Raw genomic sequence first — 114,359 nt, 5'->3', positions numbered from 1 at the left:
TACACTTCTCCTGCCTGCTTTAGCTAAAACAGATCTCCTTTCTTCGAGCTCAAAGTCTGATGTGATTCCAACCCCTTGAAGACTAACTATGGGCTCGGGTGTGTGGTCGAGTTTGCACGTACCTGATCCGACCAGGAAGCCAACACTACAATCCGCTAATCACAGACAATCAGACATTTACCGATCCGCAGCTGCACAGATCGGGAAATATCTCAGTGCCTGTGATTAGCGGACTGCAGTGTCGACTTACTGGCCGGATCAGGTAGGTGCAAACTCAAACACGCCGGAGCCCATCTCTATTAAAGACCAGGCCTTTTTCTGACATTTGTTGCCTACAAGTTAAAATCTGAATTTTCTTTGCTGGAAAATTACTTAGAACCCCCAAACATTATATATATATATCTATATATATATAGATATATATATATATATTTTTTAGCAATGACCCTAGAGAATAAAATGGCGGTTGTTGCAATATTTTATGTCGCACTGTATTTGCGCAGCAGTCTTTCCCAATTTTTTGTGGAAAAATATACTTTAATGAATAAAAAAAAAAACAAAGCAGTAAAGTAAAGTGAGCCCAATTCTTTTGTACACTGTAAAAGATGATGTTACAACAAGTAAATAGATACCTAACATGCCATGCTTTAAAATTGCACACACTCGTGAAATGGCGACAAACTATGGTACTTAAAAATCTCCATACAATTTTTTAAACATTACCTGTTTAAAGGTACAGAGGAGGTCTTGTGCTAGAATTATTGCTCTCGCACTAACGGTTGTGGCAATACCTCACATATGTGGTTTAAACACTGTTTATATTGGCCGGTGTGACTTACGTATGTGTTCGCTTTTTTTTTTTTGCTTAATTATTTCATTTATTTATTTTTTACACTGTCCCTTTAGTTTTTTATTTTTTTTTAATCATTTTTTTTTTTGGTGTCTTAGGGTCCTTTCACACGGTCTGCATTCAGTTGTGGACCGTTCACTGCTCAGCGGGGATTGATCCGCCGATCCCCTCTGAGCAGGCGGATGACAGCTCCGTCTCCGCACTGTTTGCGGAGAAGGAGGTGTCAGAGCCCCGCTGCTCTCTATGGGGAATCAGATGAGAGCGGACCTCCTGTCCAGCCTCCTGGGGGGCTGGAATGACTCACAGGCAGTATCTCTGATACCTCCCCCTACTTCTAGAAACTTGGAGAAGTTTCTTGAAGAATGGGAGTGAAGGTTAGGAGGAGCTGCCTGGGGAATTCAACAGGGCCCTGACCAATCCCCAACAGATTGGTTGGCAGGGGACAAGCCACCTCATAAGTACCGAGGGTCAGCCTCGAAGGGGTAGGGGGAATTTGAGAGGCATGCCTGAGAAGACTGGGAGAGAGCAGTCTGGGATGGATGCAGAGTCAGTCTGGGAGGACTGTGGAAGTGAAGCCAGGAGGGCTAGTAAAAGGGGCAGCTGCAGCCAGGTGGGCTAGCAGTGCCTGAAGAGGTGGGGCTGGGATCAGTAGCTACAGAAGGACAGCTGGACACTGGGACTTCCTTTTTCTACACACAAAGGGGCCCGCTGTCCCTGCCTGCAATGGGCTATTGCTGGAGCTGACACAGCCTGTCAGATGCCACCCAACAGTATATAGCTGGGAGATAAAACATAAAAAACAAAGCGCTAGACTGTTTTCTGACTTAAATGTGCTGTGAAGATGCGGTGTGTCTGGCTGTGCAGGGTGGGGGTTCCCGTTAAACTTGCGGCTCCTCAGGGGGTGTGCTACAATTTTTTTGGGGGGTAATTCTCCTTTAGCTGCTTCCCGACCGCTCCATAGCAGATTTATTTCTACAGGGTGGCCGCTCTGTACAGAATTACATACACATCTATCTATATATATACATATACTGTACATATATGTATATGTATGTATATATGTGTATGTATGTGTGTGTATATATATATATATATATATATATATATATATATATTTAGGGGTGTTCCCGCTGTGTTCCTCAGTGTGAGTGCCGCATCCCAGGTAAACTTGGAATAATTGTAAAATCCCCTAGGGGTGGGACTTTATAGGCAACTCAAAATTTGAAATACAAAAAATCTTGGTTCATAAATTTTATTCATAAATACAAAGACAGAGCATACAAAAAGAGATGCAATAGATACAAGATAAAAATTGGCAAAACTGGTAAGTAAAATATGCAAATGAACTCAACTATCTACTCCAGATATTATCCAACGTTTCGAGGTAATTAACCTCTTCCTCAGGGATTATGCTGGAGATTGTTAGTTATGATTGATTAGCATATGAACATGTACGATAGTTTTGCCGCTTTAAAAACAAGGAGTTTGTTGAACACCCACAGAGAGCTGTAGATTTTGCAAGTAGGATCTATGGAAGTATAGATCAATACAGTAGGAGAGGGAATGGAGCAGGTGGATTGTGCGTCCCAGGTATAACTGTCACAACTGGAGTCCAAGTGTGCTTAGCCGGTCGGGCAGAGGCCAATCACATATGACTTAAAGTTGTGTATGGGCGGCAACCCTCTCCCAGCCAGTGTCATTAGTACAGTGACAGTGCATATTTTTAGCACTGATCGCTGCATTGGTGTCACTGGTCCCCAAAAATATGGGGCAGCGGGCCTGCACATGCCTCCTACTCAGAAATACTAAATCACATACATGTAGCTGATTTTGCACAGCGGGGCCACCCTGCCACAGTATACAGTTAGTGCCATGGGCGGTCCTGAACCGGTTAAAGGCTGAAGATTTTTGGGAAGGTTATGTTATGTAGGAAGGTTGGAGTGCCTATACACCTGTTTTCTATATTTGAAGGTAAAAATCCTATAGTGTGCAGCTTCCCCCATAATACTGACCTGAGCCCCCTCACGATCCAGTGATGTGCATGAGAACCGAGGCTGTCCCAGCTTTCTTCCTTCTGCTTAGCTCAGGCTCAGTAGCAGGAGCCATTGGCTTCTGCTGCTGTCAATTAACAGCCAGTGGACACACAATGATAAATGGACACACAGAGCTGGCCTGGGAGCAAGCACATACGAGTTCCCCCAGAGCAAGCAACATGTGATCCGCTGCATCCAATCTCAGCTGGTCACATGTAAACATGGAAATGCTGGTTATCCGCTCTCCTCGCCTCACAGAGCCGATCAGCTGCATCTCCAAACAGCGGAGACCTGTACAGGAAATCAGTGCCCTGATTATCAGTGCAGCCCCAACAGTGTCCGGCAGTGATGTGAATCTGTGCCCATCAGTGATGCCAATTTGTGCCCATCAGTAATTCCAGTCAGTGCTGCCTTTCAGTGCCCACTATCAGTGCTGCCCATTAGTGCCACCCATCAGTGCCCCTATCCATGCCCCCTGTCATTGCCCATAAGTGCCGCCTATCAGTGCCCATAAATGCCACCTATCAGTACACATTAGTGCCACCTATCAGTGCTCATCAATGTTGCATATCAGTGTTACCTATCAGTGCCCATCAATATTGCATATTACTGCCTCCTCATCAGTGCCCTTCAGTGCCCTCTCATCAGTGCCGATCAGAGCAGCCTATCGGTGCCCAACAGTGCAACCTATCAGTGCTGCATATTACTACCTCCTCATCTTTCTTAGGTGTAGAAGAAAAGGTTTTAATCTCCAAATACGGAAAAGCTTCTTCACAGTAGGAGCTGCGAAAATGTGGATTAGACTCCCTTAAGTGCTGGTTCTGGCCAGCTAAGTAGATTGCTTTTAAAAAGGCCTGGATTCTTGCCTAAATACACATAATATAACTGGGTACTCACATTTATAGGTAAAGTTGATCCAGGGAATATGTGATTGCCTCTTGGGGGATCAGGAAGACATTTTTTCCCCTACTGGAGCAAACTGGTATATGCTTTATAGTTTTTTTTTTGCCTTCCTCTGGATCAACTGTGGGTATAGGATAGAGCGTGTCAAGGTTTTCTATTTGTGTATATGTGTTTTTTTTAGGTTTAACCATTACTTATTATTATTATACAGGATTTATATAGCGCCGGAAGTTTTCGCAGAGCTTTAGTCCCGGTTCACACTAGTGCGACCTGTGAGGCGACCTGGTCGCCTCACAGGTCGCCTCCCATAGGGAAGCTGCGGACCCGTTCTAATAGGAGTGACACAAGTCGCTCCGACCTAGAAAAAAGGGTCCGGAGCTTCTTTGGGGCGACCCGGAGGCGACCGCCATAGACTTCAATGTTATGAAGTCCGTGGCGGCCGCTCCGAGGTCGCGGCGCGCTGCTCGCACCGAGACCTCGGAGGTCGCAGTGCGAAGTAGCGTCACCCCTATGTGAACGGGGCCTTACAATATGAGGGAAGACAATACAGTTACAATACAATTCAATACAGGAGGATTAAGAGCCGGTTCATGACCAGAAAGTCGCCCCGTGACTTGAAGAGACTTGTTTAGAGACTTGGAAGAGACTTGTGCACTACTTTGAAGAGACAGGCGACTTTGCCTGTGGGGAATGCCTGGCTAATCTCTTTCTTCTTCCTGGAAAGTCTGATAACAAGTCGCTTCAATTAAGATAAGGAGGCGACTTCCATTGAAGTATATGGGACAGTCGGATCACAGGTCACCTCAAAGTAGTACAGGACCCTTTTCTGAAGTTGGAGCGACTTCAGTAGTGCCAATTAAGACGGCACTGATTGATTTACATTGCTTTTGTTATGTCAAGCGACCTGGGGCTACACAAGTCGCCTCACAAGTCCTGCTAGTGTGAATGGGCACTTAGAGGGCCCTGCTCATTAGAGCTTACAATCTAAAAGGACTTGTGTCTTTTTTCAACCAGATTAACTATGTAACTACGGTATGTAATCCATAGCTGTAGTGACTGGAATCCCACTCAATCCGCATGTGCATTGCAGAACTAAGGTCCACCCTCAGCTGGAGAAGATGAAGAGGACAAACCAGATAACAGGTGGAAAAAAGTATTCATGCTATTAAGAAAAAATATATAGTTCCACTCTATATTAGAAAATGTGGTATCTATCCCAAAAATTGGACATGGAAAAATCAATCCCAAATGGGATTGGCAAACGGGGAGAGGAAAGTTGTGATACCAAAGAAATATAATGGGAAATGTAGATGCAAAAATATATAAAAATAGTATTTTTATTATATCAGAGTAAAAGATCAATATGCTATAATAGCATCATAGAATCATCATAATTGTACAGAAAAACTGTTTTACAAACATTAAAAGTGCACAAAATATAAACATTTCAGAAAAATCACTCATGTACAGCTTGACATATGGATTCCACATCCCTACGCGTTTCGACCGAAATACTTCTTCTGGGGGTATATTTGTCCATGATCCCTCTATGGCCAGCTTTACTCCAGTTCTAATGAAGGCAAGGTGTCAACAGTGCATAGTATAATGACACTCTACCCAGCAAATAAAGTGGTATAATATTTTCAAAATACAAAATGATAAAAGAATTGTAATATCTGGCTATAATAATATGAGTAGTGAAGAAAGAGTCTTGATTGGGAATAGCCAGAGATGTATAGTAACTAAGTAGAACTACTTCACTACTGTACTTAAGTACTGAAAGGCGGTATCTGTACTTTCCTGGAGTAGAATTTTTTTCTCCTACTTCCACTTTTACTTCACTACATTTTTTCAATGATTTCAATACTTCTACTCCGATATTTTTTTTTTTTGTGCTGCATAGTTACTCGTTACTATTATAAAAATTACCACTGCCAGAACAGTAGATGGCAGGTTTCATGAAGCTCAAAACATGTGTATTATCAGCGCATATGAAAATAAATGCTACTGTATAAATAAAAGCTGCATTTGAAATAATAAAAAACAATATGATGTTCAAACTTTTGACTTCTTTCTTTAATAACTACATAACACAGTACTTGTACTTTTACTTTCAGTACTTGAGTAGCAAAATTTTTAAAAAAACTACTTGCAATACTTAAGTACAAAAAACTGTTGAATACTTTAGTACTTCTACTCAAGTCACTTTTTGATCGAGCACTTCTACTTTTACTCAAGTATGGGTTTCGAGTACTTTATACAACTCTGGGAATAGCACACATTTTATTTTACTTATAATCATCAGCATCTATTTTTGCTGGCAAAGAATGCCGGAATTTCAAAAGCAGGCAATTTAATTAATAACATATGATTGTATTATCAATTACAACAAATGATTATTACCACCAAAAAATAACCTAAATTAAATTCTCCTGCTCCTGACAATTGCAGCAATACCACATATGTGTATGTTAGTTGTTGTTTGTCCCCGTAGTACAGCCCAGAAGCAGAAGTGCGCATTTTGCTTTTTTATCCTACCTAATATACACTGATACTGATACTTATTAAAAAAAAAAACTGACCATGACCTTGACACAAACACCAACCCTGGCACTGATCTAGATTAAACCTTAATTTGGGTATTTTTTTTGTATTTTATTTATTTTTTTACATACATTTTTTTTTTCTCTATGCAAAGAGAGAGAGAGATACTAAGTATATAAATCCAACAAAAAGCCAGCAACTCAGTGTTTCTTCCTAACCTCCCTGGCGGTATGATTGTCTCCGATTTTAGGTGCTGAAAGCGGTACAATTATTTTGCATGTAATTCTTAAGGACGAGCAACCCAAACCAACTATTTACATATGATTTAATTTTTTACTGTGCGTTCTTCTTTATAACATCTCGGGTATTATAAAGTTTGAAACACAAAATCATAAATTATAATACAATAAATAACTATAAATAAGTTAAAGTTTATACATACATATATATATATATATATATATATGTGTGTGTGTGTGTGTATATGTATGTATATATATATATATATATATACACAGACACACATCTATATATATATATAAAATTACAGTAAGACTGCAGGAAAGGGCACTGGGGGGAAAACTAATGTCAATTTATTTTATTTTGTAATATAATCCAATAGGATTACAATATATCAGTGTGTTTGTGTGTTTTACTTTTCAAATTTGCCGCCGTATCCACCCCCCTGCGAGCATCATGTCGCAGGAGACGGAACGGGGGCTCACAGCATTGGGCGGAAGATCCGGCCTCCGTATGCTGCAGGGACACATCGTGGGATCCCGGGGACAAGGTAAGTAACCTCTACCAGGATTCAGCGATGCTCCCTGGCGGTACCCCGGGTGTGGCTCGGGGTTACCGCTAATGGCACTGAAATTTCACCCCGAGCCACACTCGGGAATTCCGATAAGGAGGTTAAAAGATTCTTTATTGATGCACAACAGCAAATACAATGTCCATAGATGCTAACGCGTTTTGGCCTCAGCCTTCCTCACAGCATGCTATGAGGAACGCTGAGGCCGAAACACATTAGCATCTATAGACATTGTATTTGCTGTTGTGCATCAATAAAGGATCTTTTAAGAAGAAGCACCGAGTTGCTGGCTTTTTGTTGGATTTATCTTCAGTGGACTGGTTGGCCTGGGCACTGGCACTCTGTCTTCACATCATTTATATGGCGGTAGAGCTTGGGTGAGTCTTGTATATAGATACTAAGGGGGAGATTTGCTAAAGCTGGAGAGTGCAAAATCTGGTGCAGCTCTGCATAGAGACCAATCAGCTTGCAGATTTTAACATCAAAGCTCAAGTAAATAAGCTGAAGTTAGAAGCTGATTGGCTACCATGCACAGCTGCACCAGAGTCTAGGTGTTCCAATTTTAGTAAATCACCCCCTAAGTATCTCTCTGCTCTATTCACAGAGAAAAAAAAAAAAAAACACAGGGGCGGGTTTTACAGTGCCTGATCACTGTGAAAGCCAATCAGAGGCTATCATAGCGATAAGGTGACCCAGATCCCGATTGTTAGTACGGGGCCCAGGCCTCCCGTTTGGACCCCAGTCTCTGTGCTGGGAGTGTACCGTGTGGCACGCTCCCAGCGCCAAGGGAGATACACAAATATACGGCCCCACTGAAAAAAGCCATGTTCCAGTGGGGCTGCATTTATGTGAATAGATGGGCCTGAATGGGTTAATTTTGAAAATTTCGAAAGAAGATTAGATGAATTTGCCCCTTTAAAAGATTAAAGAGAAATGTATTGGCAACTGTGTCACTAGACTCTCCAGTTAGGTAGGTAGACAACCTATCATGAGAGAAACATAGGGATCACCACTACATACAGGACCTCCTTCTAACTATAATAGAAACCTGGCTGTTTTACTGATTCATTTTACAATTTTCTTAGCCTCTGATTTACAACAAATATGCAAATCAGGAGAGTGAAAAATCAAAAGTTCTTATCAGTATACTTGTTCTAAATCAGAGATTCAAAAAAAGTGGAGGGTCAGCATGGCACCTAACAAGCAGAATATGTAGAGGATTCGGTCAGTAATGAGGGCCTCATTGCTTATCCTATGACTGATTTCCTTTGAAGAAGAGGGGAAAGGTTTTATAAAGTGCACTATAACAGGTTGTTAACCACTTGCCGACTGCCTAACGACGATTTACGTCGGCAGTCAGCCCCTCACAGGCAAAGTGACGTAGATCTACATCGCTAGCCTGTGAGGGTCTAGGGAGCTCCCGCGCGCCCCCGGAGGCGCGCTCCCGCGTGGTCAGGGACCCCCCCCCCACCGCGCGTGTGACCGGCGGACCCGATGTCCGCCAGTCACTCTGCGATCGTTGCTGCAGAGGGAGAAAGGCAGGCGGCTAATGTAAACAAGCCGCCTGTCATTCTCCCCTGTGTAGAAACTGTGATCACACGGTTCTACTATGTAGGACCGTTAATCACTGTTTCTACAGCTCAATCCACAGCCAATCACAGTTAGAATCACGCCCCTAGGGACACACACAGCCCCTCCCTCTCAAATAAAGTTAACCCCTTCACTACCAGTGTAATTTTGCAGTAACAGTGCATATGTATAGCACTGATTACTGTAGTAATGTCACTGGTAACCCCAAAAGTGTCAAAAATGTCATTCAAGGGTCCGATCTGTCCGCCGCAATGTCGCAGTACCGCAAAAAAAAAAAAAAAATCGCAGATCGCAGCCATTACGCGTTAAAAAAAAACAACAAAAATCTTTCCCTTTGTTAGTAAACGCGATAACTTTTGCGCAAACCAATCAAAATACGCTTTTTGCAATTTTTTTTTACCAAACATAGGTAGCATAAAACACATTGGCCGAAAATGTTAAAAAATTTTGATTTTTACATTTTTTTGGGGGGGAATTTCATATAAAAAAATGTGAAAAATATTGTTATTTTTGCAAAATTGATGCTCTTTTTTTGTTTATAGCGCATGATCAAAAAAATCGCACAGGTAATCAAATACCACCAAAAGAAAGCTTTGTTTGTGAGAAAAAAAGGACGCCAAATTCGTTTAGGTACATCGTCGCACGACCGCGCAAAAGTCACGCAGTGCCGCATCGCAAAATACCCCCTGGTCAGGAAGGGGGTAAAATCTTCCGGGGCTTAAGTGGTTAAGGAAAGACTTGGACTTGTTTTTGGATGCAATGGACACTACGCAGCGAAATGTTTGTGAACACCTGACCATCACTCCAATGTAAGCTTGCTGATCACCCCATTCCATTACCATGGGCACTAATATGAAGTTGGTCCCTTCTTTACAGCTATAACAGCCTCCACGGTGTTGGAAGATTTTGTAGTATGCCTGTGGGGATTTCAACCTATTTGGCCAAAAGAATACTTACAAAGTCAGTTGCTGATGTTAGATGAGAAGACCTGGCTAGAAATTGGCATTCTAATTTATCCCAAAGGTTCATTTAAAGGTCAATTGGGGTTGAGGTCAGGGCTCTCTATTCAGGCCACTTCATACCAAATTCATCAAACCATGTCTTCATGGAGTTGGCTTTGTTCACAGGGACGTAGTGATGCTGAACAGAAAAGGCCCTATCCCAAATTGTAGCTGAAGGTTGGAAATGCACAATTGATTGGTGTATCATTAACAGTACCCTTCACTGGAAACACCTAAAGTCAATACTTGGGATGGGTGTCCATACACGTTGAGCCAAATAGTAGGTGTGATGGTTAGGAGTCCACACACATTTAGCCATAGTGTGTACATTTGCAATAAGTAATATATAGGTTTATTTGAAGCTATGGATGTAGCATTTATTTGAGTATCCAACATATGATAACATTTTCTAAACTGGAGACTCTAACGCTTTTTCGAGAACTCTTACTGCATCCTCAGCAATATCTTTCAAGAAGCAGTAAAGCATGTAATATGTTGCACCAGACGCTGGGATACTGCCAATCACAGGTATAATTTTAGATACACTTTTGATGAACATGAGTGACCCGGTTGCTCCTCTGGTTAATAAGGTGGTGACAAGCTCTTTGTTTATCTCTTGTACCACTATAGGTGACTTGATCACAGACTTCAACTCACTTACATCTTTATCAAATCTGTCGGCCAACTTTTGAAGAGATCTTTGATCCAGGCCAAATGCATCCCGATATTTCCTCATTTCTCTCACCAAGATGCCAACATCACAAGCCACTGACAGCCCTGGAAGAGGGACTACTGCCACAGCACAGGAAAGAGTTGCCCACTTCCAGATCTGCTTCCTTAAGGCTTTTCTTTTCTTTTCTAAAATTGGGAGAGAAATATTGGGCAAACATAACATAAACACGTGTCGCTTTTGACTTGGAAGTTCCTGTTCTAGTGTCTCTTGCAATTGATTGAAGTCATATTTGTTAAAGTCCAGAGAGGAGAGGAGAAACACCTTTGGATCTTTTATCCCCCCCTCATTTAGGCATTTAATACAGTTATCCCGAATCTCTTTCAATATACTTTCTTCATCATACGACTTCTTACGACGTTTTTGAGAAGCGTGCAAGTCTGAGTCTACTTTTGATCGCACAAAGTAAAATTTCTTTCCCATGGACTTGATCTCTTTAGCCAGCTCCCTATCATTGTGTCGGAAACGTTCCGATGACATGATTATAAAAAAGTCATATAGTTGGAACTCAACATCTTTGAGGTAATCATTAGGGTTAAAATTTGGGGACCCAATTCCGGGTAGATCCCAAAGTGTCACATTTCTGTACTGTGGATGTGGATAGGGTTTTGGTTTCATGGTGGTCTCTGTGACTCCTGTTTTAGCAGCACCTTCTTCTTCATCATTATCCAGGCCGCGGATAGCATTGACAAAAGTAGACTTTCCCGATCCCGTCTCTCCTGTTACTGCAATGTTTAATGGAGCATTTTCAATCTCTTTTAGAGTCTGATTGATTCTTTCAGTTGCGGTACATAGGTCACCATCTTCTAAAGCTGCCTTAATTTCCTCTACGTGCTGCTCTGAGATAATTTCAGATAATTCCGAAGAACTAATTTCAGAAACATTCCTAAAAAAAACAAAAAAAAAAAAAAACATTTTTGCATAAGTTCTGAAGCATGACATTTTAACCACTTGCCGACCGGCCAGGCAAAGCCCCGGCCAGGCAAAGTGACGTACCGGTATGTCACTAGCCTGTCACTGGCTTGTGAGGCTATAGCTGAGGCGCGAGCCCGCCGCGGCTCGTTCCCTAACAAGTCAGTGCGTGTGACCGGCAGACCCGATGTCCGCCAGTCACTCTCGATCGTTCGCCAGGAAGGGAGAAAGGCAGGCAGCTGATGTAAACAAGCCGCCTGTCATTCTCCCCTGTGTAAAAATGGAGATCAGACGGTTCTACCATGTAGGACCGTTGATCTCTGTTTCTACACTAGTAGCAATGTCCAATCACAGTTAGAAACACGCCCCTAGGACACACTTAACCCCTCCCTCTCCAATACAGTTAACCCCTTCCCTGCCAGTGTCATTTTTACAGTAACAGTGCATATGTATAGCACTGATTACTGTAGTAATGTCACTGGTAACCCCAAAAGTGTCAAAAATGTCAGTCAAGGGTCCGATCTGTCCGCCCCAATGTCGCAGTCCCGCAAAAAAAAAAAAAAAAATCGCAGATCGCTGCCATTACGCGTTAAATAAAAAACAACAAAAATGACAAAAATCTTTCCCTTAGTTAGTAAACGCGATAACTTTTGCGTAAACCAATCAAAATATGCTTTTTGCGATTTTTTTTTTACCAAACATATGTAGCATAAAACAAATTGCCCGAAAATGTTAAAAAATTTTGATTTTTACATTTTTTTTGGGGAATTTCATATAAAAAAAATGTGAAAAATATTGTTGTTTTTGCAAAATGGACGCTCTTTTTTTGTTTATAGCGCATGATCAAAAAATCGCACAGGTGATCAAATACCACCAAAAGAAAGCTCTGTTTGTGGGAAAAAAAGGACGTCAAATTTGTTTAGGTACAGCGTCGCACGAAAATCGCAAAAAAAACCCTGGTCAGGAAGGGGGTAAAATCTTCCGGGACTTAAGTGGTAAAGAGATCCTGCTAGTCTTTAAAAGGGCTAGTTCACCTTTACAAACTGCCTGTGCAGGTAAGGGGCATCAGTAGATAAAAACCAACTGTGCAGATCTAACTAAGAATGAATAATGTCCTTGCTATAGATGTAGGCCATTTACATACCCCATGAAACCTGACTGGAATACTCCTAGAATGTTGCTAAGTAAGGCATAGTCATTACTGCTCACCTTAACCACCACAGGAGTGAGCTCTTTCTCTGATTCAATCAGGCTTTAGGAGGTACGTAAATGGCCTTCACCTATGGCATGGGCATTTTTACATTTCATTTAAAGCTGCAAATTTTTGTTTTTTATTTACAGGCGCCCTTTATCTTTTTTTTTTTTCTTTTGGTAAAGGTGATACTAACCACTTAAAAAAAAAAAAGTCCTAACTGCACTCCCCTAAAATAGAAGAGGTATTATATTCACCTCGCTTGGTAAATACAAGTTGAAACTTGATGAAACTTTTTAATAAGGCAAAGTGGGGAGAAAATTGCCAAACCTTTTCATTATACAAACCAAAAAGAGAAGTACATGATGCAACTTTTCAGGTGCTGCTGGTAAGTATGCAACATATACAGAGTAGCACCCTCTGGTGTGCTATTTGTGTTAGTGTAGGTACGTTTATTTTGGTATGACTCATGGTAACTGTGTGAGTCTATAGTTAGGTTGGGTTACTGCAGGTCAGGCTGGATGGCTCTACAGTGCAGGTCTCTGGTACCTCCCCCCTGGATGTAGAAATTTGGAGAAGCTTCTGGAAGGTAGTGGGTGGAGGCCAGGACGTCCTGGTCTGCATACTTGGGGGAATCTGCCCAATCCCCAGGCAAAGGGCCTGGAAGGGTGGCTGGGTCAGCCCTTAAATATGGTGGAGTCTGGCCAGCAGGGGAGTCGGGAGACACTAGGCAGCGGGGATGCCGATCCACAGGACCGTCGGCAGCGATTGCCCTTGGGCACCCGTGATCGCTCCCCACTGAGAAAGAACGACGGTCTGTTGTTGTAAACACAGCAGACCGTTGTTCTCTCTGAAATGATCACAGAGTGTCTATGATCCTCCTATACTGTATAGGATCACAGATCTTTGCATTTATTTCACAAGTTTCACCCCCATACAGTTAGAAAACTCTGCCCTAGGCTCACACTTAACCCTTTGATCACCCCTGGGTTAACCCCTTCCCTGCCAGTGTCATTATTACAGTAACAATGCATATTTTTAGCACTGATTACTGTAGTAATGTCACTGGTCCCCCCAAAAGTGTCAAAAGTGTCAGTTAGGGGTCCAATCTGTCCGCCGAAATGTTGCAGTCCCGCTTAAAATCGCAGATCCTCGTCATTACTAGTAAAAAAAATAAAAATAAAAATGACATAAATCTTTTCCCTAGTTTGTAGACATGATAACTTTTGCACAAACCAATGAAGATACGCTTATTGGGATTTTTTTTTACCAAGAATATGTAGCAGAACACAAATTGGCCTAAAAGGATGAAGACATTTGATTTTTTTTTTTTTTTGCGGGGGAAATGTTTTATAGCAGAAAGTGAAAAATATCGTTTTTTTTTTTTTTCAGAATTGTTGTCCTTTTTTGTTTATAGCGCAATAAATAAAAATCGCACAGGTAATCAAATATCACCAAAAGAAAGCTCTATTTGTGGAAAAAAAAGGACATCAATTTTATTTGGGTACAGCATTGCACGACCGCGCAATTGTCCGTTAAAATAACTCAGTGCCGAATCGCAAAAAATGGCCTGGTCAGTAAGGGGGCAAATCCTTCCGGTCCAGAAGTGGTTAAGAACATTTAATATAGATCTTCATTAAATTTTGCAAATACTGTGCTGTGCAAAACACATTAGCATGTAGAAGATATGGCCTTTTATTGACTCTATATATGAGTATATGTTGCTTTCCTATGATGCATGAAGTGCATGCAGTATCTAAAATATTGGACTTTCCATTGACTGTTCTCTTTTGCGCTTTACTTCTTTTTCCTCTATGAGCAACAAAAACTTGACAAAGCCTCCTAACCAAAGAAGGTTTTGGCTGGAGGTGGGTTTAGGGAAAACCAATAATTGGAAAGTATTAGGCCAACCATTGCTGAGTTCTGAAAATACTAGTTATCTGGCTGCCATTGAGATACAATTACTTCAGTGATTTGTTAGAGACTGGCTCAGAACAAATATGCAGGCCAAAGAACTCTCGACTAACTCAGAATTTCCCAATCTTTATATCTGTTATGGGTCAGCAACCTGGTGGCTAGCATTTTTCAGAAGGAGATCAGCAGTGGTAACTACAGAATTTCTCTCAGTAGGGGTTTCCATTACAGCAGCCCTGCGCCACCTCGTCACTGTTAAAGATAGTCCACACTGTAAAAGAAAATGATGTATACCTACCTTCCAGGTGACCTGTGCCTTCAAACTCTGCTCCTAGGCCACTCAACGTAGAGCATACTTCTGGATGTGTTGAATATTTTCTCCAAATTCTGTGGTTCCTCCAAATGGCTTACACATCCTGTAGCAGGGTTGGCACAAGGGGTGGGCAGGAGGGACGGCTGCCCTGGGCACTTTGGTATCATGTGAGGTGGGAGGGCACCATGAGGAGATTGGGGGTGAAGGGATTTGTGTTGGGTGGGGGAAATTAGGGGGCAGTAGGAGGAAAGAATTGTTGTAGGTGGGGACATTTGGGAGATGTGCTCGGAAAGGTGATCTAGGGGGATTTGTGTTAGGAGGGGGATGGGGAGGAGGGGTTGTGCAAGAAGGGGGGTTTTTGTTTGTGCTAAAAGAGATGATATGGTAGAGGGGGAAGGGTATTGGTGCTAGGGGGGAGAATTCTTTGGGGGGGATTTGTGCTAGTAGGGATGATTGGGGCGTGTTTGTGCTAGGAGGAGGAAATGTATGTGTGTGTGTGTGTAGGGGGGGGGGGGGGGGGATTTGAGCTAGTTGGGATGATTGGGGCAAATATGTGCCAGGAGGGGAAATGTGGATGTGGGGGAGGGGGGAGGGGATTGTGCTGGGAGGAGGGATTGGGGGGGTTTGTGCTGGGAGGGGGGATTTGGAGTGAAAGGAGAGGATGTGTACTTGGAGGGGAAATTTGAGGGGTAGAGTAATAGTGATAGGAAGAGTGGGGATGGAGCAAATATTCATGCTCGGAGGGGGATTTCAGCAGGGGGGCAGATTTGTCCTGGGAGAAGGGGAAATTTATTTTTAGGGTGTAAAGATGCTGCCATATAACCTTCATACATCTTGTGGGGGACGGGGGGGGGGGGGGGGCGTTTTGTCGTTTTTTTTCCTGGGCTCTAGATGACCTTGTACCGGCACTGTCCTGTAGTGATGTAGATCTGGCAAGAGGACAACCAGAGTGTGGCAGGAAAAGCCGATATTTACGCACCTGGAAGTGTGGAATACCTGCAGTGCAAGGGGAGCAACAAAGTGCCCCTGAGTTTGAAGGCACAGACCACCGGAAAAGTAAGTATATGGCCTCAATTATGGGCTTCCATGGGCTTGGGCTTCCTTTACAAATAACCCTGGCCATTTATCACATGGTCACTTTTATCAGTTGAGGAGTTGAATGGTGTTCTTTATATAGGGGACCAAACGATCAATCGTGATATGCCACCTTATCTCTAACTAGACCTGAAACTCTAGGTCAATGCTCATGTAGCAATGGACCACCTTCTCCATTTGTGACCTGTGTTGAGGCAAATGCTACATAAGAAATATATCAAGCTCCTGCTCATCTTATTATTTTTATGAACACACATTATCTACGTCATTGTATAGGATACTGGAACAAGTCTTTATAAAGGAACATTGTTTTTTACATATTTGTAGCCTTTACCACAGATTTACTGTAAATGTGATGAACGTGTAGGCATGTTACCTTTCTTGTATTACAAGTTCTTTTTCTAGCGTCTTCTTAACCACTTAAGCCCCGGAGGATTTTACCCCCTTCCTGACCAGGGTTTTTTTTGCGATTTTTTACTGCGTGACTTTAACGGATAATTGCGCGGTCGTGCGACGCTGTACCTAAACAAATTTGACGTCCTTTTTTTCCCACAAACAGAGCTTTCTTTTGGTGGTATTTGATCACCTGTGCGATTTTTTTTATCATGAGCTATAAACAAAAAAAGAGCGACAATTTTGCAAAAATAACAATATTTTTCACATTTTTTATATGAAATTCCCCCAAAAAAATGTAAAAATCAAAATGTTTTAAAATTTTCGGCCAATTTGTTTTATGCTACATATGTTTGGTAAAAAAAAATCGCAAAAAGCGTATTTTGATTGGTTTGCGCAAAAGTTATCGCGTTTACTAACAAAGGGAAAGATTTTTGTCATTTTTGGTGTTTTTTTTTTTTTAACGAGTAATGGCGGCGATCTGCGATTTATTTTGCGGGACTGCGACATTGCGGCGGACAGATCAGACCCTTGACTGACATTTTTGACACTTTTGGGGTTACCAGTGACATTACTACAGTAATCAGTGCTATACATATGCACTGTTACTGCAAAAATGACACTGGCAGGGAAGGGGTTAACTGTATTGGAGAGGGAGGGGTTAAGTGTGTCCCTAGGGGCGTGTTTCTAACTGTGATGGGACATGTCTCCTATTGTAAAAACAGAGATCAACGGTCCTACATAGTAGAACCGTCTGATCTCCATTTTTACACAGGGGAGAATGACAGGCGGCTTGTTTACATTAGCCGCCTGCCTTTCTCCCTCTCTACCGACGATCCCCGAGTGACCGGCTGACATCGGGTCCGCCGGTCACATGCACTGACTGCTTAGTGAACGAGCCGCGGCGGGCGCGCGCCTCAGCAGACGCGCACTCGCCCGCTTTTGGCTCACAAGCCGGTCACAGGCTAGTGACGTATATATACGTCACTTTGCCTGGCCAGGGCTGACCGCCGCAGTATATTTACTTGCGGCGGTCGGCAAGTGGTTAAAGAAACAAAGTCATACTTACTGGGGATGTGGGGAAGCTGCTGGATATTTTGTGGTTTCTACTACTCCAGTTTTAGCAGCACCTTCAATTGCATCATCATCAAGACCCCGGATGACGTTGCCAAAAGTGGACTTTTCTGATCCTGTTTCTCCAGTTACAGGAATGTTTTCTATAGGATTTGCAGCTCCCTGCAATGCATTTATGATCCCTCGTAGCTCAGCTTCGGACACAGTACCACCTCTTGATGTGGCATCACTTTCTTGTAGAGCTTGTGCAATCTCCCGTATTTCCTCATCGGAAAGAGGACTAAATCCATAGCCTACATCCATTCTTATAGTTGAACCGGTCTCCTGGGGAAAAGTAACGCCAGCCATGATTAGACAGTATTGGTACAATAAAAGATATTAGCACCGAAAGATGAATTGTGGTTGTTATTTTGTTGAATTTTGTACATTATTTTCCATCTCATAAAATAAATCCATTTGGGTCAGTTATAAAAGGAAATTGAATAGTTCCATAATTGCTAAGACCTCTATTTTCAGTATGCCTATTAGTTTGGAATGGTCAGCTTTTTTCACTCCTTCATGGGCCTACAAAATATGGTGCTTTCCCCACATGTGGATACATTTGGTGGGAGTAAACTGGTCAAATGTTGGGGTTTTGGAGGAATATAAACATGCCTTTAAAAGGGAGATTTCCATAACAGTGTGCCCTGGGATTTGGAAAATGTTGGGTGGCTGTAGACGCTGGTATCAACAGTTTAAACTACCCTAAATTTCACTTTTAGGACAATAATATTTCCTTAACCACTTGACGACCGCCGCCCGACTATATACGGCGGCGGTCAGCCCCTCCCAGGCAAAGTGACGTACCGGTACGTCACTAGCCTGGAAGCGAATAGGGGGCGAGCGCGTGCCGCCGGAGGCCCACTCCCACCCCCGCTCGTACCCGAAGAAGCCGGCGCGTGTGACCGGCGGACCCGATGTCCACTGGTCACTCGCGATCGTCGGGTGGAGAGGGTGAAAGGCAGGCGGCTAATGTAAACAAAGCCGCCTGTCATTCTACCCTGTGTAAAAGCACAGATCACTCGGTCCTGCTATGTAGGACGGTTGATCTGTGCTGTTACACACAAAGCCACATCCAATCACAGTAAGAAACACGCCCCTAGGGACACACTTAACCCCTTCCTCTCCAATAAAGTTAACCCCTTCCCTCCCAGTGTCATTTTTACAGTAACAGTGCATATATATAGCACTGATTACTGTAGTAATGTCACTGGTACCCCCAAAAGTGTCAAAAATGTCAGTTAAGGGTCCGATCTGTCCGCCGCAATGTTGCAGTACCGCAGATCGCCGCCATTACTCATTAAAAAAAAAACAATAAAAATGACAAAAATCTTTCCCTTAGTTAGTAAACGCAATAATTTTTGCACAAACCAATCAAAATACGCTTTTTGCGATTTTTTTTTTACCAAACATATGTAGCAGAAAACAAATTGGCCTAGAATGTTAAAAAATTTAGATTTTTAAAATTTTTTTTGGGGGGGGGGGGGGGGGGAATTAATGTGAAAAATATTATTTTTGCAAAATTGTCGCTCTTTTTTTGTTTATAGCGCATGATCAAAAAATCGCACAAGTGATCAAATACCACCAAAAGAAAGCTCTGTTTGTGGGAAAAACAGGACGTCAAATTCATTTGGGTACAGCGTCGCACGACCGCGCAATTGTCCGTTAAATTCACGCAGTGCCGAATCGCAAAATAGGCCCTGGTCAGGAAGGGGGTAAAATCTTCCGGGGCTTAAGTGGTATTTATGGTAACTTTTTTCCAACTGAATTAGATCATGTTAATGCAAGAGAATACATGAAAGAAAGAGCCATCCTATCTCCTGGAGCCATGATAGGGTCTGAATTCATGGTCACTTTGAGAGACTTTGTGGTGAAGTTTCAGAAGAATAACCCAACATACACTGGGTCTGGGTACTGAAAACTGAGAGCCTTTTTAGGGAAACAGCCAATGCCTGCCGGTGAGGAGAGTTTTAAGGAATGGCTGGAGCAAGCCATGCAAGCCCTGGATAAAATGGGACATTCCTCAGGCCCAGAAAAAACAGAGGAGAATATACTGCGGTGGGGCGGCACGTACAGGCACCATAATGTACATGTACGTCATGTTCCTTCTCCAGATTTAACAGCGCTCTGTGTCCACCGATACTCGGGGCTCGGTGCTCATGTGATTGAATTCATTCATAACAGCTGTGTTGTCTATGGTGTGATTGGCCCACAACTATCACATGGTAGTGAGGTCCAATCACAGCACGCTGTCCTTTGTGATTAGCTGTAGTTAATCACAGATCACCAGTTGAAAACTTTGCTGTTACAATGACCTTCATTGTAACAGCAAAAAAAGTTTAAAAAAGGAAAAAAAACCTGATTCCCCCCCCCCCCCCCGCCCCTCCTGTAGTACACTGTTACTATGGTGACGCTGAATTACTCTGATGGAAGTATGTAAAAAAATAATAGTAAAGAATGAAAAAAATATATATTTATACATCAGCCCGCTGTCTGCTGATACCGGTGTAACGTTTAAAAAACCCTACCTCGTGAAAATTCCCTACCCTCGTCACTTCCGGTGCACATACAACATGGAACAGCTGAGCAGCTTACCATTGCGCATGCTCATAGCTGCGGAGGGTAGTGAATTTTCACGGGGTAGTGATGTGTAACGTTAGACCACATCAGCTGTTGCCGCGGGTACATTAAATCATCTCCGCTGCCACATTAAATCATCTCCGCTCCTACCTCTGTGACTTCCCTGATCTCGGCTCCTAAATGTAAAAGCGGCGGGTGTATGAAAATATAAATCACGGAGATCTCGGCTCTGTGAGTTATATTTTCATAGACCCGCCGCCACTTTTACATTTAGTAGCCGAGATCAGGGAAGTCACTGGGTTCTCAATTTATTCTCCCTGGAGAAGAGACGCCTGAGGGGGGACATGATAGCAATTTATAAATATCTCAATGGAGATCTCAGCTTAGAAAAAAAGCTGTTCATTCGAAGGGATTGCATGAGGACTCGAGGGCATACAATGCGATTAGAGGAGAAGCGTTTTAACCTCAGGCAACGTAGGGGGGTTCTTTACTGTTAGGGCTACAGGATTATGGAATTCTCTACCACAAGAGGTGGTTTCTGCGGGAAGTATGGTGGCTTTCAAAAGACTCTTAGACGTACATCTCAAGGATCAGAACATTAAGGGCTATGTGAGATGATTACAGCCACACACACCTACACAGGTTGAACTGGATGGACTATTGTCTTTATTCAACCTCACCTACTATGTAACTATGTAACTGGGGTAGGAGCGGAGATGATTTAATGTACCCGCGGGCAACAGCTGATGCGGTGTAATGTTAGAAAACCCTACCCCGTGAGAATTCCCTACCCTCTGGAGCTGTGAGCATGCGCATTGGGAAGCGGCTCAGCTGTTCCATGACGTATGTGAAGAGGAAGTGACGAGGGTAGGGAATTTTCACGGGTAGGGTTTTTTCACGGAACAACGGGTCACAGGAGTGCAGAAAAAACTACACTCCTGTGATCCACAGGAGAAGTACAGCCAAACTAGCTTTGGCTATACTTCTCTTTTAAAAACCTAACCCCTTACAAAAAAAAAAAAAAAAAAATAAGTAAAAAGCGAATAAAGCTAAAAAAAAAAAAAATAGCAACAAATGATAAAATAGATGATTTTTTTCTCTATTGGCTAACTAAAAAAAATCCAAAGCTCAAAAACGCTTAAAAAGCTGTACACAAACGCTCAAAAAACACCCAAAAGATCAACACTCGGGTGTGAACGCAGCCTGACTGCTTCTAAATCGATACATTCCCATATAAAATATCAAAAGCATTTAAGGAAGTCCCAGCAATTGTTACCTTGCTTGTTATGTCATGTCTTCTTCTTGAGGTTTGTTTGGCTTCTGTGTCTCTCCGCTCCTATAAATATATATAAAGTTTCTATTCTGATGAAAGGAAACTAAGTAAAACTTTAACTGATCCACCTATTCTTTTCATACGGCCAGCCCAGAAAATTCTTCCATCAACTGGACATGCTCCAACGCTATTAACCATTTCAATGCCTTCTGCCTGCCTTAGCTAAAACAGATCTCCATTCTTCATCCTCATAGACCGATGTGATTTTAAAGGCTCAGTCACACGGACATTTCCATATTTTCCATACTTGCCAACTGTCCCGTTTTTAGTCCCGGCAAATAGGAGCCTGTCCCGGGTAATTTACATTGTCCCGGCAATGTACTTATTTACACCTTGCACTTTATTTATATTTACATATTACATTATATTGTATGGTCACACCTGAGCACTTTTGACACTTTAGAATTGCAGGGAATTGTGATGAGAATTTTTAAACTTTTAGGCAGAAGTAGTGCAGCTGAATGGGAGAATTATTCCAACTCTGCCACTTTGGCCTTAAGTTTAAAATTCCCTTTTCAATTTCCTGTAATTCTCTCTTTATTGAGTAGACCCTATAATCGGAAGAAAAGTAGGTGGAGATTAATTATGTGGAGTGGGCGGAGCTTCAGGGAAGTGGGTGTGGTAAGCAATGTTCCCTCTAATTTTTTACTGTGCTGAGCAAATAAAAAAAATTCTGAGCGCAAACCTTTAGACTGAGCAATGGGGGAAAGGGGGGGGGGGTGTCAATGCAGAGTGACCAGCATGTCCCCAATAAATTGCAGAGTGCCACAGCATTGCCCCCAATAAATTGCAGAGTGCCACAGCAATGCCCCCAATAAACTGCAGAGTGCCACAGCAATGCCCCCAATAAATTGCAGAGTGCCACAGCAATGCCCCCAATAAATTTCAGAATGCCACAGCAATGCCCCCAATAAACTGCAGAGTGCCACAGCAATGCCCCCAATAAACTGCAGAGTGCCACAGCAATGCCCCCAATACATTGCAGAGAGCCACAGCAATGCCCCCAATAAACTGCAGAGTGCCACAGCAATGCTCCCAATACATTGCAGAGTGCCACAGCAATGCCCCCAATAAACTGCAGAGTGCCACAGCAATGCCCCCAATACATTGCAGAGTACCACAGCAATGCCCCCAATACATTGCAGAGTGCCACAGCAATGCCCCCAATTGCAGAGTGCCCACAGCATTGCCCCCAATACATTGCAGAGTGCCCACAGAATTGCCCCAATACATTGCAGAGTGCCCACAGCATTGCCCCCAATCAATGCAGAGATGCCAGCGTTCCCCCCCCCCCCGAGACCCGTGCACTTACCTCACGAGTCACAGCAGCTTCTCTTTAGTCCCGGCTCCCGCGTCTCCTCAGTCCTCCCGCCTCGGACCTCGGCCAATGGCATGAGGTGGTATACCTTTCGGCCAATCAGGAAGCGGGAGGACCCGCTCCCTGATTAGCCAGGAGGAGGATCCGTGTGACAATAGCGAACTTTCATTCGCTATTGTCACACAATGGGTGGGTTCTCGGGGCGCACTGCGTGGCTGCGCCATCTGACATTGTACTGCGCGGGACCGTCATTTAGACTGCGCTGCCGCATTGGACTGGTAAGTAATTGATAGCTGTGCTGCAAAATGTCCCTGGAATTTTTTTTCAAATGTTGGCAACTATGATTTTCTGCAGGGAATGCGGGTTCTTGTTGGCAGAGCTAGCAGAAGATCCTGCGCAAAATGCATGCCTAATGTACTACTCATGAATGTGCACAATTCCTCTACTGACCATTGTAGGTGGATACACGCAATAAATCTGCAGATATACAGTGGGGAAAATAATTATTTGATCCCCTGCAGATTTTGTAAGTTTGCCAACTTACAAAGAAATGAAGGGTCTATAATTTTTATCATAGGTGTATTTTAAATGATAGAGACAGAATATCAACCAAAAATCCAGAAAAAAAAAAACACATAAAACAAATGCTATAAATTAAGTTGCAGTTCAGTGAGTAAAATAATTATTTGATCCCCGAGCAAAATGTGGTTTAATACTTGGTGGAGAAACCCTTGTTAGCAAGCACAGAGGTAAGACGTTTCTTTCAGTTGGTGACCAGGCTTGCACACATCTCAGGAGGTATTTTTGTCCACTCTTCTTTACAGATCTTCTCTAAATCCTTATGGTTTCTTGGTTGTCGTATGGCAACTTGAAGTTTCAGCTCCCTTCATACATTTTCTATAGGATTAAGGTCTTGAGACTGGCTAGGCCACTCAATAACCTTATTGTGCTTCTTCTTGAGACACTCCTTTGTTGCCTTGGAGGTATGTTTTGGGTCATTGTCATGTTGGAAGACCCATCCATGACCTATTTTCAGTGTTCTGGCTGAGGGAAGAAGGTTCTCATCCAAGATTTTACAATTCATGGCCCCATCTATTGGCCCCTCAATGCGGCAAAGTCGGTCTGGTATGTTTGTGAGTCACTCAGGCTGCTAGGAAATGTAGTTCTGTGCCTGCTACTGTGAGTGCTGGCTGGGAAGGAGCCCCAGCCACGCTCCAGACAATGACAGATAAGCGCAGAAGATCCAGGGAGCCGCACATCAGAACAAGACCTGCTGTGTGTAGACAAGTGGCAGTCTCAGCCATGGCCCCAACGCATTTCACCCCACCCACTGGAGCTTACTCATGAGCTCCAGTAGGTGGAGGGAAATGTGTTGGGGGCGTGGCATAGTGGGGGTCCAGGCTGAGACTGCCACTTGTCTACACACAGCAGGTCTTGTTCTGATGTGCGGCTCCCGAGATCATCTGCTCTTATCTGACACTTTTGACACTTTGTGGGAATCAGTGACACTAATACAGTGGTCAGTGCTAAAAATATGCACTGTCACTGTACTAATGACACTGGCTGGGAAGGGGTTTAGCAGTTAGGGCAATCAAAGGGTTAAATGTGTACACAGTGTGGTGCTTTCACTAAGGGATATTACGGGTTTTTTTTCTCCCTGTAGGGCAGGGATCCTCAAACTATGGCCCTCCAGCTGTTGCAAAACTACACGTCCCATGAGTCATTGTAAAACTCTGACATTCACAGACATGACTAGGCATGATGGGAATTGTAGTTCCTGAACAACTGGAGGGCCAAAGTTTGAAGATCTCACGAGGGGGTGGGGGTTTTAATCTCGAGGTAGTGAGAGTAGGTTTTGCCTCCGTCCCTATATCTTGAAAAAAGAGGGGGTTTTTTGGTGTCTCAAGCCAAAGTGGTGGGACTTTGTGGGCAAGTAACAATGTTTAAATCAAATAGGTAAAAATAATAATTTCGGATTTATTCCATTAATACATATAGAAATGAACTTACATATATATAATGTGAAGGTTGGTCTTGAAGTTTGAAGATCTCTGCTGTAGGGAAACAAAATCCAGCACATCCCTGCTGATAGGATGGAGCTTTGCATTGTTTACATGTGCAGAGCTCTGTGCAGCCTGTTTCCTTGCTAAACGGCAGGTGCCGCCGATCATCTATGGCCTGGCACCCGCTGATTGACTTCTGCCGTGACTCATCACAACAAAAGCGGTGCGCCAGCAGCATGCGTCCCCTACCCGGAAGTGTAGAATCGAGTATATATACACATGATTCTACACCGTTGTCTATGTGGATCTTCAAAGAGGGCAGTTGTCTATGGAGATCTTCAGAGAGAGGAATTGTCTATGCAGACCTTCAGAGAGGGCAGTTGTCTTTGTGGACCTTCAGAGAGGGCAGTTGTCTCTGTGGACCTTCAGAGAGGGCAGTTGTCTATGTGGGCTTTTAGAGGGCAGTTGTCTATGGGGACCTTCAGAGAGGGGAGTTGTCTATGTGGACTTTCAGAGCGGGGAGTTGTCTACGGGAACCCTCAGAGATAAAATTTCTCAATGTGGCCCTTCAGAGAGGGAAGTTGTCTATGGGGACTTTCAGAGATGGAAGTTGTCTATATGGACCTTCATAAAGGGAAGTTGTTTATGTGGACCTTCAGAGAAGGCAATTGTCTATGCAGGCTCTCAGAGAGGGCAGTGGTCTTTGGGGACCTTCAGAGATGGGAGTTGTCTATATGGACCTTCAGAGAGGGAAGTTGTTTATGTGGACCTTCGGAGAGGGAAGTTGTTTATGTGGACCTTCAGAGAGGGCAGTTGTCTATGGGGACCTTCAGAGAGGGCAGTTGTCTGTGGGGACCTTGAGAGAGGGTAGTGGTCTATGTGGACCTTGATAGAGAGCAGTTGTCTATATGGACCTTCAGAGAGAGGAATGGTCTATATGGACCTTCAGAGAGGGCAGTTGTCTATGGGGACCATGAGGTAGGGGAGTTGTCTATGGGGACCTTCAGAGATGGGAGTTGTCTATATGGACCTTCAGAGAGGGAAGTTGTTTATGTGGACCTTCAGAGAGGGAAGTTGTTTATGTGGACCTTCAGAGAGGGCAGTTGTCTATGGGGACCTTCAGAGAGGGCAGTTGTCTATGCAGACCTTGAGAGAGGGCAGTGGTCTATGTGGACCTTGAGAGAGGGCAGTGGTCTATGTGGACCTTCAGAGAGAGGAATTGTCTATGTGGACCTTCAGAGAGGGCAGTTGTCTATGGGGACTATGAGGTAGGGGAGTTGTCTATGGGGACCTTCAGATATGGAAGTTGTCTACGTGGATCTTCATAGGGGGCAGTTGTCTATGTAAACTTTCAGAGAGGGCAGTTGTCTATTGGGACCTTTAGAGAGGACAGTTGTCTATGTGGATCTTCAGAGAGGGAAGATGTCTATGGGGACCTTCAGAGAGGGCAGCTGTCAATGTGGGCCTTCAGAGAAGGAAGATGTCTATGTGGGCCTTCAGAGAGGGAAGATGTCTACGTGGGCTTTCAGAGAGACCAGTTGTCTATGTGGACCTTCAGAGAGGGAATTTGTCTATGTGGACCTTTAGAGAGAGGAGTTGTCTATGTGGGCCTTCACACAGGGGAGTTGTCTATGTAGACCATCAGAGAGGAGTTGTCTATGTGGGTCTTCAGAGAGGAACAGATGAAGATGAATTTGGGGGTATAAGAGAAGAAGAAAGAGGAGAGGTCAATAATTAGAAAGATGAGTATCTCCCTTCCCTTGGGCAGACATCCTCCAGCAAACACCGACTGTAAATACAAGGGTGGCACCACCAAAATTTAATTGCATTCAAATCATGTGATATTTATTCACGATACTGTCAAGTGCCTCCCACTTAAGTCTTTTTCCAAGAATCATTAACAGCAAAATATCATATTTAAATTTTTATTACACAATCAGTCAAAAATAAAACACCATTAAAATTTTCAATGCATCACTGAGAAACAATGCGAGAAACAATGCCAGGTGCAATATCCTATTTGCAGGTGTTCAGGAGGTAATATCGCCTCTCAAACACCTGCAAAACCACCACTCAGCTGCTACTGAAAAGCGATCCATCGTGGAAGGGGTGGTAAAGTATGGTGGTGGTGACCAGATGCCCCTGATTTTCGGGGACAGTCCCTGATTTTATCGGGCTGTGCTTAGAAAAAATTTCAGGAGGCAGCATTCCTGAACGCCTGCAAACCACCACTCAGCCGCCTCTCATAAGCAATCCACAATGGAAGGGGCATGTAAAAGGGACCTTAGTGCAATGTCATGTGATTCATTCTGAATAGGGCACACATTTGCACAGCTCCACCAAAATTTGCTGTATTCTGTGTTATAGAACTACCTCGTATGATCACTAGTGGCATCTAGTGACCAAATTACCTTTTTTTTCTGATTGAGGTATTTAAAAACAAATACCACATTATAGCCACTAGATGGCACTAGTGGTCATCTGACATAGTTCTTTAACCACTTTACCACTAGAGGATTTTGCTGTCTTACGTCTGGGCCACTTTTTGCGATTCGGCGCTGTGCGACTTTAACCACTTTACTACCAGTCACGTAACCTCTACGTGATCAGACTTTGCGGGGTTATACCGGGATGATGCCTCTAGCTAGAGGCATCATCCCGGTACCGTTGTTTGAAGCCGACGGTCGGCTTTCCGTCGGTAACGATCGATGCGGCTCGGGAGCCGCTCGATCGTTACCCGGGGGGGCGGGAGGGGACGTCCCCCCCCTCCCGCCGCCTTCCGCGGGTTTGCTCGGGGCTACCGTCCCACCGGGAGCCCCGAGCACCCAGCCGGCACGTCCGCCGGCTGGATGGAGTCCCGATGAATGCCGGAAACGGCATCGATCGGGTCTCCAATGACGTAACCCGGAGGCGGCGTCCATGACGTCACGTCCGGGTTACTGTGCTGCAAAAGGCGGCAGATTTGAAAAACGGCTGTATGCAAAAATGCCGTTTTCGGCGTTTTGCATACAGGGAAGTGTAGTGGAGGGGTCTAGGGTCTTTTAGACCCTCGATCCCTCCATAAAGAGTACCTGTCACGACATATTGCTGTCACCAGGGATGTTTACATTGCTTGTGACAGCAATAAAAGTGATCAGATTTTTTTTTTTTTAAAAACCTGTAATAAAGTTTAAAAAAAAAGAAAAAATAAATAGGAAAAAAAAAAAAAAAAAAATTTAGCCGTCCCCGTCACCGTTAGCTCGCGCACAAAAAAAAACGTATACGCAAGTCGAGCCGCAAATGAAATCGCTGTTCAAACCACACATGTGAGGTATCGCCGCGATCGCCAGAGCGTGGGCAATAATTAAAAAAAAAGAGCTACACTCTAACTCTAAACTGGTAACCGTTAAATAAATTTAAAGCGTCGCAGATTGAGATCTCTATTGACCGTAGTTTGTCGCCATCCCACTGGGGGGCGCAATTTTAAACCGTAACATGTTTGGTATCTATTTACTCGGCGTGACATCATCTTTCACAATATACAAAAAAAATGGGCTAACTTTACTGTTTAGTATTTTTTAAATGCAGTGAAATGTGATTTTTCAAATTTTTTCCAAAAAAATGGCGTTTTAAAGACCGCTGCGCAAATACCGCGTGACAAAAAATTTTGCAATGACCGACATTTTATTCTCCAGAGTCTTTGCTAAAAAAATATATATAATGTTTGGGGGTTCTAAGTAGTTTTCTAGGAAAAAATACTGGTTTTAACTTGTGAACAAAAAGTGTCCGAAATAGGGCTGGGGCTAAAGTGGTTAACTGACAATTGCACTAATTTACGTCCTTTTTTTCCCACAAACAGAGCTTTCTTTTGGTGGTATTTGATCACCTGTGCGATTTTTTATTTGCACCTAGGTAGATGCAGCATTGGTGCCCTGCCCTCTACACCTCCAACACTAAGATCAGAGCGATCAAACACTGCTGATTGCTTGGTTATCACAGCTCTGTGAGCAGAGAGCTGGTGACGCTCATTCAGCAGCTCTCTGCTCTGTCCCCTCCTCGCTCACTGGAGCGTTGGGCTGTGGAGGGGACGGGAGTGGCCGGCTCAGCCTCTCAGCGGCCAGCTGAGAGGCTGAGCCGGGTGTCAGTCCAGGCATGTGGGTGGATCCCGACTCCATGGTCGTGATAAAACACGAGCCTGGACCAGCTCTGTGATGGATTTCGGCCCGCTCTCTGTTGATAAAAAGTCACAGGAATGCAGAACAAACTTTGGCTGTACTTCTCCTTTTATATTTGTGTACTTTATTATTAGTGTCATTGTATCTTGTATGATTGCTAGCACCATCTATTGACCAAATTTTTTTTTACTGATTCTGATTTCTAAAAACAAATACCACATTATGGTCACTAGATGGCGCTAGTAATCATAAGAGATAATTCTATACCACAGAATATGGCAAATTCTGTTGGAGCAGAGCGAATGTGTGTCACATTCGTTCAGTGAACTTTTTATACATAAACCCCATAGTGTTAAGGCTCCCTCCCTAAGATTGTGAAATATAATGTTTTTATTCCTGTTGAGTTGACTATTATATGGCAGCAAAACCCTCCGTCCCTCATTCTTAGGCCCTGTTCACAACTGAACGATGCTGTCACGTCATATTTTTCACGCATTTCTGGAGCAGCGCCAATTATTTTGAAGGGGCCTCCCTCTGCTGAAAAAACGTGCCAAAGAAGCTCATGTATAAAATTTTAAGCCAGGCATTTTTTTGCTTAGGGTGACCAGACATCCCCGGATTGAGCTCACTGTCCCTGGTCCAAGTCTGTCCCCAGTTTTGACCCCGGATTCAGGGCCGAATTAATGTAGACAGGGCATCCCATGCTGGCTGAGAAACAGCCTGGTGGCTCAGATGCAGACGCCCCCTGCTGGACGATCTCACTACTGCTCCTGCTGCTGTTCAGTGGAGGAGAGGGAGAGCCAAAAATGTACTGTATGGAGGGCTTAGAATGGGAGATGAGTAGATGGGGTGGGGGGGGGGGGTCTGTTTGTACACAGGTGAGGGCAGAGGGGGAGCAGGAGTCAAAGCTGATGCAGCTAAATGTAGGGATGGAGAGTTTAGCTGTTATGGGGGAAGGGCTAAAAGGTGGCTGCAGAGATAATCTGTGAGAGAAGGGTAAATGGATATCGGGCAGAAGTGTCCTTAGCATAGCAAACCTCTGTACCCTGTACTCTATGCCTAACTCCCTCCTGTATATCATGTAGTCCTGTGCCCAGCGCTCTGTGTATTATGTAGTCCTGTGCCCAGCGCTCTGTGTGTTACGCTCCTTTGCCCAGTGCTCTGGGTAGTATTTAGTTCTGTGCCCAGCACTCTGTGTATTATGTAGTCCTGTGCTCAGTGCTCTGTGTATTATGTAGTCCTGTGCCCAGCGCTCTGTGTATTATGTAGTCCTGCTGTACCCAGCGCTCTGTGTATTATACAGACCTGTACCCAGCGCTCTGTGTATTATGTAGTCCTGTGCCCAGTGCTCTGGGTATCATGTAGTTCTGTATCCAGTGCTCTGTGTTTTATGCAGTCCTGTACCCAGTGTTCTGTGTATTATGCAGTCCTGTGCCCAGCGCTCTGTGTATTATGCAGTCCTGTGCCCGGCGCTCTGTGTATTATGTAGTCCTGCTGTACCCAGCGCTCTGTGTATTATGCAGACCTGTACCCAGCGCTCTGTGTATTATGTAGTCCTGTGCCCAGTGCTCTGGTTATCATGTAGTTCTGTATCCAGTGCTCTGTGTTTTATGCAGTCCTGTACCCAGTGTTCTGTGTATTATGCAGTCCTGTACCAGGCGCTCTGTGTATTATGCAGTCCTGTGCCCAGCGCTCTGTGTATTATGTAGTTCTGTACCCAATGCTCTGTGCATTATGTAGTCCTGTGCCCAATGCTCTGTGTATTATGTAGTCCTGTGCCCAGTGCTCTGGGTATCATGTAGTCCTGTACCCAGTGCTCTGTGTTCTATGCAGTCCTGTACCCAGTGTTCTGTGTATTATGCAGTCCTGTACCAGGCGCTCTGTGTATTATGCAGTCCTGTGCCCAGCGCTCTGTGTATTATGTAGTCCTGTGTCCAATGCTCTGTGCATTATGTAGTCCTGTGCCCAGCGCTCTGTGTATTATGTAGTCCTGTGCCCAGCGCTCTGTGTATTATGTAGTCCTGTGCCCAGTGCTCTGTGCGTTATGTAGTCCTGTACCCAGTGCTCTGTGTTCTATGCAGTCCTGTACCCAGTACTCTGTGAATTATGTAGTCCTCTACCCAGTGCTCTGTGTTCTATGCAGTCCTGTACCAGCACTCTGTTTATTATGCAGTCCTGTGCCCAGTGCTGTGTATTATGTAGTCCTATACTCAGTGCTCTGTGTATTATGCAGTCCTGTACCCAGTGTTCTGTGTATTATGCAGTCCTGTACCAGGCGCTCTGTGTATAATGCAGTCCTGTGCCCAGCACTATGTGTGTTATGCAGTCCTGTACCCAGTGCTCTGTAAATTATGTAGTCCTGTGCCCAGTGCTCTGTGTATTAAGCAGTCCCGTGCCATTTGCCAATAAAAAAAATCTGGTCACCTTAGTTTTGCTGCAGTTCTCACATGTTTTGTTGCAAGACAGTCTCAGCAAAATCAGGGGTTGCCATTAAAAAACGATGGCACTGAAAGTTCCCAGTTCCCATACGCTGAAGTGTGAATGGGGCCTTGCTTGCAATGTCTCCGATCTCGCTGGTGTCACTTTCTAGGTCCCTGCAGTCTTACACAGGAGGTAGAGGGGGACATTCTGGGGGGGGTGATTTCCATGGTGTCACCTCTCCCCTCCAGCTCACATTTAGCAGGCAGACATAGCAGAAGAAGCAGCGTGTTAATGCTGAGCTATGATGCAGGAGGAGAGATGTCCCCCCCCCCCCGGAGCCCCTCCGGTCTTGTCAGCTGTGTGTGAACTCTGACATTCAACACCTCCGAAGGAACCCAGGCCTCTCCATTAATACCAGCCTCTCAAAATACCCCTCACATCATCCACTGCTGGGGCTGAGTCGGGAGATCCTCATAAGGCGCCTCATGTAGTCCAAGGTCATAATCCGATCCTATGCTGCGATCTTCATAAGAAATGCCTCTGATCCAAGACTCTTCTGTGATAATTCATTAAAATAATCCCTGGCGACCCTGCCATGAAGAACCTTGTTCAGGCACTTCCTGTTGTAGGGTGACAACGCTCTATTCCTCTCCTCTGATTGCACACCTGTGTTGTCACCCCATGTTATTTCTTCCTGCTGGTGGCCATTTGTCTGGGATTCACCCGGACAGTCCGGGCTTGGAATCATGTGTTCAGGTTTTTGGCGGAATGAAACCTGTACATTATTCAGACCGGCTGTGGCTCCCCACGTAACCAAGATAGTCACATGCAAATCTGTTGCTGTCTGGAGCTGAGGGCGGCTGTCTGGGGGCAGGTTCGGCATCACTGGGGGGGGCAGCAGTTTGGCCTCACCCCCTGTTCGCTGCGGCACTCTATGCACACCACATTGCTACTCTCTTTGGGGCACCCAAAGGTGTCCCAGACCGCTAAAGTGTCCGGGTTTGGCTTGAAGAGACGGTGGTAACCCTATCGAATATATGATGTTTAATTGCATATTATTTTTTATACACTGCTCAAAAAAGTTAAAGGAACTCTTTTTAATCAGAGTATCGCATCAAGTCAATTAAACTCCTGGGATATTGATCTGGTCAGTTAAGTAGCAGAGGGGGTTGGTAATCAGTTTCAGCTGCTTTGGTGTTAATGAAATTAACAACATGGGCACTAGATGGGCAACAATGAGACAACCTCGAAAACAGGAATGGTTTTACAGGTGGAGGCCACTGACATTTTTTCCCTACTATTTTCTGCCTGTTTTTCACTAGTTTTGCATTTGGCTAGGGTCAGTGTCACTAACGGTAGCATGAGGCCATACCTGGACCCTATAGAGGTTGCACAGTCCAACTCCTCCAGGATAGCACATCAATATGTGCCATTGCCAGAAGGTTTGCTGTGTCTCCCAGCACAGTCTCAAGAGCATGGAGGAGATTCCAGGAGACAGGCAGTTACTCTAGGAGAGCTGGACAGGGCTGTAGAAGGTCCTTAACCCATCAGCAGGACCGGTATCTGCTCCTTTGTGCAAGGAGGAACAGGATGAGCACTGCCAGAGCCCTACAAAATGACCTCCAGCAGCCACTGGTGTGAATGTCTCTGACCAAACAATCAGAAACCGACTTCATGAGAGTGGCCTGAGTTCCTGACTTCCTCTAGTGGGCCCTGTGCTCACTGCCTAAAATTGTGGAGCTCGATTTGCATTTGCCATTGAACACCAGAATTGGCAGGTCCACCACTGGCACCCTGTGCTTTTCACAGATGAGAGCAGGGTCACCCTGAGCACATGTGACAGACATAGAAGGGTCTGGAGAAGCCATGGAGAACGTTATGCTGCCTGTAACATCATTCAGCATGACCCGTTTGGTGGTGGGTCAGTGATGGTTTGGGGAGGCGTATCCATGGAGGGACACACAGACTTCTACCTAGACAATGCCACCCTGATTGCCATTAGGTATTGGGATGAAATCCTTGGACCCATTGTCAGACCCTACGCTGGTGCAGTGGGTCCTGGGTTTCTCCTGGTGCACGACAATGCCCGGCCTCATGTGGTGAGAATATGCAGCCAGTTCCTGGAGGATGAAGGAATTGATACCATTGAATGGCCCCCACGCTCGTCTGCCCAAAATCCAGTAGAACACCTCTGGGACATTATGTTTTCGGTCCATCCGATGCCACCAAAAAAACAAAAAACAAAACAAACAAAAAACTCCCCAAAACCCTCCAAAAATAAATAAAACAAATAAACAAAAAAAAACCTAAACAACCCCCCCCCCAAATAAATAAAACAAACAAAGAAAACAAAAAACAAACAGAAAACCCCCAAGAAACAAAACAAATACCCCCCCCCCCAATAAAAAATTGAAAACAACCCCCCCATAAAAAAAAACAAAAAAACAAACAACCCCCCCTCAAAAAATAAAAACAAACAACTCCCCCCCAAAAAACAAAACAAACAAAAAATTCCACCCAAAAAACAGAAAAAAAGCAATCAAACAAACAAATAAGCAAAATAGCCCAAACAACCCCCCCCAAAAAAAAAATAAAACAAACAAACAACCCCCCCCCCTCAAAAAATAAAAACAAACAACTCCCCCCAAAAAACAAAAAAAAACAAAAAATCCACCCAAAAAACAGAAAAAAGCAATCAAACAAACAAATTAGCAAAAAAGCCCAAACAACCCCCCCCCCCAAAAAAAAAGAAATAAAACAAACAAACAACCCCCCCCCCTCAAAAAATAAAAACAAACAACTCCCCCCAAAAAACAAAAAAAAACAAAAAATCCACCCAAAAAAACAGAAAAAAGCAATCAAACAAACAAATAAGCAAAATAGAGAAATTGACAGGGATTATTTTGTTTTAGCTCTAATTTAAGGGACCCCCATGAATTTTTTTTTCTTTTTTTTTAATTAGTTGAATCCAGTATGAATACATAATTTAGCCGACCCTGTAATTACATAAGCACATTTACCGCTATAGTTTTGCGCAATGTGCAGCTTTTAGCACATTTTTTTTGCACCTAATTCACTGCACGCGAACATTGAAGATTTCCAGTTTTTTTACGAACAGTGAAAATCTAATTTTGGGACACGTTTAGCGTTTTTCGTGTCCTTTCTTTAACCATTTCTGTACAAAACCAAGAAAAAAAAAAAAAAGAGTTGACTGGAATTCCCCCTTAACTATTTTAAAGGCTCCCTGGTGTCCGCTCGCTTTTGGCGTCCTCCCTGACCAGCTTGCCACAGAGTTAGATGGTTATCCCGAGACTTCTCCAAAGTCCAGGGTTTTAACTAAGAGGCTCCCTTGCATTCTCACGCTTTTGGCGATCTCGCCCCTGGTTCTCCCTGGCCAGCTTGGCCCGGATTTGGACGCTTCTTCTCCAAAGTCCAGGTTTTTAACTATTTAACCCCCCCCCCCCTCAAAGTCTCCCTGGGGTCCGCTCGCTTTTGGTGATCTCAGCCCTGGTTCTGCCCGGCCAGCTTGGCCCAGATTCGGACACTTCGTCTGGGACTTCTCCAAAGTCCAGGTTTTTAACTATTTAACCCCCCCCCCTAGAGGCTCCTTCGCATTCGCACGCTTTCGGTGATTTCCCCCACATGGTTCTCCCTGGCCAGGTTGCCCCAGATACGGACACCCCCCCAGAGGCTCCTTTGCATCCGCACGCTTTCGGCAATCTCACCCCTGGTTCTCCCAGTCAGCTTGGCCCGGATCCGGACGCTTCCTCCGGGACTTCTCCAAAGTCCAGGCTTTTAACTAATTAACCCCCCCCCCCAGGCTCCCTGGTGTCTGCTCACTTTTGGCAATCTCACCCCTGGTTCTCCCCGGCCAGCTTGCCCCAGATACAGACACTTCCTCTGGGACTTCACCAAAGTCCAGGTTTTTAACTATTTAACCCCCCCTTCCAGGGGCTCCTTTGCATCCGCACGCTTTCGGCAATCTCACCCCTGGTTCTCCCCAGTCAGCTTGGCCCGGATTCGGACTTCTCCAAAGTGTAGGCTTTTAACTAAGAGGCTCCCTTGCATTCTCACGTTTTTGGCAATCTCGCTCCTGGTTCTCCCCGGCCAGCTTGCCCTGGATTCGGACGCTTCCTCTGGGACTTCTCCAAAGTCCAGGTTTTTAACTATTTAACTCCTCCCCCCCTCAAAGGCTCCCTGGGGTCCGCTCGCTTTCGGTGATCTCAGCCCTGGTTCTCGCCAGCCAGCTTGGCCCGGATTCGAACGCTTCCTCCGGGACTTTTCCAAAGTCCAGGCTTTTAACTAATTAACCCCCCCCCCCCCAGGCTCCCTGGTGTCTGCTCACTTTTGGCAATCTCACCCCTGGTTCTTCCCGGCCAGCTTGCCCCAGATACAGACACTTCCTCTGGGACTTCACCGAAGTCCAGGTTTTTAACTAATTAAACCCCCCCCCCCCCAGAGGCTCCCTTTTATTTGCATGCTTTTGGTGATCTCGCTCCTGGTTCTCCCCGGCCAGCTTGGCCCGGATTCAGACGCTTCCTCTGGGACTTCTCCAAAGTCCAGGCTTTTAACTAATTAAACACCCCCAGAGGCTCCCTTGCATTCGCACGCTTGCGGCGATCTCGCCCATGGTTCTCCCCGGCCAGCTTGGCCCAGATTAGGACACATCCTCCGGGGCATCTCCAAAGTCCAGATCTTTAACTATTTAAAGCCCCCGGAGATTTCCTTGCTTTCGGCGATCCTGCGTCTCTCCAGGTTAAATACACCAAACACGAAAGCGTTAAACTTCTGATAACGTACAGCCAAAAAATAAAATAATCCAGAAGCTTCTCTCCTCCTGCGCTGGTCCCTCTCCTCGCCCTCCCTCTGCCTGGCGGGAATTGGGGGGGGGGGGGAGGGGGGTGGAGAGACACTCACAGACGTCCAGAAGCTTCTGAATCCCGTCACAGCTGTGCTGGGAAGAGCCGATCACCATCACTATTTAGAGGGAGAGCCTGAGGCTGGGGGATCAGTCAGCGCACGGTGAGCGAACCTGCACAGGTGAGCGATCGGTCTGTGTGCGTCCGTCCTGCGTCAGAGCGCTTTAAAACGCATGCTGGTTTTATTGCCATGTAAACCTTGTACGTCGCTCCACTCCCTGCGTTTGGAAGCGCAACGTTATTCCAAGTCAGGATTTTACTATTGCATTGCCAAAACCAGGAAAATTAGGGGCTGATTGACATCTATGCGTCGCGGGAACACACGCGTTAACGCAACAAACCGCAAGGCAAGTTACATGCGTTGATGAGGTTGGTTAGTATTTATTTTGAGTAGCAGATGCACTGCGCGGCGAGGCACCAAAGTGTGTTGCAGCAAAATGTTTGCGGCGTGTCCAATTTTTGTAACGCTTTGTTGCTTTGGAAGCCTGTTCGATTTATTGGGCTGCCTAATGCAACCTGCATTTCATTTTGAATATCCCCCAAATGAACTAAGGCAACTCACATGCATTGCATGGCGAGGCACCAAAAAGTGCGTTGCGGTAAAAGGTTTACGTGCCTCCGATGTTTTGGACGCTTTGTTGCATTGGAACCTTTTTCATTTTATTGGGGTGCCTAAATGCAACGCATGTTACATGAGCAAGTGCCATTCATTTTGAATTAAACCCAAATGAACCAAGGCAATGCACATACATTGCATGGCCGAAGCACCAAAAGTTTGCAGCGCGTCCGATTTTTTTGCGACAATTTGTTGCGTTGGAAGCCTATTTGATTTAATGGGCTGTCTAAATTTAACGAGCATTACATGTGCAGCAACGTGCGTTACACGTGTTGCAGTGGGATTCATTTTGAACAGCAATGTTCAATTCAACAAATTAACTTAGACAACGCACATGCTTTGCATGGCGAGGCACCAAAGTGCGCTGCGGTAAAAGGTTTACGTGCCTCGGATGTTTGGGACGCTTTGTTGCATTGGAACCCTCTTCATTTTATTGGGCTGCCTAAATGCAACGCACGTTACATGCGCAAGTGCTATTCATTTTGAAGTAAACCCAAAAGAACAAAGGCAATGAACATGCGCTGCATGGCGAGGCACCAAAGTGCATTGTGGTGAAAGGTTTACGTGCCTCGGATGTTTGGGACGCTATGTTGCATTGGAACCCTCTTCCTTTTATTGGGCTGCCTAAATGCAACGCACGTTACATGCGCAAGTGCTATTCATTTTGACTTAAACCCAAAAGAACAAAGGCAATGAACATGCGCTGCATGGCAAGGCACCAAAGTGCGCTGCGGTAAAAGGTTTACGTGCCTCGGATGTTTGGGACGCTTTGTTGCATTGGAACCCTCTTCATTTTATTGGGCTGCCTAAATGCAACGCACGTTACATGCGCAAGTGCTATTCATTTTGAATTAAACCCAAAAGAACAAAGGCAATGAACATGCGCTGCATGTCGAGGCACCAAAGTGCGCTGCGGTAAAAGGTTTACGTGCCTCGGATGTTTGGGACGCTTTGTTGCATTGGAACCCTCTTCCTTTTATTGGGCTGCCTAAATGCAACGCACGTTACATGCGCAAGTGCTATTCATTTTGAATTAAACCCAAAAGAACAAAGGCAATGAACATGCGCTGCATGGCGAGGCACTAAAGTGCATTGCGCCATAACGTTTGTGGTGTGTCTGATTTTTGGGAAGCTTAATAATTATAATTTCAGTGTGCTGCCTAAATGCAATGCGTGTTGCACGTGCAGCAATGCGCATCACATGCATTGCAGTCCCATTCATTTTTAATAGCACTCAAATTAACTAAAGCAACGCACATGCATTGCATGGTAATGCACGGAAGTGGGTTGCAGCAAAAAGTTTGCAGAGCGTTTGATTTTTGGGATGCTGTGTAACAGTGGAAGCCTATTCATTTTAATGGGCTGTCTAATTGCGACGCACGTTACATGTGCTGCAGTGATATTCATTTTGAATTGAACCCAAATGAACTAACGCAACGCACATTGCAGTAAAAAATATTTGCAGCGCGTACAATTTTTTGCGACACTTTGCTGCATTGGAAGCCTATTGGATTTATTGGGCTTCCTAAATGCAACGAGCATTACATGTGCAGCAACATGCGTTACATGTGTTGCAGTGGCATTCATTTTGAACAGCAATTTAACTATTCAATTCAACAAATTAAAAAAGGCAACGCACATGCTTTTGCGGTAAAAGGTTTACGTGCCTCTGATGTTTGGGGCGCTTTGTTGCATTGGAACCGTCTTAATAATTATCATTTTATTGTGCTGCCTAAATGCAATGTGTGTTGCGCATGCAGCAATGCGCATTACATGCGTTGCAGTCCCATTCATTTTGAATAGTGCCCAAATGAACTGGAGCAAAGTACATGCATTGCAGTAAAAAAATAATTGCAGTGCGTACGATTTTTGCTGCATTGGAAGTCTATTCATTTTAATGGTGGTAATTGATCACCTCTGCGATTTTTATTTATTGCGCTATAAACAAAAAAAATAGCGACAATTCTCTAGGGTTCGAGCGCGCGCCGCCTTGGGCACGCTCCCACCCCCACTCGACAGCAGAGACTCCGATGCACGGGTCAGGCAGCTCTGATTGCCGCCTGACCCTGACACCCGCGATCGTTCCCCGCTGAGAGAGAAGAACGGTCGGCTGTTGTAAACACAGCTGACCGTTCTTCTCCCTGGAATGATCATAGAGCGCCTGTGATCCTTCTATATAGGATCACAGGTCTCTATGATCATTTCACAAGCCACACCCCCCCCCCCCCACAGTTAGAATCACCCCCCTAGGTACACATTTAACCCCTTGATCATCCATAGGGTTAACCCCTTCCCTGCCAGTGTCATTATTACAGTAACAGTGCATATTTTTAGCACTGATTACTGTAGTAATGTCACTGGTCCCCCCAAAAGTGTCAAAAATGTCAGTTAGGGGTCCGATCTGTCCGCCGCAATGTCGCAGTCCCGCATAAAATCGCAGATCGCCGCCATTACTAATAAAAAAAAAATTTTTAAAATGACATAAATCTTTCCCGTAGTTAGTAGACGCAATAACTTTTGCGCAAACCAATCAAAATACGCTTATTGCGATTTTTTTTTTTTTTTTTTAACCAAAAATATGTAGCAGAAAACAAATTGGCCTAAAAGAATGAAAAAATTTAGATTTCTACATTTTTATTTTTGGGAATGTCATATAGCAGAATGTAAAAAATATTGTTTTTTTTTTTTTTTTCAGAATTGAAAAAATTAGATTTTTACATGTTTTTTTTATTGGGATTGTTATATAGCAGAAATTGAAATATATATATTTTTTTTTCCAGAATTGTTTTTGTTTTTTTTGTTCATAGCGCAAAAAATAAAAATTGCACAGGTGATCAAATACCACCAAAAGAAAGATCTATTTGTAGGAAAAAAAGGACATCAATTTTATTTGGGTACAGCGTCGCATGACCGCGCAATTGTCCGTTAAAGTAACGCAGTGCAAAATATGGCCTGGTCATTGAGGGGGAAAATCCTTCCAGTCCAGAAGTGGTTAAACATGACTTGGCTGGACGGATACGCCGTGGGCGGAGCTCTGATCTCTGCAGGGTGGAAAGTTTTTGATCTCATTATTGTTTTGGTACAAATTGTTCCCTCGTGTTCTATAGAGGAGGAATCGGATTGCAACATCAATCAGCCAATCAATGACTCCGCTCCTTACAAAATAATGATTCTGTAAACCTGTAAATATTTATAGTTATGTGTTTGTCATTTATCACAGTAACCAATCAGATGAGGGCTTCATTTTTCTGACCCCATTCACACCGCTGCGACTTGTCATGCGAATTGACAGTTCGAAATCGCATGACAAGTCGCACCCTATTTGTGCCTCTGGAACTGTTCAAATCAGTGCGGCTCCAACTTTAAAAAGGTTCCTGAACTATTTTTGGCGATTTCATGCGCGGCTTGCAGGAAATCGCACTGACCAGCAGCTTTGAAATTGTGCTAAAGTAGCGTAATATCAAAATTTTTCATCATTTTAGGGCAATTTGTTTTCTGCTACATATTTTTGATAAAATAAAATCGCAATAAGCGTATTTTGATTGGTTTGCGCAAAAGTTGTCGCGTTTACAAACTAGGGGAAAGATTTATGTCATTTTTATTTATTTATTTATTTTTTTACTAGTAATGGCAGCGATCTGCGATTTTTTTTGCGAGACTGCGACATTGCGGTGGACAGATCGGACCCCTGACTGACATTTTTGACACTTTTGGGGGTACCAGTGACATTACTGCAGTAATCAGTGCTATACATATGCACTGTTACTGTAATAATGAGACTGGCAGGCCGGAAGCTCACAGTGTGCAGGGAAATCAGAGGAAGCCATTTCAGCCCAGGCTGGGGAAGGGAAGGGTTATTATCACCCCTGGCATGCTTTTTTTTTTTTTTTTGCTGTTTCCTGCTGGGGAGATTTCCCTTCACATCCCGTCACTGAGGAAAGAAAAGATGTGTCCCCATAGCAAGATTTCTTCTCATTTCCTGTTCTGGTGACAACTCTATCAGTTAGGGCCAGTTCACACCATAGAAACGCAGTCCAGGTGCATTCCAGATGCTTTTCTGCATGCACATTTTTGATGCGTTCCAGGGTTTTGGTGCATTTTTTTTTTGCAGTCCAGTGCATCCCCCCCCCTTTCATTTTTTTTTTACTTTAAATAAGGACATGTGTGTTCTAGTGCATTTTTAATGCATTTTTAGGGCCAGTTCACACCATAGAAACGCAGTCCAGATGCTTTCCTGAATGTGCATTTTTGATCAGTTTTTATGCTTTTCAGGGCGTCTTTGATCCATTTTTGGTGCTTTTTTGATGCAGTTGAGTGCATTTTCCCCCCCTCGTTTTACTTAACCTTAAATAAGGACATGTGTGTTCCAGTGCATTTTTGGTGCGTTCCAGTGCCTTTTTCATGTGTTTTAGGGCCAGTTCACAGTTCACACCATAGAAATGCAGTCCGAATGCATTCCAGATGCTTTTCTGCATGAGCGTTTTGGACACGTTTTTGATGCAGTCCAGTGCACTTTTGGTGTATTTTTGGTGCGTTTTTGATGCAGTCCAGTGCACTTTTGGTGTATTTTTGGTGCGTTTTTGATGCGTTCCAGTGCACTTTTGGTGTATTTTTGGTGCGTTTTTGATGCAGTCCAGTGCACTTTTGGTGTATTTTTGGTGCGTTTTTGATGCGTTCCAGTGCACTTTTGGTGTATTTTTGGTGCGTTTTTGATCCAGTCCAGTGCATTTTTCCACCCTCTTTTTTTTTTTTAACCTTAAATAAGGACCTGTGTGTTCCAGTGCGTTTTTGATGCGTTTTAGGGCCAATTCACACCATAGAAACGCAGTCCAGGTGAATCTCAGATGCTTTTCTGCTCGTTTTTGACACGGTTTTGATGCATTCCAATACTTTTTTAAACTGTTTTTGGTACGTTTTTAATGCAGTCCAGTGCCCTTTCTTTTTTATTAACCTTAAGTAAGGACATGTATGTTCCAGTGCGTTTTTGATGCATTTTAGGGCCAGTTCACACCATAGAAATGCAGTCCGGATGCATTCCAGATGCTTTTCTGCATGCGTGTTTTGGACACGTTTTTGATGCGTTCCAGTGCACTTTTGGTGTATTTTTGGTGCGTTTTTGATGCAGTCCGGTGCATTTTTCCACCCTCTTTTTTCTTAACCTTTAATAGTGTTGCAGTGCGTTTTTGGTGCATTTAGGTGCTTTCCAGTGCGTTTTTAAAGCATTTTAGGGCCAGTTCACACCATAGAAACACAGTGCAGATGCAATCCAGATGTTTTTCTGCATGCGCGTTGCTGACATGTTTTTGATGCGTTTTTGGTGGTTTTTGGTGCGCTCCAGTGCGTTTTTGGTGGGTTTTTGATGCGTTACAGTGCGTTTTTGGTGCATTCCAGTGCGTTTATGGTGGGTTTTTGATGTGTTTCAGTGCATTTTTGGTGCATTCCAGTGCGTTTTTTGTGGGTTTTTGATGTGTTTAGTGCATTTTTGGTGGGTTTTTGATGCATTCCAGTGCATTTTTGGGGGGGTTTTGATGCATTCCAGTGCATTTTTGGTGGGTTTTTGATGCAGTCCAGTGCATCCCCCCCCCCCTCTTTTGTTCTTAACCTTAAATAAAGATGTGTGTTCCTCTATGTTGTTGGTCCATCGAGGTGCGTTTTTGATGTGTTTTACAGCATTCCAAGTACAGTCCAGTGCAGTATAAATGTAGCATGTTCTACTTTTTAATTTTTTTTGGGGATCTGGAATGCACTGGTGTGAACTATGCCATTGGAAACCATATAACCCACTTTCCAATGCGTTTCTGGTGCAGAAAAAAAAATCCACTGGACTGCATGTGGTGTGAACTGGCCCTAATAATTACCCATCACTTCCCCAGGGGTGACAACGGACAAACAGAAAGGGTGAATCTTCTCTCAGCGGGGACACAGACCTCAATATAAAACCTGACAGGGGGTCCTAACCCTTCATTACTCCATCCAAAGATAAAAAAATAAAAACAAATAAAAAAAAAACCCCAAAGATATAAAGTTACATTTTTATTTTTATCATCTTGTTTAACAATATTCTATTTTTAGTAACAACACGAGCTGAGGTTCTACGAAAACCTTCCCATGGTAAACAATGGCATGGTTGTGTAATTGATGGGACGAATGTACTTTGGCGTGAACTCACACACGCTCACACAGGCTCCTCCCCCCTCCCCTCGACTTCACAATTATTGTAGGTGTGGAGGAGCTATAAAACTCCCAGAATATCGCATCCTGCCAGAGGATGAAAAACTCATAGAAGTCATTTCCACTATATTACCAAAAGTATTGGGACGCCTGCCTTTACACACACATGAACTTTAATGGCATCTCAGTCTTAGTCCGTAGGGTTCAATATTGAGTTGGCCCACCCTTTGCAGCTATAACAGCTTCAACTCCTCTGGGAAGGCTGTCCACAAGGTTTAGGAGTGTGACTATGGGAATGTTTGACCATTCTTCCAGAAGTACATTTGTGAGGTCAGGCACTGATGTTGGATGAGAAGGCCTGGCTTGCAGTCTCTGCTCTAATTCATCCCAAAGGTGTTCTATTGGGTTGAGGTCAGGACTCTGTGCAGGCCATTCAAGTTCCTCCACCCCAAACTCACTCATCCATGTCTTTATGGACCTTGCTTTGTGCACTGGTGCGCAGTCATGTTGGAACAGGAAGGGGCCATCCCCAAACTGTTCCCACAAAGTTGGGACATGAAATTGTCCAAAATGTCTTGGTATGCTGACGCCTTAAGAGTTCCCTTCACTGGAACTAAGGGGCCAAGCCCAACCCCCGAAAAACAACCCCACACTATAATCCCCCCTACACCAAATGATTTGGAGCAAATACAGCAAAATCGAATGTTCTCCTACTATTTCCATTACAGGGCGAATATTATTCATTGCTAAAAAAAATAGACTGGTTCTGGAAAAGACCCTATTATGACCACTAGATGGAGCTGAGGGTCATTATTTATTTCCAATAACCCTTAGCTCCATATAATGGCTATAATGCGCTATTTTCCCCAACCACTCTATTTTTTTATTAACTATACAGTAGAAAAAATGTGCATAGGTGTTTGTCCAGCAAAGCTGCTGGTACAGGTGTGAGTTTTAGGGGTGTATTTATAAAAAGATGGCATGGCTCCTGTGAAGCCGTTGGTACATTTGTTCTGTGCAAACAGGTCAAAATTGAATGTTCGCCTTCTATTTTCTCGACACGTCGAATGTTATTCATCGATCAAAAGTAGACTGATTTGGCCTAATACATCATTATGGCCACTAGATGGAGCTGAGAATCTTTATTTATTATCAATGATCCTATATAATGCAGTATTCCCCAACCACCTTCGTTTTTTATTCTTTTATTTATTTATTTATTTTTTAGTTGCATGGGTGTTGGTCCAGCAAAGTTGCTGCTGCAGATGTGAGTTAGGGGTGTTGTTATAAAATGATGGCATGGCCAATAGTCCAGTAAAGCTGTTGGTGCATTTATTCTGTGCAAATTAGTCAAAATTGAATGCTCGCCTTCCATTTTCTCTACGGGTCGAATGTTATTCATTGATTTAAAAAAATAAAGGGGTTTAGGAAAATATCTCATTAGGGCCAGTTGATGGAGCTGAGGATCAGTATTTCATTTTCTATGATCCTTAGCTCCATCTAGTGGCCACAATGTGGTATTTTCCCCAACCACCCTATTTTTTTTATGAATTATAAGAAAACTGCATTGGCATTTTTTTCAGCAAAGCTGCTGCTACAGATGTAAGTTATAGGGTTGTATTTATAAATAAAACGGCATGGCTATTCGTCCAGAAAAGCTTGTTTTGTGCAAATGGGGAAAAATCAAATGTTCCTCCTTTAGTTCCACTACATGTCAAATGTTATTTATTATTAAAAAATGGAAGTAAAAAACAAAAAAAAAATGAGTAAAAAACCAAAGAAAAATGAAGTAAAATACCTCATTATGGCCACTAGATGGAGCTGAGAGTTAGTAATTATTTCCTATGATCCCCAGCTCCATCTAGTGGCCATAATGTGGTATTTTCCCCAACCTCTCTATTTTCTTTATGAATTATAAATAAAATGTTCCCCTTTAAGTTCCACAACATGTCAAATGTTATTTATTATTAAAAAATGAAAGTAAAAAAATAAAAATGAGTAAAAAGAAAAATGAAGTAAAATACCTCATTATGGCCACTAGATGGAGCTGAGGGTTAGTAATTATTTCCTGTGATCCCCAGCTCCATCTAGTGGCCATATTGTGGTATTTTCCCCAAACCTCTCTATTTTCTTTATGAATTATAAATACAATGTTCCCCTTAAGTTCCACGACATGTCAAATGTTATTTATCATTAAAAAATGAAAGTAGCAAAATAAATAAAAATGAATAAAAAATAAAAAAGTAAAATACCTCATTATGGCCACTAGATGGAGCTGAGGGTTAGTAATTACTTCCTATGATCCTCAGCACCATCTAGTGGCCATATTGTGGTATTTTCCCCAAACCTCTCTATTTTCTTTATGAATTATAAATACAATGTTCCCCTTAAGTTCCACGACATGTCAAATGTTATTTATCATTAAAAAATGAAAGTAGCAAAATAAATAAAAATGAATAAAAAATAAAAAAGTAAAATACCTCATTATGGCCACTAGATGGAGCTGAGGGTTAGTAATTACTTCCTATGATCCTCAGCACCATCTAGTGGCCATAATGTGGTATTTTCCACAACCACTCAATTTTGTTATGAATTATAAGAAAACTGTATTGGCATTTTTTTCCCCAAATCTGCTGCTACAGATGTAAGTTTATAGGCATGGCTATTTGTCCAGCAAAGCTGCAGGTACATTTGTTTTGTGCAAATGGGCCAAAATAAAATGTTCCCCTTTTAGTTCCACTACATTTCGAATGTTATTTATTATTATAAAAAAAAGAAACAAAAAAAAAACAAATGAGTGAAAAAAAATGAATTAAAATACCTCATTATGGCCACTAGAAGGAGCTGAGGGTTAGTAATTTATTTCCTGTGAGCCTTGGCTCCATCTAGTGGCCATGATGTGGTATTTTCCCCAACCACTCCCCAACCACCCAATTTTTTTATGAATTATAAGAAAACTGTATTGGCATTTTTTCCAGCAAAGCTGCTCCTACAGATGTAAGTTATAGGGTTGTATTTAGAAAATAAAATGGTATGGCTATTCATCCAGAAAAGCTTGTTTTGTGCAAATGGGGCAAAATTAAATGTTCCCCTTTAAGTTGCACTAAATGTCAAATATAATTTATTATTAAAAAAAATTGTAAAAAAAAAAAAAATTAAGTAAAATACCTCATTATGGCTACTAGATGGAGCTGAGGGTTAGTAATTATTTCCTAAGATCTCCTGCTCCATCTAGTGGCCATAATGAGGTATTTTACAATGTCTTTTTTTTCTTTTTTTACTTTTTTTTTATAATGAGGTATTATACTTTATTTATTTTTTTACTCATTTGTTTTTGTTTTTCTTTTTGCCACTAGATGGAGCTGAGGGTTAGTAATTATTTCCTATGATCTCCAGCTCCATCTCATGGCCATAATGTGGTATTTTCCCCAACCACCCTATTTTCTTTTATGAATTATAAGAAAACTGTATTGGCATTTTTTTCCAAGCAAAGCTGCTGCTACAGATGTAAGTTATAGGGTTGTATTTTTTTAAATAAAATGGCATGGCTATTCATCCAGAAAAGCTTGTTTGGTGCAAATGGGGCAACATCAAATGTTCCCCTTTTAGTTCCACTAAATGTCAAATGTAATTTATTATTAAAAAAAGAAAAAAAAATGAGTAAAAAAAAATAAAAATTAAGTAAAATACCTCATTATGGCCACTAGATGGAGCTGAGAGTTAGTAATTATTTCCTATGATCTCCTGCTCCATCTCGTGGCCATAATGAGGTATTTTGCAATGTTTTTTTTTTTTCTTTTTTTACCTTTTTTTTTAATGAGGTATTATACTTTATTTATTTATTTATTTTTTTTTTTTACTCATTTTTTTTGGCCACTAGATGGAGCTGAGGGTTAGTAATTATTTCCTATGGTCTCCAGCTCCATCTAGTGGCCACAATGAGGTATTTTACATTTTTCTTTTTTTAATGAGGTATTTTACTTTATTTTTTTTTTTTAACTCGTTTTTTTTTTTTTTTCTTTTTTGGCCACTAGATGAAGCTGAGGGTTAGTAATTATTTCCTATGATCTCCAGCTCCCTCTAGTGGCCATAATGTGGTATTTTCCCCAACCACTCGATTTTTTTTTTTATCAATTATAAGAACACTGTATTGGCATTTTTTTCAAGCAAAGCTGCTGCTACAGATGTAAGTTTTAGGTTGTATTTATACAAAAAAACAGCATGGCTGTGGGGCAAAATCAAATGTTCCCCTTTTAGTTCCTGTTATTTATTATTAACAAATGAAAGTAAAAAAATGAGGTTAAAAAAAAAATGAAGTAAAATACCTCATTATGGCCACTAGATGGAGCTGAGGGTTAGTAATCATTTCCTGTGACCCTCAGCTCCATCTGGTGGCCATAATGGGGTATTTTCCAGAACCATTCTATTATTTTTTTTAACAGTGAATGACCTTCGACCTGTTGTGGAACTAAACCCATTGATTCAATAGTTTAACAAATCAGATACATTGAAGTTATGCTGAGACTTATATCTGTCACAGTTGCTTGTGCTCCTGACTGAACTGTCAACATCCAATGGCTGGAGTCCTAGCTGATCACATGTGCAGCACCATGGCAGCTGCAGCTCAAACAGAGGCTAAGATGGCTTGGCTGTAAAGGAGAGGAGGGTTTAGTTCCACTTTATAATGAAGAGCTGCAAAAGCATTTAAAGCATAAGGTATCATCGGAATTTACTTAGCTCCATCTAGTGGCCAAATGTGACATTTTTCCATTTTAAAAAAAAGTCAACAATACATTCGAACAGCACCAGATATGGTCTGATTACATTCGTTCTTTGCACAGAGCGAATGTACATGCAACTATTTTTTTTTTATAAATCAACCCCTCGCAGTTGCAATGGATGATTCTAGAACTTTCCCAGCACAGCTGCAAAGTGACAGCTAGCAGCGATTCTAAATAAAGCCGGATATGAAGCCTTTCCATGATGTGAGGCCGCCCTTTCCATAGGGATCGGATTCCCCTATCAGTTATGTGGAGTTATAATTGTCCCCCCCGCCCCCCTCCCCCAGGCCGGGTTGGGTTTTCTCTGGCCGTGATCTTATTTCTGGAAGGGGTGATCCTGCGTTGTACAGTGGAAGTTTCCCGCACCTCCCTCCCTATCTGATGGGATGGTGTCCCGGCTCTGCCTGTTGGCCGGTGGCCAGGGGTGTGTTCCGTTCTAGAACGTCCCGGCTTGTTCTCTGATTTGATGCGGCACAAACTGGTCAGACGTGAACCCGGGCCGATTCCGCCAGAAGCAGACGGTTTTATGAAACCTCGAGTTCATTTATTAGTGATGTAAAATCTTCTTCACCCAATGCCAGGACAGCGATGTGTGATTTATATCTCCCTACATGCGATTTCCCGCACCCACCACAAATCATTCTTATCATTTTTTTGCTTATTTTTAGTGAATGTACCATTAACACTGTATGGTGCAATGTGATTGGTTAAAGTGTAACTCCGGACCTCTCTTCAGTCTTACACAGAGAGTATGAAACTGAGCAGTACATTCAGGAGAGGAGTGTGGTGGGTATGACAGGGGGCAGTATGTACAGGAGAGGAGTGTGAAGGGTATGACAGTGGGCAGTATGTACAGGAGAGGAGTGTGGAGGGTATGACAGTGGGCAGTATGTACAGGAGAGGAGTGTGGTGGGTATGACAGTGGGCAGTATGTACAGGAGAGGAGTGTGGTGGGTATGACAGGGGGCAGTATGTACAGGAGAGGAGTGTTGAGGGTGTGACAGGGGGCAGTATGTACAGGAGAGGAGTATGGAGGGTATGACAGTACGCAGTATGTACAGGAGAGGAGTGTAGAGGGTATGACAGTGGGCAGTATGTACAGGAGAGGAGTGTGGAGGGTGAGTGTGGAGGGTGTGACAGGGGGCAGTATGTACAGGAGAGGAGTATGGAGGGTATGACAGTACGCAGTATGTGCAGGAGAGGAGTGTGGTGGGTATGACAGGGGGCAGTATGTACAGGAGAGGAGTGTGGAGGGTATGACAGTGGGCAGTATGTACAGGAGAGGAGTGTGGAGGGTATGACAGTGGGCAGTATGTACAGGAGAGGAGTGTGGAGGGTATGACAGTGGGCAGTATGTACAGGAGAGGAGTGTGGAGGGTATGACAGTGGGCAGTATGTACAGGAGAGGAGTGTGGAGGGTATGACAGTGGGCAGTATGTACAGGAGAGGAGTGTGGAGGGTATGACAGTGGGCAGTATGTACAGGAGAGGAGTGTGGAGGGTATGACAGTGGGCAGTATGTACAGGAGAGGAGTGTGGAGGATATAACAGTGGGCAGTATGTACAGGAGAGGAGTGTGGAGGATATGACAGTGAGCAGTATGTACAGGAGAGGAGTATGGAGGGTATGACAGTACGCAGTATGTGCAGGAGAGGAGTGTGGAGGGTATGACAGTGGGCAGTATGTACAGGAGAGTAGTGTGGAAGGTATGACAGGGGGCAGTATGTACAGGAGAGGAGTGCGGAGGGTATGACAGTGGGCAGTATGTACAGGAGAGGAGTTTGGTGGGTATGACAGTGGGCAGTATGTACAGGAGAGGAGTGTGGAGGGTATGACAGTACGCAGTATGTACAGGAGAGGAGTGTGGTGGGTATGACAGGGGGCAGTATGTACAGGAGAGGAGTGTGGAGGGTATGACAGTATGCAGTATGTACAGGAGAGGAGTGTGGAGGGTATGACAAGGGGCAATATGTACAGGAGACGGGTCTGGTGGGTATGACAGTGGGCATTATGTACAGGAGAGGAGTGTGGAGGATATGAAAGTGGGCAGTATGTACAGGAGAGGAGTGTGGTGGGTATGACAGTGGGCAGTATGTGCAGGAGAGGAGTGTGGATGGCATGACAGTGAGCAGTATGTGCAGGAGAGGAGTGGGGTGGGTATGACAGTGGGCAGTATGGGCAGGAGAGGAGTGTGGAGGGTATGACAGTGGGCAGTATGTACGGTAGAGGAGTATGGAGGGTATGACAGGGGGCGGTATGTGCAGGAGAGGAGTGCGGAGGGTATGACAGTGGGCAGTATGTACAGGAGAGGAGTGTGGAGGGTATGACAGTGGGCAGTTTGTGCAGGAGAGGAGTATGGAGGGTAGGACAGTGGGCAGTATGTACAGGAGAGGAGTGTGAAGGGTATGACAGTGGGTAGCATGTACAGGAGAGGAGTGTGAATGGCGTGACAGTGGGCAGTATGTGCAGGAGAGGAGTGTGGAGGGTATGACAATTGGCAGTATGTACAGGAGAGGAGTGTGGAGGGTATGACAGTGGGCAGTAGGGCTAGGAGAGGACTGTAGAGGGTATGACAGTGGGCAGCATGTGAAGGAGAGGAGTGTGGGGGTATGACAGTGGAAAGTATATACAGGAGAGGAGTGTGGTGGGTATAACAGTGGAAAGTATGTGAAGGAGAGGAGTGTGGAGGGTTTGACCGTGGGCATTATGTGCAGGAGAGGAGTGTGGAGGGAATGACAGTGGGCAGAATGGGCAGGAAAAGAGTATGGAGGGTATGACAGTGGGCAGTATGTGCAGGGGAGGAGTGCGGACGGTATGACAGCAGGCAGTATGCACAGGAGAGGAGTGTGTAGGGTATGACAGTGGGCTGTATGGGCAGGAAAGGAGTATGGAGGGTATGACAGTGGGCAGTATGTACAGGAGAGAAGTGCGGGGGGTATGACAGTGAGCAGTATGTACAGGAGAGGAGTGCGGGGGTATGACAGTGGGCAGTATGTGCAGGAGAGGAGTGTGGAAGGTATGACAGTGAGCAGTATGTACAGGAGAGGAGTGCGGGGGTATGACAGTGGGCAGTATGTGCAGGAGAGGAGTGTGGAAGGTATGACAGGGGGCAGTATGTACAGGAGAGGAGTGTGGAGGGTATGACAGTGGGCAGTATGTACAGGAGAGGAGTGTGGTGGGTATGACAATGGGCAGTATGTACAGGAGAGGAGTGTGGAGGGTATGACAGGGGGCAGTATGTACAGGAGAGGAGTGTGGTGGGTATGACAGTGGGCAGTATGTACAGGAGAGGAGTGTGGAGGGTATGACAGGGGGCAGTATGTACAGGAGAGGAGTATGGAGGGTATGAGTGGGGGCAGTATGTACAGAAGAGGAGTGTGGTGGGTATGACAGTGGGCAGTATGTACAGGAGAGGAGTGTGTAGGGTATAACAGTGGGCAGTATGTACAGGAGAGGAGTGTTGAGTGTATGGCAGTGGGCAGTATTTACAGGAGAGGAGTGTGTAGGGTATGACAGTGGGCAGTATGTACAGGAGAGGAGTGTGTATGGTATGACAGTGGGCAATATGTACAGGAGAGGAGTATGGAGGGTATGAGTGGGGGCAGTATGTACAGAAGAGGAGTGTGGAGGGTATGACAGGGGGCAGTATGTACAGGAGAGGAGTGTGGTGGGTATGACAGTGGGCAGTATGTACAGGAGAGGAGTGTGGTGGGTATGACAGTGGGCAGTATGTACAGGAGAGGAGTGTGGAGGGTATGACAGGGGGCAGTATGTACAGGAGAGGAGTATGGAGGGTATGACAGTGGGCAGTATGTACAGGAGAGGAGTGTGTAGGGTATAACAGTGGGCAGTATGTACAGGAGAGGAGTGTTGAGTGTATGGCTGTGGGCAGTATGTACAGGAGAGGAGTGTGTAGGGTATGACAGTGGGCAGTATGTACAGGAGAGGAGTGTGTATGGTATGACAGTGGGCAATATGTACAGGAGAGGAGTGTTGAGAGTATGACATTGGGCAGTATGTACAGGAGAGGAGTGTGGAGGGTATAACAGTGGGCAGTATGTACAGGAGAGGAGTGTAGAGGGTATGACAGTGGGCACTATGTACAGTAGAGGAGTGTTAAGGGTATGACAGTGGGCAGTATGTACAGGAGAGGAGTGTGTAGGGTATGACAGTGGGCAGTATGTACAGGAGAGGAGTGTGTAGGGTATGACAGTGGGCAGTATGTACAGGAGAGGAGTGTGTAGGGTATGACAGTGGGCAGTATGTACAGGAGAGGAGTGTGTAGGGTATGACAGTGGGCAGTATGTGCTGAAAAGGGAGTGCCGGGGATATGACCAAGGACAATACAGTATCTACAGGCGAGGAGTCCGGCGGTCTGAAAGGAGGCCATATGTGTAAGAAAAGAGTGAAAAGAGTGAGGAAGGAATGTCAGTGGGCAGTAGGTGCAGAAGTGACAACTACTGTATATATAATGTATACTGTCTGTTTAAAGGTTTGCCATTGGAGCTGACCCAGAAAGCATGTACTGTGTTCTGAGTGCCGGCCCTGCTCAGCTCTTATCTCTGTGTTGGACCATGGTGGAAGAAGTGCATGGCATTGGAATTAAGAAAAGAGTTTGCAGTCACAAGCATGAGCTGTGTAAGAATCCTAATGAATATGAAGAGGATTATATTAAACTCATTACCATAAACTTGATGGACTCTAATTTTATCACAGCTTCCTGAATGCCATTAGCGGCTTAATGATTTTTTTATACATTGCCTAGAGTTGCTCTTCAAAGGTCACTCCACCTAAAACTGATATCCATGCTATTGGAGGACCGATTAACCCACCATTAATTTATACAGTATACATAGCTACTGCAGCAAAGACATCACTGTGTCTTCTTTCTTCAGATTGCCAATGTCCTGCCAACACGGTGAGAGGTTTTACCCCCCTTGTTGGCTTATTCCTGCAAATTATGGAGAATGCAGCAGGACAATTGAGATCCCATGGTGGTGAGGGAACGTCAGGCAGTAGATTGGCAGCACGTATCATCATGTGCTTTTACAGGCTTCTGTGGTTGAGATGAGCTTGCTTTCTAATATGTTTCAGATGGCTGATGGTACACAATGTAAGCCTTGTTGTTCTATTGGGCGTTGTGTGTCTGGGTAAGACACGGCTGACCATGCGGATATTTTTATAGAGCCAGAAAATACTTTATTGGGGGGGGAAGAATAGCGCAATGATGAGTCAGGAGAAAATCACACAACCATTGCGGTGCAGCCAGCCAGAGTGAAGCTTTTGCTGAATAGGGATTTTTCTAGCTCTCGGATAACTACGAGTCAGTTTTTATGAATGATTCCAAATAACATTGGTGGGATAGGACAGGATGTTAATACTATAATCAGTGAATCAAAGTTATACTATATGGCCGAAAGTATGTTGACAACAAATGACTGAGTTTAGGTGTTTCCATTGAAGGGTACTGCTAATACTACAAAGACATTTTAGATAATTAGTGAAGGCTTTTTTCCAGTTCTACCATGGCTGTGCTTCCGTGTGCAAAGCCAGCTCTATAAAGACATGATTTGATGAGTTTGGTGTGGGGGGACTTGAGTGGCCTTCTTAGAGCCTTGACCGCAACCCTACTGAACACCTTTGTGATGATTTGGAATGGGCCAGGTCTTCTCAGCCAACATTTCCATAAATACATGGTTTGATGAGTTTGTTGTGAAGGAACCTGAGCGACCTACACAGAGTCCTGGCCTCAACCCTACTGAACATCTCTGAGATGTATTAGAATGAGCTAGGTCTTCTCATTCAACATCTCCATAAAGGCATGGTTTGGTGAGTTTGGGGTGGCTTGTGCATCGCCCTGACCTCAACCCTACTGAACATCTCTGAGATGAATTAGAATGAGCCAGATCTTATCAGTCAACATCTCCATAAAGACATGGTTTGTTAAGTTTGTTGTGGAGGAACCTGAGCGACCTACACAGAGCCCTGACCTCAACCCTACTGAACATGTCTGAGATGAATTAGAATGAGCTAGGTCTTCTCATTCAACATCTCCATAAAGGCATGGTTTGGTGAGTTTGTTGTGGAGGAACTTGAGTGACCTACACAGAGCCTTGACCTCAACCCTACTGAACATTTATGAGATGAATTAGAATGAGCCAGATCTTCTCAGCCAACATCTCCATAAAGACATGGTTTGATGAGTTTGTTGTGGAGGAACCTGAGTGACCTACACAGGGCCCTGACCTCACCCCTACTGAACATCTCTAAGATGAATTAGAATGAGTTTGGTCTTCTCAATTAACATCTCCATAAAGGCATGGTTTGGTGAGTTTGGGGTGGCTTGTGCATCGCCCTGACCTTAACCCTACTGAACATCTTTGAGATGAATTAGAACAAGCCAGATCTTCTCAGCCAACATCTCCATAAAGCAGGGGTGGGGAACCTTTTTTCTGCCAATGGCCATTTGGATTTTTATAACCTCATTCGGGGGCCGTACAAAATTATCAACTTAAAAATTAGCCTGTTATATTTAGTAAAACATTTATTTAATTCAACCCGAATGTGATGGCTGGAACTGCTTCTCTTTGGTGAGGTGTGTGATGTTAGCTGGTATTGATGATGCTGCTACTCCCAACTGGTTTTCCAGGTTTGCGTCGGTCACTCTGGTGCGCAGTCGACTCTTTGTGGTGGTAAGTTTTGAAAAGAACTGCTGGTGGGTACTGCTGGCTGAAACTGCTGGTGGGTACAGCTGGCTGGTACTGCTGGTGGGAAATGCTGGCTGGTACTGCTGGTGGGAAGTGCTGGCTGGTACTGCTGGTGGGAAGTGCTGGCTGGTACTGCTGGGGGTACTGCTGGCTCAGGCTGGTATTGCTGGCGGGAAATGCTGGCCTGAGACTCAGGAGCGGCGCCGTGCTGGAGGAAGATAGATGCAATGCTTCCTGTATTGGTCACAGGTGGAGTGTCAAGACGGAGACCGAACTATAGAGGAAATATTGTCTCCATTCTGACAGCTCAGCTGAGAGACACAGACTCAGTGGCAGCCTGGGGGGCCGGACCAAATGATTTTGCGGGCTGCATACGGCCCTTGAGCCATAGGTTCCCCACCCCTGCCATAAAGACATGGTTTGTTGAGTTTTGTTGTGGAGGAACCTGAGCGACCTCACCCCTACTGAACATCTCTGAGATGAATTAGAATGAGCTTGGTCTTCTCATTCAACATCTCCATAAAGGCATGGTTTGGTGAGTTTGGGGTGGCTTGTGCATCACCCTGACCTCAACCCTACTGAACATCTCTGAGATGAATTAGAACAAGCCAGATCTTCTCAGCCAACATCTCCATAAAGACATGGTTTGATGAGTTTGTTGTGGAGGAACTTGAGTGACCTACACAGAGCCTTGACCTCAACCCTACTGAACATTTATGAGATGAATTAGAATGAGCCAGATCTTCTCAGCCAACATCTCCATAAAGACATGGTTTGATTGGTTTGATGTGGAGGAACTTGAGAGGCCTGCACAGAACCCTGACATCAACCCTGCTAAACATCCCATTTTTGAGATGGATATTCTAGTCCAACATCAGTATCTGATCTCACAAATGCTCCTTTAGCTGAATGTGCACAAATTCCAACAGACAGAGGTTGGAGAGGGAATTTAATGCTTGGAATTGATATCTAGCAAGTTCATATAGGTGTGATCTCTGTCTTCTGCCTCTCCAGCTGTGATCTCTGTCTTCTGCCTCTCCAGCTGTGAATCCTGTCCTCTGCCTCTCCAGCCGTGATCCCTTTCCTCTGTCTTGCCAGCGGTGACCCCTGTTCTCTGTTCTGCCATTAGTGATCCCTGTCCTCTGCCTCTCCAGCAGAGATCCCTGTCCTCTGCCTCCCCAGCAGGGATTCCTGTCCTCTGCCAATGGTAATCTCTGTCCTCTGCCCTGCCAATAGTGATCCCCGTCTTCTGCCTCTAACAGTGCTGATCTCTATCCCCTGCCAGTGGTGATCTTTGTCCTCTGCCCTGCAAATGGTGATCCCTGTCTTCTGCCTTTCCAGTATTGATCTCTGTCCTCTGCCAGTGGTGATCTCTGTACTCTGCCCTGTCAATAGTGATCCCTGTCCTCTGCTTCACCAGCGGTGATCCCTGTCCTCTGCCCTGCCAGTGGTGATTTGTGTCCACTACCTCTCCAGGAGTGATCCCTGTCCTTTGCCCTGCCAACACTGACCCCTATCCTCCACCCTACTTACTCCTGTCCTCAACTTATCCCCTGCTGACCTTCCTTTTCCGTGTTGACTCCCTGTACACTACCCTGCTTCCTCCTGACCTCTGCCTTGCTGACCCCTGTACAGTGCCCTGCTGACCTCCCATTCCCTGCCCCCCTGACATTTTTTACTGCACCCCCACGTCAGACAGGCTACCTCCAGCCCTGATACATATACTGTATGTGCCTAACAGTAATGCTGTAGTCCTTTCCGTACTCTGCTTCTTGTAAAAAGCTACCATAGAGATCTCCCACATCCATCTCAAAGTATTAAAGCCAGAGAAAATCAGGAAAGTAGGAGATCAGTAACGACTGCTTATATGTCTTTCAATGCAGGACTCCTTTAAAGACCATCTAGAGCCATTTTCTCCCCAGTCCTTGCACCCCCATCACTAAAGCTGCGCTTATTTCGAAAAAAAATTCCCATACAGTTTTTTGGGTTGGTCCAGTAACATAAAATGTCCTAGATCTTCTATTCCGATAAACGCAGGACAACGCTTATGTGAAAGTGTGTGAACCTTTATGCTGAATAACTGTGTAGCTAGGTGGCATGATGACACTGTCCTACCGGGTGTGCCCATGATATCTTGGGCTCAGGGGAAGTGGGTTGAATGACATTGGCTGTATATATATCTATATATATATATATATATATATATATATATATATATATACATGGGCATCCGCAGGTAGGGGCAAGGGGGGGCAAATGCCCCCCCCCCCCTGGAATCTCAACTTCCCCTTTCAAGTGGTTGTTAAGCCCCTCTATACCATCCTGTCTGGTCTATTTAATAATCATGTGTGTCTGTGTATGTGTTTTAAAAAAATAAGCCGTTCTTTACATTTCCAGAGGGCTGAGCACTGCTCACGTGACCCGTTAGCTCTCTCCTCTCCCTGTCTGACAGCTGCCTGCAGTGGGTGGGGCCGAGGATTCCTCACTGATGTCAGTTGGGAAGGGAGGAGGAGGAGAGAGGTGACGGGTCACGTGAGCGAAGAATGGCGCTCTGAAAACTTGTAAAGAACAGCTTATTTTTTTATAAAACACAGACACAGGGGCACACAGGATTATTAAACAGACTGTAGACAGAATATGAAACTTTAAATTAAACTACAGCAGCAGGAGGGGAAGGGGGACGGGGACTGACACAGGAGCAGACAGGCAGGGAGAGAGGGAGGGGGGGAGAGAGGACAGAGGAGGATAGGAGGCACATAGACTGACCACAGTGTCAGGGCTCAGCAGCCATGGTATACTGTGATCAGTTTACAGAGGGGAGGACATAGCCAGGCAGGATCAGCCAGGTATTTCAGGTGAAAGAAGGGGCCAAATTAAACAACAAAGCACTGTGCTGTATAACATGATTTAAGGGAACAGAATCCATTTTTTTTTTTTTTAGGTTAACAAATGTTTTAAAAATAAATGCTTCTGTTTGCTCTTTAAAAATAAATACTCAAAATAAGTATAATGACTAAGCTCCTCCCCTTCATGAAATTGTTGAAAAGGGGCGGAGCATGGGTGACCTTAAAATGATGCCCCCCCCCCTGAAAAAAGTTCTGCGGACGCCCATGTATATATATACACAGTAAAACCTTGGATTGCGAGCATAATTCATTCTGGAAGCATGCTTGTAATCCAAAGCACTCTTATATTCAAAGCGAATTTCCCCATGAGAAATAATGGAAACTCAGATGATGTTTTCCACAACCATTTATTCAAAAGTCCTTCAGTTTATAGTCCATATCAAAAGATTATAGCAATGTGACGGCTGTGTAACCATAAAATGTCCATCTACAAATGGCGTCTCCACAAGGAGATTAGAAGCAAAATCCAGCAGGGGCTATAGAGAAGAGAGGGGCCTTTAAGTGTAGCAATATGGTTACATTTAATGAAGGCACAACATTTAGCAATTTACATGGTTGGTGATTAAAAGAGGCTCACCTAAGTATGCAGGCATCCGGGGTAAAGCTGTCCACGTACACCGCTCTCCGCACTGCCAACGCCATTGACGTCATCCCTTCCACGCTACACTCCATGAGCACTTTAAGCCTCGTTTGATTTACTGCAGGGTAGTCTTCCCGGTCACGATTGTGGACTGACAGCGGTGAGAGCCGGCGGTGCGGAGGGCGATCTCTGTGGACAGCTTTACCCCGGGTGCCTGCATACTTAGATGTGCCTGTTTTATTCATCAACCATGGGAGTTGCTCAGTGTTGAACCTTCATTAAATGTAACCATATTGCTACACTTAGGCTCCTTTCACACTTGCTGCTCCGTTGGCGGACTCCGTTTTTCTCAGCGAGGGATCGATCCGCCGATCCCCCACTGAGCAGGTGGATGGCAGCTCTGTCTCTGCGCTGTGTGCGGAGACTGAGGTGTCAGATCCCCGCTGTTCTCTATGGGGGAATCGGATGAGAACGGACCGCTTGTCCATTCTCATCCGATCCCATTCGATCCGCCAGATTTGATGGACAGGATCGGATCGGATGTCAGCGGACATGTCTCCGCTGACATCCGATGCCACATAGAGATGCATGGGGCATCCGTTCAGATCCGCCTGAAAAACTGACAGGCGGATCTGAATCGTCCGCAAGTGTGAAAGGGGCCTTAGAGGTGCCTCCTTCTCTTTTGTACTCAGTTGTGACGTAACGCTACTTGTATATCAAGACATCGCTTGTTAATCAAGTCAAAATTTATAAAAAAAATGTTGCTTGTCTTGCAAAACACTCTCAAACCAAGTTACTCTTAATCCAAGGTTTTACTGTGTATACATATATATTTTTATAAAATTTTAATAAACATTGTTGTCTTTATATAGGGTGTCATTTTGATTTTTGTGCTTCAATGGTATACCCTGAAATTCCGCTCTAATCAAACTAGTGTACAAAACAAGTTTGTGATTCCTGACTCTAATTACCGATCTAATGTTGATCATCTTCTCTCCATTTATTTATTTTACTTTTGGGTTGTGTTGTTTGCCTTCACCTTCTGATAAGCTGGTGTGTGAGTAATATGAAATGGATCCCTGTCCTTTGTAATTTATAGGCCTGGTTTGGCCTAGTTTTCTTAATTGAAAGTTGTCAGGTTCAGATCAGAGAACAATGGATATCAGTGTAATATGATAATAACAAAACATTATTTGTCATACAGCACTCTGCTGAATTGACTTATCAACATATCAACGGCAACATCAATTAGATATAGATATTAACCTATATCAACAAAAACATTAATTGCTTTATCGTTTAAGCCCCCGTTCACACTGGGGCGACCTGTGAGGCGACCTGGTCGCCTCACAGGTCGCCGCAGGTCGCCTCCCATAGGGAAGCTGCGGACCCGTTCTAATAGGAGCGACACAAGTCGCTCCGACTCAGAAAAAGGGTCCGGAGCTTCTTTGGGGCGACCAGGAGGCGACCGCCATAGACTTCAATGTTACGAAGTCCGTGGCGGCCGCTCCGAGGTAGCGGCGCGCTGCTCGCACCGCGACCTCGGAGGTCGCGGTGCGAAGTAGCGTCGCCCCAGTGTAAATGGGGGCTTAGTCCAAACAGAATAATGTGTGACAATACTGTTTAGGTATATTGTATCAATATTATGCACATGAACTTTAGTGGCATCCCAGTCTTAGTCCATAGGGTTCAATATTGAGTTGGCCCACCCTTTGCCGCTATAACAGCTTCAACTCTTCTGGGAAGGCTGTCCACAAGTTTCTGCTCTAATTTATCCCAAAGGCGTTCTATCGGGTTGAGGTCAGGACTGTTCCCACAAAGTTGGGAGCATGAAATTGTCCAAAATGTCTTGGTATGATGACGCCTTAAGAATTTCCTTTACTGGAACTAAGGGGCCAAGCCCAACCCCTGAAAAACAACCCCACACCATAATTCCCCCTCCATCAAATGATTAATTGAATGAATGAGAAGGTCTGGCTTGCAATCTCAGCTTTAATTCATCCCAGAGGTGTTCTATCAGGCTTAGGTTAGGACTCTGTGCAGGCCAGTCAAGTTTCTCCACCCAAATCGCGGTCATCCATGTCTTTTTGTGACCTTTTTTTGTTCAGTGGTCCAAATCATTTGGTGGAGGGGGGGTTATGGTGTGGGGTTGTTTTTCAGGGGTTGGGCTTGGCCCCTTAGTTTCAGTGAAGGGAACTCTTAAGGGGGAACAGTTTGGGGATGGCCCTTTCCTGTTCCAACATGACTGCGCACCAGCAAGGTCCATAAAGACATGGATGAATGAGTTTGGGATGGAGGAACTTGAGTCCTGACCTCAACCCAATAGAACACCTTTGGGATGAATTAGAGCAGAGACTGCTAGCCAGATCTTCTCGTCCATCATCAGTGCCTAACCTCACTAATGCACTTCTGGAAGAATGGTCAAACATTCCCATAGACACTCTCCTAAACCTTGTGGACAGCCTTCCCAGAAGAGTTGAAGCAGGTATAGCTGCAAAGGGTAGGATAACTCAATATTGAACCCTACGGACTAAGACTGGGATACCATTAAAGTTCATGTGCATGTAAAGGCAGGTGTCCCAATACTTTTGGTAATATAGTGTATGTGCTTAGTTCAAATTTCATGACTGGGGTTTACAACCATGTTTAGGAGTGTGTCAATGGGAATGTTTGTCCATTCTTCCAGAAGCACATTTGTGAGGTCAGGCACTGAGGTGGAGGAGAAGGCCTGACTCAGTCTACACACTAATTCATCGTAAAGGTGTTCTATCGGGTTGAGGTGCAGGTCAGTCGAGTTCCTCCACTCCAAACTTGCTTATCCATGCCTTTATGGACCTTGTTTGTGCTTTAGGTACAGAAGTAGTGGAAATCTCCCCAACGAGGACACAGATAGCAATACAACTGACAGAAGTTATACGCCTTGCTAACTGTATCCAAAAATAATATTTTGGCTTCAATGTGGATTGCTATTTGTTAATCTATACATGTCTTTGCTGCTGTTTATGCTTGAAAAAAAAAATGTTGATTCTGTGCACAGTTTAAAGATCTTCATAACATTTTCAATTCTTGTGTTATTTTTACAGAGACAACATGTCTAAGGGTCCAGCAGTAGGCATTGATCTGGGCACCACCTACTCATGCGTAGGTGTTTTCCAGCATGGAAAAGTGGAGATTATTGCCAATGACCAAGGAAACCGTACCACCCCAAGCTATGTGGCCTTCACAGACACAGAGAGACTTATTGGGGATGCCGCAAAGAACCAAGTAGCCATGAACCCAACTAATACTGTTTTTGGTAAGCCCGAGATCTGTTGGATTTCATCATCTCACATACAACTGCAGCATGCTATCTCTTGGCTCGATGTAGGTTCTTAGTAAGTGAGCCGTTCAGATCTTCTCAAAAACTTATTGCAGTCATGTAATTGTCTCAAATAACAACTGAGAAGGTCATCTATAAATCAGTAGGGAAGCTGAGCGAAATTCTGTTAGTTGGAATAGCTGTTGGTTGTGAACTTGTACCTTTTTATAGGGTTACTTTTTGGGCAAGTAAGAGATATTTTTCAGTGGGGCATTTTTGTTTATATGGAATATCTAATGTAACATGCCACTGACTTGTTTGTATTACAGATGCCAAGCGGTTGATTGGCCGACGTTTCGATGACACAGTTGTCCAGTCTGACATGAAGCACTGGCCTTTTAATGTAGTAAACGATGGTGGTAGACCCAAGGTTCAGGTAGAATATAAAGGAGAGACAAAAACTTTCTATGCTGAAGAAGTCTCATCTATGGTTCTTACCAAAATGAAAGAGATCTCTGAGGCCTACCTAGGAAAAGTAAGTTTACTAATACAAAAGGTAACATGTCAAGTCTAGCCACTTTACCACCGGAGGATTTTGCTGTCTTACGTCTGGGCCACTTTTTGCGATTCGGCACTGTGCGACTTTAACTGACAATTGCACGGTCATGCAACGCCGTACCCAAACGAAATTTACGTCCTTTTTTTCCCACAAACAGAGATTTCTTTTGGTGGTATTTGATCACCTGTGCGATTTTTACTTTTTGCGCGATAAACAAAAAACTGCGACAATTTTGAAAAAATAACAATATTTTTCACATTTTTTTATATGAAATTCCCCCCAAAAAAAAAGTAAAACCCAAAATTTTTTTATCATTTTAGGCCAATTTGTTTTCTGCTACATATTTTTGGTAAAAAAAAATCGCAATAAGCGTACATTGATTGGTTTGCGCAAAAGTTATTGCATTTACTAACTAAGGGAAAGATTTCTGTCGTTTTTGGTGTTTTTTTTTTTTTAACGAGTAATGGTGGCGATCTGCGATTTTTTTGCGGGACTGCGACATTGCGGCGGACAGATCAGACCCTTGACTGACATTTTTGACACTTTTGGGGGTACCAGTGACATTACTACAGTAATCAGTGCTATAAATATGAACTGTTACTGTAATAATGACACTGGCAGGGAAGAGGTTAATTTTTATTGGTGATCAAGGGGTTAATGTATGGTGCTTACTGACGTGTGTGGGGGGAGGGGACTGAGTGACACAGGGACAGATCGCAGGTTCAGCTATGCTGAACCCTGCAATCTGACCCTGCCTGTCACTTAGGAGATCCGCCCACTTTGTTTACACAAGCAGGCGGATCTCCACACTCGATCCTCCCCTGGCCCGACTCCCACTGTGACCGAATACAGTGGGAGCGAGCCTCCGGCGGCGCGCGCGGCGCCGAGAGAGGGGAATGTCTGGCAACGTAGGTCTACGTCGCCAGACGTTATCGAGCCACTTTGCCGCAGCAGAGCTCTAGTGAGCAGCGGTAAAGTGGCTAGGGGAGAAGTAGACCTGCTTTGGCTAACTGCTCTGTCCAATCTATTGTCCCCTTTGGAATAAGACAGGGATGGGAGGTGTCCCCCCTCTTGCTCTGTCTCCTTCCTCTACAACAGGGGTTTTCAAACTTTGGCCCTCCAGTTGTTTAGGAACTACGATTCCCATCATGCTTACTCATGTCTGTGAATGTCAGATATTTACAATACCTCATGGGATGTGTAGTCTCGCAACAGCTGGAGGGCCGTAGTTTGAGGATCCCTGTTCTACAATATATTCAAACAAAGCTTGTAATTGGCAAGAAAGACCTTTTAAAACAATCAATTCATAATTCTTTAGACTTCAGATTTTGATAGGACATGACCACCTTTGGTGACCATCAGCTCATGTATGCGTGCCAACCAAAACGGGAGGTCTATGGCTACTTATAGTAAGAAGTGTGTAGTCTGTATTCTGTAATGCACAACTGTTTGATAAACTTTAGCTGACACCTTTTTTCATAGACAAAATGAAGCTGAATGAGATGTTTCTTCTAACAAGAAGAAAATGACTTTCTTTTAGTGATTTCATTCTTATAGGCTAAGAAATAGAAGCTCCACTTCACGTATGAAAGTCCAGAATGATATTTTATTTACAATCACTAAAGAAAATCCAACGTGTCACGGGGTATGTTAGAGCCCCCCTTCTTTATACTGAAAATATAAAAATTCATAAAAATATTCAATGTCTTATGTGAATGATATTAACTAGTTGCCATCCGCCCTATAGCAGATTTACCGCTACAGGGCGGCTTCCCTGTGCAGAATCACCTATATATACGTGATTCTGCACCTCCGCCTAGGGGGCGCGTGAGCGCGCTGCCAGCGTCCCGCTTATGCTGTGATTAATCAAAGCAGGAATTGATCTGGGGGTGCCGGGCACTGGATGTCTGCTGGTACCTGCTGATCATGTGACCAATGTAAACAAGGCAGATCTCCATTCTGACGGGGCGAAGGGATGGATTTTGTGTTTCTGCAAAGCAGGGAATAAAATCAATCCCTTTCCCTAGTAAAAGCAGCACATAAGTGTCACAAAAACACTGGTTAGGCACACATTTAACCCTTTGATCTCCCTAGATGTTTAACTACGTTAAGACCGGATAGATTTGAACACTTAATGACCAGGCCCTATTTTGCAATTCGGCACTGCGTTACTTTAATGGCCAATTGTGCGGTCGTGCGACGCTGTACCCAAATAAAATTGATGTCCTTTTTTCCCACAAATAGAGCTTTCTTTTGGTGGTATTTGATCACCTGTGCGATTTCTATTTTTTGCGTTATACAGTAAACCCCCCTCCATTGCGGGGGTTACGTTCCGGACCCAGCCGCGAAAAGTGAAATTCCGCGAAATAGGAAAACCCTATTAAAATGCATTGTAGGCATGTTTATTTTACTGTCACTGTACGTGTAGAAGCATTTTAAGGTCTTTAAACTCACTTTTAAAACAATAGAAACTAATTTAAACACATAAAAGATACTGAGAGACATAGCAAGAGCTATGGAAAACACAAAAATATTTCATTTTTAATGATTTATATAGTAAAATAACATTACAAAAAAAACGCGAATTACCGGGACCGCAAAAACTGAACCGCGATGGAGCGGGGGATTACTGTAAACAAAAGAGTGCAACAATTTAAAAAAAAAAAAAAAACAATATTTTTCACATTCTGCTATATGACATTCTCGAAAAAAAAAAAAATGTAAAAAAAAAAACATGTAGCAGAATACATATTGGCCTAAATTTATGAAGAAATTTGATTATGAATTTTTTTTTTTTTAGTGGATATGTTTTATAGCAGAAAGTAAAAAATATTATTATTTTTTTTCACAATGGTCAGTATTTTTTTATTGTACAAAAAGTAAAAAGACACAGTGGCGATTAAATACCACCAAAAAAAAAAAGCTCTATATGTGGGAAAAAATTACATAAATTTTATTTAGGTACATCGTCGCATGACTACATAATTGTCAGTTAAAGTAATGCAGTGAAGTATGGCCAAAAATGGCCTGTTCTTGATTTGGGGTAAATCTTCTGAAGGTCAAATGGTTAAAATACCATTATAAACATTAAGGGATAAATTAATACATGTAAATATTTATTTTAACAAACTCAGAAAATATCATAACAATTAATTATACATTTAAAATAATACAAATTAATTGTAGATTTAAAATTCAAATCTACTCTGTCTGTTCAAAAGAGGGTGACGTCTTGTCTCATCTATATATCCTAATAAAGATTACATGAGTTAATTAATGATGATTCATAAAATGTTCTCAAGTCATAGTGTATACAATTACGAGTAATTAACTCCAAATTTTACAGGATGTAAATATAAGATTCTATGATTCACCATTAATTAACGCAGATCTTATATGGATGAAACTAGAATTAGCCCTGTAGTGAATGGACTAAATATATCCACATTTTAATCTATTAATTAATCATTATTATTATTATTATTGATTAATCATTATATTTAATTGATAATTAATTGGGAACATATTTTGTGATGTGTAATATATCATATTATGTTAAACTTATTTATGATTTTTAAAATAATAATAGAATATTGATTATATTCACAGTTTTATATATTTATCGCCTTGAGGAAAGGGGAATCTCAGAACCCCTTTGGTGATTTAAATAAAATATTATTCTGTGCTTTTAAAGGTGGCATGGAATTTCTATTCCTTATCCTATATTTACATTTTTCTAAGGACCACCCACAACAGTCCTAGGATAAAAAGATCTGTCCGTCGACTCCAATGCACCTTTTAAATACACAATGAGCAATCCATTGGTTCTTACTACTTGAAAAGTTATTGATTCAAATTCTTGCCATTTAAATGCACAGACCATCCCCAGTATCAAAATCCACAAAATAGTAGGATTAACCCTGTTCCATTTGTCACCTTTTCTTATAAATAAAAAATTGTACATCAAAGTAAATCCATTATTTCAGGCTGAAGGGATGATGAAAAATGATACAAGCAGAGATTACTTTCAGTGAAAATCACCAGATGAAGCAGACAGCTGAGCTTATATATATTATCCTAATAATTAGTAATTGGAATTTATTTTTTTCATAGTTTTCGTCAATTGTTGAAAATTCGGACAAATTTTTGTTTCGTTTTCGTCACTGGAAAAATTATTATAATTATAATAATTATAATATTATATATTATTTATTAATATATTATCCTGACTTTCCCTGTACAAGTTGGGCTTGGCTATGCCTCCTATTGGCAAATAAGTTACCTTGGTCCAGGTATGGACCAAAAAAAAAAAATCTAATAACGTTATTATTTATGATACTGGGGATTGAACAAACTACACAGACACAGATTTAGCCTTTATATAACATATTTATAGGTCAAACATCCCTCCCTCACATTTTTGCTCCATTTCTGTTCGTTGATGAAAATTGGAATTATTTTTTTTCATAGTTTTTGTCAATTGATGAAAATTTGGACAAATTTTTGTTTCGTTTTCATCACTGGAAAAATTATTATAATTATAATATTATATATTATTTATTCATATATTATCCTGACTTTCCCTGTACAAGTTGAGCTTGGCTATGCCTCCTATTGGCAAATAAATTACCTTGGTCCAGGTATGGTAGACAGTTTTAATGTTGATGCCAAATTTCAATTGAGTTTCAGTCAAAGTCTTTTGACTAATGCCATTTTAGTTTTAATTGTATTTTATTCATCTGAATTGTTTTAGTCATATTTTAGTCAACTAAAATCTCCAGTACATTTTAGTTGACTAAAATCATTTAAGTCAACTAAAATTTAATGGGTTTAGTTAAATTGTAATGCATTTTTTAAGAACTTCTTTAGAATTTCCAAACTCATTATATACGCGGAGTAAAAAAAAAAAAAATCGAATAACGTTATTATTTATGGTATTGGGGATTGAACAAACTACGCAGACACAGATTTAGCCTTTATATAACATATTTATAGGTAAAACGTCCCTCCCTCACATTTTCGTTCCATTTCTGTTCATGATGAAAATTGGAATTTTATTTTTTTCATAGTTTTCGTCAATTGTTGGAAAATTTTGACAAATTTTTGTTTAGTTTTCGTCACTGGAAAAAGTATTATGATTAGAATATCCTATATGATATATTATTTATTAATATATTATCCTGACTTTCCCTGTACAAGTTGAGCTTGGCTATGCCTCCTATTGGCGAATGAGTTACCTTGTTCCAGGTATGGTAGACAGTTTTAATATTGATGTCGAATTTCAATTTAGTTTCAGTCATAGTATTTTGACTAATGCCGTTTTAGTTTCCTTTTAGTCATCTGAAATGTTTTAGTCATATTTTAGTCAACCAAAATCTCCAGTACATTTTAACCGACTAAAATCATTTAAGTAAACTGAATGGGCTTAGATAAATTGTAAGGCATTATTTAGGAATTTCTTTAGAATTTCCAAACTCATTATATACTTCTGGAGTAAAAAAAAAAATAATATATTAACATGTTATTATTTATGGTAATAGGGATTGAACAAACTACACAGACACAGATTTAGCCTTTATATAACATATTTATAGGTAAAAACGTCCCTCCTTTACATTTTCATTCCAGTTCTGTTCGTTGATGAACATTGGAATTTATTTTTTTCATAGTTTTCGTCAATTGTTGAAAATTCTGACACATTTTTGTTTAGTTTTCATCACTGGAAAAATGCCGCTGACTAAAATGATGACGAAAATATTTTCATTGACAAAATTACCACTGATGGCATTTACACCGATCAGCCAAAACATTATGACCACTCACTTAATATTGAGTATGGCCCCCTTTTTGCTAAAACAGCCCTGACCCATTGAGGCATGGACACCAAAGTAACATCCACATGAATGGCAGGAGCCAAGGTTTCCCAGCAGAACATTGCCCAAAGCATCACACTCAGGGCCGGTGTTACACTATTTTCACCCTAGGCAAGACCAGCTACTTTCGCTCCCCCCCCCCCCCCCAAAATAAATAAAAAGGGAAGGGGTTAAAAACTCCTCTATGTCATATCCAGTGACCCTGATCTGATCTGATGGTTCCTCCATGTAATGTTGTCATACCCAGGGACCCCCATATTCCTCCATGTCACACCTGGGGACCCTGATGTCCCCCTATATCACACCCAGGGACCCTAATATTTTTCCATGTCACATCCTGGGTCCCCAATATTCCTCCATGTCATGCTGTCATACCCAATGACCCAGATGTTCCACCATGTCACACCCAGGGACTCCTGTGTTCCTCCATGTCATGCTGTCATACTCAGTGACCCCAATGTTCCTCTATGTCACACCAGGAGCCCCTGATGTACCTCCATTTTATACCTGGAGACCCTGATGTTTTTCCATGTCAGAACCTGGGGACGTCAATCCCCCATGGCACACCCAGGGATCCCAATTGCTCACTGCACACCTGGTGACCTCAAACCCCTGTTACACTCATGACCCCTATCCCCCATGTCACACCTGGTGACTCTGATTCCCCATGGCACGCCTGGTGACCCCGATTCTCTTTCACACCAGGGATCCTCCATGAAACACCCAGGGACCCTGATCCCCTGTTCTGGGGACACTTACTGGGCAGTATGAAGAGAGTGGTTGCACTCTGCCCTCTGACCATGATCCTGCTGATTCCTTCTCCTAGGATTCTCCTCTCCTGGACCACAGTGCTCACCACAGCTTCAACCGGCTCCTGGTGGAGGGAGAAGCAGTAGTCAGAGAGCTCCACACCTCCTTCATCACCAACATCCTCAGACCATTCCGGTGCCTTGTCTCTTCTGCTCCAGTAAAGGTGCCGCCCTCCAGTGCCCAGCTCCGGCTCAGGTTCAGCTCTCCTCCACTCGCTGCTTAATACCGACCCAGGGAAATGAATGGCTGCCCACCAGCTCAGTGTAGAGTTACCTCCTGCCCAGGGTTTATGCCACTCAGCTCAAGACAAAGAGGATCACCATGCAGCGCAATCCGGTGGGCTCCCTTCCCTTCCTCATGGCTGCGCCCCTAGGTGGCAATGCGCCCTAGGCGGCTGCCTAGTTTGCCTAGTGGAAGCACCGGCCCTGATCACACTGCCTCTGCCGACTTGCCTTCCTTTACCGCATCCTGGTGCCATCTCTTCCCCAGGTAAGTGACGCTTACACGGATCTGGCCATCGACATGATGTAAAATAAAACGTGATTCATCAGACCAGGCCACCTTCTTCTCCAGGCCATTGCTCTGTGGTCCAGTTCTGATATTCATCTGACCAATGTAGAAGCTTTGGCTGTGGACCCCATGGCTTCACAGCCCCATACACAACAAACTGTGATGCCCATTTTTTTTTCTGCTTTCACCACATCAACTTCATGGACAACATGTTCACTTGCTGCCTAATTTATCCCACCAATTTTCAGATGCCGTTGTAGCGAGATATTTCCTTTACCTGTCAGTGGTCATAATGTTATGCCTGATCGGTGTACATACATACATTGGTCCAAGCTGGAAAAATTGCCATACCTGAAATTCATCTTTAAAACTGAACCCCCGTCTGCCTTAAAAAAATAAATTTTGTGTGCCCCCTCCCCCCTTTATAGTAAGGGTTAAATGCCTTTTAGTCCAGTCTAAGTGAGCAATACTATAGTCTTACAATACTGTATGTTTCCCAATAATACGAGTTGATGCATTTATACTGTACTGGAGGAGGTGTGTGTGTGTCTGTGGGGGGGGGGGGGGGGGTGCACACAATTTAATTAAAAGGCTAACTTGTGTTCAGCTTTAGGGATCAACCAAGGTGGGTGGGTGAGCTCAAAGATCAGCTCTTAGGCCGCATTCTCACTTGGCGATTTCGAATCACCACAATTCTGCACAAGATTTTAAATCATGGTGGAATCACAGTAAAATGTGCATTGAGCAATTGGGCGTCATTCATTCCTAATGGCACCCCAAACGCAGTGCAATTTTTCCATAAGATTATAGCAATACGTACCTTTATCCACTTGCCGGCCAGCCACCGCCTGTATACAGCGTCAGGCCAACAGGTTCCTGCGAATCGCCGTACCTGTGCGGCGGTTCGCGGGAGCGTTCCTGGGGGAGCGTGCGCCCACTCGCCAGCGGGGGAGCCGACTCACGGGCCAGCAGCTGCGATTGCATCCCGAGATCACTCCTGTTGAAGAGAGAACGGAATCAATGCAGAGCTCCTGTGTTCCTCCTATTTAGGAACACAGGTCTCTGTATTGATTTTACAAGCCAATCCCCCGCACAGTTAGAAAACACCCCCTAGGCTCCCACTTAAACCTTTAATCACCCACCTGGGTTAACCCCTTCCCTGCCAGTGTCATTAGTACAGTAACAATGCATATTTTAGCACTGATTACTGTAGTAATGTCACTGGTCCCCCCAAAAGTGTCAAAAATGTCAGTCAGGGGGCCGATCTGTCCGCTGCAATGTCGCAGTCCCACTGGGGGGGGGGGGTGTTATATAGCAGAAAGTGAAAGAAATATATATTTTTATTTCAGATTTGTCGCTCTTTTTTTGTTTATGGCACAAAAAATAAAAATCGCAGAGGCCACCAAATATAAAGAATTCACCATTAGAGAGTCAGGTGTCAGTCTACCATCATCCCAATATCAACTACAACCAAATAGTTCCCCCATGGGAGTGGGGATTTTACAGGTAGACTTGACACCGAGGAAAAAAAATGTACAATTTTATTAATATCATGCTAAAATGACAGTAAATGTTGTATCACAATTAAAATCAACAACAGGCATCTTTGAACAGCATACATCCCATTGTTTGAAAAATCGCACAGGTGATCAAATATCACCAAAAGAAAGCTTTATTTGTGGGAAAAAAGGACATCAATTTTATTTGGGTACAGCGTCCCACGACAGCGCAATGCAATCGTCTGTTAACTCCTTTAGCGGTAACCCCGAGCGTGACTTGGGGTGTTTTTTTCATGCTAGGATCGGTATCCCCGAGTCACGATCGGGGTGGATGTGCAGAGCCTGCAGCAGGGTTCCTTACCTTCTCCTGGCAATCCAGCGATGATCTCCCATTGCTGTGATCGCCGCCGAGATCCCCGCCGCGCCGTCCGTCACTCTGATGACTTCCTGGTTCCGTTCCCTGCAGCAGCAATGGTGCATGGGAGCGGAACTGGGAGGGAAATTCAAATGTTGCACAAAACACAAACACATAAAAAGGAGGTGATACAATGTAACCTGAGAGGATTATACTGTATCACCTTAATATCAGAAAAATATCAAATATTGTAAATTATAAATTATATTATTAATAGATATTATATATATATATATATATAATTATATATATATATATATATATATAATTATATTTTATAATATATTTTATAATATATCTTTATTTTATAATATATATATATATATATATATATATATTATAAATATCAAAGAATTGTACCGCTTTTGGTACATAATTCCTGACATAATCATACCGCCAGGGAGGTTAAAGTAACGCAGTGCCGAATCACAAAAAAAATGGCCTGGTCATTAAGGGGGAAAGTCTTCCGGTCCAGAAGTGGTTAAAAATCACACAAAGCTCATTGCTTGCAAAGGAACCAGTGCTTATTTTTGGCAATAAACGTGAATAAGGCAGCCCATTAAAGTAAATGGGCTGTCGTATGTGCAACACATGGTAATGCGTGTAAATAGCGCTACGTGAGATGTGAGCTGAATGCTTATGTAGCACTAATCGCATGGGAGCTGCTTGATGAGGATTCCCCTGGGTTGCTTGGCTCAGTCACAAAACAGTCCAGGAGATTTGGTTTTGTTGTTTTATTGAGAACTTGGATAGGAGAAGGGATGAGTGGGATACTCCAACTGAATGAACTATGCACAATTTCAGGACTTCTAACTGTAGTTGAATGCGACAAGGCCGCTGCTTCACCTTGCCACTATAGTGAAGTAGTTAATAAGCAAACTGTATAGTGAATCACTCTTCAGGGCCCCGCTTGGCACCCTCTTTACCCCTATTCTTCAGGGTTCTACTTGGCACCCCCTTTACTCTGGTACACCGTGTGAGCTTACCTTCTATCCTCTGACTTCCCTGGAGTGGTCCCCCTTCCTGGGCAGACCCTTTGGCAAGCCCCCTGGAACTCACAGACACTGTTTTTCCCAGAAGACCCTGCCAGCAGCTCCACTGCCAGCTTCACAGGATCCTTCAGGCTCAGGTCCACACCTGGCTCACTAGACCGACTGCCTGTGACCACCTTCCTCAGACAGCAGGGGGAGAGACAGCCATCACCCTCCTCCTGGGACTCTGCTTCCCACCAAAGATGCCCTGTCACATGTCCCCTCAGCTTTTATGGTCAATCCCAGGATGCCACAAAAGCCTGTTTGCCACTGGCTAGGTTTCCTCCACTGCCCAACAGGCTCCCCCCATTGGATACAGTGGGGACACTCCCTCAGACCAAGTGACTCACACCTAGACACATGTAACAGGCATAAGTAACAGATCAGGCTTCCCTGATAAGCAGATGGAGCATAACAATGCTTTTTCTTAGCACCTATCTAGGAGGGTGCTACACTTAGATTTGCATATTACAGTTATGACAAGCTTTCACTGAAGTAAACCTCAACTTATGCATTTTTTTAAAAGTTTACCCTAAATGCAAGTAAGGGTATTTAGGTAGTAGTAAAGGTAGGTACAGTAGTAATTGTAAACTTTACTAGTCTATTTTATTAATATCTCCTATGCCTTATCCTACTAAGGATCGATACTATAGTATATAGATAGCACAGAATCAATACATAAATCTGATTTTTCAAAAGCCTTGGTGCCCTGAATCTGGCATTTTTTTTTTCTCTTTAGACAATCAACAACGCAGTGATCACTGTTCCAGCTTACTTCAATGATTCCCAGAGACAGGCAACTAAAGACGCTGGAACCATCTCTGGTCTCAACGTCCTCCGTATTATCAATGAGCCAACTGCAGCTGCCATAGCCTATGGTTTGGACAAGAAGGTAAGAACCATGACACCAGCCTAAAGATTTGATACAATTTTGCCATTATATAGCTGGCTATCTATGGTGGGTTCTGACAATCTGGAATGAAATAATTAGGTATGTTATCCTTTGAATGATTGTCTATTTACTGATCATATTGATCTACTGTACAATGGACGTCAGGATTTCTCAGAAGTGTTGTCTTTAAGGTAAAAATTTGAAAAGGCCAGTAAGGTCGTTTAGCACCATGGCATGGTGCCTATCCTGGTCTCCTGATAAAATGATTCAAGGACTTTACATAGACAGACAGTTTCACAAGGATGTGAATAGTGTTGATCCTGAATTTCAGATTATGATGAATTTGGACTAAATTTCAAAGATTTGTGTTATCGCTCTCACTCTCTCATACTGGTCACTGGAAGTTCAACATGGCACCTCATGGCAAAGAACTCTCTGAGGATCTGAAAAAAAGAATTGATGCTCTACATAAAGATGGCCTAGGCTAAAGAAAAGATTGCGAAAACCCTGTAACTGAGTTGCAGCACGGTGGCCAAGACCATATAGTGGTTTAATAGGAGAGGTTCCACTCAGAACAGGCCTCACCACAGTGGACCAAAGGAGTTGAGTGCACATGCTCAGCATCATATCCAGAGGTTGTCTTTGGGAAATTGACGTAGAAGTGCTGTCAGCATTTCTGCAGAGGTTGAAGGGGTGGGGGGTCAGCCTATCAGTGCTCAGACCATAGGATGCACACTGCATCAAATTGGTCTATATGTCTGTTGTCCCAGAAGGAGGTCTCTTCTAAAGATGATGCACAAGAAAGCCCACAAACAGTTTTCTGAAGACAAGCAGACTAAGGACATGGATTACTGGAGCCATGTCATGTGGTCTGATGAGACCAAGATAACCTATTTTGGTTCAGATGGTGTCAAGCATGTGTGGCGGCAACCAGGTAAGGATTCCAAAGACAAGTGTGTCCTGCCTACAGTCAAGAATGGTGGTGGGAGTGTCATGGTCGGGGGGCGGCATAAGTGCTGCTGGCACTGGGGAGCTACAGTTCATTGAGAAAGCCATGAATGCCAACATGTACTGTGACATACTGAAGCAGAGCATGATCCCCTCTCTTGGGAGATTGGGCCACAGGACAGTATTCCAACATGATAACTACCCTAAACACACCTCCAAGATGACCACTGCCTTGCTAAAGAAGCTGAGGGTAAAGGTGATGGACTGGCCAAGCATGTCTCCAGACCTAAACCCTGTTGAGCATCTGTGGGGCATCCTCAAACGGAAGGTGGAGGAGCGCAAGGTCTCTAACATCCACCAGCTCTGTGATGTTGTCATGGAGGAGTGGAAGAGGACTGCAGTGGCAACCTGTGAAGCTCTGGTGAACGCCATGCCCAAGAGGGTTAAGGCAGTGCTGGAAAATAATGGTGGCCACACAAAATATTGACACTTTCGGCCCAATTTGGACATTTTCACTTAGAGGTGTACTAACTTTTGTCGACAGCGGTTTAGACATTATTGACTGTGTGCTGAGTTATTTTGAGGGGGACAGCAAATTTACACTGTTATACAAGCTGTACACTCACTACTTTACATTGTAGCCAAGTGTAATTTCTTCAGTGTTGTCACATGAAAAGATATAATAAAATATTTACAGAAATGTGAGGGGTGTACTAACTTTTGTGAGATACTGTATATACAATTGTATGTTTATTTAAAAATATGTATACAATCTTAGTTTTTTTAATTTATGAATAAACCTTTAATGTATGAAAAAATTCTCAGAGCATTGATGGGTTTTTAAGCAGACAGCAATGCAGTAGCAGGCTGCCTTGAAGCACTGCTTTGAGTGAAGGCTGCGAGGAGATAGGAGGGAAAGTGAAAGGGTCAAAGGGTTTTATTTGCCAAACAAAATAAAATAAATTATAGAATGATAATATGCAATTTTTTAAATTTACCTGACTTAAAAAAACATATATCTATTTTTTTATTTATTTATTCATTTTTCTTGACCAAAGTAAAAGGAAAGGTAATATACAATATACCGGTACATTCTCTTTGAAAGAGTGTATCAATGTGCTTTAATGAAATATTAAAGTTCATGGTATATTTCAGCTAGTGCTCATTCTACAATGGATTGTGGGCTCTGGCAATGACATTAACGAGTCATACTAACACACCTCATTCATACATCCTTGACACTTGGCAGTTGGATTTTTGCATATAGACTACAGACACATTGATAGGTGTTTACATATTAAACACACCTCAGTCATTCATCTTGGACACTTAACAAGTTAGGCTTCGCATACAGATTACAGACAACACCTGAACGCATTGACAACTGCTTACATAGTAACACATCAGACAGCTGAACAGAGACGGAGCGGCTTTTCCAGGAACGCAATTTCAGACACGAGACACCCCACATTTACAGAAATGTATAGGGAAAACAAAAGCCTTTTCATGTATTGTTTTAGTAGAGATATATTCTATTGTTAAACTGACCCATGAATTGTACACTAGTTTAAACTGGTTTTTGCTGCTCAAATGTCCCATAAATATGGGAGTCGGAATGGAATAAATTAGATGTATCTGCATTAAGCTTGAGTGCTATGTGTCGTTGTATCTCCTGGCCAGCGAGAGAAAATTCACTACACAGGGGGAGTTAGGACTGAAGGGTCGTAAATCATCTTATACCTGCCTCTTGACGTGAACCAGCTAACACTCTTTAAAATGTTTCTACAAGCAGTACTCAGTAAACTGTTGTACAATACATAATGGTTTTGTCTAACAGTACATAGTGGTTTGAGTAAATGTGTAACTCTTATATTATTCTTTGTAAACATCTAGGTGGGTGGTGAGAGAAACGTCTTGATTTTTGACCTTGGTGGTGGAACTTTTGATGTCTCCATTCTTACCATAGAAGATGGTATTTTTGAGGTTAAATCCACCGCTGGAGACACCCATTTGGGTGGAGAGGACTTTGATAACCGTATGGTCAACCACTTCGTTGGAGAGTTCAAACGCAAGCACAAGAAGGATATAACTGAGAACAAGCGTGCCATTCGTAGGCTACGTACGGCCTGTGAACGTGCCAAGCGTACCCTGTCTTCCAGCACTCAAGCCAGTATTGAGATAGACTCCCTCTTTGAGGGCATTGACTTTTACACTTCCCTCACCCGAGCCCGCTTTGAGGAACTTAATGCAGACCTCTTCCGTGGGACTCTGGAGCCAGTAGAGAAGGCTCTGAGAGATGCCAAGATGGACAAAGCTCAGGTTCATGACATTGTACTGGTCGGAGGGTCCACTCGCATTCCAAAGATCCAAAAGCTTCTGCAAGACTTCTTTAATGGAAGAGAACTTAACAAAAGCATTAACCCAGATGAAGCTGTAGCCTATGGAGCAGGTAAGTCTTATAGTCTGTGTTCATAAATTTAAATCACCTGAGCACTGCCCTACTAATTAAACAAAATTAAAAAATAGGATAAATATTTGTGGTTTAATTAGTAGTCCCACCGTAAAATATAAATCCTATTCTGCCAGTCACATTATTGAGCGATGGCTTCATGTGCAAGGTGGCATCCAGACGTTAAAGTAAGTATCTAAAGCTAAAGCTTTTTTGTATTTGATAGAGTAGAAAATGGTTAAAACGATTATCATTTTTTTTTTATCATCTGTGTCCTAGTAGGGACACAGATAAACATATAAAACAGGATGTAAGTAAATCTTCAAAGTAAAGAAAATCCCCTCTTACTTCAGTCATTAGAACAACTGTCCTCTCTGGAAGCTTTTTTGTGGCCTCAATGGGCACCAATAATAAAAGAATCACCCTACCCGAGCCACAGTTGGCAAAAAAAAAGCTGACAAAGGTTCTACCAATTCTCCACTTTATCCAAAAAAAAAAAAAATTGGTTTTAGATACTTGTAGCACTGCCCCCTAGAGAGCTGCTGAGAATTACACATCTTGGGTGGTTACCATTAGCAACTGACAGCAGATACACAGCATTAAGAGTTATTGGCTCAGACAATAATCAGTCCAGGGGATTTGCATTTTTGTGTTTTATTTAGGACTGGGATGGGAGAAGGGATGAGTGGGATACTCCAGCTAGTAACTATGCACAATCCTGAGGACAACTGACTGTAGAATGCGGCAAGGCCACTGCTTCACCCTGCCACTGAAGTGAAGTTAAATTGATCGTTCCCGTTTGAATATTCTCTTCAGGGTTAACAACTTGGCACCCCCTTTTTGCTCACTGCCTGTGTGCTGACCCCCTGTCCGCTGACTCTAGCCACTGGAGTGGTCCCCTTCCTGGGCAGACCCGTTGGCAAGCTCCCCTGTAATCACGGACACTGTTTTTCCAGAGTTGCTCTGCCTCCACCTCCACAGTCAGCTTCCACTGGACCTCTGGGTTCAGCCACACCACTGGTTCACTAGGCCGACTGCCTATGACCACCCTTACAGCTGCAGAAGAGGAGACAGCCGTCACCCTCCTTCTGGGACTTGGCTTCCCACCCAAAGACCCCCTGTCACATGTCCCCTTGGCTTTTATACCCTATCCCAAGATGCAGCACTGCTTGTGCCAACCCACTGAGATAGTTACAAAAGCCTGTGTGTCACTGGCTGGGTTTCCTCCACTGTCCAACATGCTCCCCTATTGGATGTAGTGGTGACGCTCCCTCAAGCCAGATGAATCACATATGGACACATGCAACAGGCCTAACTATTAATCAGGCTATCCTGATAAGCAGAGAGAGCAACTATACTTTCTCTGCCTAGCACCTACCTAGGAGGGTGCTACATACTGAAGATTAGCTTCAGCTTCAGCTCCAGCTTTCAGCCAACAAAGTAGACAGTAATGGGCAACCTTTAGTAACCCACAGCAAGCTGCGGGTGCTGGGAACAAATATACATTGTAATCTGCTAGTTGTGACTTCACTCAGCTGTTATCACCCTTTGCGACCTGTAAAGATTCTTCTAGTATTTACATTTTATTGATGTTCGAAATAACCATTTAAATCTCTTGTTACTTTTAATGATTAAAATTCCATTCCTCTGATGTTCTGGTATTTGTTTATTTTTCTTATGTTAGCTGTTCAAGCTGCAATCTTGTCCGGTGACAAATCGGAAAATGTTCAGGATCTTCTGCTGTTGGATGTCACCCCTCTGTCTCTTGGTATAGAGACGGCTGGAGGAGTCATGACTGTGCTAATTAAACGTAACACCACTATACCCACCAAGCAGACCCAGACCTTCACCACCTACTCCGACAACCAGCCAGGAGTCCTAATTCAGGTACTGATAGACCAGCTAATTTTTAGGCAGAAAAATATGAATATTCTAAATAGGGATGAGCCCAAAATATGGATATTTTGGCAAAATTTCACCATTCAGAAAAATGCATTTGAGTCAATCGGGAAGGCAAAACTAATAAAAAGAATAGTTTCCTGTTTATTTTTTAAGCTTATATAATATGGTAGGGCAGAGGAATGCTGCACTTTTAGTGGCGGTTCACACATATGCGATGCGGGAACCCTGTGAATCCACTTCGGGTTCCCGCATCGCACCTGACTCGCAGGCAGTACACAATGCCATATGCAAATCGCTGGAGGTGTCAATACAAAGTTACCCAACACCCCCAGATTAGTTCGCATATCGCAGTGCGAACTGTCAATTCAGACATGAATTGGATCACATAGGTGTAAACACCCATGTGATCCGATTCTGGTGCCGACCAAAAAAAGGGTTCTGTGTGACTTTGGTCCGAATGCGATGCAAACTCAGCCATACAATCTGTATGGCTGAATTTGAAAGGCACAGACATCGCATGTGATTTGCAGAGCAGTGTGCTGCGAATAACATGCGATGTCTGACATCGCGTATGTGTGAACCGGCACTTAGGTGTGGTTATAGTCCTCGCTGTGTGTATCCCAATGGTGCATGTGAATCTGCCCCCCCACCCCAAAACACCTTGCCCCCATGTTGATGGGGACAGGGGGTCTCTTCCCGACAACCCTGGGCTGTGGTTGTGGGGGTCTGCGGAGGGAGGCTTATCAGAATCTGGAAGCCCCCTTTAACAAGGGGGCCCCCAGATCCCACCCCCATGTGAATGGATATTGGGTACATCATAAGTCCTTTATTAAAAAATAAAAATAAAAAAATTGTGTCCCCCTGATGATCAGTCGCCTGGCCGAAAAAATAGAGAAAAGAAAAAAAAAGAAGCTCCTGCTTCTCCGGACTCTTCCCACAATATGAGCTGTTTTGATTGTGACAGCTCTTTTATAGGGATCTGATGTCATAAGCCACCCCACAATGCACTGCTCAGGTGCAGTGAATAAATTACACGACCTCAGTAATTGATTCAATGCACCTGAGCAGTGCATTGTGGGGCTGCTCGTGATGTCAGGTCCCTATAAAAGAGCTGTCAAACTCAAAACAGCTCATAGCGCGGGAAGAGTCCGAAGAAGCAGGAGCGTCTTTTTTTTTCTTCTATTTTTTGGGACTGATCATTGGTGGACACAATTTTTTTTATTTTTTTTAATAAAGGACTTGTCCAAAACTGGCTTTTGTCTTTATTTTTTTTGTACACTTTTTTGGTGAATGGAAAGGGGTATGATGTACCCTATATCCATTCACATAGGGGGGCGGGATTTGGGGGCCCCCTTGTTAAAGGGGGTTTCCAGATTCCGATAAGCCTCCCCCCACAGACCCCCACAACCACAGCCCGGGTTTGTGGGGAAGAGACCCCTGTCCCCATCAACATGAGGGCAAGGTGCTTTGGGGTGGGGGGGGGCAGAGTTTTGGGATTTATCCACAAAGGCATTGATCACCATATTAGCTCTTTGTTTGAACACATAACTATTTTTTTTCTGCCAAATTTCACACAAGCAGACTACATTGCAACATTTTCAACTAAATTTGACAACATTTTTGGTGAAGGTAAAATTAGAAAATATTCTGTGAAATCAATTACACCAAAATTTTACCTAATTGTAAAAGCGGCACACCAATTTTACCAATGATTATAGGATAGCAGCTAAAAAACATGAGCCTTTGTACTCATCTGCTAAATAACTATATAAAAAAAATATATGAATATAACATTGTCCCTCGGATATTTCTGATCATTTGGTTGGTTATTAGCTATTGTGTTCGACTGAATTGTCACCATTGTTAGCATCCATGAAGCCACAGAACAATAATCGATGGTTTTCCTAACGCTTTTTGGCAGGTATTTGAAGGTGAAAGAGCGATGACCAAGGACAACAATCTTCTGGGAAAATTTGAGTTGACTGGTATCCCACCTGCTCCACGTGGGGTTCCCCAAATTGAAGTGACCTTTGACATCGATGCCAATGGAATTATGAATGTGTCCGCTATAGACAAAAGCACCGGCAAGGAAAATAAGATCACCATCACTAACGACAAAGGTTAGTAGGGAAAGTCTATAATGACCAAGGCTTAATGATTTCAAGAAGGCATCGATAAAGTCTTTTGTGTCTCGTAAACCCAAATGTATCCCGTCTGTACTAGTAAATTTATCACATGGATCCAAACTTGACTCAAGAGACAATGCTTTCTCAGGTACCACCCACAATTCCACATTTTGATTATTTTTAAAGCCAATTCCCAACTGCTGGACACTTGGAAATTTCTTCTTGCAGTGGGGCTGTGCAACCACTGGGCATGGGAAAACACCCGGAATTTAATGCTGGGCACATTTTCAGCATTCCACCGCACATGTGCATGAGGCCTAAGTGCTGATAAACACTATGTCTTCTGCACTGAAATCTCAAGTTGTGTGGTCAGCTCTGCCTAATTCTCCTATACTGTACTACAGAACACATACTGTGTATATATCTGTGTATATATACATTATATATATATATATATATATATATATATATATGCTCATTCGTACATTTATCTGAAAGTTGCACACAAACTTCATGCTCTAGTTTGCTATATGCCTATATGATATTATATATATGTGTGTGTGTGTGTATATATATATATATATATATATATATATATATATATATGTATATACACAGTATATGGGAAGGATATTTAGCTCTCGTGGCAGATGCGTTTTTTTTTAAGTGTCAGTCTGAACTATTTTTAAGGGCCTAGTAGCCTATTTTTATTAAACAGAAAATAAAGTATTTGCAAAGTTTCCCACACAGGTAAGCAACAACAGGTAACAAAAGCTGCTAGCCCACCTGGCTACATTCGGCAGCTCCGCCACTGTTAGCAATGGTCCAAAGATTCCTTAGACTTGCTCAGTCTGCGCTTGTAGTGCCTTACTGCTCAGGCTCCACTGCTGGCCTCACTGAATAGGGTTCTCCCAGCACCCTTGGCTCTCCCACTTCTCGGGAACACAGGACTTCCTCCAGCCCCCTCTGTAGACCCCCTCGTCACCTGAGTTTTCCCGGTCGTTCCAGACCCATGTAGCTGTCCTAACTTTGCCAGTCCTAAGGGCAAGAGATCCCCCCCAACATAGGGTCATGTCTCCTAAACAGGTCACCTCAAATAGGGTGTCACTATATATATATATATAGTGACATATATTTTGTTGTAAAATGTTCCTTTAATTTTTTGAGCAGTGTGTGTATGTGTGTGTGTGTATATATATATATATGTGGGTGTGTGTGTGTATATATATATATATATATATATATATATATATATATATATATATATAGCATTTAGTAAACAAGAGCATAAACTTTGGGTGCAACATTCAGAGACAAGAGACATTGCAGGAATCTAAGGCGCTCTCAGGACTCGTAAAATTCAAATAGTGATAATTTACTATGCTAGTTAAACTACCACCATTTTTGCATCACACCTTCCTTGAGTGCCTCAGATTCCTTTGACGTATGTTGCATAATACAGTGCAGGTTTGTGTGTAATATATATTACGCTAAATGTGAGTTAAAATGGAAAAAAAAAAAAAAAAAAGATGTATTATGGCACAGCAGTCTTGGGAAATCCTATCCCTTTTGCCAAAAAGGTGGAAAATGCAGGTCAGCACATTAGGAGCGAAACATGCACACATTTTTCTAATGCAACTCATGTGGCGTGAATTTGACCCATTAAATGACATTATTTTTTTTCTCTAAGGCCCCTTTCACACATGCTGTCCGTTTGTCCGTCTTTCATCCATCCGTTGACGGATGAAAAACGGACATCAATGTATCTCTATGTAAAAACGGATGACAATGGATGATCATCCGTTAACATCCGTTTTCATCCGCTTCCGTCAATTTCCGTTTTTTTTAACGGATGAATGCCCTATTTTTCATCCGTCAAAAAAACGGATCAGATGAAAAAAAGATGACAATGGATGAAAAACGTATGACAACTGACGAAAAAAGGATGAAAAACGGATGGAAAACTGATACATTTTGACGTGACTGAACTGAAGAACTGAACGGACCGTATGTGTGAAAGGGGCCTTACAATTTGTAAATCGGAAGGCCAGTCTTTTGTAAAAAAAAAAAACAAAAAACAGCTAAGGACGTTATTAAACATTGAAGCCTAACATAGAAAACATAGAAACATAGAATGTGTCGGCAGATAAGAACCATTTGGCCCATCTAGTCTGCCCAATATATCTGAATCCTATGAATAGTCCCTGGCCCTATCTTATATGAAGGATAGCCTTATGCCTATCCCATGCGTGACTAACCAATTAAATATTTTATACCCTTTAACATAAGTTTATGTGTAAAAACTTTTCTGGCAGGCCGTCTCAGCAAGGAGGAGATTGAGCGTATGGTCCAAGAAGCAGACAGGTACAAGTCTGAAGATGAAGCCCAGAGGGATAAGGTTTCTGCCAAGAACTCTCTGGAGTCTTTGGCTTTCAATATGAAGAGCACAGTGGAAGATGAGAAGCTAAAGGACAAGATAAGCCCAGAAGATAAACAGAAAATATTGGACAAATGCAATGAGGTCATCTCCTGGTTAGACAGGAATCAGGTATGCATTTATTTTATCGTAGAAATGATTTATTTTTGTAATGATTGCCACGCATGGCCTGGGTGGAGTCTTTAAACAGAGTACTGTTTTTGAACACATTTTTCAAAACAGTCATTGACACTGATCACTGCAGCAGACTAGATCGTTTTCATTCTTGTAGATACTTTCTTATGTATGGAACAGAAAAACTCGATCACTGACCTGTAATGACCAACCTTTGAGCTGCTTTTGTACCAACATGTCAACCATCAGATAAAATGACCCTACGAGTAGGCTCCTAAACAAGTGAAATGCCTTAGGGGGTTGTACATTGGATGGAGTGGTCAGTTTGCTAGATGCATTTATAAATCGATTTGAGGCTTGTAATATGGTGAGTGGTTCCCCTTGTTTCCTTTTTGGAGCTCTTGCAGAGCATCCGATAAGATGGTTGACATTGTTACACAATATCTACTTTTGTCAATATTAATAATGCTACCATGTTCCCCTTAATGTGATTTTTCCTTTCTGAGCTTGCAAAAAAATGTAAACACTAAGTGAACTAAAACACTGTATATGAAACACATACTGTATGTCACTGTGTCATTGGTCCCCTCCTGAAGAGGACGAACTTTTCAGTTTCCCCCCAATGGAGTGCAAGGCTCCTAAAGGGGTCAGGACACTCTGGTCCACCAAGCCAAAAGGCCTGGTGGACCTCTTTCCTTATGGCTAGCCAAAGCCAAATACAAAGTACTGGGTGAGGACTCAACTGAAAAGAGACCCCCAAGGCAAGTGAGGAAGGAACCTGATGGCTACACATCCTCCCTAGACTTCATGCTAGGCCTGAAGACCACACCCAAAAAAAAAAACACCCATAAAAAGTGTAGTGCACAAACAAGTGGAGGAAAATAAATGGCAATAAGGGCCAGGCAATGGATAGGCCTTGCAGCCTCGTAACCAAAAACCCTAGTCTTGGCAAAAATACTTAGTCCATGAGTCAAAGTGCGGGAAAAAAAGCATGTGGTTTCATGACATCGTGCTCATTCTCACAGTGGGGTCCCAAACACACAGTCATTTTAAGAGAAAACCCTTGAGTTGCCACTCCCAGGGGACACTTGACAGCATGGTCTCTCCACCTTCCCTGCCCTTAGCCAGACCAGGTAGCACTGGGAATTTTATATATATTTTTTATTTTATTTTTTATTTACATTTACCTCCATTATTTCTTCTGAATTGCATATTACTTGCCCATAAAGTCCCATTACCTTGGCGTGAGACACCAAAAAACCCCATTGCTTCATCAGTTATAGGGACGGAGGCAAAAACCTACTTCAACCACCTCTAAGATCAAAAAACCCCACCCCCTCGTTAACCCTTGAGTTGCCACTCCCAGGGGACACTTGACAGCATGGTCTCTCCACCTTCCCTGCCCTTAGCCAGACCAGGTAGCACTGGTAAAATCACAAAGCACAGGGCCCCTCAAAACCCTCCACATTAGGGAAAGACTAACAGCCAACACCTTATTTAGGGGACGCTTAGTTTGAATTCATGCTTTAAAATTGGGCACGCTTGTGGAATGGTGACAAACAACGGTACTTAAAAATCTCCATAGGCGAATCTTTCAAAAATTTTACAGGTTACTTGTTTAGAGTTAAAGAGGAGGTCTAATGCTAGAATTATTGCTCCCTCTCTAACGATCATGGTGATACCTCACATGTGTGGTTTGAACACCTTTTACATTTGTGGGCACGACTTATGTATGCGTTCGCTTCTGCGTGTGAGCAATTTCATTTTTTTTTTTTTTCCAATCAATTTTTTTTTCTTATTTATTTTACTTTTTATTTTTTTTTTTTTTGCACTGTACCTTTTATTTATTTCTTTATTTTTTTTATCACTTTTATTCCTATTTCAAGGAATGTAAACATCCCTTGTAATAGAAATAAGCATGACAAGTCCTCTTTATTGAAACAAAAACCTGTATTAAACATCAAAGTAATGACGTATATATACTGTGGGCAGTTGGCAAGGATTTCTATATATTTTGTCAATGGAAAAGAAACCCTGAAAGTAGTAATACCCCCAAAGCAGCTTAGATTTGCTTTCCCTTTGTTCCCCTATCTCTTTGTTCACCTGAGACAGTTAAGGGCAATACACAGTAATTTGGTTGTGTCACAAATTTGTGACTTTTTTAATGTTTTGCTCATTTCTACACCTTGAACATTGCCATCCGCTGTCCTCATCTGCATCTTTCTTTCTTGTCTCCTAAGATGGCCGAGAAGGAGGAATACGAACATCAGCAGAAGGAGCTGCAAAACCTCTGTAACCCCATCATCACCAAGCTGTACCAAGGTGCTGGTGGAGCTGGTATGCCTGGTGGGATGCCTGGTGGAATGCCTGGTGGAATGCCTGGTGGATTTCCTGGAGCCGGTGGCAGTGCAGCCGGTGGTTCTTCCGGACCCACCATTGAAGAAGTGGATTAAGAATTCCTCCGTTTCTGCATTCTGGAGCAGTTTACATGTCATTGTCACCTTTTGGAACACACATATATATATATATATGTGCTTTCGTACTTAAAGAAACTGTTAAATCCTTTTCTGCACAGCCCTAAATGTCCTTTTATTAGATGGGGCTATAGTTTCGGTTAAACAGTAACAGATGTCCAATAACTCCCACGGTATTTATGCAGCAAGATCCTGGGGTCTCCATCAAGATTTTCAATAAGAGCATACACGTGTACATGAAAAGCTTCTCAAAGTTTATAATCCTTAGGCAAGCACCAAAAAAAAATTGACCCGACCCCCTTTAATATCTTAAATACATGCATAGAGCATATAAAAGTCAACTCTGTAACTCAGGCCTAAAGTCCGTGTGCAAACCAAAGACCAAGGTGGAAGCTAATTTAGAGATTTAATAAAAGACTTCCACATCAAAGACCCTGCTCTAATTTTAGCTATTCTGAGAAAAAGACAAATGTACTATTATTTATTTATTTTTTCCCATTCTTTTTGGCTCAACACTTCAACGATTTGCCGAAACCTAATTTTTTCCGTTAGATTGGTTTTCAAAATTTCTTAGGAAGGCCAACATCTAATAGAAACAAAGCTTTTTAGGCCCTAAACCTACCATTTGACCCGACACAGTTCTATATGCCTTAAACTGATAAGTACCATTACAAATTTTTTGTTTAATTAGTTGAATATTTGTCCAGTAGATGGCCAACAGCGGCAAACACCATCCCAGGATTGTTTTAAGTCTCCCATTTGGTCTTTCAAAGCTTCAAAATCTATTTAAATTTAAGAACAAAAATATAATATATTGTAGCTTATCAATCCTTAGATGTGCATTTGTTTTATTTTCTCAGTTTATACACATTTTCGGCAGGCTGTCTGCTGTAAACTATCAATCCTCCCTTCCATGTAAATGAGATAAAGAGGGTAGGATCAGTGTTGCCAACTTACCAGATTGAAATTTACCGACACAACACCTAAAATTTACTGGCACAGCCAAGTTTTTACTGGCATTTCTAAAAAGTTACAAAATTACAGTTTTAACTGCAATTTTTTTAGTATTTAGGCTACAAACAAGTACAATATGCAATTAGCAATGCGATTTAAGGTAGACATTAAGGCAAAAAAGCATATTTCTTATTTTATTTTTGATATAGTAACTAAGTAGCTCGGGGTTAGGACTAGGGATGATCGAACGGTTTGGGTCGACCATCGGTTCGACCCGAACATTGACTGTTCGAGGTTCGGCCGAATTCCGAACTTTTTGCTGAAAAAGTTCGGAATTTGGCAACCAGAACCGACCAAAATGCAATGGGACAGGAACTGGGCTTTAAAAGCCCGTGATTGGACCAGAACCATCAGTAAAAGCCAATTGAGGGGGCAGGAGAATGCTAGGAATATGATTGGAGTGACTAGGGGGTCCAGAGGCCAATCATTAGTGAATACGCCCCCCAGTATATAAGATAGCCCCGCTAAATCTCTACCATTTTAATACAGGGCTGTGGAAGAGAGTGGAAGCAGTTCTGTTACTTCTGCTTCAAAGTGTCATTTAGCAATTATTAGTGTGAGGAAAGGGATATCTAGTGTAGTTAGGGTGCTATTTTCCACTATAGTTAGATTCAAAAATCTAGTTTCTGTAGGGGAAGTTTTAAGTGTCAGGGTGACCGTAGTGTAGGGTTAACTGACTCTGACTGCTATGGCAGGGTGACAAAACCCTTCCATGTCAGGGTGACCGCTATAGAGAAAATATTGTTTCTCTTAGAACACTAATAGAACTGGATAGTGGCTTCGCCCCTGTCACCCGGATTTTTGTTGCAGGCGTTTATAGGGCTTTTTTGAGGACATGTTTGGAGGCAGGCAAAACATCTGAAATTCTGTATAGGGGTATATATACACACACACTTATATGTATTTATACACATATATAGGTATACATATACATAGATTTTGAAAAGTTCGATCATCCCTAGTTAGGACTCAGGAGGGCAAGAAATTTGAATGGGCCAGTCACACACATATAAAACTGACTCTCACAGTGACACTGACGGCAGCACAAACGATGATGACATCTCACAGACACGTCCCCTCCTGAGTTACAATGATAGTCTCTCCCTCTCCACACCAGGTGGTCTCTTCAGTCCACTCCAGTCCAAACAGCAATTACGGTCCCGCTCCCGGCTTGCCTTGCTCCCATCCCGCAGACCTGCACACAAGGTTTCATCTGCTCCGCTTGGCTCCCTTGCACCATGACATTACGCGACACACTCAGGCACTACCTCTGCCAAACCAGCACCCTGTAGCAGGCACTTGGATGGTCTTGGCCGGCTCTGGACCAGAACTGTGCTTTCGTAGTTCTGAGCCAAGCATCACAGATATTTTTTACTGGCAACATCTTCCTTTCACTGGCATTTACTGGCAGGCGAAAAGTGCCTGTTTTTTTACTTGCTGCCAGTAAAAATACTGGTGGTTGGCAACACTGGGTAGGATGTGTTTTTAGTCCAAATCAGGTGAGTAGCCTATGTTGACAACACTGCTTATCCATAGATGCAATAGTAGTAAAGACGTGTTATCACCCTAGGAAAGAAGGGTTATTACTGACTGGATCACCAGTTAAAGATGAAAAAAAAAAAATGCAGCCACCACCTTTGAGGCCTGCTAAGCTGCAATATATTATATTTTTGTATTTGAGTTCAGATACATTTTAATTCACTCCTTAAGTCTGTTTATTCTTATGGTATTCTATCATGGCTTACAGACCATAAACCTATTTTATATGTAATTTACACTGTATATTTTCACAAATTTCTTTCTTCAAGGTCGTAAAAAAATTATGGTTCTGACCTTTGAGCGAGGGATTATAATTGTTAGTGTTAAAAAACACTATTATATGTGTTGATGGCAAAAAAAAAAAAAAATGGTCTTGTAAGCAATGATACAACATCTAGGTCTAGAATCAGGCTTGTATCACTTTTGACACTGAAGTTTTAATAAGCGCTTTAAACTGACTGGGCATTGTATTGAAATTAAGCAATAGCTCTGAATAAACAATTGGTAAAATCAACTTTCTGTTTTATTTCTTATAATCATCCTGCTCTGTAGTGATGATAAAATCCAGTCTTTCTACCTTCTAATCCCAGGGGAACCCTTGATATAATCTTTCAGGTCTTGGGAACCCCCATAACCCACTCATTATGGGTCAGTAGGAAAAATGTTCCTTACATTGGTCATCAATAAGAACGATGCCCCACTTATGGTGCTTTTCCACTACATGGAACCGAACGGTTTGGCTCGCTTTTGCGTTTTTCCACTGCATGGTACTGCATGGTACGGTGTTAGAACGGTTCGATACGGTACGGCGGCGCTTTTCCACTACATGGAACCATGGAACCGAACGGTACGGCTCGCTTAACCACTTAAGCCCCGGAAGATTTTTCCCCCTTCCTGACCAGGGTTTTTTTTGCGATTTTTTTACTGCGTGACTTTAACGGACAATTGCGCGGTCGTGCGACACTGTACCTAAACGAATTTTACGTCCTTTTTTTCCCACAAACAGAGCTTTCTTTTGGTGGTATTTGATCACCTGTGCGATTTTTTGATCATGCGCTATAAACAAAAAAAGAGCGTAAATTTTGCAAAAATAACAATATTTTTCACATTTTTGTATATGAAATTCCCCAAAAAAAATGTCAAAATCAAAAATTTTTAACATTTTTGGCCAATTTGTTTTATGCTACATATGTTTGGTAAAAAAAAAATCGCAAAAAGCGTATTTTGATTGGTTTGCGCAAAAGTTATCACGTTTACTAACAAAGGGAAAGATTTTTGTCATTTTTGGTGTTTTTTTTTAACGAGTAATGGCGGCGATCTGCGATTTTTTTGCGGGACTGCGACATTGCGGCGGACAGATCGGACCCTTGACTGACATTTTTGACACTTTTGGGGTTACCAGTGACATTACTGCAGTAATCAGTGCTATACATATGCACTGTTACTGTAAAAATGACACTGGCAGGGAAGGGGTTAACTGTATTGGAGAGGGAGGGGTTAAGTGTGTCCTAGGGGCGTGCTTCTAACTGTGATTGGCTGTGGCTACTACTGTAAAAACAGAGATCAACGGTCCTACATAGTAGAACCATCTGATCTCCATTTTTACACAGGGGAGAATGACAGGCGGCTTGTTTACATTAGCCGCCTGCCTCTCTACCGACGATCGCAGTGTGACCGGCAGACACATGCACGGACTCCTCAGTGAACGAGCCGGGGCAGGCGCACGCCTCAGCGGGCGCGCACTCGTCCGCTATTGGCTCACAAGCTGGTCACAGGCTAGTGACCTATATATATATACGTCACTTTGCCTGGCCGGGGCTGACCGCCGCAGTATATGTACTAGCGGCGGTCGGCAAGTGGTTAAACAGTACCTCCTCGGTTGTGGTTCCAAGAGGGCCGTACCGGTACCATATCCCACAATCCTTTGCATGCAGCCTTGACTGTCACTATTATCCACTGATTGGTCAGAGAATTGTTGTTATCCCACCCACTTACTACTTTAGTGGAAAAGCAAACCGTGCCAAACCATACCGAACCGTTCCAACACCGTACCATGCGGTACCATGCAGTGGAAAAGCAAACCGAGCCAAGCAGGGCCAAGTAGAGCCGAGCCGGTACTTGATGTGGAAAAGTGCCATTACAGTAGTAGTGAGAATGCCACCATAACAGACAGCTAAAAAAACACTGGTGCCATGAAGCTGGTTGTAGTAAGTGGTGTTGGCCCAGGAACTATGCAGCTACCATCAAAAGGAAGGCTGCTTAAAGCTCAAGAAGCCCATAGCAGTCCCTGGAGGAACCCTAGTTGACAATGGTTAATAATCACCTATAACCTGATTATACCATACACACTGATTTTTTGGGTAAATCAGTAAAACCTGATAAAACAAAATTATTAGGGGTCAGTAGGAAAAATGCTCCTTATGTTGGTCGTGAATGAGAATAATGCCCCTCTTATCATAATGCTCAGAATGCTACCCTAATAGAAAGCTAAAAAGATCATTGGTGCCGTGATACACCAAGTGGTGTTGGCCCCGAAACAATGCAGGCACCATCAGATGAAAGGTCACTCAGTCAAAGCTCAAGAAACCTCTAGCCACCTCTGGAGGAACTTTGGTTGAGAATGGTTGATATAATTACCTGAATTTAAGTTGTACCATACACACTGATTATTGGGTCCAACTTCCATACCTGTATTAGACCCCTCCAATGTAAAAAAAAAAGAAAAAAACACACATATATATATATATATATATATATATATATATATATATGTATATATATATATATATATATATATATATATATATATAGTCTTTTTATGTTTGCAGCTGAGCAGATTAATTTTTAATATATATATATATATATATGTTAATTTTCCTGCTTGCTTGACTTTCCTTCTATTACAGCTAAGGCTAAGGTGACACAGCAATTTTAAATCTTGACATTGAATCTTGATTTTAGATGTCATAGAGTAAAAATAGTTCTTCGGGCAGCCAACAGAAGATGGCATGCTCCTTTATAGACCATGGAGCTGCATAACATTGGTTTAAATGTACCTTCTGTAAAGGTTATTGGACAACAAAATGTGAAGGTACTGGTTGAGGAAAAGTTTCTGAGCTCATTGGCTGTTTCTGTAAGAGCGGCATTCATCGATCTTCTATACAAACACATAGTGGGAAATGTAATAAAACTTGAGCACTCAAAATCTGGTGCAGCTGTGCATGGTAGCCAATCAGCTTCTATCTTCAGCTTTTTTAACCGGTTGCCGACCGCCGCACGACTATATACGGCGGCGGTCAGCCCCGGCCAGGCAAAGTGACGTATATATACGTCACTAGCCTGTCACTTCCTTGTGAGCCAATAGCGGGCGAGCGCGCCCGCGGAGGCGCGCGCCCGCCACGGCTCGTTCTCTAGGAAGTCCGTGCGTGTGACCGGCGGACCCGATGTCCGCCGGTCACTCGGTGATCGTCGGTGGAGAGGGAGAAAGGCAGGCGGCTAATGTAAACAAGCCGCCTGTCATTCTCCCCTGTGTAGGAATGGTGATCATATGGTTCTACTATGTAGGACCGTTGATCACTGTTCCTACACTAGTAGCCACAGCCAATCACAGTAAAGAGCATGCCCCTAGGGACACACTTAACCCCTCCTTCCCCAATAAAGTTAACCCCTTCCCTGCCAATGTCATTTTGCAGTAACAGTGCATATTTATAGCATTGATTACTGTAGTAATGTCACTGGTAACCCCAAAAGTTTCAAAAATGTCAGTCAAGGGTCCAATCTGTCCGCCGCAATGTCGCAGTACCGCAAAAAAAATCGCAGATCGCCGCCATTACGCGTTAAAATAAAAACACCAAAAATTGAAGAAATCTTTCCCTTTGCTAGTAGTAATAACTTTTGTGCAAAACAATCAAAATACGCTTTTTGCGATTTTTTTTTTTTACCAAACATATGTAGCAGAAAACAAATTGGCCAAAAATGTTAAAAAATTTAGATTTTTACATTTTTTTTTTGGGGGGGGGGGGGGGGGGAAATTCATATTAAAAAATGTGAAAAATATTGTTATTTTTGCAAAATTCACGTTCTTTTTTTGTTTATAGCGCAAAAAGTTAAAATCGCACAGGTGATCAAATACCACCAAAAGAAATCTCTGTTTGTGGGAAAAAAAGGACGTCAAATTCGTTTAGGTACAGCGTCGCACGACCGCGCAATTATCACGCAGTAAAAAATCGCAAAAAAAACCCTGGTCAGGAAGGGGGTAAAATCTTCCGGGGCTTAAGTGGTTAATTAGGCTTTGGCAAAAAAACCTGTAAGGTGGTTGGTCTCTATGCAGAGATGCACCAGATTCTGCACTCTCCAGTTTTAGTACATTAACCCCAAAGGGTACTAATAAAAATGAGAACCACTAATATACACTGCTCCAAAAAAATTCAAGGAATGCTTTGAAAACACATCAGATCTCAATGGGGAAAAATATCATGCTGGAAATCTATACTGATATGGACTGGGTAATGTGTTAGGATCTATACTGGTATGGACTGGGTAATGGGTTATGATCTATACTGATATGGACTGGGTAATGTGTTAGGAAAGAAAGGATGCCACACCGTTTAATGGAAATGAAAATTCATCAACTTACAGAGGGATAAATTCAAAGATACCCTAAAAAATCTAAGTGAAAAAATGATGCAGCAGTCTAGTCCATTTTGCTGAAACTTCATTGCAGCAACTCAAAATCGTACTCAGTAGTTTGTATGGCCCCCCACATGCTTGTATGCATGCCTGACAAAAGTCTGGGCATGCTCCTGAGATGATGGATGGAGTCCCGGGGTATTTCCTCCCAGATCTGGACCAGGGCATCACTGAGCTCCTGAACAGACTGAGGTGCAACCTGGTGGCGTCAGATGGACCAAAACATAATGTCCCAGAGGTTTTCTATTGGATTTAGGTCAGGCGAGCGTAGGGGCCATTCAATGGTATCAATTCCTTTATCCTCCAGGAACTGGCTGCATACTCTCACCACATGAGGCCGGACATTGTAGTGCACCAGGAGGAACCCAGGACCCACTGCACCAGCGTAGGGCCTGACTATAGGTCCAAGGATTCCATCCCAATACCTAATGGCAGTCAGGGTGCCATTGTCTAGCCTGATGTGCGACCATCCATGTATATGGCTCCCCAGACCATCACTGACCCACCACCACACCGGTCATGCTGAACAATGTTACAGGCAGCATAACATTCTCAATGGCTTCTCCAGACCCTTTCACGTCTGTCACATGTGCTCAGGGAGAACCTGCCCTCATCTGTGAAAAGCACAGGGTGCCAATGGCTGACCTGCTAATGCAGGTTTTCAAAGGGAAATACCAATTGAGCTCCACGGTGCCAGGCAGAGAGCATAGGGCCCACTAGAGGACATTGGGCCCTCAGGCCACCCTCATGAAGTCTGTTTCTGATTGTTTGGTCATTCACAGACATTCATGCCTGCTGGAGGTCATTTTGTAGGGCTCTGGCAGTGCTCATCCTGTTCCTCCTTGCACAAAGGAGCAGATACCGGTCCTGCTGATGTGTTAGGGACTTTCTATGACCCTGTCCCTGTCCTGTTTCCTGAAATCTCCTCCATGCTCTTAAAAACTGTGGTGGGAGACACAGCAAACCTTCTGGTAATGGCACATATTGATGCACCATCCAGGAGGAGTTGGACTGCTTGTGCAACCTCTGTATTGTCCAGGTATTGCCTCATGCTACCAGTAGTGACACTGACCCTAACCAAATGGAAAATTTGTGAAAAACAGTAAGAAAACATGAGTAGGGAAAAAAATGTCAGTGGTCTCCACCTGTAAAACTATTCCTGTTTTGGAGGTTGTCTCCCTGTTGCCCATCTAGTGCACCTGTTGTTAACTCCATTAACACCAAAGCAGCTCAAACTGATTAACAAACCCTTTTGCTGCTTAATTGACCAGATCAATATCCCAGGAGTTTAACCACTTGACGTCTGCTCACATTGCTGCTACTGCAGCAATGTGGCTCGTTATCGTCCAGCGACGTAGACCTACGTTGCTGGACTCCTCTCCCTGTAGGCGGCGCTCGTGCGCCACCAGAGGCTTGCTCCCGCTGTTTTCAGTCACAGCGGGTGTCGGGCCAGGGGAGGAGCGGCGGCGAACGCCGCCGCTCTTCCCCGATCGTCGGGGAATCGAGTTTGGAGATCCGCCCGCTTGTGTAAACAGAGCGGGCGGATCTCCTAAGTGACAGGCAGGGACAGATCGCATGGTTCAGCATAGCTGAACATGCGATCTGTCCCTGACTCACTCAGTCACCTCCCCCCACACACGTTGGTAAGCACCAGGCATACATTAACCCCTCCCTCTCCAATAAAATTAACCCCTTCCCTGCCAGTGTAATTTTTACAGTAACAGTGCATATATATAGCACTGATTACTGCAGTAATGTCACTGGTACCCCCAAAAGTGTCAAAAATGTCAGTCAAGGGTCCGATCTGTCCGCCGCAATGTCGCAGTCCCGCAAAAAAAATTGCCGATTGCCGCCATTACTCGTTAAAAAAAAAACACCAAAAACGACAGAAGTCTTTCCCTTAGTTGTAAACGCAATAACTTTTGCGCAAACCAATCAAAATACGCTTATTGTTATTTTTTTTACCAAACATAGGTAGCAGAAAACAAATTGGCCAAAAATTAAAAAAAAAATTGATTTTTACATTTTTTTGGGGGGAATTTCAAATAAAAAAATGTTAAAAATATTGTTATTTTTTCAAAATAAACGCTCTTTTTTTTGTTTATAGCGCAAAAAGTAAAAATCGCACAGGTGATCAAATACCACCAAAAGAAAGCTCTGTTTGTGGGAAAAAAAGGACGTAAATTTTGTTTGGGTACGGCATTGCACGACCGCGCAATTGTCAGTTAAAGTCGCACAGCGCCGAATCGCAAAAAGTGGCCTGGACGTAAGACAGGAAAATCCTCCGGTGGTAAAGTGGTTAATTGATTGAATGCTATACTATACTGATTTAAAAGTGTTCCTTTAACTTTTTTGAGCAGTGTACATGGCTATAGGTTCATAGGTTCGTGCTAAAAAAAAGTTTATATAATGCTTCCCTGTCACTTCTATACTAACTTCTTCTAACACTGTTAAATCCTTCGATGATGTCCTTCTCCGGCTTGTAAATTCTAAATCTTTCATCGGAAGATGGCGACTGGTGTGCCAAATAAACCAATTACCCATCTGTTATGGAACTAATAAAATGCTGTATAAATCAAGTCAGTTTTTTTTTTTTTTTTTGCTACATTAGTTAGTTGCTAATTGTACAATAATTGATACAAAATGTTTGATCTATAGCAGGGGTCTTCAAACTATGGCCCTCCAGTTGTTTAGGAACTACAATTCCCATCATGGCTAGTCTTGTCTGTGAATGTCAGAGTTTTACAATGCCTCATGGAATGTGTAGTTCCGCAACAGCTGGAGGGCCGTAGTTTGAAGACCCCTATTCACACCTGAGCATTTTGTTGCACGTTTTTTATGCATTTTCTCTAAATTTCCGCATTGCTCAACATTAAAAACCCTATTCTTTTTTATTGTGTGTTCACAAGTCTATGCTCAGCAGCTTGAACCTTGAAAAGTGTGTTTGCGAGTTTTTTGGCACGGTAGATTTCATAGGATGCACATGAAAATGTGAGACAATGGTTTTCGCGAATGCCTTTGCTTGTGTTTTTGTGCACCAATAAATTGTTCTCCTCTGCTTTCCTCCTCCACCTATCCTCCCACCCACATGAGCATGTAAAAGCATTTGGCCATTGGGTACGTTCCATACACAGGGACAGATCCCTCAAAATAGGAACTGTCCCTGGGAAACGGGGAAATGGCACCCTTGGCCCTCCAATGGTGGCTATCCATATGGGATTCCACGCAGTCAGCATCTCTGCTGATCTGCTGCTGAGATAAAACCAGTTACAGAAGCCTAGTCCTTTAGTTCAATACTACTGTCAATCAGAAACCTAGGAACCTATTATAATCCTCAAACATGTATAACTTAGGCATGGTGTCCAATAATTTTTCATCTTTTATTTGCTGTGAGAAACGAGGAATGTAATTGGTCATGGTCACTGTAAGCTTTTTCTCCTGTTCCCAGTGTAATCAATGTGCAACACTACAATAGAAAAAACATAGGCTTCACATACACTATATTGTCAAAAGTATTGGGACTTGCCTTTACACGCACATGAACATTAATGGCATCCCAGTCTTAGTCCGTAGGGTTCAATATTGAGTTGGCCCACCCTTTGCAGCTATAACAGCTTCAACTCTTCTGGGAAGGCTGTCCACAAGGTTTAGGAGTGTGTCTATGGGAATGTTTGACCATTCTTCCAGAAGCACATTTGTGAGGTCAGGCACTGATTTTGGTTGAGAAGGCCTGTTTCGCAGTCTCCGCTCTAATTCATCCCAAAGGTGTTCTGGACCAGAAGGCCTGGCTCACAGACTCCACGCTAAATCATCACAAAGGTCATTGGGTTGAGGTCATGACTCAATGCAGGCCAGTTAAGTTCCTCCACCCCAAACTCGCTCATCCATGTCTTTATAGACCTTGCTTTGTGCACTGGTCCAATCATTTGGGGGAGGGGGGATTATGGTGTGGGGATGTTTTTCAGGGGTTGTGGTTGGCCCCTTAATTCCAGTGAAGGGAACTCTTAAGACGTTACCATACCAAGATATTTTGGACAATTTCATGCTCCCAACTTTGTGGGAACAGTTTGGGGTTGACCCCTTGCTGTTCCAACATGACTGCGCGCCCCAGTGCACAAGGAAAGGTCCATAAAGACATGGATGAGCGAGTTTGGGGTGGAGGAACTTGACTGGCCTGCACCTCAACCCGATAGAACACTTTTGGGACAAATTAGCATGTAGACTGCGAGCAAGACCTTCTTGACTAACATCAGTGCCTGACCTCACAAAAGCGCTTCTGGAAGAATGGTGAAACATTCCCATAGACACACTCCTAAACCTTGTGGACAGCCTTCCCAGAATTGAAGCTGTTATAGTGGCAAAGGGTGGGCCAACTCAATATTGAACCCTACGGACTAAGACTGGGATGTCATTAAAGTTCATGTGCGTGTTAAGGCAGGGGTCCCAATACCTTTGACAATATAGTGTATACAGTATAAATTAAAAATAATATGGCAGCACCCTCAACAAAAAAATATAAATTGTGATAAAAAGTAATTAAAATGATAGGCATACATAAATAAGACGACTCATACTAAGTTGGTCGCATTCATTCAAAATGAATGGGCTGCCTTGATGCAGAGTGCCTTGATGCATGGTAATGCATAGCTCCCAACTGTCCCTGATTTTGAGGGAATGTCCCTGATTTTGAACAAAGTCCCTCTGTCCCTCTTTCCTTCTCATTTGCCCCTCATTTTGGTCTGATCTATATAATTGTATATAAAATGCACTTTTTATCTTTCAAAAAGTGTTTCCCAGTGCTAAACCTTCCATCCACTATCTAAAGTGCTGCATTTGTAAATTTCAAAAGCCAATATAAAGGAATAGTACTGGTTAAAAAAGCACTTGTGGGTTTAATTAATCTTTTTTTTTTTTTGTAATTCTCCCTTGAGGGGGCATGGCAGGGGGTGTGTCCTATGTCTACATATTTGCTAATAGGTGTTCTTCGTTCCCATCTCAAAAAGTTGGGAGGTATGGGTAATGTATTTCATTAATGCGCCTATATGATGGTAGGTAGCTGGGGTGGTTTATATCTAAGAGGTGGGTGGGATGAACAAGCGTTTTTTTTTTTCTTAAAAGTAAAAAAATATATATTACATTTAGAACAATAAACAGGAGAATTGTGTAATTAAAGTAACATCCATCGCCGTTATATTGCTGCATTTCTGTGACATCGCTTTCCTGAGTGATCCAACTAATCTCCTTTAACAACCATAAGCAAGGATTAATTACATGGCTTGTTAATCACAAAGCCTTGATGAAAAAGGGATTAGGTTTATTTAATGTACTCTGTTGTGTAAATATAATAGTAGCAATTAACAAAGATGGCGAATATATCAAGCTTTATCAACAGGCGACAAAGTGTAGATCAGCATAGAATGATGGGGGTGCAGAATAAGTCCCACAATGGGCTCCCCCTAGGATCCTTCCTTACCCCTTGTGGCCCTCAGTGACATTTTTTAAAGATTTTTTATATGTTAATACTTATCTTTTCCAAAATTCTCAGGCTGGTCAGGAACACGGGTTCCTGACCTTTAATCTGGGTGGTCCTCACTGATGCGGGGATTGGCACTGATATTTTGCCATCAGTACCACTCTCTGCACCAGAATATTGTGGATGAAGAGTTATATGGGGATGCCCCCTTGGACGGTAGGGTCATGACATCCTGCTTTCATATAAAGCAAAAGGACAAACATAAAATTGGGACTTTGTGTGAGGTGTGACCAGCTAATGCATAATCATAAGACTACATAAAAGTAAAGAAACGAATATAGGGTAAAATAGTAGATTTATTTAAAGTCTGTAGGCCAATGGTATAAATCCACAGACTCATAAATATAAAACCGATGTTGTTGAATCTGTAACCCATAACATGGGGATTAGACCCCTTTCACACTATGTCGGATCCGACTTCAGGGCGACCTGTGAAGTCACGTGCAGCGCGACTTCGGCGCGACTTGCACGAACTTCATAAAATGAATGTCTATGCAAGTCGCTCCGAGGTCGCCCCGAAGTAGTACAGGACCCTTTTTCTAAGTCGGAGCGACTTGTGTCGATCCTATTAGAACGGGTCCTGTGCTAATCAATGGACCGCGACAGTGCGCGACTTGCCAGGCTGACCAAGTCGTATTAGTGTGAACCGGCACTTAACATGAATGGTATAAATGTAAATGTAAATAAAACCATAGCAATGGAACAAAGTAATACAACATTATCATGGTAATGAAATATTAAAAAAATGCAAAATAGAAAAATAAATACGGTCGGGAAGCAGTTGATTGTATATACAGTATAGGCTTGTAATAATGAAATTGCCTGTATTGAACTCAACGCGTTTCGTGAATAAATTTCACTTCATCAGGAGTAGGCATAATTCAAGTATCTAGAAAAAAATGTACATACATGAACAACAGTATATCTAATAGGCACAAGGTCTCAAACCAATCAAAGTATGACTTATAGTAAAGTGTCAATTATATAAAGTATTTAAGGGTAACAGGTCATCCGGGGATATGTCCAGCCTGGGAACTGAGGGAGCAAAGTCTGCGTGTACCAAGCAGGCATGTGGAATCAGAGGTGTACAGAACGGCTCTTCAATAAAGGATCTCAAACCCTTCACTCACTATCAGTATGTATCTATAGAAGTAGCGAAAACTGCATAGGTAAGTATAGTGAGTATAGTAAATTAATAAAAACGCTACAAGGGTAAGATTAGGGTTAGGGTTTGTCCTTTTGCTTTATTGCATATAGGGATGGAGACTCTGTTGGTCATGAGTCTCATATAAAGTCTCAAAACTTCCTCCCCCATGTTTCATCCGGCTTTCATAGTATGTGTTGAGTGGCAGGGCAGCCATCAGAAATTTTGGAGCACCTTACACAGCTTTAGGCCTGGGCCCCCCGGCCTGACCACCAAGTTACATCCTCCTCCTCTGTCGGGGGCCTGTGAATGCATTTGATTGAATGCAAGGACACTAGGGGGTCCTAACAACCAATCATTTTGACAGCGGCGGCAAGGAGGAGGCTGGGAGTCAGGAGCCAGTGCAACGGGTGGCACCAGTGAGAGTAGGGACTAGTTGCCTGTGTAGGGGAGGAAAGGAAATAAGGGGAGGTGTCAACTTGGAGCCTGGGCATCCCTCGGGACTGTGCCCCTTGGGACGCCTGGGCCACCTACATCTGTATGGGCTGTACCCCCCTGATGGCAGCCCTGTTGAGTGGTACTGCATGTCATTCGACTAGGATGACTGAAAACAATGTGTGATGGAGAAGGGGTACTGAGGAGACAGCTCTGGACTTACAATGAACACTTCTGAGGGTCTATATACAGAAATAAAAATGTAACCTGAAGTTAAGCTTTAAGTAGACCTCTTCCTTTGCATTTGGGTTTTATACTTTTCCTGGGTCATTGAAAACACCGGAGCCATTGGACCATCATGACAGCCAGGCACATAAACATACAGTATAGACAGGTATGGTTGGGTGGCACTCTCTACTATACCTAAGGGGTAATGGCATTGCTGTGTTGGGTTAGCTGCACTGGAAAGTGATACAGCAGTCATTTGATTGTTAGGTAACTTTCCCTTTACATGTGACCGCTGTTTATTAGGCCACAACTAGTATGTCTTTGGGTGCCATCTTGGGCAACCAACTGAGTTCTGGTGTGAGTTTGGTGGCCATTATGTGGCACAAGAAAGCTTTACATAGCTTTTCCAGCATCATTAATGGACCTTTTATTGGGAAGTGTTACGTAGAGCCAGGATCCTATTTTGTGTAAAAACATTTAAAGCCCCACTCTGGGATAAAACCCTGCCTACTTGACATGGACACTTACTATTGAATTGGCTGCAGATGGGTCCTCTGAGGATCAAGAAGAGAATGACGTATTTAGGAAGTGGGTGGCTGTGGACCAGCGTGCTCAGGGGGGCACTTGGGTAAGTTAGGTGAGGACTAGGTGAGTATATCTCATTTGACTAGGTAATGGGGAAGGAAGACATGTTATAGGTTAGAGAGGGTTGAGAGGTATGGCTAGGGAAAAATGTTTGTTGCCCAATATGGGGCTTTAAACCTTGGGTACAACCTTATACCTTCTGCCGGAATAGGTGAAGGGCTCAGGGATTCAGTGAGCACTGGGAATAGGATGCCTCTTGGGTGGCTAGGTTGGCAGGGTGTACTTGCAGAAGAAATCTCCACTGGATGTTGAAGTTACTCTTTGTTCAACTCTTAGGTGCCCTGAAATAGGTTAGAGAGGGTTGAGAGGTATGGGTAGGGAGAAATGTTTGTTGCCCAATATGAGGCTTTAAGGCTTGGGTACAGCCTTACACCCTCTGCCGGAATAGGTGAAGGGTTCAGGGATTCAGTGAGCACTGGGAATAGGACGCCTCTTGGGTGGCTAGGTTGGCAGGGTGTACTTGCAGAAGAAATCTCCACTGGATGTTGAAGTTACTCTTTCTTCAACTCTTAGGTGCCCTGAAATAGGTTAGAGAGGGTTGAGAGGTATGGCTAGGGAAAAATGTTTGTTGCCCAATATGGGGCTTTAATGCTTGGGTACAGCCTTACACTTATTGCCGGAATAGGTGAAGGGCCCAGGGATTCAGTGAGCACTGGGAATAGGACGCCTCTTGGGTGGCTAGGTTGGCAGGGTGTACTTGCAGAAGAAATCTCCACTGGATGTTGAAGTTACTCTTTGTTCAACTCTTGGGTGCCCTGAAATACCTAATGAGGACTTGTGCAAAGTAAATTTTGCAATACAGTACAGAGAAATTTAGGGACTTAAAGTGTTACTAAACCTACAACAGTAAATTCTGTATATGCAACAAAGCAAGCTTGTTACTCACTGTGGGGGGTTAATTTTTGGGATTAATCTTGCACAATGTGTTCAAAGTCTGTTTACTCTGGTCTTCTCTGATCCTCCTCTACTTCCACAGTCCCCAATTAACTTCCACAGGCTCTCTGCACATGCTCAGTTTGGTGTATTTTTTGGGAGTGTGCATGTGATCGGCACAGGGCCAATGAGCACTGTCCAGACAGAGTGTCAGGGGTCATGCAGCCTCATAGGACAGTTAAAGAAGAATGAAAGCTCCTTCAACAAACTTTAACCAGTGCTCAGCTGGACACTGATAGAATTCACAAGACGGCTATACACTGCTGATGAGGAAAGGTATTTAGCAGTTTATATTTTCAAAAATTTCCATGTTCTGTGTACTGTGGGAGACCAGATATAATGAATGCAGAATCCTGGGTTTAGTAACACTTCAAGGGAGGGGCAACCTTTTATAACTTCCACTATGTACATACTGAACATCTGGGTGTTGATCCTGTTGAACCTGTACTTGTTCAACTACCTTTACTACTTAGAAAGTTCAACTTGAAACTTTCGTATAATATGGCCTGCTGGATAAAAAGCTGTTTGGGAAATAAAATGTGCATGGTGTGTTTTTCTTTGCCACCCAATGTGATGGATTTAATACCTGCTACATACATAAAAGTGTGGGTATCATGTTAGTGGCGGTAAGTACAGAAGTTTATTTTTGTAGGCCTCTATAGAATAATAATCAGGAAGATTATATTCAGGTTGCACGGAAAGTAATGCAAAAGTAGGCATCATTTTTTATTACCAATCAAATTTCACATGTTGGTAGAGTAACTCTTCCTCTATAGCAGGGGTCTCCAAACTGCGGCCCTTTGCTTGCCTTTATCTGTCCCTTGAGACATTATTCTTCCCACTGACAGCAACAATGGGGCATACTTCCTGCCACTGATACCAGCAATGGGGCACTATTCCTCCCACCGACCCCAACAATGGGGCACTATTCCTCCCACTGACCCCAACAATGGGGCATAATTCCTTCCACTGACACCAACAATAGGGCACTATTCCTCCCACTGACCCCAACAATGGGGCACTATTTCTCCCACTGACCCCAACAATGGGGCACTATTCCTCCCACTGACCCCAACAATGGGGCATAATTCCTTCCACTGACACCAACAATGGGGCACTATTCCTCCCACTGACCCCAATAATGGGGCACTATTCCTCCCACTGACCCCAATAATGGGGCACTATTCCTCCCACTGACACCAACAATGGGACACCATTCCTCCCACTGACCCCAACAATGGGGCACTATTCCTCCCACTGACCCCAACAATGGGGCACTATTCCTCCCACTGACCCCAACAATGGGGCACTATTCCTCCCACTGACCCCAACAATGGGGCACTATTCCTTCCACTGACCCCAACAATGGGGCACTATTGATCTTTTATTGAAAAGAATCAAGCAACAAATTTTATACAAAAGTAAAAAACAGAACTATAGTACAATATTCCAACAGAAAACAAAGGAATACACATCCATGTGCAGAATATATACAATATATACATAATCCACTTCCAACATTCATAGAAAACTATTTACATAAAGCAGCAGAGAGGGCCTAAGAGGCACAACCCATCACCTATGTATGCAGCCATTTATCAAAAACTAAGCATTAAGAAAAAATCTAGGGTGATAAGAGACAGAAAGCCACACCCGGGAAAGAGACTCCTGGCAGTCAGGGAGGTTTGAAACCCCTCCACGCCTTCAACCAAGCCCTCTGACCCCACTTGTCTCTTTCAAGCGCCCGAATCTTCCCCACCTCATGCAGAATGTCACACACCACCACCTGAACAGGAAGGATTTTACGCCGAAGGGTGACCTGACACCGTGCATTCCAGGTATAATAACGGACTACTAAGCTAACTAAAAAAAGTGTATCCAAACAAAAGCCCCCACCAGTATTGAATGCTCCATACACCCACTCAGCATAACCCAGCCTGGAGAGGAAAGGAACACAGAGGGCCCGCCCCACCTGTTTGTACACCTCTATGTTAAAAGGGCAACGAAGCAGAAAATGGTCCATAGTCTCCTCCTCACCTGTACATTCCTCCCGAGGACAACCACGATCCATCCCATTGCGGAATTTCAAATTGCCCCGAACATAGAGCCTCCTGTGGAAGCACAACCAGGCCAGATCCCTGAATTTAAGGGGGACTCTAGCCAAATTAATCAATCTTAACCCTTCCCTCAAAATTGTCCCTGGGCAATCCCTTAAGGCCAGTGGGTCATGAAAGGCTTCGCTCAAGACTTGGCTCATAAGGACTTTCCTCGGAGCGGATCTGAGATCTTCAGCCGACAGTCGCCACTGCCGCAGCAACTTCAGACACGGAGCGACATAGGCTGGAAGCTGACCACGATGACCCCTGAGATTCTTCACTTGGCCACCTTCTTCCCAAAGTCGCAGAAAAGGCCTAAACCAAGATCTAAACATGCCTGCCCATCCAGGAGGTTCCACTGCAAGCATACTACCAATATTAAACTTGAGAAATAGCAGTGAAAAGAAAAGAACGGGGTTGACCATACCTAAGCCACCCTCCCTCCTGGATAGATAGGTGACATTCCTCTTGATGGGGTTCAGTCTGTTCCCCCACAGCATCTGGAAGAACACACTATAGATCCTAGCATAGAGAGACACTGGCAAGATGCAGACAGGGCTGACATACAAGAAGATCGGTATCAGGTAAGTCTTAATCAGATCAACCCTTTCCCTCAGAGATAACTTCCATCTCTTCCAGCTGACCACCTTCGTATTGGCAACTTCCAGCCTGCCTTCCCAGTTTTTGAGGCCATAATCGCCAGGTCCAAATTCAATGCCTAATATCTTAATTTTTTCCTGGGGCACTGGAAAGGTGTCCGGGAGATCAAACCCCTCACCTTCCTTTCCCATCCAAAAAACTTCACTCTTTTCCTGATTGATTTTGGAGCCTGATGCTTCAGAGTAACGTCATGTCAGAGAGACCACCTCCTCCGCTTCATCTGTCCCAGTGACAATCACTGACACATCATCCGCATAGGCAACAACCCTCAAAGGTGGCTCACCAGGGATTCCCACTGGTACCCCACACAACATGCTGCTCTCTAGCCTCCTGATGAAGGGGTCGATTGCAAACACATAGAGCAGGGGACTCAGGGGACAACCCTGGCGCACCCCAGAGCCAACCTCAAAGGACTGTCCAACCCGACCATTAACAAGAGGGAAGCTTTCTGCCCCCTTATATAAGACTTTTAACCAATCGACAAAACCACCCGGCAGACCGTACTTACTAAAGAGAGCAACCACAGGTACTCATGGTTGACACGATCAAAAGCCTTTGCCTGATCCAATGCCAGTAAATACTTTCCCCAGCCTCCAGCCCTGCACTGCTCCAAGGCCTCCCGGACAGCTAAAACCGCTGTGAAGGTGCTCCTACCCTGGATAGAACAGTGCTGATGGCGAGAAAGCAAAGACTCTGCTACTGCCGATAGGCGCCAGAAAAGTATCTTCGCCAGCACCTTTCTATCGACATTGAGAAGGCTGATGGGGCGCCAATTCTCAATCATCGAAGGATCTTTACCTTTTGAAAGAAGAATCACAGCTGAGTGTCTCATGGAAGGGAGAAGCACCCCCTCAGCAAGACAACTATTAAAAACCTCTACCAAATGTGGGGCCAGAATAGACTTAAAGACTTTGTAAAACTCAGCCGTCAGACCATCCAGTCCAGGTGACTTTTTGATGGCAAGCTGTTCAATTGCCCTCGTCACCTCTTCAACTGTGATCCCTTCTGTCAAATTCATCAAAGGGACATCTCCACCATTTAGACCTGGAGTAGAGTCCAAAAAGCTTTCCATCTTGTCTCGGTCAAGCTCTTTCCTCCCAAGAAGTTCAGCATAAAAAGACCTCACGACCTCCAGGATCCCTGACCTGGACTTTGTCAAGGAACCTGTACTATCCTTAAGGCCAACGACCATCTTAACAGCTACACCCTGTTTACAGTTCTGGTAAGGGTCAGGTGAGTGGTATTTCCCATAGTCCCGCTCCAGAACCAAAGAGGTATGCCGGTCATATTGACACTTCCTGAGGAGGATTTTCACTTCAGAGATTGCCCCAGCATCTCCTCCTCTCGAGACAAGAATATCTAGCTTCCTCCGCAAACGTTGGTAGGTCATGTATCTATTAAACTGTTTTTTATTGGCTAGGCCCCTGAAGAATCCAGCAATCCTCTTTTTGGTCAGCTCCCACCACTCAGCCTTGCTGCTACAAAAGTCCAGGATGGTCACCTGTGCCTGAAAGAATTCCTCAAAGGATTGTCTAACATGTTCTTCCTCAAGGAGAGTCGAATTTAATCTCCAGATGCCTTTGCCCCTCTGAGGGAAGTCTGAAGCATTCAAGACCACAGATAGCATACAGTGATCAGAGAACTCCACTGCCTGCACCATTGGGGGTGAGAAAGCAGAGGCCTCCTTCAAAAAAAAACTATCTATCCTACTCTGACTATTACCTCGATGAAAGGTGAACCCTGTGTCATCCGAAAGGTGGCTAATGTGCACATCCACAAGACCAGCATCCCTAACCATACTATTTAAAAAAACGCTATCATATCCCAGCCTGTCATTGAAGTCTTTCCTGTCCTTGGGCCTAGTCACAGTATTAAAGTCACCTCCAAAAACCGCTTGCCGGGATGTAAAAAGAAATGGCTTGATCCTTGTAAAAAGGCATTTCCTGTCCCACTTTGTGTGAGGCCCATAAATATTAATAAGGCGCAGGTCCTGCCCTCCCACAAGGACGTCTAAGACCATACATCTCCCAATCTCCACCTCAATAACCCACCGGACAGTTACCATGCCGGTTTTAAACAACACCGCCACCCCGCCGTAAGGCTCGGCCGCAAGAGACCAGTAAGATGGACCATACCTCCACTCTCTCTTGGCCATATGAATATCTGCCAAGGAGGTGAGCCTAGTCTCCTGCAAAAATAAAATTTCAGCATCTAATTGGCTGAACAAAAAGAAGGCCATAGAGCGAGCTCTTACTGACTTAATACTGGCGACATTTATTGTCACCACTTTTAACGGAGGGGGAACCGCCATTTAGGTTATTGAGTGGATTGCTTCTTAGCTCCCCTCTGCTGCTCATCACCAGAAGCCTCTCTCTTTCTTGAAGCCTCCTCCAACTCCATTTCAATTTCTGAATTCTGCTCAGAAGAATCCCCAGATGAGGAGATATCCCAAGCAGAAGCCCTAGAACGGTTGGGGACAGACACTGGGGCATCCTGTCCCTGTTCCGTCCTCACCGTCCGTCTCTTCCGCCTCACAACCTTCCTTCTCTCCTCCAGGTACTGCAGGTCAGATTCAGAGATGCTTTCATCTCTTGTTTTCTTCTTCTTCTTTGAAGTATTCACAGAAGACTTCTTTACAGAGGAAGCCGCAGCAGCACCCTTTTTGGTACCCTCTACCACTGGTGGGTGGGGGGCTTCTTTAAGGTCACACTTAGAAAGGGAAGACTGATCGGGAATAACTGACTCAGGGGGCACAGACTTGGCAGATTCTGACACAAGAGGAGCCGGTACAGTAGGCTGGGGGGACACAGGGACAGACACAGAAGGAATACTTACAGATACAGGAGGGGTGGGCACAGGGACTGGGGAGGGATCCTGAACAAGACCAGGGGGGTCAGTCACCGCAGAGGAGGGTGGTACACCAGGGGCCTCATCCTCCATCCTGTCCAGCCTTAAGAGGTCATCTATCACCTCTCTATCCATATTATGCCAGGCTTCAGGACATCGGCTGTAAGGGTGGCCAAGGCGCAGGCACAGGTTGCACCTTATCGCCTGGGTGCAGTCCCTGGCCACATGACCCTGTCCCCGACACACTGAACAGATCAGTGCTGAACAAGAGAAGCTAAAATGCCCCTTTTCTCCACAGCGGTGACACAGTTTTGGCTGACCGGGATAAAAAATAGTCAACCTATCCCTCCCTATAAAGGCAGAGGAGGGCAGGTGACGGACAACATTCCCATCCCTAGCCAACCTGACCGTTACCGACCAACCCCCGGTCCAGATGCCACGCTCATCATAAATTTTATCTGGCCTGGTCAAAACATCCCCATAATTTCTCAACCAGACCTCTAAGTCCCGAGCAGGAACACTCTCATTTGTGAGGATAATAGTGATTTTCTTTACTGTTGACCTTTGGGAAACTGCCACTGGCACCAGACCTTCCCATTCGGGTCTTGACCTGCACCGAGCCATATATCGTTCCCAGAACAAGTCAAGACCCTCTGGTCTGGTGAAACTAACCGTGTACTCCCGACTTCTAGCCACATGTATCAAGGCATATAGGTCATTAGCCCCAAAACCCATATCCAAGATCAGGTCCACCACCATACGCCGTGCTACAGGGACTGCACCACCTTCCCATTTAAGGAGGACTACGTTCCGCCTTGGACCCCCAGCAGGAGCCATAGACCCAAGACCAGATCCAATGGTGTTCATAGTGGCAGTCTGCAAGGGAAAACCCCGATTGGAAGCGGAGCTCCTCCTTGATTGTATTCCTGGCTTGATGATATTGCCAGGAGCACAGCTTACCACCTGTGCAAATGTAGGCTTATTAGGGCCAAGACCCCACACTGATGTCACATTATCAGGTACATTACTATTATTATTTTCAGCTTGGCCTAAACCAGCAGCATTATCAGTTAAACATACAATGGTGGGTCCCACCACACCTGCAATGTTATTAGGTGTAGTTACTGTTTCTAATGCAGTACCAAGTGCTTCCTGCTGCTGCGCTGTAGAGTCCTGGTTAGTTATTACTGAGACAGTTTTGGGCTCAGCAGAAGCAGGGTTAATCGGCTCTTCTGGGTTTTGTAGTTCCTGAGCAGAAATGTCATTTTTTAAACGTAACATTTTCTCAGCAGGCAAAGCATTGCTGAGCACAGGGGTATCATCCTGGGTGTCACTGGGAAAACCCTCATTATTAGGCAAGGTGCTAAAAGGCACAAAAACAGTTTTGTCTATTACCTGAGACTTGATAGCCTTTATCTTATCAGGTACATGATCTGGCAAGTCCTCCACACCACCAAACACCAGCTTATCTCCCTGTACTGGAGACTCCATTACCTGGATTACCTTTAGCATGCCTCCTGAGCCCTGAGATGGCAATGGGCTGCTTACCTCACCTTGAGGGGGAAGGGGGTCAGAACATGGGGTCTCCTCCTCCACCTCCATCTTTGCAAACCTTCGGTCGTTGCTAAACTTCTCCCTGAAGGGACCATCAATGCCTTCCATCATGGCCACGATGGTTTCCTGATGTTCCACACGGACCTTAGCTAATTGGACCTCTGAATCCATGGATCCACGGTTCTTGCTGAACAAGCCTTCACGCTGCTTTCTCAGGCGCTTTAAATCCGCTCTAAGCTTGTAGAGCTTGTCTCTTTCCTTATTGAGGACTTTGATCCCAGCCACCACTCGCTCCCGAATGGATCCAGCATCTTCATCCTCACCAGGTGCAGAGAGATCACCAACCACGGCTTGTCCAGGAGCAGGGGTGCCATCCATCCGACCAGGGGATGGCTGAGAGCCTCCAGCAGGAGAGGCCCCGCTGGCCTGCATGGCCTCCCCAGGAAGGAGCCAGCAGGGCTGGTAGGGATTTCACCTCACTCCCCTCTCAAACAGATCACCTGGAGCAGCTCCAGACACTCAGCCAGAGAACCTTGCAGCAGCCACACCCGAAGCTGAATGATGGGACACTATTCCTTCCACTGACACCAACAATGGGGCACTATTCCTCCCACTGACCCCAACAATGGGGCACTATTCCTCCCACTGACCCCAACAATGGGGCACTATTCCTCCCACTGACCCCAACAATGGGGCACTATTCCTTCCACTGACAACAAAAATGAGGCACTATTTCTCCCCCTAATACCAAAGATCAGGCATTGTATACTCCCACTGAGCACAGTCCGGCCCCCCTAAAGTCTGAAGGACAGTAAACTGGCCCTTTCTTTATAAAGTTTGAAGACCCCCTGCTCTATAGTAACTCTTCTTCTTCTTTTTCATTGCAGGTAAATAATGGATTCCAAGCAGAAACAACATGCCATCATTGAGTTCTTGATGAAGGAGGGTAGTAGGCTGTCCAACATAATGTCTTGTATTTGGTGATTCTTGTAAATGGTGTCATCTAGATAAATATTCTGTAGCATTCTGTGGATTTTGGACAGCGCGAATCCCTCCTTCATCAAGAACTCAATGACAGCAATTTGCTTCTGCTCAGAATTCATTATTTACCTGCAATGAAAAAGAAGAAGAGTTACTATAGAGGAAGAGTTATTCTACCAACATGTGAAATATGAACGACCTATTTAAGTCTAGCACTGTGCCTGAAGGGCTTGCTGTGTGTTGAGTTCTTGGGTCTCCCTCTGATTACCTGCAGACAGTCACTAGGGGATTTTTCACACATCCCTCCTTACTCCTGTTTGCTTGTTACTCAATAAACAGTTCAGGGGACTTTTTTGTTGTATTTATGGTGGAACTTGGATGGGAGAAGGGAATAGTGGGATACTCCAACTTAACTATACACAGTCGATAAGGACAACTCTCACTTGGCCTAACCAGATTACTTGTGGAAGCAGACACACTGCTTTAACCATACTGCCACTTGTATGGAAGAATTAAGTCCTGTTGCTCTCTCTAGCAGCAGACTTGATGCAACTTCTTTATCTTCAGGACACTCTCTAGCATCCCTTTGACTGACACCCGTCCACTTACTCTTCTAGCAGAAGGGGTGGCCCTCTCAGTACAGACCCCATGACACAGATCTGTATTCACTGTAGCCAGATCCTTTCCAGTGTCTGCCTTCCAGTCAGCACTCCAGGACATCTGGGTTCAGCTCCTCTCTGACATTCAGGCCCTCAAGTTGACCACCCGAGGCCGCATGGCAGCTTCTACAGAGGTGGGGCAGTCTCCCCCTCCCTCCGGGACCTTGCTCTCCAGCCGAAGACCCCGAGCACATGTACCCTAGGCATTTATACAGTCACCAAGCATGCACCGAGGCACTTTCCTCTGCCAATTACCAGGGCTATAACAACGCCTGTGCCCTCACTTGTCAGGTTTCTTCCCATTGTCCAATTTGCCTCCCTATTGGACCAGTGTGAAACATTTCAGACAATCTGAGCTACACCTGAGCCCCATAAACAGACCCTACCAATGGATCCTGCTCTGTGATAAGCAGAGAGCAATATAAATTTACCTGGCGATCTCTCTGGTAAGCAGAAAGACCCAAAAACTATACTCGCTCTTCTAGCACCTACCTAGGAGGGTGCTACATAAGTTAATAAAAAAACGTATGACCACACTTGCATTACTTTCGGTTTATCCATAATATATATGAGTAATGTTTGACCTAACATTAAGTTTTTTATTCTTCTGTAGCCATAAAAGCCATTCATTAGATGTAGTTCTCCTGGCTGAAAGTGGGTTAGCCCTGCATTTATAATGACATATTACATCATGGATTATTCAAGCTGAAACCCCTCGGGGTGTCCCAGCGAGATGAACGAGAGTGAAATTGACCTAGTTTCAGCTATAAGGAATTTTTCAGGCGCATTGCCTCAGCGCCAATGAGGGTGAGCACAAACAGTGTACCCGTGTGATTCACTGTCAGCAAATAATAACAGCACAGGAGGTTTTTATTGCAATGGCATAATTGCAGGCTAGCTCACTGCATATATTTAGAGACATGCAAGATAAGCTAAAGGGGTGTATTTCAGAGCATGGCTCAGAATAGCAAGTCAAGTGATCACAAAATTTACATGTATTGTTGACATATGTGACCTACTACATGTATGGGAGAAACATTGAAACCTGAGAACAATTGTAGGTCCTACAGAATTGCATTTATCCAAGTCTGCATGATATTACAGATAAGATAATTTTTAAGACAAGTGCTCAAATAAAGACACAAATCCTCCTTTTGTCCTAAAAATCAGACACAGCTTCAAGCCGGTCATAGACGGTTTAAACTAGGGTTGCACCAATATTACTTTTTTAAGACAGAGTAACAAGTACCGATACTTTTTTTCAACTACTCACCGATACCAATTACTGATACTTTTTTTAATGTCATGTGACAATGGCACTAATATGCAGCACTGATGGGAACTGATAGGTGGAACTGATGGGCACTGATGAGGCAGCACTGATGGGCACTGATGAGGCGGCACTGATGGGCATTGATGAGGCAGCACTGATGGGCACTGATAAGGCGGCACTGATGGGCATTGATGAGGCAGCACTGATGGGCACCGATGAGGCAGCACTGATGGGCACTGATGAGGCAGCACTGATGGGCACTGATGAGGCGGCACTGTTGGGCACTGATGAGGCAGCATAGAAGGGCAGCGATGGTGTGGCACTAATGAGGAGGCACTAATATGCAGCACTGATGGGCAATGATAGGTGGAATTGATGGGCACTGATGAGGCGTCACTGAAGGGCACTGACGGGGTGGTACTGTTTAGGAGGCACTAATATGCAGCACTGATGGGCACTGATAGGTGGCACTGATGAGGCGTGGACTGTGTCAGTAGTCTTTTAATTAAATTTTATTTATTTTTGGTTGTATATTTCTCCAATGGTTCCCAGTGCAGAGGCAAGCATTACACCTCCGCTTGTAAAGATAAACGCCAAAGAAAGAAAATATACTCTAATGGTTAAAGTAGGTTAAAAACGTGAGCCTTTTATTTAACAAAAAAGATGCAATAATAATATGGTACATCCACACTTGATGATAATAAACAGTGTGAATTCGCCGCCTCACACCAAGGCAATAGCAGGCTGATGGTTTAGTGAAAAAAAACCCCCAACCAGCAATAGTGCGTGATGTCGCAGCTTGTATGTAATGACATCACGCACTATTGCTGGTCGGAGCCGGCATATACCATGGTGTTATATGGTGGTGGAATTCCTTTCAAGTTTGGGTGTATGCACCATCTGCCTATGGGTGGATGTGGCTTTTTACTTGTGATCACCACCCAAGAGGTGGTGATTGTATCTGCACATTTGATCTAGGTTACAGGAGAGAAGATTTATTCATATATGGACTGGTATGGACTTGCATGTTTCACTTAGTATTATTTGTTATTTATTGCATGTATCATGTCTGCAGTCTCTAACCATCTCATATACAGTGGGTACGGAAAGTATTCAGACCCCCTTAAATTTTTCACTCTTTGTTATATTGCAGCCATTTGCTAAAATCATTTAAGTTCATTCTTCTTCCTCATGAATGTACACATAGCACCCCATACTGACAGAAAAACACAGAATTGTTGACATTGTTGCAGATTTATTAAAAAAGAAAAACTGAAATATCACATGGTCCTAAGTATTCAGACCCTTTGCTCAGTATTTAGTAGAAGCCCCCTTTTGATCTAATACAGCCAGGAGTCTTTTTGGGAAAGATGCAACAAGTCTTTCACACCTGGATTTGGGGATCCTCTGCCATTCCTCCTTGCAGATCCTCTCCAGTTCTGTCAGGTTGGATGGTAAACGTTGGTGGACAGCCATTTTTAGGTCTCTCCAGAGATGCTCAATTGGGTTTAAGTCAGGGCTCTGGCTGGGCCATTCAAGAACGGAGTTGTTGTGAAGCCACTCCTTCGTTATTTTAGCTGTGTGCTTAGGGTCATTGTCTTGTTGGAAGGTAAACCTTCGGCCCAGTCTGAGGTCCAGAGCTCTCTGGAGAAGTTTTTTGTCCAGGATATCCCTGTACTTGGCCGCATTCATCTTTCCCTCAATTGCAACCAGTCGTCCTGTCCCTGCAGCTGAAAAACACCCCCACAGCATGATGTTGCCACCACCATGCTTCACTATTGGGACTGTATTGGACAGGTGATGAGCAGTGCCTGGTTTTCTCCACACATATCGCTTAGAATTAAGGCCAAAAAGTTCTATTTTGGTCTCATCAGACCAGAGAATCTTATTTCTCACCATCTTGGAGTCCTTCAGGTGTTTTTTAGCAAACTCCATGCGGGCTTTCATGTGTCTTACACTGAGGAGAGGCTTCCGTCGGGCCACTCTGCCATAAAGCCCCGACTGGTGGAGGGCTGCAGTGATGGTTGACTTTCTACAACTTTCTCCCATCTCCTGACTGCATCTCTGGAGCTCAGCCACAGTGATCTTTGGGTTCTTCTTTACCTCTCTCACCAAGGCTCTTCTCCCCCGATAGCTCAGTTTGGCCGGACGGCCAGCTCTAGGAAGGGTTCTGGTCGTCCCAAACGTCTTCCATTTGAGGATTATGGAGGCCACTGTGCTCTTAGGAACCTTAAGTGCAGCAGAAATCTTTTTGTAACCTTGGCCAGATCTGTGCCTTGCCACAATTCTGTCTCTGAGCTCTTCAGGCAGTTCCTTTGACCTCATGATTCTCATTTGCTCTGACATGCATTGTGATCTGGAAGGTCTTATATAGACAGGTGTGTGGCTTTCCTAATCAAGTCCAATCAGTATAATCAAACACAGCTGGACTCAAATGAAGGTGTAGAACCATCTCAAGGATGATCAGAAGAAATGGAAAGCACCTGAGTTAAATATATGAGTGTCACAGCAAAGGGTCTGAATACTTAGGACCATGTGATATTTCAGTTTTTCTTTTTTAATAAATCTGCAACAATGTCAACAATTCTGTGTTTTTCTGTCAGTATGGGGTGCTATGTGTACATTCATGAGGAAGAAGAATGAACTTAAATGATTTTAGCAAATGGCTGCAATATAACAAAGAGTTAAAAATTTAAGGGGGTCTGAATACTTTCCGTACCCACTGTGCCATGGCCGCAGTCTCTGGCCACCTCTTGTATCCCTTATGCTGTCTCGGACCATCTCTTGTACCATGCCCACCATCTCTGAGCATCCCTTGTAGCATGTCTTCAGTCTCCGACCATCTCTTCTCGCATGTCTGCAGTCTCTGACCATCTCTTGTATCATGTTTTGCAGTCTCTAACCATCTCA

General features: G+C 43.5%; 2 protein-coding genes across 2 annotated transcripts; one reads left to right on the top strand and one right to left on the bottom strand.

Annotated features, from left to right (window-relative positions):
• Positions 1-10,017: 10,017 nt before the first annotated feature.
• Positions 10,018-17,703, bottom strand: LOC309568331 (interferon-gamma-inducible GTPase 10-like; the record flags this gene model as incomplete). Its single annotated transcript, XM_082273995.1, has 2 exons — positions 10,018-11,348; positions 17,351-17,703. 2 exons carry the CDS (start codon positions 17,701-17,703, stop codon positions 10,142-10,144), a joined length of 1,560 nt encoding a protein of 519 aa, XP_082130121.1. The 3' UTR covers positions 10,018-10,141.
• An 18,386-nt stretch (positions 17,704-36,089) lies between these two features.
• Positions 36,090-85,426, top strand: LOC309567926 (heat shock cognate 71 kDa protein-like). The gene is made up of 9 exons (XM_082273476.1): positions 36,090-36,243; positions 60,966-61,177; positions 61,510-61,715; positions 72,617-72,769; positions 75,611-76,166; positions 77,851-78,053; positions 79,990-80,188; positions 82,510-82,742; positions 84,986-85,426. Exons 2-9 carry the CDS (start codon positions 60,973-60,975, stop codon positions 85,196-85,198), a joined length of 1,968 nt encoding a protein of 655 aa, XP_082129602.1. The 5' UTR covers positions 36,090-36,243; positions 60,966-60,972; the 3' UTR covers positions 85,199-85,426.
• The last annotated feature ends 28,933 nt before the right edge of the window (positions 85,427-114,359 follow it).

Source organism: Pelophylax lessonae, assembly GCF_965119305.1.
Source record: "Pelophylax lessonae genome assembly, chromosome: 12".
Lineage (NCBI taxonomy): Eukaryota > Metazoa > Chordata > Amphibia > Anura > Ranidae > Pelophylax > Pelophylax lessonae.
Note: the sequence above shows the minus strand (reverse complement) of the source record. Positions and strands in the feature narration are given on the sequence as shown.

What these genes read in the sequence shown, in the direction of transcription:
- LOC309567926 (XM_082273476.1), top strand. Translation starts at nt 60,973, where the DNA reads ATGTCTAAGGGTCCAGCAGTAGGCATTGATCTGGGCACCACCTACTCA. An exon ending in CCCAACTAATACTGTTTTTG is followed by an intron (nt 61,178 to 61,509) that starts GTAAGCCCGAGA and finishes TTTGTATTACAG; the next exon opens with ATGCCAAGCGGTTGATTGGC. An exon ending in CCTATGGTTTGGACAAGAAG is followed by an intron (nt 72,770 to 75,610) that starts GTAAGAACCATG and finishes GTAAACATCTAG; the next exon opens with GTGGGTGGTGAGAGAAACGT.